The 126861-nt window shown below is 45.5% G+C and overlaps 1 protein-coding gene and 1 long non-coding RNA gene across 2 annotated transcripts; both read left to right on the top strand.

The window, feature by feature from the left end:
* Window positions 1-27375: 27375 nt before the first annotated feature.
* On the top strand, window positions 27376-39114 carry LOC143963875 (uncharacterized). Its single transcript, XR_013271051.1, has 3 exons — window positions 27376-27471; window positions 30338-30478; window positions 38983-39114. It is a non-coding gene; the product is annotated as an uncharacterized LOC143963875 (long non-coding RNA).
* A 13849-nt stretch (window positions 39115-52963) lies between these two features.
* Window positions 52964-107904, top strand: LOC143962365 (uncharacterized). Its single transcript, XM_077471659.1, has 8 exons — window positions 52964-53120; window positions 55882-55928; window positions 57634-57734; window positions 74077-74104; window positions 85499-85656; window positions 91103-91261; window positions 93127-93267; window positions 107671-107904. The coding sequence occupies exons 2-8, from the start codon at window positions 55919-55921 to the stop codon at window positions 107902-107904; spliced, it is 831 nt and encodes a 276-aa protein (XP_077327785.1). The 5' UTR covers window positions 52964-53120; window positions 55882-55918.
* The last annotated feature ends 18957 nt before the right edge of the window (window positions 107905-126861 follow it).

Consider the following 126861-nt stretch of genomic DNA (forward strand, 5'->3'; position numbering starts at 1 on the left):
AGAGCTGTGACCTGCAGAAATCTTTGGTTACAAGATGCCCTTTGTATTTTGGGATGAATGATGCTGCCAATCACTTCCTGAGCCCAGGCTGCCATGGACTTCACTTATTTTTTTTTACATACTGTCACCAGTACAGTGCAGTGCATCATATGACTAGTGTCACTGATTGGTGACAGTATGTGAAAGACAGATACATTGTTTTTTAATTACATTTTTTTTTTTAACAACTCTTTTAAAATGGTTTTTATTTATTTTTTTTACTTGATTTTTTTTAAATGTTTAGGGATGTTTATGGATTTTTTTTTTAATGTATTTTTTCATTTTTTCTTTTTTAAACTTTGATCACTGTAACAGCAATGTTTTAATCTGGCATGAATGGGTTACATTCATAAAAGCTGTGCTTACTATTGTGTTCTGTGATTGGCCCACAGCTATAACATGGTACAGGGTGATGTGATTGACCCAGATATCATGTGATAGCTGAGGGCCAATCACAGAATCACAATAATAAGCACAGCTGTTATGAAACTCATTGTGATCATGTGATACCCTGGCTGCTCAAAGTGGTTGGGTACCGGGAGCCGCAATCCACTGTGTTGATGTAGGTGATCCAGCCTACCCGTGCAACCCGCCAGCAGTAAATGTACTGTAGGAACTGGTAAAGATGTATTATTGATTACAGAGCCGCATTGCTTTGTGTTTATCTGCCTGGAGTCCACCTTTAAATCTGAGTTCGGGGGGGGGGGGGCGGAGGCGGCTGCTGTTGTAGCCACTGTTTAGCCGAGCTTCGGGCCACTGTCTATTGTGGAGAGTTTTGCAGCAATGTGGGATAGCATTATCTCCACCATCTGTGCCCGTTCTGGACCCAGCACCTCCAGGCACAACATGGGCAAGAGAAAGATGAGAGAGGGGCCGAGTTAGCTGACAGATTTCTTCCTCTTGGCTGACTCTCTCTCAGCCCAAGATGGCGCCAGCCATTTTCTGGCCTCCACAGGCAGTGGATTGCCAAGCAGAGGGAGAGGAGGAGACAGCTATCCAAGCGGGTCACAGAGGATCTGCACGCTCACCCCCCCCGCAGCACACCTCTCTCAAGCCCTCTAAAGAACAAGCAGTAGCATGCCCTTGATCGTCCTGGAGCAGGTGAGCACATGGCAGAGGAGTTTAATTCCAGGGATGACACAAGGGAGCTGGTGGAGAATCTGGAGGAATTTCCAACTCTAGGTCAGCCAATAATGGACACTACTTTGAAAGATATGCTGATATCTTTAAAGTGGTTGTAGACCCTTACAAACCACTTTGACCTACAGGTAAGCCTAGATTAAGGCTTACCTGTAGGTACAAGCAATATCTCCTAAACCTATATGGTTTAGGAGATATTTGCCCGAAAACGGGCACCGCTGTCTATGGCGCATGCGCTGTAGACAGCGGCGCGCAGGCGCACTGAGCGCGGCATTTCCAAGAATGGAGCTGCCGCGCGTGTCAACTCCCGTGCGCATGCACGGGAGTGACGTCATTGCGGCTTCGCCGAATGACAGTGGCCGAGCTGTGAGACGCCACCAGCAAGATGGATGCGGCGGACTACAGGGGACAGCGGCGACTTTGCTGGCTCCTGTGTCAGGTAAGTGACACATAATGGGCTACTATGCGATGCATAGTAGTCCATTATGCTTTGCCTTTGCAGGGAATGAAAGAGGAAGTAAACCCATCAGGGTTTACTTCCTCTTTAAAGGGCTCATTACACAGAGATATGGTCTCCTTTTTGGCACAAGTGAAAGCTGAGGTCTCTGAGCTGGGGGACCGAGTGTATCATATTGAGAACAAAATCAGGGGCGTATGCCTCTGCTCACAATCAGCTAGTTGATGCCCATAATGAAAAATGATGAGGAAATTGCAGCTCTTAAAATTAAACTGGCAGGTCTTGAGGACAGATCTCGCAGAAATAATGTGAAATTTAGAGGGATCTCTGAAACCATGTTATCTGCAGATCTTGGCCGGTCTATACAACAGATGATTGCTACTCTTCTCCTGGATACCCCAGTGAGAGAGATAGACAGATCCATAACAGATTATCCCTTCCCTCATTAAAGAGGATCAGGTAGGGTTTGTAAAGGAGTGTCAGGTTCTTGACAGCACTAGAAGGATGCTTGATCTGTTAAGCCTACTTGAAGGCCGTAGAGAACCCTCAGTGTTTTTCAACTCTTAACGCCGAAAAGGCATTTGATGGGGTTCACTTGGGATTCCTTCAAGCTGCTCCTGACAAATTTGACCTTTCAGGGTTTGTACAAATTACAATTATGGCTTTATATTCCCAACCCTCAGCCTGTGTGTGTGTGTGTGTGTGTGTGTATACATCCAATGTGCTCTCTGATCCTATTAAAATTACGAAGGGAGCACCCTTGCCTTTTGCCATATCTCCCATTATATTTACACTAATTCTGGAACCCCGGGCAACAGCTATAAAAATAAATCCACGGATCTATAGTGTAAAGGTAGGGAATTTGGTTCATAAGATTGGTTTATTTGCTGATGACATCATATTAACTTTGAAGAATCCGGTCCCTTATCTGCAGGCTGTCCAGATGGAATTGGAAAATTTTAGTAAAGTATCCTACTCTAAAGTTAATGTCACCAAATCGTCGGCTCTTCCTATCTGTATTAATAACTCTTCACTTCAATACTTGAGGAATAAGTATCATTATTCTTGGAAATTCCAAACCTTAAATTACTTAGGAATTAAACTTACAATCCCATCTTCCAAAATTTTTGCAAATAACTTCCTTCCACTTTTAGACTTCCTAAAGGAAATGACAGCTATAGCTTATCATTCATGAACTGTCCTGGCCAGGCAGAATTGCGGCATTTTAAGATGCTCATTCTAGCCAAGGTGAGATATATATAGAGAGAGAGATTTTATTATTTTATTTTTTTTACCATTCCCATGCCTATCCCAAACAAGTTTTTTTTCATGGCCTTGATGTATCCGTGAAGAAATTTATATGGAAAAGGGAATATCACTGCTCCAGGAGGATCGACCAAAAGTAAATCTCTTCACCAGTTTAGAAGCCACAGGTGCTGGCAATGCATATAGGAATTAGTTCTGGACAGCCGAACTCTGAAAAACTATGCCTTTTATTCAAAAACTACAAACAAAAATACATGCCACAGCAGAACAGGAACCTGACGCGTTTCACACTACAAACAGTGCCTTATCATAGCTAACTCAAAAATAAGAATTGTATAAATACTCTTTGTTGAGGCCCATGTGACCATACCCAGGGACTAGATGATTGATTAATTGATGAATTAGCATGTCAACAGAATCCCATTCAACTGGCCACCAAGGGTTTCAACATGGGCTGTGAATATAAATAATTTTTACCTCTAAATGTGATAAAAATAAAATGTAAAAGCCTTACCCTTAAAAACCATACATCTGGTGGTTATAGAAAGATCTATACATTCAGGTTCTAGTTTTATATATTAATAAAACTCCCAAAAAAGTAAGAGTTCTGTCTATACCCAGATCTAGATTTGAATCTAGATTTAGGTTTAATTTTATACGTACGGGGCGCATGCGCGAGGTCTAGCATGGCGGACGTGTCTTGCTAAGGCTCCGCACTCTCCGCCGCCGCTTCGGGACCTAATCGCTGAACCAAGCCCGCAATCCTCATCCTATTGCATCGTACCTCACCCCCGCCAGCCCTGGCATCCAGTGGAATGGTGCTGACGGGCCATAGAGGAAAGAATAAGCCTAAACTCATCAAGGAAGCCCTCGCCCGCGCCTCGTCTAAAATGGCGGCGAAGGCCCTTGCTGCTCAGCAGGTGTCCTCTGCCCCCAGCCGAGAAACCTCAGACAGTGACGAAGACCGGGAGGTGAGCACACACGATTCCACAGAAGCACCTCCGCTACCGTCCGGGATGATCCGCAGCGATTTCCTCAAGCACATGGAGACCATGCTGCAAAAGGCCCTGAACGCCACATCGGAGCAGATCACAGACCGGCTCTCGAGAGAGATACGCGATATAGGCCAGCGCACTGCAGCCTTAGAATCCAGGGTAGACGATATCGAATTTGCTTTACAGGAACAAGCCCAGGAACAAATAGCTCTCCGAGAAGAAAATGTTACCCTCCTCTCACGTTGGGAGGATGCTGAGAACCGCTCCCGCAGAGCCAACTTGAGGGTAAGGGGCATACCTGAGACCGTGGATGATGTTCAGTCCTTTGTGACGGCCATGTTCCAAGAATTAGCCCCGGGCATACCCATTGAACGCTTAGAATTCGACAGGGTTCACAGAGCCCTCACCCGACGACAGGCAGACGGTCCACCCAGAGACATCATTGTTCGGCTACATTTTTTTCGCACAAAAGAACAGCTCCTCAGTGCAGCCCGCAACAAGGATTCCCTGCAATTCCAAGGGCACGCATATCAATTGTTTTCCGACCTGGCTCCCCTCACTATTACCAAACGCTGAGCCATGAAACCTCATATACAGATTCTACTCCACCATCAATTGAAATATACCTGGAGATTCCCGTTCGCTATACAGTTCTCCTATCAAGGACAACAGCACACCTGTTCATCTCCGGAGTCCTTACAGCGCCTCTTGGAAGGCCTCCATCTTACCCACCCAGACTCGCATACTGAGTCAAACCTGCCTCGTACACCGGCTCGTTCGGCGGCTCATCCTTATTCGGCTACACCGCTTCGTAACCTACCAGGTCCTGTATCAGTTCGTAAAGGAACCCCTGCCAGGCTGTCGGATGGTATAGTCTCCACTCCTAAATCTCGCCCTCCACGTTGAACTGGCTAATCAGGTGCCCTTGACCTTTCTCATGTTATTTTTCTAAAGTTTTTCATGTCCCCTTGTGAGATCTTTTAGGATTTGGACATCCGTGCGGAAGACGACAACTGACCTCTGTCCCGGAGGCCATCTTCCACCGAATCCTACTTGTTAGCTGTTCCGTATGTACTTTCTTTTTTATCCCACTGTTTTTTCTCAGTATTATTTTTCCCCAGATTTTTTCGATATCGGTAGCCCCTGACTTGCAAAGATATGCTGACACCTTGAACTTACTTTATGGTCGTTCGATGTAACTTGGTAATGTTTTTGTTTATTATGTCTACATGATCTAACTTTAATTAGTGCAGAAAGATGACAGATTTCTCACTGGCCTATCATATGCAACCCTGTCCCCCCTTACCCTCCTTTTCCTCCCCTTTTTCCCTTGTCTCTTTTCCTAGCTTTCACCTCCTTCCCCCCATTTCTACCCTGATTTGCCCTCCTTCTCATCCTTGTCTACCCCACCCTTACCCTCCTTATTACTGGAAGGCCTCTGTGATATGGTTCTACAAAGGTATTATTCTTCAGTCTAAATGTATCCCTACTGCTTTCTGTGGTACCGTTAATTGGATTAGGTTCTCATGTTTTATTCTTGTTTCCTTTTTATTTGTTTGTTCTTATTTCAATATCTGCTTGGTTTAGCAAACTGTTTTGTTCACGCACTATTGTTACCCCTGCGGCGGCGGAGAGCGGTCACTGCTCCCCCCTCACTTAATGCACTTTCTCCCGGGCAACCTGTTTGGGGCCCTGGGGTTTGAGCATTGCCTTGCCGAGCAAGCCACCTTGGTATTCGACGACTGTTGCCATTTTTTGGTTTGCCTGCAGACAGAATTTCTTTTTTCTTCTCCTTCTTTCCCCCCTCTATTTCTTCTTTCTCTTTTCTTTTGTTTCCTTCCGGTCGGTCGACTCCTACATCCTATACGCTATCCTATAATTTCTCCCACCCTATCTATAGATGGCCCCCCTGAACATATTATCTTTGAACGTTAAGGGTCTTAACATCCCTAACAAGAGGGTTAAGGCTTTTCGAAATTTCCACTCCCTGAACGCTGGGATAGTAGCCCTCCAGGAAACGCATTTTGCGTTATCCCAAACCCCCAAATATTTTAGCCCCCACTACCCTCAAGTCTTTACAGCTTCGGCGGCTACTAAACACAGGGGTGTATTGATAGCGTTTCATCGCTCTTTGCCTTTCACACCCACTACGGAAATTAAAGACCCTGAGGGTCGTTACATTATTTTAGTTGGTCTACTCCAGGATACCGAAGTCACATTAGTCTCTTATTATGCCCCAAATGGCAATCCTAACCCTTTTTTTTCACATCTCCTACAGGTTATTCAAACTCACTGCAAAGGCACGCTTTTTGTCTGTGGCGATTCCAACCTAACCCTACATCCCCACCTAGACAAATCACCATATACACCAGAAAATCACTCCCTCTCGGCTCAGCTTAGGAAGCAGTTTCACATGGCATCCCTCCTAGACACTTGGAGGGAATGTAATCCCTTGAAGAGGAATTATACGTTCTATTCGCACCCTCACAAATCGTTCTCTAGGATTGATCACATTTTGACTCCGGTGGCCTCCTTCCCAGTCGTGCTCCAATCCGGTATATGTCCGATTCCCTGGTCTGACCACTGCGCCGTTATCACTACTATTGCTTCGTTGGTTCCCAGAATTCAGAATGGGTCCTGGTGTATGAACGAGGCGCATCTTGCTAATCAAACTTACTGCCTTGATATTCGTGTTGCTATAACTGATTACTTACGCCACAACGCTACTACAGACATATCCCCGGTTCTCCTCTGGGAAGCACATAAGCCGGTAATTCGGGGCAGCTGCATCTCTTTGGCCACACACATCAAAAAAGACCGTCAACGTAGGCAGCAACAGCTGCACTTCCTCCAGTTCCAAGACTCACCCACGGAACCCCATAGACTTATTCTCGAAAAAACCAAACTAGAACTAGACCTTCTATTAGCCGAGTCGGCAGACAAAGTCCTTCGTAGGGCTAATCATACATTATACACCAAGGCAAATAAACCTGATACCTTCTTGGCCCTACGCCTTCGTCAACCTGATAAGACCCATAAACCAATCAGACTCAAAGTCGCCAAGAATTCCTATACTAGTAACCCCGTTGAAATACTAGCTGAATTTCGTGAAAAGTTGGCTGACTTATACTCAGACAAAATTCAGTTCTCTCAACAGCAAGCTGAATCCCTATTTCAAAATCTGTCTATACCTGAACTATCCCTCTCAGATAGGGACTCCATCGATGCTCCGATTACATCGGAGGAAGTCCTGCTGGATATAAAGTCTCTCAAACCCCATAAACGTCCTGGCCCTGACGGACTACCCAGTAACTACTATAAATTTTTTTCGGATGTACTAGCCCCCTTATTAACGAACTCATTTAACGCCCTATTAAGGCAGCAGGTCCTAGGTAGAGATTCCCTGATGGCCACGATAGCTATGATCCCCAAGCCCAACTCAGACAACACCCTATGGTCTAACTTTCGCCCCATATCCCTACTCAATGTAGATATAAAAATCCTAGCCAAAGTCCTTGCCTTGCGCCTCAATCTGATTATAGGTAAATTGATTCATAAAGATCAGGTAGGGTTTATCCCCCGTAGACAGGCTAGTGACAACATACGCCGAGTCGTCCTATTGCAACACCTTGCGAAAGCGCGCTCAATTCCTATGCACCTCTTGTCCCTGGACATCAGAAAAGCATTTGACACGGTCTCCTGGCCTTATCTGCACTTCATTTTGAAACGCTGGGGTTTTGGCCCCCACTTCCTTCAATGGATTATGTCCCTATATGCTGACCCCCAGGCTTCAGTGAAATACTCAGGGTTTAGTTCCCAAAACTTCCCAATACGTAGAGGGACGCGTCAGGGCTGCCCCTTGTCACCACAACTCTTTGCCTTAGCAATTGAACCCCTGGCTGCGCTTATTAGAGCTCACCCGGATATTAAGGGCTTAGAAATAGCCTCTACCACCCAGAAATTATGCCTCTTCGCAGATGATGCTTTACTGTTTGTTACCTCCCCACATATCACTATCCCCAACTTGCTTGACCTCCTTGATACATTTTCTAAAGTATCCGGCCTGGAAGTTAACCAGGCAAAGTCCAGGGCCCTTAACGTAACATTACCGCGCGACACTATGGCACTTCTTAAGACTAATTTTCCATTCCAATGGTCCAACCTTTCTATTCCTTACTTAGGCATAAAACTCACTAGATCCCGCAGATCTATTTCGTGCTAACTACCTCCCAATGCTGAAGCACCTCTCATCTTTACTCCAGGATTGGCGTTCCCTTTGCATCTCTTGGATGGGGCGTATTACCGCTGTCAAGATGTCTTTGCTCCCCAAGCTTCTCTATCTATATAGAGTTCTCCCCATTCCAGTACCCTCTTATTTTCATCGTATAATCCAAAGCCGGGCCCCATAAAACCTAGGATCTCTAGATCCACCTTACTCCGCCACTATAGGGCCGGAGGCTTAGGCATACCTAATTTCCAACATTATTATCACGCGGCCCAGCTTGCCCAGTTGGCACTTTACCACGCCACGGTTGAAGTTCCTATCTGGGTGAGTCTAGAGGCGGTAGATCTTTACCCTATATCCCTAACTAACCTTCTTTGGCTTCCCCCGGCTGCCCGAGGCCCCGTCTCCAATCCCCTCACCTCTGACTCTATCAAGTTGTGGGATAGGTTATGTAAGACATTTCGGTTGATCTCCCCACACTCCCCCTTACTTTCTTATATTGGTCACCCTAAATTCCATCCTGCTTACGCTTCTCCTTTCTCATTCCGAGTGTGGGTACAGTCAGATTTAACACGTATATGTGACCTGGTGGCGGGTGGCTCAATCAAATCGTTCTCCTCCCTGCAGGCCCAAAAACAATTACCAAACAGCGAATATTTTCGATACCTTCAAATTTCACACTTTGTGAAGCAGACTATTGGCCTGACAAGAGGAAGAGGTATGTACACAATATTTGAAAATATATGTAACTCTGATCCGCACGCCCCAGGTACCATATCACAAATGTATGCACATCTTACCTCCCAACCCTCGACGCTCCCGACGTATGCGCAGTGTTGGTCCAGGGACCTCGGCCTGAACTTGGAGGAGCACGACTGGTCTGACATCTGGCTACATACTAAGATCTCCTCGCAAAATATTGTGGCCCTGGAAGCGAGTTATAAAGTTCTCATGCGTTGGTATCTTGTGCCAGATAGAATAGCAAAATTTTTACCCTCTTACTCCCCAAACTGCTTTCGCGGCTGCGCCGAGAGGGGTACACATCTACACATCTGGTGGACATGCCCTGTGGTGAAACGCTTCTGGTCTGAAATCTTTTTGATTTTATCTACTTTGTTTGATATCACAATAGACCCTGACCCGGCTTTGGCCCTCCTTAATTTTTATCCAAGCTTGTATACCAAGGCAAAGATGCGTCTCGCTCTGCAGGTCACCACAGCAGCCAAACAAACAATAGCCAAAGCCTGGAAAACTCCCACCCTACGCCTGACCGAAACCAAAAACAGGATTACGCAGGCAATGATACACAGCAAAATTGAGGCGACCATTCAAGATACTGTCCCCCGACACTCTAAAATTTGGCGTCCTTGGGCTGAACATTATTTACCCCCACATTTTGACCGCCATTTATTAGACCCATGATAACATCTTTCCCTGTCATAGCGATTAACAGCTGGTTTAAAGCTATTTAGTGGGAGTCGACCGACCAAAATCCTTGCTTATCTGCTTTTTTCTTCCCCCTTCCCCCCTCTATTCTCTTCCCTTTCCCTTCCGTTCCTTCTTACTACCCCTTTTTCTAGTCTCTCCATCTTTTCCTCTTTTTTCTCTTCTGCTTCTTTGCCTTGTACTTCGCTATCCACCTTCTTAATGTACTCAATTGTGATATTCGTTCACCCTGGAGGTGATCTTGGATAACACTAGTTAAATAGTGTAGTTTTTTGAATGCATGGAACTAGGTTTTTTGCACTTTTCTGAATTATAATGTCCTAGACTGCTTGCACGTTGCATATATATGTCTATATGCTTTGGCCTCTAGGCTCGTGTTTCATGGGTTTCAACCAGCTGTATTCATATTGCTACCTTGACAATCTTATTGTAACCTGTCATGTTTTGGAGTGCATTTTGTTATTGTCTTCCTGTATTATGTACAAGACGAAATGCTGTTGCCTATGTACTCTATGTCTTCTTTGTTAATAAAAATTTTTTGAACGAGTAATTTTATACGTACATCTTCTCCATCGTCTTTTTGGAGCATTCTGAGGGCTACATTAATGATACTCGCTATGTGTACTATATAAAATGGTTTATTCACGCGCTTTAAATAAGCTTGGTGCGCACAGAATGAAGTGGGGTTAGATGTCCATTAGTGCACATTATAGATTTTGGTGCAGATTTTAAGTGTTAAAATTTGTTTACACAATTTGTTATTGAATTAAGATACCAAATACAAGTGGCTTTCATTTTAATATAATGGTGGTTTTATATGTATATTTTCTATTAATGTACCTATTTTAGATTATCATTACATAGCCTACATAATTTGGTATAATATTCATGCATAGGCAGAAAGAGGTATTACATGAGTTCACTAAGGGAGCATAATTCATTTCTGTACGCCGATATCTTTCTTTATGTGGATAATCATTGGCATCCCATAATATACACACTGATTCACATATATCTATCTATTGTTGGTGCCATCTAGTGGCCATAATTTTGTACCTTCCTGATTAATTCTATGACGATCCTTCAACCTGGAGAGAAAATAGCCTGATAATATATTATTTCCTCCCTAATTGTGCATGTAGATTCACAGAATGAATAGCTCTATTGTTTTTTTTTATAAACACACCTACTCTCTAAAAGGTAAAAAAAAAATAATGGTTCGGAGTACTCGATACTCAAAATCAGTGCACATAAAAAAAAAAAACTAAAAAACAAACAAAAATCTAGTAGACTCTATGAACCATGAATAATAAAAATATATACCATGTATATACTTTATACGCTATATTACCAAAGGTATTGGGACGTTTGCCTTTTACACGCACATGAACTTTAATGGCATCCCAGTCTTAGTCCGTAGGGTTCAATATTGAGTTGGTCCTCCCTTTGCAGCTATAACAGCCTCAACTCTTCTGGGAAGGCTGTCCACAAGGTTTAGGAGTGTATCTATGGGAATGTTTGACTATTCTTCCAGAAGTGCATTTGTAAGGTCACGCACTGATGTAGATGAGAAGGCCTGGCTCACAGTCTCCTATCTAATTCATCCCAAAGGTGCTCTATCGGGTTGAGGTCAGGATTCTGTGCAGGTCAGTCAAGTTCCTCCACCCCAAACTCGCTCATCCATGGTGTTTATGGACCTTGCTTTGTGCACTGGTGTGCAGTCATGTTGGAACAGGAAAGGTCCATCCCCAAACTGTTCCCACAAAGTTGGGAGCATGAAATTGTCCAAAATGTCTTGGTATGCTGACGTCTTAAGATTTCCTTTCACTGGAATGAAGGGGCCAAACCCAACCTCTGATAAACAACCTCACAACATAATTCCCCCCCCCCCCCTCCACCAAATGATTTGGACCAGTGCACAAAGCAAGATCCATAAAGACATAGATGAGTGAGTTTGACTGGCCTGCCTGACCTTAACCCGATAGAGCACCTTTGGGATGAATTCGAGCTGAGACTGCGAGTCAGGCCTTCTCGTCCAACATGACTGCCTGACCTCACACATGCTTCTGGAAGAATGGTCAAACATTCCCATAGACACTCTTAAGCCTTGTGGATAGCCATCGCAGAAGAGGTGAAGCTGTTATAGCTGCAAAGGGTGGGCCAACTCAATATTTAACCCTATGGACTAAGACTGGAATGGCATTAAAGTTCACGGGAGTCTAAAGGCAGGTGTCCCAATACTTTTGGTAATATAATGTATGTATACAAAAAGTACCTAAAAGCTTCTTCTCATTGTCCTCATATTGATTGATTATACAAAAGAACACACCATGGTAAATATCAGTAGAAATCCCCCCCAGCCCAGGAGGACAATAATAGTCATGATATATAAAGGAGATCTCCGTGCTGTAAGGAACGGAATGTCCCTCTATTACAGATGAAAGTCCACGTCCATAACTCCTAATATGTAATCTGCGATTTGGAAGCCATTGTTCACAACTCCATACCGAGGTTAATGTAAATGTATGCCCCGTACACACGATCGGAATTCTCGTCGGGTTTCGCTCAAGCTTGTGTTGCCTGCACATGGTCGCACCAAATTCCGACTGTCAAGAATGCGGTCAGGGCCGTTTTTAGGGCAGGGCAAAAAGGGGCAGCTGCCCTGGGCCCTGTCATTGTTGTGGGGCCCAAAGCAGCTGCCTCATACTTGCCACCTATCCTGGTTTAAATTCCCTTGTCCCTTGAGGTTTTAGCCCCGTGCTGTGTCCCAATATCTCAGTGTGATGTGCTGCTACTAATGCTGCCCAGCTCTGCCCTATTGTTGTGTACAGATGACTCACTTTCAGACCCTGTGTTTACATGTAAATTACCGGCATTCATATGTAAATAGCTGTGACATTCATATGTGAATAGAGGGGGGCCGGCGGCATTGATATGTATAACATGCCCCCCCGAGGTTATATCCACAGTAATCTCTAGCAACCAATCAACAAGAAGAAATCATGTGCTGTAACCTCTAGCAACTAATCGGTGAGCCGTAATGTGTGCTGTAACTTCTAGCAACCAGTCAGTGAGCGGTAATGATACACCTCTGGCAACCAATCGCAATTGCTGCCTGATCTGATTCAGTAAACTGATTTTGAGTCTAGCTGCTATTTATTGTATGTCTCAATGCAGGTGGGGAGCGAAACTGCATGGGGGGCCCAAGAAAAATTTTGCCCAGGGTCCAATCAATATTAAAGATGGCCCTGAATGCGGTGACTTACAAAACGTACGTTGGGACTAGAAAAGAATTATACCCAGTAGCCAATAGCTTCGATCTCTTAGTTGAATCGGAGCATGCGTGATTTTTGGCGCGTCGGAATTGCATACACACGATTGGAATTTCCGACAGAAAGTTTTTCCGTTGGAGAAATTGAGAACATGCTATCAATTTTTTGCTGACGGAAATTTGGACAGCTAAGTTCCGATGGAGTGTACACACGGTCACATTTTCCGATGAAAAGCTCTCATCGGTCTTTTGCTGGCCAAAATTCCGATCATGTGCATGTGGCATAAGGACATCACATCCAATGCCTCTTGGCTATTGACCTCTCTGATTGGTGTACATCCTCCCATGGTCTTCATCGAAGAGGACAAATATCCCAATCCAACCCATTCATGGAGACTAAAGAAGTAATGGCTTGCCACTCATTCCAACATTACCATCAGCATAGCCAACAAAGTCCTCCATTCCAAGATAGTAGAGTATGAATTATATGCATGAAGGTTAAAAAAAAAAAAACTTCAGTGTGTAACTGCCCCTTCAGTGTGTAACTGCCCCCTCAATACTCACCTGAGCCCGATGCTGATGGAGCAATATGTCCGAGAGCAGCAGCTCTTCTGGGTCTCTCAATCCTCATTGGCTGAAACATAAGTAGCAGGAGCCATTGGCTCCCACTGCTGTCACTCGCAGCCAGTGAGGAGGGAGCCGACGGGGGGAGGGGGGTGCGGTGCCATGCCGCATCATGCCACGCTGCACTCTGTCAGTTTCCAGGCAATCTTCTGGGATCTGTGACATGTCCCAGAAGATTGCAGGGAAGGAGGGGTCGACTAGGCGGCTAGGTGATCAGACCAGTAAGTGGGAGCTAGGTACCTGCTCCCCCTTCCCCCAAAAAAATAACATGCTAATTGCGGCATGTAAGGGGGCAAGGGTTACTTAAAGAGGAAGTTCCACTTTTGGGTGGAACTCCGTTTTGAGGGACAAAACATGGCATACAAGAACTTTTTAAATTGGCAAGAAGATAGTAGACGGCTAGAATGTAGCTGCCGAGAATGTAAAAATATCTAACAGTTTAAATGGTATATTGACCCCTTGGTGGCGCCCGCCCACGCAAATATGTAGCCTCTCGACGCAGAGGGGGGTGCATATTTGCATGAATTGCTGTGCATACAGCTGTGCTGAGAGCACGCGCAGTGCACTCTGCCGGGCACAGTTACCAGCACCAAACCAAATGTTTTTATATCATGTGACTTAACCACTTCAGCCCCGGAAGGATTTTACCCCCTTCCTGACCAGAGCACTTTTTAATATTCGGCACTACGTCGCTTTAACTGACAATTGTGCAATTTTCCCACAAATAGAGCTTTCTTTTGGTGGTATTTGATCACCTGCAGTGTTTATTTTTTGCACTATAAACAAAAAAAGCGAAAATTTGGGGAAAAAAACCACAATATTTTGTACTTTTTTGCTATATCCCCATTTGTTTAGCTTTTTAAAAAAAATAAAAAAATCTCAGTTTAGGCCAATACGTATTCTTCTACATATTTTTGGTAACAAAAAATCACAATAAGTGTATATTAATTGGTTTGCGCTAAAGTTATAGCATCTAAAAATAGATTTATAGCATTTTTATTCATATTATTTTTTTTTTTTTTATCATGACTGTGACATTATGGCGGACACATCGGACAATTTTGACACATTTTTGGGACCAATGGCATTTATACAGTGATCAGTGCTATAAAAATGCAATGATTACTGTAAAAATGTCACTGGCTGGGAAGGGCGATCAAGGGGACTGACCTAGAGGAAGTGACGGATCGTGGTTCCTAGCTAATAGGAACACACGATCTGTCACTCCTCTCAGAACAGAACATGGATTTGTGTGTTTACACACACACGCTTCCGTGTGTGTGTCCCTTGTGCTCGCGGCCGGCAGTCATCACGACCGTTGGCCACAAGCATCGGCACCCCCAGCAGTGGAGCAAGTGCTTGCCTGTGTCGTATAGCTATGATGGTTCTTGGGATCCTGCCAACCTGCCGCGGTAAAATGAGGGCGGCTGGTTGGCAAGCCGTTATAAATGCAAAATGTGTCTGAAAAACGCATCAACCGCATAGATGTGAACCTAGACTTAAATATGATACCTAAAAATGGTTTATTAGTTGACGTGTAACAGGTATATACAGTGCAACTTAATTCAGACACCATTAACCTACCACCATGTGTGTAGGGGGCAGATGCAGAGTAGGCAAGAAGGATGTCATTGGCTGAGTCTAGTGAAGACTTCTCATCCCTCTCGGCAATGGAAGATCATATTTAGTACATAAGGCTCCCAGTATAGTATCTGTCTTCTGTCTTTTATGTTTAGAGGAACTCTTTAGAAACTATTGACCTTTAAACATCATTCAGTTTTTCAGACCAAGAACGGGCAGGATCTGTTCACTGCATGGCGGAAGTCGGAGTGCTGTGGACCTTCACTGAACTTACGTTTTCGTAATCCATTCCAGAGGGACGTGGTTTCCCTTTACCTGAACTCCAATGGTAACTGCTGTAGAGGGCAAACTTATGCAAGTATTCTGTTTCCATGCAGCTTCCTAACTTTATAAATCAGCTGAGTTCATTCCTCACTAAAACTTAAAGAACATGAGAAGGTTCTTTAAGTTTCTTTAAGGGGACATATAATTATCAGATGGTCTGATTTCTATGTTTGGTATGTATCAATGTAACCAATGTTGGTATTCGTATCATCTCAGGGTGAGCTTCCATAAATGCACCAGTGTTTTCTCTGGTTCCAGCACTGCCCTCTTTCTAGTGAAACATTCCTGACACACTTGAGTGGTGGTCAACTTTGTCAGTATACACCAGTGATTCTCAACCAGGGTTCCTCTCGAGGTTGCTAGGGGTTCCTTCAGCATCTGTAAGGAGGTCATTCTTCCCAATGACCACAAGTGTAAGGACCATTCTTCCCACTGACCATCATACTGATGTATCATGAGTTGTAGACTTCAAATTTTTAGCAGGGGTTCCCCGAGACTGGAGAACTATTTCAAGGGTCCTCTGTGTTGAAAAGGTTGAGAGAGGCTGGTATAGAGGGATTAAAGTGTGGCCTCGGAAATCACCAATGGGCAATTCAATGTTTGCATTATTAGAAAACTGTCAGACTTCAGCAATGCTGCAGGAGATGTTCAGAGACTGCAGACTTTTTTTTAAATCAGAAAGACGTTTATTGGCACATCCAAAAACATTACATACATAGGCATATTCATGTTGTTACAAATATGGTATGAACAATGATCACTATAAGTAGCATATAACATTTAACCTACTATCGTATCAACCAGATTAGCGTGTATATATGCAAAGCATGTACCTGAGCATAGTAGTCATGCTGCCATATGTATTGAAAACCAGTGGGTTAGCAGATTTTTATACCTTTCCCTATCAGGGCAGATGTGACCATTATGTGGTCCCGCATTCTAGGTCTGCATTTGGTTTAACCGAGCCAAAAAAAAAAAAGAAACAACAAAAAAAAAAATTAACTTCCTCATCGTACTCATTATGACCTGTTAATTGTATGCCATGATCCTCTAGATATAGATACAGCTATGTCTCAGATAACTGGGTTACCCTCACATAATCTGTGCACCGGCCCATCATACAGTATCTGCAGAAGTCTATCCATAATCAGCTGAGTGGGAGCCAATCCAGGTGTGTCCAGCCAGGGTTGCCACAGCACATAACATTTTTTAAGAACGTTTCTATGTTGATAAGTACGTTTTTCACGTATAAGCATAGCATTCACCATTGCGACCCAGCCTTTCCCTTTTGGGATTTTCGGAGTTATCCAGAACCTCGCAATAGCTTTGCGTGATAGGTAAAGTATTCGTAGAACCGTGGTGTGGCCACTGGGCGAGAGAGAGGGGATCTCCAGTGCGCCCAACAGACACACCACCGGATCCCGTAGAATCGGAATTTGATATACCTGGGATATAGTCGTTAATACGTACTGCCAATATCTGAATAATTTTGGCCATTTCCACATCATGTGTAAAAGGTCGCCCTCCTCTCTGCTACATTGTGGGCATAATGGGGAATCACGCAGCCCCCATTTATATAACTTGGAAGGAGTCCTGTATGCTTGATGCAACAAAAATAAGTGCGATAACCTGTGTAAAGTGGAAACTGACACTACTGGGGCCGATGTCAGACATAATTCCCACTGTTCTCCGACAATGGGGCCCAGATCCTGCTCCCACCCCCGCCTACAGGGCAGTTTAGAGGCATCATGTGTTGACTTAAGTAATCTAGCATATATTCTCGAGATCATGCCCTTCCTGTCTCCTGATAACAACACATCATTCATCAGGGGATGTGGCACTATCGCCAGAGAGGATAGCCGGAGCTCGCTGTACACTGCATGCCGGAGCTGCAGATATTGATAAAACTGTGTCCTGTTAATTGGGAACTCCTCCTGTAGTTCTGCAAAGGATTTGAGCACTGTACCTCTAAAGAACTGCGCAATAAAGTGCACCCCGCTGCCTCCCACTGGCCAAAACTTGTAAGTTTGCGTAATTCCTTATAATATTTATTACGCCATATGAGGGTGAAGGGACAAGCTCCCCTCACCTTCAGAATGGTTCTAACATAAGTCCATAGGGTGTGCAGTAACCTGATTGTGGGGATAGATTGCTCTACATGAGTTAGGCCTGCATCCAGGTGAGACAGCACTGTAAGCGTCGAGTCTTGTGGGACCAGTAGGGATCTAATGGGGTCCGCAACATCCAGTTCCCCCCACCCAAGTGTTGAAGTTGGGAAGCCACAAAGTAGTATCGGGCATGCAGGACTGCCAGACCGCCTTGGTCTTTCGCTAATTGCAGTGAGTGCAAACTAATTCTTGACGATTTTTTTTTTCCCCAAATCAGTTCTCGAAATTGAGCATCTATTAGCGTGAACCATTTATGAGGTATCCATACGGGGGAGTTATGGAAGACGTACAAGAGTTGTGGAGCCCACACCATTTTAATCAGGTTCGCTCTCCCGGCCACCGACAGAGGGAGCTTCACCCAAGCAGCGCATTTCTCTCTAAATTTGCGAAGTAAAGGAACCAAATTCAAAGCCAGGTATTGGTTTGGGTCCACCTTTACCTGTATGCCTAGATAACGGAATTCATCCACCGTAAGGATATCCTTGGCACAGTCAGGAAGAGGTTGCGGTAGGGGGTCCAAGGGAAGGAGCACAGATTTGTTCCGGTTAATACTAAATCCCGACAGCTCTCCGAAATCTGCAATTAAACGCATCACATTTTTCAGTGAGTGGTCGGTGTCCCCAAGGTAAATCAGCGTGTCGTCTGCATACAGCGAGACTGAGTCTTGCCTAAGGCCCAGACGGAACCCTACTATGTCCTGAGAGGCTCTGATGTGTATAGCTAGAGGTTCAAGAGCGAGAGCAAACAGGGGTGACAAAGGGCACCCCTGTCGCGGGCCTCTAAAAAGATTAAAGGGATCCAAAACATCACCATTAATTCTCATTCTCGCTGTTGGGGCATGGTAGAGTAATTGGACCCATTTTAAAAACGAGGGACCTACCCCAAACCTCACCAGCGTTTCCCAGAGGTATGGCCATTCAACGCTGTCAAACGCTTTGGCCGCGTCTAAGGAGAGAATGGCCCTATTACCCGGATTATCAACAGGGATTTGTAAATTGAGGAATAGTCTGCGTAGATTTTGAGCAGTTGACCTGGTTGGGATGAACCCAGACTGGTCTCTGTGTATTACTGTTTGGATACATTTGGCCAACCTATTAAGCCCCGTACACACGAGCGGACTTTTTGACATCCAAAGTCCGACGGGCTGAGTCCGTCAGACTATCCGATCGTGTGTGGGCTGCAACGGACTTTAGCTCCGCTAAAGTCTGACGGACTTTAGAAATGAAGCATGCTTCAAATTTTCCCGACGGAACTCCGCCGGACCCGGTCCCTTTGAAAAATTCGCTCGTGTGTGCGCTACTCCGACGGACTAAAACCGACGCTAGGGCAGCTATTGGCTACTGTCTAAGAACTTCCTACGTCGAATCCAGTCGTACGTCATCACGTTCGACTCCGTCGGAGTTTGGTGTGATGGTGTGTGGTCAAGTCCGTTCGGTCGAAAAGTCCGCCAGAACTCCGGCGGAACTCCGGCGGAACTCCTTTGGAGGTCTGTCAGACTTAATCCCTCTCGTGTGTACGGGGCATTAGCCAGCACTCTGGCCAACAGCTTAACGCCAAACGTAAGCATCGAGATAGGGCGGTAGGCATCCGGAGACAGAGCATCCTTCCCAGGTTTCAACAGGACCACCACTAAAGCCTCACTCATAGAGGCGAGTAGAGACCCAGTTTCAAAAGCACTATTATAAACCTGAAGAAGGATAGGGATCAACTGCGGGGTATAACGTTTGTAGACCTCTGAAGGCAAGCCATCGGCTCCTGGAGCCTTCCCATTTTGTACATGAGCTAGGGCCTCTAATAATTCCTCCTCCGTCAGCGGAGCATTCAGCAAGGTAGTATCCTTTCCAGATAAACAGGGTATGGGATATCTGTCTAAAAAACGACAAATATCCTCCTTAGAGGGGTGCACTTTGGATGTATAAACCTCCTGAAAAAACAGTTTGAACGTGTTCATAATGGCCTGTGTAGAGCAGCAAAGATTCCCTTGCTTGTCCCTAACCGCAACTATGTGAGATGCTGGCTGTTGTGACTTGGCCACCAGAGCTAACATATGACCCGTATTCTCGCCTTCCTCGTAATGAGCTTGTTTTAGAAAGAACCTTTTATTTTCTGCTAGTTGTAGGGTTAGGTCTTTAAAGAGGGATTCCACCAAAAAAAAAAAAATATTAAAAGCCAGCAGCTATAAATACTACAGCTGCTGACTTTTAATAAATGGACACTCACCTGTCCTGGGTTCCAGCGATGCCGGCAGCCGAGGCCGATCGATCGCTCGGCCCTCGGCTGCTGCCGCCACCATTCTAGGTGAGGGAATCAGGAAGTGAAGCGAATCGGCTTCACTTCCCGGTTCCCTGCTGCGCATGCGCGAGTAGCGCAGCGCAATAGGAATTCTCCGCGCTGTCACTGGGACCCGTGTGTGTCCCAGCAGACAGCGCGGCAGGACAGGAAATGGCGTAGACTCCCACGGGAGTCTATGCCCGGAAGTGGGTGTAAATACCTGTCTTTGACAGGTATCTCCACCCCCCTCCCCCTTGAAAGGTGCCAATTGTGACACCGGAGCGGGGGAGGGATCCGATCAGCGGAGGTTCCACTTTAGGGTGGAACCCCGCTTTAAGTAGAGACTGGGAAGATAACCACCCTCTCTTGGTGGTGCCATTGGGGTCAGCTACATAAAGTGCTTCTGCTCTCTGTGCCTCTGCCAATACTGAATTTTCCCATTCCTTAGTTTTGGACTTAATGTAAGAAATTTCCTTTATAAATTGTCCGTGGAGGTATGCCTTGGCTGCCTCCCAGACAATAGGTAAATCTGTGGAACCTATATTCTGTTGAAAAAAAGAGGCCAGGAGAGACTGTATCGGGTCTGGGTGTGGTAAGAGGGACAGCCAGAATGGATTCAGCTTCCAGGAGCCCCCCTTCCTAACCGCTCCCAGGCCAATGTCCACAGAGAGCGGAGAATGGTCAGAGATGCGTCTGGCATGATATTCCGAGGAGACAATCAAAGGTAACATACTTTCATTCCCCAATCCCATATCAATGCGAGATAGACCCCCACAGAGGCTGATTGACAGGAAAACACCCTAGCCTCGGGGTTATGCATCCTCCACACATCCGTGAGGCCCATCTCCTGGAGAAGGCGTGCAAATGGAATAGCCCGTTATTTGATCTAGGGCCCAACCCCTCCCCCGACACCCAATTTGTCCTGCGCTACGTCAAGGTAATTGTTAAAATCCCCTACCACCAATAAGGGTACACCCGGGAAGTGGGACATATAGTCCGCCAGTAAGTTAAGGAGGATGGCCGAGAATGGAAGAGGAATGTACAACCCCACAATAATACATTTAGTCCCAAAAAGGGAGCATAATAAAAAAATATAGCGGCCCTCTGGGTCGATTTTGGTATCCAGCGGGGAGAATTGTGTGCCACTTTTAACCAGGATACTCACCCCCCTTGAGTACACCGAGCAGGTAGCATGATATTGATGGCTAAACTGTCTCCTCGCCAACCCTGGAGTGATGGTCGGGGGAGGTGAGTCTCCTGTAGGCACACCACATCACCATTCAAGCGCCTGACCATCTGAAGCACCGCCAAGCGCTTGATTGGGTTATTCAGGCCTCGGACATTCCAGGACAACACTCTTGTTGCTATAGACATTGGGGTAAGAGCACATAATCAGCAAAGAGTATCGTTACAAGCAAAGCATATACATATGACCCTATAGTGTGCAGGCCACCCCCTAGGGTGGGATATGGCCAGGTTAGAAAATTGCCCCTAGGAGGGTGCAATAAGTCCAGTAGCAGCAACCCTAAAAATAGACATGGAGCAATATCATAGTGAGAGGGGGGTATCCCCATTGTCAAGGCAAGTGTTGAGGGAGTCAAGGCAAGCATTGCGGTAGGAGAAAAAGATGAGGAAATCAAAAATGACAAAAATAAAAAAAATTAACCAAAAACAGTAGGCCAACAGGGCCGTAATAACTGTCCGGAGTCTGGATGGGGATCTTGTCCAGTCCATCCTGGGGGCAACAGAGGAAGTGCACCAAAGTGTCCCAAACTTCTCAACAGCAAGAACTGTACTGTAGCTATATGTATTTCCAGACACAAAAACACAGTTAGACAGATAGCAAGTTACCTCCGCCTTGGCATGATGTAAGTGGAGAGAGAAAGTGCAGTGGGACCCATATGACGGCATGCAAGATAAGTTCCTCATGGGGGTGCGCCGCACCTGGCGTGGGCAGCACGAATAGTCTGTTCCTCGCGGTCCAACCATTGCACTGCTAAAGATGGAGTATCAAAGAACTGCACAGAGCCCAGAGCTTCAATCCGTAATCGAGAGGGGTATAACATAGCATACTTAAGATCGAGCTCTCGAAGCCGACGCTTGACATCTGTAAATATAACAAGTTTCTTTTAGAGATCAGCGGAGAAATCAGGGAAGAGAGAGATCTTGGTATTTTACATTTTCAGGGCGGTGGGCTTTATCCTGGCATTGAGGAGAATCACATCTCTGTCTTTATAATTAAGGAGTTTGAAAAGAAATGGTCTAGGCAGGGCTCCCTGTGGCGGTGGTCTGGCTGGGACTCGGTGCGCACGTTCCACCGAAAACATGGGGGAGAACACCTCCCTGCCAAAGGCATTGATCAGCCATCTTTCAATAAACTCCACCGGGTTTTTACCCTCCATGCGTTCCGGGATGCCTATGGCCCTTATATTATTTCTTCTCATTCTATTCTCCATGTCATCTAAACAGGCGGCATGTTGCAAGAGCAGATGGTTGTTGTATGTAAGGTCATTCTGCATGGGCGCCATGTCATCCTCCAGGGAGCTCACTCTCCCCTCTAGTGCAGACGTCCTCTCCCTGAGCTTCTGCGCATCGTGGTGAAGAAAAGTAATCTCAGCCCTAACCCCCTTGATCTCAGTGGTGAGGGCTGTTATAGAAACATTACAGGAGTTTACTGCCGTGAAAATGTCCCTTAACATAGGTTTCCCCTCTTTGTCAGGGCTGTTCTGGGATAAGGGCCCAACCGAGGCATTTTTTGGAGTACTCACTGTGTCCCAGGGTAGTGTGGCGTTATGCGAATCCTCCAGCAGCATGGTATCATCCGCATCCAATGTGCCTCCATTGAGCTCCTCCGTCCTGCTGGGGAAGGCTGCCGGGTCCGTGGAGAGCGGTTTGGAGAACAGCTTTGCGGCCACCTCCCTATGGATGTCCTTCACGGAGCGCTGCAAGGCTGCGGCATTTTGGCCCATGCGGTCCGTCTTGCGGGATGGATTTAGCCGCTTCATGGCGGCTGTCTGACTCCCGGATGGCATTGGACGGCTCAGTCAGGATTAGCGAGGTAGATAGGTACCGTTCGGTGGGTCTCCGGGCTGAATAGAGCAGGCTCCCAGGATAATATCACGGAGATTCGGCGGAGCTGTCTGAGTGTGCGTCCGGCTACATCCGCTGCCTGGCCACACCCCAGAGACTGCAGACTTTACTTTAGAAGGCTGCCAGAAACTTTGGATATGCTACAGGAGATGGTAAGAGACTACAAATATGTTACAGGAGATGGTCAGAGATGGAAAACATGTTACAGGAGATGGTCAGAGGCAGCAAACATGTTACAGGAGATGGTCAGAGACAGCAGACAAATAGATGGTCAAGTTACGTATAGAGTAGTGCTGCCCTAGTAATGACACTGAGGCCCAGATGCAAAAACTAGGATATTGATGAACTTGCAAAACAGCCACAACAACCTGGTGAGCACGTCCGTCCGGCAAACCTATAGTGAATACAGTGGAGAGTAGCAGTAGAAGACCCGAGCTGAAGACAACGCCTGGTGAGAGAGGTGGAGTTGTGACGTGGCCGGTCTGACTCAATCAGGAGCTTGGAGAAGTGTAGACGTAGGCCCTATGCTTTCTCTACTACTCGGGAACCTCTCCCTACCGCTAGTGCTGTCCTTGACAGGGTACATCTCCCTACACTAGCCACTTCTGAAATGCCCACCAAGAACTGAGGGCAGGCACTTAAAAAGGCTCTGCTTGACCCAAGATGGTCACCAGGATCACCTGAATGTAGAGTAGCTTGCCAGAACGCTACTCCAGGGGGCCGAAGAAACCATAGAGAAACCAAGTTCAGGGGCAGCTAGTCCATTAGGGGTGCCTGGGCGCCGCTCCCTCTCTCCAGGCCACCCCCTATATGCAATGGATTGATTCATTCGAGACCTATTTTCTGATTGGCCAAAAAGAGAAGACTCCTGATTGGCCGCCGAGGAGGAGGGAGGAAGCGGAAGCCGCCGCCGACATCGCCATGATGACCTGCGGGGAACAAGAGAACTGGAGGCTGCCACCGGTGATGTGGTACTTGCTACCAACTAATGAGGGGGGGTTGGGCATACTGTTTGCCACCCCCCCCCCCCAACAAAAAAAAATTCCTCCGGCCGCAGCTGACCAAGTTTCTCCTGACTTCCTCTCCTCTTTGCAGTACTGCTCCGGTCAAACCTCACTTACAGTGGAGAAAGCAGAATGCACCTGCCTACAAGAGACTGCAAACCTACAAAAGAAGATGGTCGGAGACAGCAGACATACTACAGTAGATGGCTAGACAGCGGGCATGCTAAAAGAGATGGTCGGAGATTGCAAGCTTGCTGAAGGAGATGGTCAGAGATTGCAGACATGCTATAAGAAATGGTGAGAGACTACAGATATATTATAAGAGTTAGTCAGAGACTGTAGACGTATTACAGGAGACAGTCAGAGACTGTAGACTTATTACAGGAGATGGTCAGACTGTGGGCATGCTAAAAGAAATGGCCAGAGGCTACAGACCTGCTGTAGGACATTGGTTCTCAACCCTGCCCCCAACAGGCCATGTTTTGGGAATTTCTCTTAGATAAAATGGATTTCCAAAATACCAAGCCATTGACTCTGATCTAAAGCACCTGTGCAAGATAAAGGAAAACCTACAAACATGGCCTGTTGGTGGTACTTGAGGACAGGGTTGAGAACCACTGTTATAGGAGACGGTGAGACACTATAGACATAGAACAGATAGTGAGATACTGAGAACGTGCTGCAGAAGATGGTCAAAGACTGCTGATGCACCAAAGGAAATAGTCAGAGACTGCAAAAATATTAGGGTAGATGATCAGCGACCAGAGACCTACTACGGGTGATGATGATATACAGAGGACATGCGGCAGGAGTTGATCAGGGATGGCAGGCATGCTACAGGAAATAATTAAAGACTGCAGAGATATCTCAGGAGATAGTCAGAGACTGCAAACAGCATAGCACCCAACTGTCCCTGATTTGGAGTAATGTCCCTCTGTCCCTCATTCCTCCTCATTTGTCCCTCATTTTGTTCTGATCCATATAGATGTATATTAAATGCACTTTTTTTAATCTTTCAAAAAGCGTTTCCCATCGATAAATCTTTCATCCGATTTCTAAATTGCTGCATTTGTAAATTCCAAGAGCCAATATAAAGGTATAATAGTGGTAAAAAAAAAAAAAAAAAAGCACTGCGGCAGGTCGGCACGATCCCACGAGCCGTCATAGCTGTGCATCAGCTTTTTTAAGCGAGATGACAGGCGTGTGCACGTGTCCGCTGCACTGCTTATGCTTGTGACCGGCGGTCGGGATGCAACATCTGACCGTGTGTATGCTCCATCGGACAAACATTTTTGGTTTTCATCTGACTTTTGTTGGCTGTGCGAACAGACAAACTTTCTGGCAACAAAAGTTCAATGGAGCAAAGTCTGATCGTGTGTACAGAAAACCATAGGACTTTTGTACAAAGTACAAACAGGCATGCTCAGTACCAATGCAAAAGATCAGACAACAATACAGAAGTTGACCAAAGGTGGCGGTAAAGAGCAGAAAAACCACATGATTTGGTGAAAGTTGGCTGAAAAAGTCCTGCTGTGTGTATGCAATACAAGTTCAAGGCCGACGCCCTTTGTACAAAAATCCAAGGGAAAGTTTGTACAAAGTCCTATCGTGTGTATGAGGCTTTAGTTTTCTACCGCACATAAGCCCCATACACACGATCAGACTTTGTACAAACTTTCCCTTGGATTTTTGTACAAAGGGCATTGGCTGTAAGTTTGTATTGCATACACACAATCTGACTTTTTAGGCAACAAACACGAATGTAGTGACATTTCAACGTACTGACGACACTTCAAAAGAGGACGTTCAATTACTCTAGCGCCACCTTTGGTCAACTTCTGTATCGTTGTCTGATCTTTTTCATTGGTTCTGAGCATGCGTGTTTATACTTTGTACAAAAGTCCGATGGTTTTGTGTACACACGATCAGACTTTGCTCCATCGGACTTATGTTGTCAAAAAGTTTGTCCGTTCGCACAGCCAACAAAAGTCTGATGAAAACTGAAAAAGTTTGTCCGATGGAGCGCACACACAGTTGGATGTTGCCTCAAAATAGTTCATTTGCATGTCTGTTGTCAAAAAGTCAGATCGTGTGTACGGGCCTATAGAGTTTTTTGCTTTTAGGCCAAAAAGTACATTTTTAGTCTCATCTGACCAGAGCACCTTCTTCCACATGTTTGCTGTGTCCCCCCACATGGCTTCTCACAAACTACAATCAGGACTTCTTCAGGCTTTCTTTCAACAATGTCTGTCTTCTTGCTACTCTTCCATAAAGACCAGATTTGTGGAGAACACAACTAATGCCTTGTACACACGGACATTCTGACCACAACATTTTCTCAGATGGATTTTGTCCGAAACTTTTGTTGCATACACACGATCGGACAAATGTGATAGTTCGGAACGTGTTGACGTTCGTTACATATGATGGGACTACGTAGAGGCCAGTAGCCAATAGCTTTGGTCTCGTAATTTGATCTGAGCATGCGTGGCACTTTGTCCGTCTGAATTCTCTACAAACGATAAGAAAAGGTCCGATCAGATTTTGTTGTCGGAAAATTTGAGATCCCGCCCTCAAACTTTTTCCATCAGAATTTCAGATGGAAAAAGTCCAATAGAGCCCACACACAATCGGATTTTCCGAAAACATAATCCAATCTGACCTTTTCCGTTGGAATTTCCGACCGTGTGTACAGGGCATAATAGTTGTCCTGTGGACAGATTCTACCACCTGAGCTGTGGATCTCTGCAGCTCCTCCAGAGTTACCATGGGCCTCTTGGCTGCTTCTCTGATTAATGCTCTCCTTGCCCGGCTGGTCAGTTTAGGTGGACGGCCATGTCTTGGTAGGTTTGCAGTTGTGCCATACTCTTTCCATTTTCGGATTATGATGGTGAGATGTCACATGTATCTTTGACCTGTCTGGTGTGTTCCTTGGCCTTCATGATGCCGTTTGTACACTAAAGGTTCTCTAGCAAACCTCTGAGGGCTTCACAAAACAGCTGTATTTATACTGAGATTAAATTATACACAGGTGGACTCCATTTACCAATTGGTTCCACTAGATTTTACTTAGGGGTATCATAATAAAGGGGGCTGAATACAAATGTACCCCACACTTTTCACATATTTATTTGTAAAAAATTTGGAAAATGATTTTCCTTCCTCTTCACAATTATGTGCCACTTTGTGTTGGTCTATCACATAAAATCCCAATAAAATACATTTATGTTTTTGGTTGTAATATGACAAAATGTGGAACATTTCAAGGGGTGTGAATACTTTTTCAAGGCACTGTATGTCATTACTATATTATGTTTTATATATTTAAGTCATTACTATATTTGTATGTTAAATTGTTTGTTATATTGGTATATCATTGTTATATTGTTATGTTATATTGTCTCCCCCCAGCTGAAAGTTATGGATCAGTCTGCTCACAACATCGGGAATGTCAGGATCATCACCTTCTCCAGCACTATAGATGTTTACATTGAGAGGGGGAACGGAGAGCCGGTGTTCAGCGCCAAGCTGCCTATATCTCTGGACTCCAACTATCACAGTACTATTGAGGTGAGGTTTTTGCTGGGTTGGGCAACAGAAGGGAACTAGAAGCAGAAACTCAAGCTAAAATGTATACACACGGCAGTGTGTGAGAGCACCGGCTCCTCCCCTGTACCTCTTGGACGGGCAATCTCTTATTGAAAATCTTGGACTGAGCCATGCCCAGAAGGGCACTGCCCTGACTTACCCACTCCTGTCTTTATTTTTGATCTTGAACTGTTAAGCTTTGTAGACAACAGGCTTTTACAACACAGCAGCTAAGAACAGACAAGTAAATATGTGAGAAGGAGAGTACAGTGCCACCTGCTGGCTTTAAATGTAATGATGAAATATCACATACAAATATATTGTATTCATGTTTTTCCGCTCCGCCTTACTTTCTCTTGAGTAAAAAAACTTGTTGTTTACAGAGCTCATAAGCTAAAGCTTAAAAAAAAAAAAGTCAGAGCAGCAACCCCACCTCCTCACTCCGTATGACTCTACCTATGGTTTCACTGTCAGACAGTCTGAAAGGAGACAACTACTGCTGTGCTGGTCCTTTAACCACTTGCCGACTGCCGCACGCCGATGTACATCCCTACTTTGGGGACAGATATCGTTGCTAGCTGCCATAACCTCGGTATCCTCATGTTCGGTTGGCTACAAGATAAAAGTGGTCTCTGCGGTGGAGTCGCTGCGAGATCACTTTTATCGGTGGCGGGAGAGGGCCCCCCTCCTCCCGCTGCGATCAGGTGCTCTCTGCCGCTTACCGGAGCCGTTGGCAGCGGCGGAGGTGATCGCATCTGTCTCCTTGCTGGGTATGGGGACGAGTGCTTGGAAGATGGTCCCCCACCCGTCTCCATACCATAGCAGGGTGGAAGCGACGTCAAAACATCACTTCCAACCATACTTCTTAAAGGCACTTTTTTTTTTATTTCATTTTTTTTTTAAATGAAAAAAAATTTTTTTTATTGCATTTTAGTGTAAATATGAGATGTGAGGTCTTTTTGGCCTCCAGATCTCATATTTAAGAGGACCTGTCATGCTTTATTTCTATTACAAGGTTTACTTTCCTTGTAATAGGAATAAAAGCGACAAAAAAAGCGACACAATTTTTTATTTTTTTTAAAAAACAGTTTAAAAATAAAAAGTAAAATAAATAAGAAAAAAAAGTTTTATAAGCGCGCCCTGTCCCGCCAAGCTCGCATGCAGAAGCAAACGCATACACGAGTAGCGCCCGCATATGAAAACGGTATTCAAACCACACATGATCGGTAGAGTGAGAGCAATAATTCTAGGCCTCCTCTGTAACGCAAAACATGCAGAAATTTTTAAATGCGGCCTATGGAGATTTTTAAGGATAAAAGTTTGCCGCCATTCCATAAGTGGCCGTGACATGTTAGGTATCAATTTACTTACAATATCATTCACGATATAAAAAAAAAAAAAAATTGGGCTAACTTTGTCTTATTTTTTTTAATGAAAGTGTATTTAACCACTTGCCGACCAGCGCACGCCGATGTACGTCGACAGAATGGCATGGGCAGGCAAATGGGCGTACATGTACGTCCCTTTAAATTTTCCGCCCTACAATCGGGGGTACCACGCTGGTCGGGACCCCCGTGAGTCCGGTCGCGGGACCCGCGGACTCGATCGCCGCGGGCATTCCCACGATCGTCTCACGGAGCGGCCAAATGAAGAAATGCCGTTGTAAACAGCATTTCTCCATTCTGCCTAGCAACTAGTGACGCTGATCTCTGCTCCATGTAATTGGAGCAGAGATCAGTGTTCACTAAATGAAAGCCCAGCCCCCCACAGTTAGTAACACACCCCTAGGAACACTTAACCTCTACACTGCCACCCACTGGTTAACCCCTTCACTGCCAGTGTGATTTACACAGGAATCAATGCATTTATATAGCAGTGATTACTGTATAAATGACAATGGTCCCAAAAATGTGTCAAAAATGTCTGATGGGTCCCCCACAATGTTGCAGTTACAATAAAAATCGCTGATCGCCGCCATTACTAGTAAAAAAAAATAATAAAAAATGATTAATAAAAATGCTATAAAAATATCGCTATTTTGTAAACGCTATAACTTTTGCGCAAACCAATCAATAATCGCTTATTGCGATTTTTTTTACCAAAAATATGTAGAAGAATACGTATCGGCCTAAACTGAGGGAAAAAAATGTTTTTTTTTATATATTTTTGGGGGATATTTATTATAACAAAAAGTAAAAAATAATGCGTTTTTTTTTCAAAATTGTCGCTCTATTTTTGTTTATAGCGCAAAAAATTAAAACCGCAGGGGTGATCAAATACCACCAAAAGAAAGCTCTATTTGTAGGAAAAAAAGGACGTCAATTTTGTTTGGGAGCCACGTCGCACGGCCGCGCAATTGTCAGTTAAATCGACGCAGTGCCGAATCGCAAAAAGTGGTCTGGTCTTTGACCAGCGAATTGGTCCGGTCTGAAAGTGGTTAAAAAAAAAAAGTGCGCTTGTAAGACCCCTGCGTAAATACGGTGTGACAGAAAGTATTGCAACGACTGCCATTTTATTCTCTAGGGTGTTAGAACCCCCAACCATTATACATTTTTTTTTTCTAAGTAATTTTCTAGCAAAAAAACAAACAAACTGTTTTTAACTTGTAAACACAGAGTCTGAAAAAGAGGCTTGGTCTTTAAGTGGTTAAATAACCCATTGTACTGTGGGAATCCTGTGTTATATATAGATAAGCTGCAAGTTTCAACTGGCTGCCTCCATACAAAATATTCATTGGCTTCATAAGAAATATATTTTATTAAAGTTACTCAAAATTCAGTGACATTCATGTGTGTCTTTTCTATCTGCCTGCAGTTCCTCTTTATTGTAATCTGCTTCTACCCTTCAGATACTCGGCATTTATGGCTCCGAGCCAGTGGCTTACATCACCAAAGAGAGGGAAGGGAGGTCTTCTCGGGTCATCTTCCTCTTCCCGATGAACATGGAAGCCGCTCTGAAAGCCGTAATCCTGGCAGCCTTCCTCTATGTGGTGAGTGGAAAGGGTCGGGCCGGTCCCAGGACTCCTAGAAGGTCAGAATGGAGAGAGCAGAGAGTCCATCCAATCCTAGTAGAAAGAATTATACGAGACGTATGAGGCTTTAGCAGCCCCTCCCAAATGCCATAGTCCTGTCCAATGTCAGTACCCTTACTATTGAGGTGCTAGGGCACTGATCTCCAAACTGCAGCTCTATACAGATCTTCCTTGGGGCCTTAAGGCACCATTGACAGCAACAAGCGGGCACTGTTTCTCCAATTGACACCAACATGGGGCCTAATTCCTTCTACTCCTATTCAGGGGTAGGGCATTATTCCTTTCAATGACACCAACAATTGGAAATACTTTCTCCCACTGGCACCAACAATGGAGCACTATTCCTCCTACTGATACCATTGATGGGGCACTGTTCCGCCCTCTGACACCAATGTTAGGGTGCTCTTCCTCCGACTGACACCAATGATGGGGAACTATTCCTTCCACTGACACCAATGGTGGGGCAATAATCCTTCCACTGACACCAATGATGGGGCAGGATTCCTCCAGTTGACACCAATAATGGGGCACTATCCCTCCAATTGACACCATTATTGGTGCACTATTCCTCCCAGTGACACCAATGATGGGACTCTCTTCCTCCAACTGACACCAACGACAGGGCACGATTTCTCCAATTGAATGAATGAATGAATTAAATACTTATATAGCGCACAATGCGAACTGAATCGCCTCTAGGCGCTGTGGCGAGCTTTGATCATCTGCTAAAAGAGGAAGGTCTTGAGTTTTTTCCTAAAAGCCAGGTGATTTTGACACCGACTATGGGGCACTATCCCTCCCACTGACACCAATGATGGGTCACTATTGATCTTTTATAAAAAAGAATCAAGCGACCAATTTTATATAAAAGTAAAAAACAAAACCATAGTATAAAACTTCAACAGAAAACAAAGGAATACACATCCATGTTCAGAATATATACAATATATACATAGCCTATTACCAAAATATTTTTAGAAAACTATTTACATAAAGCAGCAGAGGGGGACCTAAGAGGCACAACCCATCACCTATGTACGCAGCCATTTATCAAACATGAATCATAAGTTTTAAAATCTAGGGTGATAAGAGACAGACAGCCACATCCGGGAAAGAGACTCCTGGCAGTCAGGGAGGGTTGAAACCCCTCCATGCTTTCAACCAAGCCCCCTGACTCCGCTTGTCTCTCTCAAGCACCCGAATCTTCTCCACCTCATGCAGAATGTCATACACTACCACCTCAACAGGAAGGATTTTTCGCCGAGTGCAGACCTGACACCGTGCGTTCCAGGTGAAATAACAGACTACTAGGCTAACTAGAAAAAATTTATCCAAACAAAAAAACACACCAGTATTAAATGCTCTGTACGCCCACTCAGCATAACCCAGCCTGGAGAGGAAAGGAACACAGAGGGCCCGCCCCACCTATTTGTACACCTCTATGTTAAAGGGGCAATGAAACGAAAAGAAAAGAAAATGGTCCATAGTCTCCTCCTCACCTGCACACTCCTCCCGAGGACAGCTACGATCCACCCCACTGCGGAATTTCAACTTGCCCCGAACATAGAGCCTCCCATGGAAGCACAACCAGGCCAGATCCCTAAATTTAGGGGGTACTCTGTCCAAATGAATCAATCTTAACCCCACCCTCAAAACTGGGCCTGGGCAATCCCTTAAGGCCAGTGGGTCATGAAAGAGTTCGCTCAAGACTCGACTCATAAGGACTTTCCTCTGAACCGATCTGAGATCTTCAGCCGACAATTGCCACTGCCGCAGTAACTTCAGGCATGGAGCAACTTAGGCTGGTAGCTGACCACGATACCCCTGAGATTCTCCACTTGGCCACCTTCTTCCCAAAGTCGTAGAAAAGGCCTAAACCAAGATCTAAATATTCCTACCCATCCAGGAGGTTCCACTGCAAGCATATTACCAATGTTAAATTTGAGAAATAGCAGTGAAAAGAAGTGGGATGACCATACCCAAGCCACCCTCCCTCCTGGATAGATAGGTGACATTCCTCTTGATGGGGTTCAGTCTGTTCCCCCACAGCATCTGGAAGAACACATTACTGACCCTAGCATAGAGAGACACTGGTAAGATGCAGACAAAGCTGACATACAAGATCAGAATCGGGTAAGTCTTAATCAGATCAACCCTTTCCCTGAGAGGTAACTTCCATCTCTTCCAGCTGGCCACCTTAGTATTGGCAATTTCCAGTCTGCCTTCCCAGTTTGAGGCCATAATCGCTGGGTCCAAATTCAATGCCTAGAATCTTTCCTGGGGCACTGGAAAGGTGTTCGGGAGATCAAACCCCTCACCTTCCTTTCCCATCCAGAAAACTTCACTCTTTTTCTGATTGATCTTGGAGCCTGATGCTTCAGAATACCGTGATGTCAGAGAAACCACCTCCTCTGCTTAATCTGACCCAGTGACAATCACCGACACATCGTCCGCATAGGCAACAACCCTCAAAGGCGGCTCACCCGGGAGCCCCACTGGCACCCCATACAACATGCCACTCTCTAGCCTCCTGATGAAGGGGTTGATTGCAAAAACATAGAGCAGGGGACAACCCTGGCACACCCCGGAGCCAACCTAAAGAACTGCCCAACCCAACCATTAACAAGAGGAAAGCTTTCTGCCCCCTTATACAAGACTTTTAACTAATCGACAAAACCACCCGGCAGACCGTACTTACTAAGGAGCAACCACAGGTACTCATGGTTAACATGTTCAAAAGCTTTTGCCTGATCCAATGTCAGCAAATACTTTCCCCAGCCTGCAGCCCTGCATTGCTCCAAGGCCTCCCGGACAGCTAAAACTGCTGTGAAGGTGCTTCTACCCTGGACCGAACAGTGCTGATGGCGAGAAAGCAAAGACTCTGCTACTGACGATAGGCGCCAGAAAAGAATCTTTGCCAGTATCTTTCTATTGACATTAAGAAGGCTGATGGGGCGCCAATTCTCAATCATCGAAGGATCTTTACCCTTTGAAAGAAGAACCACAGCCGAGTGCCTCATGGAAGGGGAAAGCACCCCCTCAGCAAGGCAACTGTGGGGGCCAGAATAGACTTAAAGGCTTTGTAAAACTCAGCCGTCAAGCCATCCGGTCCAGGTGACTTTTTGAAGGCAAGCTGTTCAATTGCCCTCATCAACTGGGATATCCTTTGTCAAATTCATCAATGGAACATCTCCACCATTTAGACCTGGAGTCCAAAAAGCTGTCCATCTTGTCACGGTCAAGCTCTTTCCTCCCAAGAAGGTTAGCATAAAAGGACCTCACAACCTCCAGGATCCCTGACCTGGACTTTGTCAAGGAACCTGTACTGTCCTTAAGGCCAACAACCATTTTTAACAGCTACACCTTGTTTGCAGTTCTGGTAAAGGTCAGGCAAGTGGTATTTCCATAGTCCCTCTCTAGAACCAAAGAGGCATGCCGGTCATATTGACACTTCCTGAGGAGGAGTTTCACTTCGGAGATTGCCCCAGGATCTCCTCCTCTCGAGACAAGAATATCCAGCTTCCTCCGTAAACGTTGGTAGGTCATGTATTTATTAAACTGTTTTCTATTGGCTAGGCCTCTGAAGAATCCAGCGATCCTCTTTTTGGTCAGCTCCCACCACTCAGCCTTGCTGCTACAAAAGTCCAGGATGGTCATCTGAGCCAAAAAGAAATTCTCAAAGGATTGTCTAACACAGGGGTGCTCAACCTTTTGAAAAGTGAGGGCCACTTAAGCAACTTGGTAACTGGTCGTGGGCCACAATGAACAGAGCAGGCAGATTACAGGTCCATGCAGAGTGGACACGGCCACAGCCCACTCTACTCTATGGGCCCTCCGATCCACCCTAGCTGAAGGGGAATGATCTCCTTCTGTTTTTTGTTTTTTTTGTTTTTTGCAAATCAGATTGGAGCGGGTCAGGTATAAAAGGAAACAAATCTGTTTACATCTGCCATTTCATAGAGGTGAATGGAGGGTTTGATTGTGTTGGACCGATTGTGTGAAAGGGGCCTTTCACACTAAAGCAGCGCAGTGCACCTGTGTATTTCCTGTGGGTTGGCTACACTTTGCCATGTACTTCTAGTATATCCTGCAGGTGTGGTGCACTTTCTGAAAACTCACCAAAATTGCAGGTAATAACAGAAGTCTATGCCTCAGTGTAGGTAACCTGAAGGTGCACTGCACCTGCGTTTGAAAGCAGCCCAGTAACCACTGTGCAGATATGCCCATATATACACTGCAACTTTAGTAATAAACTGGCCTTTAATAACAGTCTTTCCATATAGGTATCGCTGGCTGTTGCTGCCCCTGGCAGAGTGTATTTGGTATCACTCCACCTGTGGCAAGAGACGGCGCTATACAGGAAGCATCAGCTTATACATTTCTGCTCCACAGCTGCCGGCTTCACAGAAGGAGGTTGTGGGCCACATCAGAGGGCTCCGTGGGCCACTGGTTGGGCACCCCTGGTCTAACATGTTCTTCCTTGAGTAGAATCAAATTCAATCTCCAGATGTCCTTGCCCATCTGAGGGGCATCTGAAGCATTCAGGACCACAGATAGCATACAGTGATCGGAGAACTCTACTGCCTGCACCACTGGGGGTGAGAAAGCAGATGCCTCCTTCAAAAAAAAAAAAACTATCTATCCTACTCTGACTACTACCTCGATGAAAGGTGAACCTGGTGTCATCCGGGAGGTGCTTAATGTGCACATCCACAAGACCAGCATACCATACTATTTAAAAAAAGCTATCATATCCCAGCCTGTCCTTGAAGTCCTTCCTGTCCTTGGGCCTAGTTACTGTATTAAAGTCACCTCCAAAGACCACTTGCTGGGATGTAAAAAAAAATGGCCTGATCCTTGTAAAAAGGCATTTCCTGTCCCACTTTGTGTGCGGCCCATAAACATTAATTAGGCACAGGTCCTGCCCCCCCACAAGGACGTCTAAGACCATACATCTCCCAATCTCCACCTCAATAACCCGCAGGACATTTACCATGCCGGTTTTAAACAACACCGCCGTAAGGCTCGGCCGCAAGAGACCAGTAAGATGGACCATACCGCCACTCTCTCTTGGCCATATGAATATCTGCGAAGGAGGTGAGCCTAGTCTCTTGCAAAAATAAAATTTCAGCGTCTAATTGGCTGAACAAAAAGAAGGCCATGGAACGAGCTCTTACTGACTTAATGCTGGTGACATTTATTGTCACCACTTTTAACGGAGGGGGACCGCCATTTGGGTTATTGGGTGGATTGCTTCTTAGCTCCTCTCTGCTGCTCATCACCAGAAGCCTCTCTCTTTCTTGAGGAAGCCACAAACTCCATTTCAGAATCGTAACTTTGCTCCGAAGAAGCTCCAGATGAAGAAATATACCATTCAGAGGACCTATGACAGTTGAAGACAGGCACTGGAGCCCATTCCGTTCTCACCACCTGCTTCCGCTTCCCAACCTTCCTTCTCTCCTCCAGGTACTGCAGGTCAGCTTCAGAGATGCCACAATCTCTTGTTTTTTTCTTTGGAGTCTTCACAGAAGACTCCTTTACAGAGGAAGAAGTGACCTTTTTAGTACCTGCTACCACTCCTGGTGGGGGTGGTCCTCCATTTGAGACAGACTCAGAATGATAGTGATTTTTTTTTGCTGTTGACCTCTGAGAGATCGCAACTGGGGCCAGACCTCCCCATTCAGGTCTTGACCTGCACCGAGCCTCATATCGCTCCCAGAACAGGTCAAGACCCTCTGGGGATCTGCATCCAATTCGCAATAGCAGGAGAATGTGACCGGCTCTCTATGGAGCCAGTTCACATATCTCAGATGTGGCTCCGGTGCGAATTTGCACAGGAGCCCTGTGCGTCTTTTGGTCCGTTTCATGTCCAACGCACAGGACTCCTGCTGAGAGCCACATTGGCATCCAGTGTGAACTAAGCTTAAGGGTATTATTTTCCTCTGGATATTAGGTATGCTCAGGCTAAATCCCCAACTTCAGCCAAAGCTTTTCTTCTTTTAGGTTCTTATTTGTGTTCTATGTCCACACTGGGGTGAATCAGCCAAAACTCCCTCTTCTGTCACTTCGTGAATACACAAAATGTATGGAATTTGAGCGTAAATTTCCAAGATGGAGTCACAGAATGGAATAAGAATATTATTAGAGTGACCATGTCATCAAACAAAATATGGGCCACTTGTCCGTATTTGTCCTTACTCGTTTTTTCTTGTCTTCACTTGTCCTTTGTTGTCCATATTTCTTCTTGTTCTTTCTTGTCTTTACTTGTCCTTATTAATCTTTACTCATCCTTATTTGTTCTTCCTTTTTCTTATTAGTCCATTTGGACATTACCCAAATGTGAATTTTGTAAGTTGACTGGAGTTCAGCTTTAAATAAGGAATAAAAAATAGATGCAGCACACACATTCAAACTTTATTATTTAAATTGACCAAAAGATATGCCGTACATGGATTGGTTTTAATGATCTTGCCTACACACAGTCATGCTTAGTTTCAGGTCTGATCAACCAGGTAAGGAAGATTTCTCAACATCAACATCTGTACCTTGTGATATTTAGGATTAGACGGTTCCTCACCCTACATAGCTGCTGGGGAATATTTTTGCTCTAACAAATTGAATCTGGGATATCTTCTGATTGTGACCAACTTTTTATTTGAAGTGTTTGTAAACCTTAATAATGAAATTCGATAAAATAACTCATTAATTTGTCCATAGTAACTATTGGGTATTTATCTTTATTTTTAATGCAAGTCTGAGGCCGCGTACACACGGGCGGACTGTTCGCCCAACCTTGTCTGAACAGTGTTTGGGCGGACAGTCCGCTCGTGTGTGGGCTTTCAGCGGACAGTTTCAGCGGACAGTTTGACGGACAAAGTCTTTCGGAAATTCCGAAAAACTGTCCGCTGAAACTGTGTTTGAGCGAACAGTCCGCCCGTGTGTACGCGGCCTGATAGTTATGAGCAAATATCTGCAGATCCTGCCAGTCTCTTTGTGTTCCTCCAGAATTCTGACCACACCAATCATGGAAGCAGATCTGTTCTGGTGTGGTCGGTTTATGCCCTTCAGTACGACTCAGAGCTACAAGATTCCAACGTGTGGTGTGTCTGTAACTCTGTAGTCAGCCTGGCTTAGACATCTCCTGCCTAACTCCTATTGGCATTGGATCTTAGCAGGAGCTTCTGAGTCAGAGCAAGTAGCTGTAGGGTTGAACTCCACATTAGCAGACGGGGGAACGACAGTATGTTCCTCGCCAACCCATGCATCATGTCTCTGTCTGCCCTGGAAATGCATCCACATCTCACCCACATATCATAAAACCTGATAAGAAAATCCTGTGTTGTCACGTGACTATGAAATGAAGGTAGAATTTATGGGAAACCTGAGAATTACTTTTATCAATGGCTTGTGATGGCAGACTTTTTTGAATGTTGTCTGGTGTGATTTCAAATAATAAATCTTGAAATTACATATTGAATAATCTGAATGAGCAGCAGACTGTATCATATCAGGGTATCAGCAGAGAAAATATTATACCAGTGGTCTCCAAGCTGGGGCCCGGGGGCCAGATGCGGCCCTTTACTTGCATGTATCTGGCCCTTGGGGCACTATTTTATCCATTGATACGAACAAAGTAGCATAATCTTCCCCCACTGACACCAATGAGGTGACACAGTTCCTTTCCAATGACACCAATGATGAGGCACAATTCATCCCACTGACACTAACAATGGGGCATAATTCCTCCATAATTCCTCCCAATGACACCAACAATGGGGTCCAATGACATCAAGGTTGGGGCACAATTCCACCCGTTGACATCGATAGGGCCCAGTGACATCAATGATGGGGCACAATTCCTCCCACTTAAACCAATAATGGTGAGCATATACTCTCACTGAAACTGGCGTCGGGACCTTTTCTGCTCCCACTGGCCACAGTCCAGCCCTCCTAAAGTCTGAAGGACAGCAAACTGGCCCTTTTGTTTAGAAAGTTTGGAGACCCCTGTATTATACAAATTGTAAAGTCACACCATACAGATGTATCGGAAAACTTTCCAATAAGCCACTCACTTTCACATCCAACCCTTTATAATACTTATTATTCTTATATAGAATAAATCTTACGACCCCCTCCACTGTAACCCTAGCTTAGTAGATTGTAGAGTCTGGTGGTGATGTGTTTGTGCAGGTTAACAACATTGAAGGGTCCATATATAAAAACGTTGCTGGCAAATGTGTCAACCATTCTCACAAGTGCAATGGCTCTTTATTCGCCTCTCACATGGGCGGCTTAGAAAAAATATAATGCTTGGGGGTTCTAAGTAAATTTTTTAGTGAAAGTACCCCAAATATAGATTTTTACATTTATGAGAGAAATGTCAGAACTGGGCCGGCTGCAAAGTGGATAAGAGGGGATTTGCCTTTATCATAGCTGTGTATTTCTTCTTTTTTTTTTTGCAGAGTTTGCGCATACAGGAAATGTCTCGCGATCACAACCAACGCTACCACCGCCGCTCTAATGATACCAACTTCAGTTGGGCCGGTGCTGGTGGGGTAGACTTTGGGGGCAGTAACTGGGGGGGTGGTGGCGACTGTGGTGGTGGTGGCAGTGGTGGTGGCGGTGGCGACTGTGGTGGTGGTGGTGGCGGCGGTGGGGACTGTGGTGGTGGTGGTGGGGGGGACTGTGGTGGTGGTGGTGGTGGTGGTGGTGGTGGGGGGGACTGTGGGGGTATCTGTACCTAAAAACACTGTATTACAAAACACCAAGAAATTGTGAGAAAATTCAGTTGAATCTTTAGGTATGTGAACTTGACCGATGAAGTAGGATGACGAGTGACGTTGTTGCACTTCTTGAATGTTTAGATGTTATTATATTGTGCTGTATTGTATTATATTTTTCAAGTTTTGTGATTATGTAAAGAGTACCTTTATAAACCAGCAATCTGCAGGGGCTGCAGGTTTATAATGGGCTCTCCAACCCTACATATTGTGATACTTTCATGTCGCTGGACCTGGTCAACACACTGACACACCAGTAGTGATAATTAGGCTTCAGTATCTATTTTTTTTTGTAGTTTATGTGCTCCATGGACCAATGTATTTGTGGAAAGAGGTTTAGGGATATAGAATAACTCAAAATGGCAAAATTGCACAGGCCTTCTTATATCAACCATAAAAATTGATGCTCGCTCTAATTTCTTATGTAGGGGATTCCCAGTAATATAAAAATTAATGTTAAACCTAATGTTTCAGTTACAAATAGATCCTTCAAGAACAACAAGCGTTGGCCCTAGATTCTTCAGTGGCAGCTTCCCAAAGACAATAGATTCTTTAAGTACCTCTGTCCATGGTCCAAGTTTAATCAACGGCAGTCTCCCAATAGGAGTTGGTCCTCTGACCCTATGAGAGTAGTCGTAGGTAAGATCTGAGTCATGAGGTCTCCATGCAATGTCCATTATGCAGCAGCTTTGCTGAAGCTCTCATTTACATTGTTCAGACTCCCCTGAAGATGCTCCAAATGGGCAGCAATCTGCTTTATTCCCCAGGCCCGAACACAGGACATCTTAGATTCCATGGGACTTGGCTTGGGCCTCAGACAAAGACCTTCTCTACAGTATCGTTGTCTCCAGGCAAAGCCTGGGAGGAAATACGAGGACTGCCACCCTGACATCCTCTTCAAGCATCAGTTTGGGTTGGAAGAACCCTTCTGGGCTGTCAACCCAAATGTCCTCTCCCCCTCAGCTCACATCACTGGAATAAACAGCGTCAGTGATTGGCCAAAGCAGATACATATTTAGAACTCAATACATTGTTACTCATACTAACAGAAACCTGTTGTATTTTCTGAATGAGTACAATGCTTCCTCTGGTTGTGACTTCATCCACCCATCTCACCACCTCAGCCAATCAGAGGAAGCTTTTTACCTATTCCGAAAATACAAAGCTTCCTGTGAATGGCTGAGCTCAACTTGATTTTGTTGCAGTAGCTGATACTAAATTCAGCGGCGACAGTGAGTGCATCTGTTAGTAAAGGTAATAATTCATTTGGACCAGCTAGGTCCAAACAAACTATTTTAAAGTGACAGAAAGCTGATGATGGTAGTGCCCCTTTGGAAGAAGATTGAACACCTGTATATGTTATTTAGCGTCATTTGTCTTTCCTCTTCTTTACTTCCTCTCTGTGACTTATGCCTTGTACACATGGTCAGACATTCCGACAGCAAAATCCATCGGATTTTTTCCGACAGAGTTTGTGCCAAACTTGTGTTGCATACACTTGGTCGGACAAAGTTGTCAGAAAATCCGATCGTTCTTAACGAGGTGACGTCAAACACGTACGTCAGGACTATAAACGGGCCAGTAGCCAATAGCTTTCGTCTCGTAATTTATTCTGAGCATGCGTGGCACTTTGTCCGTCGGAGTTGTCTACACATGATCGGAATTTAAATGAACGGATTTTGTTGTCGGAAAACTCTCTCTCAAACTTTGTGTGTCGGAAATTCCGACGGAAAAAGTCAGATGGAGCCCACACATGATCGGATTTTCCAGCAACAAGATCCGATCGCACTTTTTCTGTCAGAAATTCCGACCGTGTGTACAGAGCATAACTCCACTTGACTTCGTAAGCTCGGGTGCTCAAGTGCATATTTTGATTGATAGGCCAACTGCCTGGCACCACACAAAATTAATAATGCCAGTACTTCCAGGTGGATTTCCAGTGTAATATAAAACCTGTTATGTCTTTTTTTCTAAACCCGTGCCTTTGATGGTAAAATGTCTGCTATGCACTGTGCTGTAATAATGACTTTATGTATGTTGTGTCTGAAAAACTACTCACTGACACTTGTGCACTTTCTATACTGTTATTCTGCAACAAAAAGGTAATAAAACATATTGTAAAAGCAGTATATTCATTATTAATGCATTGAAGTTGTTATGAGATGTCATGCCAAATGAAATAAAAGCATTTTTTTCCCCCAATCGTCTTTCAGAACAGCCACCTGAGAGACCTTGGCTCCTCCCCTCTGTAGGAAACACCTGCGCCAGCCTTCTTATAAATTTCCTCCTCCCCTGCTGCTCCTCAGTTATTTGTGTTTCCTCCAGAAAGGGGAGACACCAAGGAAACCCAGGCAGATGTCCTGAAAAGCAGCAGAGGCTGCTTGGGCAAAAACAAAGACTGACCTGTATGCCGCCCCCCGCATCACTGAGCGCAGATAGAGGTCGAGGGGACGCCTGTTCAGCTCCGAGGGTGGTGCAAGGGGGTGCATGCCGGCTGTCTCATACCTCCAGCAGCGTGAAGCACTCATCAGTGCAAATGGTGATCGGCGGCGCCAGTGGCGGGTGACGTCACATATGGCGAAAGGGGCGTGCACTTCTGGGTTCGTGGCTTCCGGTTTCCGGCCATGAAAGATGAACAGGCATCAGGCATGGGCTGGAGAGGAGCCACATTCGCTGTAGAGACAGCGGAGGCTCCGGTGGTGACACCAGCACGTCGGACACAGAGGGAAAAGGCACTACTCCAGCAGAGACCAGCTCCAGCCATATCAAGGTAAGGGGAACCTAGGGTGGAACTCCCCTGCCCTAAACCACTATCACCCAACAACCCCCCCCCGTCAAGGGTACATGGTTAAAGGGGTAAAAAAAGGGGGGGGGGGGGTTGGCAAGGTCCCTCCGGTGTCAGAGGGTGGTTCATGGGGCCCCTAGTGAGGGTAGCCCACATGAAAGAGGCTGTGCACCTGCATTGTGGCAGGTAGGAGTATGGCAGTATTAATATTGTGGGGTTTTTTCTTTATGTCATTGCAGGAAACGGATAAAACCAAGCCCTCTCACAACTCAAAAAGGAGGTGCCCTTCTTGTAAAAATACACTTAAAGATTCCTGGGGGAAAACGTTGTGCAAGGAATGTATTAATAAACTAGTGCAAGAACATTCCACTGAACAGGTTTATGATTTAGCTGCCTTTGTTAAAGAACTATCCAGTACCTTTGAATCTTTCAAAACCTTTTTTGAAGGATTTCAGATCCCACAGCTGCAGACTGCTCCTCCGTCAATACAATCATCCCAACAAAGATGCAAGCATTAACTTCCACTAGTGCAAGTCCTTTAGTAGCCCCTAGGGAGGAGGCAGGGGACCAGCCTGACAGCGCAGCATCTGGCCCCCAAGAATCTGAGGGTGAAGCACTGGAAGGGGATTCCAGAAAACCCTCCCGATACAAGCTCTCATTAGAAGAGGTAGATCAACTTTTGGGAGCCATTCATACCACATTAAGTATACAGGAATATAGATCGGGAAGCCTGGTTCCCACACCAGGCTTATTGGAAAACAAAAGCGAGCTAGTGGACTATTGCGGTACAGGTAGGGACATTAGTAAGAAGTATTTAAACCAAAGTTAAAAAACAGACAACGTTTATTCAATAATAAAATCATTGAACAAAATACAGACTGGCACAGGTGGTGATATATTTCTACTAGTTTCGCTCTAAATGAGCTTCTTCAGGAAATACATATGTCTGTAAGGAAGTATAAATGTACATGAATAAAATGATAAGAAAAAAACATTTAGGGTACAAAATAGAAGGTAGGAGGGGAAAAGTAAACACCACAAAATACATTTATGGTTCTTACCCCACTCGATGTACATTAGATATACAAACGGAAAAGAAACCTTTATCCCTACACGATCAAATGTATGAGGGTTTAGGAGAACAGGAAAAGAAGAATTTTCCTGTGCACAAGGTCCTAATAGAGGCAATTAAAAAAGAATGGCAGGAACCAGAAAGAGAACCATTTTTTTTTCTAAAGCCTTAAAGAGACGGTTTTCTTTTGCAGATGACGAATCATCAGTATGGAACAAAACCCCAAAGCTAGATGCAGCCTTCTCACAAGTCTCCCAGCACACAGATTTAGCTTTTGAGGATATGGGGGTCTTATCTGAAGCAATGGATAAGAGAATGGACTCTCTATTAACCACTTGCCGACCGCCGCACGACGATATACGTCGACAGAATGGCATGGGCAGGCATATGGGCGTATATATACGTCCCTGCCTTCCCGCGGGTGGGGGGCCCAATCGGGCCCCCCCCCCCCCCGGTGCCTGCAGCGATCGGTATTCGTTCGGGAGCGATCCGGGATGAGGGGGCGGCCATTCATTCATGGCCACCCCCTCGCGATCAATCCCGACGAATAGAAATGCTCCATGACATCACTTCCTCTCCTGTAATGTAAACACAGGAGAGGAAGTGATGTAATCTCTCCTCCGTGTCGGTATTTTTCGTTCCGGCACCGAGGAGAGAGGATCGGTGAGTTGCACCAACACGACACTACACAGTAGAACATGCCAGGCACACTCACACCCCCCCTTTACCCCCCGATCACCCCCCCAATTACCCCTGCCCCCCCAGTCACAGTGACACCAATTGCATTTTTTTTTGCATTGGTGTCATTTGTGACTGTAATAACTGTTAGGGCAGTTAGGGTTAGCCCCCTTTAGTTCTAATGTGCCCCCCTAACCCCCCCAATAAAGGTTTAACCCCGTGATCACCCCCCCGTCGCCAGTGTCACTAAGGCTGGGTTCACATTGCAGCGGTTTATGAGAACGGATGTGATTCGCACTGCAGTGCAAATCACATCCAATCTCTGTGCGATTCGAGTTCAGCCATACAGATAGTATGGCTGAATTCGCGCCGCACCCGCCGCACCCGCCGCAAATTCGCACGGGACCCTTTTTTTGGTCCGCAGCAGAATCGGATCGCATGGGTGTTCACACCATGCGATCCGAGTTTGCAGATCGCACTGCGATATGCGAACTGATCTGGGGGTGTCATTAACATTTCACTGACACTCCCAGCAGTTCGCATAGGGCAGTGTGAACTGCCGCCGGGAGGCATGTGATGCGTGAACCCGCCGTGGATTCGTGGCGTTCCTGCATCGCTCCAGTGTGAACCCAGCCTAATAAGCGATCGTTTTTCTGATCGCTGTATTAGTGTCACAGGTGACGCTAGTTAGGCAGGTAGGTATTTAGGTTCGCCGCAACTTTTTATAGCGCCAGGGACCCCCATATACTACCGCATAAAGCCCCCTGATTGCCCCCTAGTTAACCCTTTCACCAGTGATCACCATATAACTGTTACAGGTGACGCTGGTTGGTTAGTTATTTTTTTATAGTTTCAGGGCACCCGCCATTTATTACCTAGTCTCACTAGTGTACCCCTAAATTTAGGGGTGTCTACTTTCCAAAATGGGGTCATTTGGGGGGGGGGGTTTGTGCCATCTTGGCATTTTATGGCCTTCAAAACTGTAACGCCCTTAGAAAGCCTGAAGGCGGTGCTTGGTTTTCGGGGACCCGTAAGCGGCTAGGCTCCCAAAAAGTCCCACACATGTGGTATCCCCGTACTCAGGAGAAGCAGCAGAATTTATTTTGGGGTGTCATTTCACATATGCCCATAACATGTGTGAGCAATATATCATTTAGTGACAACTTTGTGTAAAAAAAAAAAAAATTTTTTTTTTTGTCATTATTCAATCGCTTGAGGCAAAAAAATAAAATATTCAATGGGCTCAACATGCCACTTATCAATTTCCTTAGGGGGTCTACTTTCCAAAATTGGGTAATTTGGGGGGGTTTTGTACTGTCCTGCCATTTTAGCACCTCAAGAAATGAGATAGGCAGTCGTAAACTAAAAGCTGCGTAAATTCCAGAAAACGTACCTTAGTTTGTAGATGTGACAACTTTTGCGCAAACCAAAAAATATAAACAGTTATTGACTTTTTTTTTACCAAAGACATGTGGCTGAATACATTTTGGCCTAAATGTATGACTAAAATTGAGTTTATTGGATTTTTCTAATAACAAAAATTAGAAACTATAATTTTTTTTCAAAATTTGCGGTCTTTTTCCATTTATATCGCAAAAAATAAAAATCGCAGAGGCAATCAAATACCATCAAAAGAAAGCTCTATTTGTGGGAAGAAAAGGACGCAAATTTTGTTTGGGTACAACATTGCATGACCGCGCAATTACCAGTTAAAGCAGCGCAGTGCCAAATTGTAAAAAGACCTCTGGTCATTTACCAGCAAAATGGTCCGGTCTGAAAGTGGTTAAAGAAATCTTGGCACTCCACAGTGGGAAGCCTAAAACCAACAATGGCAGTCACGGTGGTGGCCAGGAATGTAGAGTTCTGGTTAAACCGTATTCAGGCACATATTGAGGAAGGAACTGCAAAAGAGCAGATTCTCTCCTCATTTCCCACTCTTCAGGCATTGCGTATATCGCAGATGCATCGCCAGAGCTGGTATGCATGGTAGCCAGATCTTCGGCTCTAGCCAATTCTACCCGAAGGTCCCTATGGCTAAAGACATGGCAGGGGGACTACGCATCCAAAGCCAAATTGTGCGGGATCCCGTTTACAGGGGACCTGCTGTTCGGGCCAGGATTAGAAAAGGTACTGGACCGTACAGTGGACAAAAAGAAAGCGTTTCCGCTAAAGCGGAAAGCAGCTTGGAGTCAACCTCAACAAAATAAAAGGAGGCAAAGAGGGGACACAAAAGCCCGTTTCTCAACACCCAAGGCAGATAACCAAAGAAAACCTTGAGTCCAGAGAGGGAAAAGCAAAGGAGGAGCGATTTTTCGTCCTCCTGAGCAAACCCGTAATAAACAATGAAGCCATCTCGGTGGGAGGAAGACTGGGGGCCTTCATCTCACAATGGGAAAAAATATCGTCCAATCAGTTTATTTTTAAGGACAATAAGAGAAGGGTATTTTCTAGAGTTCTCAAAATCATCCCCAAACAGACTTTACACCACCAAACTTCCAAAAAACAGAGAAAAAGCCAGAGGGTTAATGAGGTCCATAAAGGATCTCAGGAAACAGGGTGTAATCATAAAAGTACCAAAAGAAGAAAGAGGACAGGGCTTCTACTCCCACATATTTGGAGTACAGAAACCCTCAGGAAAGGTCAGGCCAATCCTCAACCTCAAACCTTTAAATCTATCCATAACGTACAAAAGATTCAGAATGGATTCCATATACTCAGTAAAGGCTCTGTTACCCCCAGACTGTTATATGGCGTCACTAGATTTAAAAGACGCATACTTACACGTACCAATACATCAAAGTTGTCAGACGTTTCTAAGGCTAGCAATAGAAACAGGAAAGGAGACCATACACCTTCAATTCCAGGCTCTACCCTTCGGCCTATCATCTTCGCCCAGAATTTTTACAAAAATTCTAGCGGAAGCTCTGGCACCATTGCGACTAAAGGGCATATCCATCATTGCCTATTTAGACGACCTTCTCCTGTTTGCAAAAACTCCCGGGAGGTTATTAGAAAACCTCAAATACACAAGGACATTCTTAGAAAGTCTAGGTTGGTTGGTAAATGTATAAAAATCAAACGTACAACCCACGCAACAAATAAAGTATTTGGGATATATAATAGACTCAGTCCAACAGAGTTTTTTTACCCAAGGAGAAAATAGGGAAAATTCAAAAAGAAATAAGAACTATGCAGACCAATCTACCATGTTCAATAAGGAAAAGAATGTCAACACTGGGGTTGCTAACGTCTGCAATCCCAGCGGTACAGTGGGCAAGTCTACATTTTCAGCCACTGCAGATGTTCCTATTAGAGATATAGGATCACAGGCAAGAGTCGCTGGATACACAGGTGTTAGTACCAGCAAAGGTAAAAAAGACCTTATGGTGGTGGAGAAGGACAGAAAACATAAACAAAGGACGGCTATGGATCCTACCCATTTCCCAAATCCTAACCACAGATGCAAGTGGTACAGGGTGGGGAGCACATTTAGACTCCCAGATAACACAAGGGACTTGGGAGAAGGAAGAGTGGACGAGGTCATCCAACTGGAAAGAGTTGAAGGCAGTATGGTTCGCATTTCAGTCCTTCCAGAAAAAGTTAAGAGGACATCATATACAGATCAGATCGGACAACTCGTCGGTAGTAGCCTACATAATCAAACAGGGGGGAACCAGAAGCGGAGCTCTATGGTCTTTAGCAGAAAAAATCTTGAAACTGGGAGAGAAAAACACTCTTTTTCAGCAGTCCACTTAAAAGGGGATTTAAACAAAGTGGCAGATTTCCTCAGCAGGAAAAAAGTAAGAGAAGGAGATTGGGTGCTAAAACAGGAGGTATTTGACCAGATTACAAAAAAATGGGGAATACCTCATTTGCTTCAAAGGAAAGCAGGAAAGTTCAAGCATTCTTCTTCCTGAGAAGAGAGGACGGAGCGCTTGGAGTAGATGCATTAGCGCAAAAATGGGCATTCAGCAAATGTTATGCCTTTCCCCCACCAGTGCTACTACCAGCAGTCATAAGAAAATTACGTACAGAAAACACATCATTAATTCTCATAGCACCTCACTGGTCCAGGAGACCGTGGTTCTCTATGCTTAAAGAACTCACCATAGAGCCTCCTTGGTTGCTACCAGTCCAGGAGGACCTGCTATCCCAGGGCCCAGTGTACTGTCCACAGGTGGAAAGGTGGAAGTTAGCCGCCTGGTATCTGAGGAACAGCTGCTAAAGGCAAAAGGGTTCTCAAGCCACTTGATAGAAACACTGCTGAAAAGCAGGAAGGTTGAGACACGTAATATATATCAGAAAGTATGGAGATGTTTTAGCAGATGGTGCACAGAGAACGACTTCAAAACACAGAGCTCAGTAGCAGTCTTAGCCCTTGTACACACGGTCGGAGATTCCGACAACCAAATCCGTTGGATTTTGTCCGATGGATTTTGTCCGAAACTGTTGCATACACACGGTCGGACGAAGTTGTCGGAAAATCCGATCGTTCAGAACGTGATGATGTTATTTCGTTACGACGGGGCTACGTTCAGGCTAGTAGCCAATAGCTTTGATGTAGGAATTTGATCTGAGCATGCGTGGCACTTTGTCCGATCGGAATTCTCTACACATGATCGGAGTATGTCAGATCGGAGCATTTTGTCGGAAAATATTTCAGACAAGTTGGAAAATTTGGTCCGACTGATATTTTCCGACGGAAACAGTCCAATGCAGACCACACACAGTCAGAATATCCGACAAAACGCTCCGATCGGACACATTCCGTTGGAATCTCCGATCGTGTGTACAAGGGCTTAGAATTTCTACAGAGTGGTATAGACAAAGGACTAGGCCTAAATACCTTTAAAGAGTCAAGAGTCAGCATTGTCGGTTTACCAGGAAAAAAGTTTAGCTTCAGATGCATGGATAATCAGACTCTTTAAATCCGTCAGCAGACAGAGGCCGATACAAGGTACGGCCTTTCCAAAGTGGGACCTGTCACTAGTGTTGCAAACTATGACGGCAGACCCCTTTGAACCACTAAAGGATTGCAGCCTGAAGAGGCTGACGCTTAAAGCAATCTTCTTGGTAGCAATTACTACAGCCAAAAGGCTCTGCGAGATAGAAGCACTATCAATCAGCCCCCTCTTTTGCCAGATCTTGCCGGATCATATAGTCTTTAAAATGGACCCAGGATTTCTGCCTAAAGTGGCCTCAAGATTTCATAGAGACCAAGAAATTGTGTTGCCATCATTTTTGTTCAAATCCTTCTCAGGAACAAGTAAAATTCCATAATTTAGATGTCAGGAGATGCATCTTACATTATTTAGAAGCAACAAAAACAATTAGTCTTTATTTTATATTCGGGAGCTAGGCTAGGACACAAAGCTTCAAGAAGCACAATAGCCAGGTGGCTAAGAGAAGCCATAGAACAGGCTTACAAGCTAGGAGGTATGCAGATCCCAGAGGGAATCAGGGCACACTCCACGAGGGCAATGGCAACGTCGCAGGCAGAGAGAGCTGGAGCAATGCCGGAACAGATTTGTAAAGCGGCAACATGGTCCAGTTTCACCACTTTTCTAAGACACTATAGAGTGGACTTATGGTCAGCTAAAGATCAGAAATTTGGACGCAAGGTCTTGCAAGCTGTGGTCTCACCCTAAGGGTAAGTGCTCGGTTATCCTCTCAGGGGGCTGTCCTGAAAGACGATTGGGGGAAAAACTAAGTTACCGGTAACGTTCTTTCCCAGAGTCTTTCAGGACAGCCGGGTACCCACCCATATGTACATCAAGATGTAAAGATTTCCTTACAGGAAATGTGATATAATTGATTATGTGTATCATATGTTCTTGTGTCACCCCCTCTCCGCTGTGTCAGCCCCCCTCCTCTTTGTCAGCCCCCCTCCTCTGTGTCACCCCCCTCCTCTGTGTTACCCACTCTCTTGTGTGTCACCCCCCCCCCTCTCTCTCTCTCTGTTCTCTCTCTCTCTGCCTCTCGCTCACCCCCTCTCCTGCACCTACCACTCTTTCTCTAATCCCCCTCTCTCACCCCCACCCCCCTCTCTCTCTCATCCCCACCCCTTTCACCCCCACCATCTCACCCGGCCCCCACTCTCACCTCCTCTCTCTTCTGCCTCCTCCCCCCCTTTCTCTCACCCCCACCTCCTCCTCTCTCTCAGCCCCTCACCACTGCCTCTCTCTAACCTCCTCCTCTTACCTTCCCCTTTCTCACCTCCCTCCCCCCACCTCTTTCCCTTCTCAGGAGATGGGGGCCCCATGAGTTTAGTTGTATGAGGCCCCAATAATTGCTAACAGAAGCCCTGTGAGTGAGTGCACCAGTTCGCAAGTGTTCTGAATCCTGTGTCTGTGACACACTTCTCCCCAAGGCTCCCCACACAATGGAAGGAAGGAAAACAGCACTACAGTAGAGGAGCTCCACCCCCCCAAACTCCGGCTCCCACACTTCCTGGCTCGAAGTGGCTCTCAGTAAGGCAGTCCAATGGGGGTCTTTCGGGGCAGGGGACACTGATGGGTGGGTTCCCTGATCGAATCGAAAGGGGACCGATATAACGGAAGGGGAGGCTATGGGGAGGGAGGTGGACGGTGTGAGTAGGGCAGAAAACGGTGTCAGTAAAGCAGAGGTCGGTGTCAGTAGAGCAGAGGACAGTGTCAGTAGGGCAGAGGACAGTGTCAGTAGGGCAGAGGATGGTGTCAGTAGGGCAGAGGATGGTGTCAGTAGGGCAGAGGATGGTGTCAGTAGAGCAGAGAACGGTGTCAGTGGAGCAGTGGACGGTGTCAGTGGAGCAGAGGACGGTGTCAGTAGGGCAGTGGAAGGTGTCAGTAGGGCAGAGGACGGTGTCAGTGGAGCAGTGGACGGTGTCAGTGGAGCAGAGGACGGTGTCAGTAGGGCAGTGGAAGGTGTCAGTAGGGCAGTGGAAGGTGTCAGTAGGGCAGTGGAAGGTGTCAGCAGGGCAGTGGACGGTGTCAGTAGGGCAGAGGACGGTGTCAGTAGGGCAGTGGAAGGTGTCAGTAGGGCAGTGGACGGTGTCAGTTGGGCAGTGGACGGTGTCAGTAGGGCAGTGGACGGTGTCAGTAGGGCAGCGGATGGTGTCAGTAAGGCAGAGGACGGTGTCAGAAGGGCAGAGGACGGTGTCAGTAGCGCAATGTACGGTGTCAGTAGGGCAATGGACGGTGTCAGTAGAAATGGGAACAGAGGGACGCCAGACTGAGTGCAGTATAAATCATACATATATTTTTTTTTTTGGACTTGGAGCTCAATGACCAAGAGTCCACAATTATAGCTAAAGGTTTCACCAAGCCCACATAAGGGAACTCTTTGTTACATTTCACCAGCTGTCACCATCCGAGATGGGTTAAAAATGTCCCCAAAAGTCAATTTTGCCGGTTAATCTCAAACAGAAATTTATAGAGAAAGGCTGCCCCCCAGACCTTATTGATCAGGCTCATATGGTTTACAATACCAATGACCTTCCAAAATCAAAACAGCGATCACAAGAAAATGTACGAACAAGATTCATAACTCAATATCACAACAAACACTGCAAAATGGAGAGCATTTTTAAAAAAACACTGGTCTGTACTACAGCAAGACCCACACCTAAAAAACACTATTCCTACAGTGCCACAATTTGCCTATAGCAGGGGTGTCCAAACTTTTTTCAAAGAGGGCCGGATTTGATAAAGTGAACATGCGTGAGGGCTGACCATTTTGCTTGATATTCTTTGAACCATTAAAATTCGGTCTAAGTGTGTTCGTTCGAGCTCTAATACACTGCCCAACAAGAATTCCCTTGCCTTTGTGGCAGTGTGTGGGGAAGAGGCGAGCTTGGCCGTGTTATTTGGATATACCGTATTTATTGGTGTATAGCACACACCTTTCTTCACCTCACTTTAAGAGGGAAGTTTCAGGAAAAAAATAATAATTTTAAATAAAGAACTGTGAAGCAAAATAATGGTCAGTACCCATCTGCAGACCCACCATTGCCATGAATGTAGCCTTACCATAGCCAGGAACGCAGCACCATAGCCAGGAACGCCCCCACCATAGCCAGGAACACACTCACCACAGCCAAGAATGCACTCACCATAGCCAGGAACACACTCACCACAGCCAGGAACGCCCCCACCACAGCCAGGAACGCACGCACCATAGCCAGGAACACAGCACCTATGTTAGTAACACCCCCGTAGGAACAATTAACCCCTGCACTCACCATAGCCAGGAACGCACTCACCACGGCCAGGAACCCACTCACCACGGCCAGGAACGCCCCCACCACGGCCAGGAACGCCCCCACCACAGCTAGGAACGCCCCCACCATAGCCAGGAACACAGCACCATTGTTAGTAACACCCCCGTAGGAACACTTAACCCCTACACTACCACCCCCTGGTTAAACCCTTCACTGCCAGTGTCATTTACACAGGAATCAGTGCATTTGTATAGCAGTGATTGCTGTATAAATGACAATGGTCCCAAAAATGTGTCAAAAATGTCCGATATGTCCGCCATAATGTCGCAGTCACAATAAAAAACGCTGATCGCCACCATTAGTAGTAAAAAAAATATATATATTAATAAAAATGCCATAAAACTATCCCCTATTTTGTAAACTCTATAACTTTTTTACCAAAAATACGTAGAAGAATACGTATCGGCCTAAACTGAGGAAAAAAATAGTTTTTTTATATATTTTTGGGGGATATTTATTATAACAAAAAGTAAAAAAATAATAAGTTTTTTTTTCAAAATTGTCGCTCTATTTTTCTTTATAGCTCAAAAAAATAAAAACCGCAGAGGTGATCAAATACCACCAAAACAAAGCTCTATTTGTGGGAAAAAAAAGGACGTCAATTTTGTTTGGGAACCATGTCGCACGACCGCGCAATTGTCAGTTAAAACGACGCAGTGCCGAATTGCAAAAAGTGTTTTGGTCTTAAGCCAGCAAAATGGTCCGGGGCTGAAAGTGGTTAAACCTGTCTATTTCATTGACAGGCTGGCCAGCCCATCAGATCTCTCTGTTTCTATTTCCTCTGTATTTAAGACTGCCAGGTTTGCCAGCCAATCATGGTCTGATGAAGAAGCTGTAATGCATTGCCCTGCTGTGCCTCTGTGAGTAATTGCATTGCTTGCGAAGTCACCAGCAGCTGCTTCCTGGTTCCCAGCATTCTCTGGATCCCTGTAAGATCACACCAGTGCCCCAGGCTGCGAAGGGAAGACATTTATGAGACTCCAGGACTGGCAGTTTTCACCACATACTGAACTCATCTAATTTAACCTGTGAGTTACTACTTGTTTTTATTAAATATATGATTTATACTGCACTCAGCCTGGCGCCCCTATGTTCCCATTTCTACACAGCGCCCAACGCTTCACTCCAAGGGAGCTGGTGGTGGACAGCGTTAGTGGGGCGGTGGACGACATCAGCGGGGCGGTGGACAGGGTCAGTAGGGAAGAGGACGGTGTCAGAGGGGAAGATTATATATTATTTAAAAAAAAAAAATAAAAAATATGTAGATAGAAAGATAATGTTATGCCGAGTCACACTTCAAATTTGTGCTTGCTCACTCGTGGAATGGCGACAAATTTTACTCTCAAAAAATCTCCAAAGGCGACGTTTAAAAAAATAAATAAAAAAAATTCTACAGGTTGCATGAGGAGCTCTAGGGCTATAATTATTGCTCTTGTTCTACCGATCGTGGCGATACCTCACATGTGTGGTTTGAACACCGTTTTCATATGCGGGCGCTGCTCACGTATGCGTTCGCTTCTGCACGCAAGCTTGGCGGGACGGGGCACGTTTAAAAAGGGTTTTTTTGATTTTTACTGTTATTTAAAAAAAAAAAATTGTCACTTTTATTCCTGTTACAAGGAATGTAAACCTCCCCTGTAATAGAAAAAAAGCATGACAGGTCCTCTTTAAATATGAGATCTGGGGTCAAAAAGACCTCACATATCATATTTACACTAAAATGCAATAAAAACAAAAAACAAAAACCCTTTTTAAGAGCTATGGGCAGAAGTGACGGTTTGACGTCGCTTTTGCCCTACAATGATATGGAGATGGGTGGGGTCCATCTTCCCTCTCACTCGTCTCCATGCCAAGGAAGGAGAAGGATCCGATCGCCTTCACCGCTACCGACAGCTTCGGTAAGCGGCGGAGAGCAAAGGGGGGGGGGCCTCTCTTGCCTCTGTTAAAAGTGATCTCGTGGCGAATCTGCCGCAGAGACCCCTCTTATCGGAAACCGGACCACCGGCTGAAGAAGAGGATACCGAGGTAATGGCAGCTAGATGCTACCATAAGGACGATATTCAAAAAAAAATATGCCGGCTGTCTACGAAAAGATGGTCTAAAAACAGCCAGCACAGCAATAGATTCCCCCCACAAGTAGAGATTTTCTTTTGGTGGTATTTGATCATCTCTGCATTTTTGTTTTGTGTGTGTGTTTTTTTTTTTTTTTTCTTGGGACTGCGATATTGCGGCGGACACTTTTGACACATTTATGGGACGATTGACACTTCTACAGTGATCAGTGCTATAAAAATGCACAGATTGCTGTAAAAATGTCACTGGCAGGGAAGGGGTTAGCACTAGGGGGCGATCAAAGGGTTAAGTGTTACCTAGTGAGTGATTCTAACTGGGGAGGAGACCGATTGGTGTTCCTCTGTACTGGGAACACACCATCGGTCTCTCCTCTCGCCTGACAGGAAGTGTGTTTACACGCACAGATCCACGTCTCAGGCACTGTTACCAGCAATCGCGGCTGCGGGGGTCACGCACACCGGGTCCTGAGTGACCCCCCCCCCCCAGACGGCCGGAAAGCCGAGGACGTCATGACGCCTGCCCATGAGAGATCCCTCCTGTGGACGTCATATTACTATGAGCAGGGTATGAAGTAACACTGGATGGGTTTAGGCTGGAATTCTACTTTAAGCCTGTCCCATGCAAGTCTATAGGACAGTGATGGTGAACCTTGGCACCCCAGATGTTTAGGAACTACATTTCCCTTGATGCTACACTGTACTCTGCAGTGTAGTGGAGCATCATGGGAAATGTAATTCCAAAACATCTGGGGTGCCAAGGTTCATTTGTTATTTTATGTTATTTTATTATTTATTATTTTGTTGTTTGGCTGGAGGCTCCCATTATTTAAAAAAAAAAATCCCTGGAGTATAGCTTTAAAGTAGATATAAACCCCGACTGGACGTCATTTTGTTTTACTGAAGCGCTTTAACTCACAAATTGCCATTTTTAATTTCTAAAAGGCTGTTTTCTCCCATTTTTTTTTTTTTTTTTTTTTTTTCATGCTTATTGTATCTCCTGCAGCCTCTTTCAGACACTTCTTGTCCAGCAAGAAGATAAATGACGTGAGACGATCGTAGCTTTTATTTCCTTTTTATTGCAGTCCAAAGTACAATGTTCTAACATGAAAATCCGGCCAGCAAGCTCTCACCTTTTCATAACCACTTCAGCCCCGGAAGGATTCCCCCCCCCCCTCAACCCTTCCTAACCAGGCCATTTTTTTGCAATTCGGCACTGCGCCGCTTTAACTGACAATTGTGCGACGTGGCTCCCAAACAAAATTGGCGTCCTTTTTTCCCACAAATAGAGCTTTCTTTTGGTGGTATTTGATCACCTCTGCGATTTATCTTTTGCGCTATAAACAAAAAGGGCGACAATTTTGAAGAAAACGCATTGTTTTTTACTTTTTGCTATAATAAATATCCCCCCCAAAAATGTCTCTGTCTGTCTGTCGCAAAAAGTGTATATTGATTGGTTTGCACAAAAGTTAGTGTTTACAAAATAGGTGATCGATTTATGGCATTTTTAATCTGCGTTTTCTGTTTAAAGCAGCCCATTCATTTCAATGTTCCGGCCTATGCACAAAGATCACACAGAATTGCATGACCCTTTTTTTAAATTTTTTATTTTTTTTTAGCATGGTACTTGGTGCCATTGGGGTGTGGGCGCCATTAAGAATGAATTTATTGAAAATGTAAATACTTCCTGTCACTGATCATCTTTATTTTATCTTATTAGTGCCAGAAATAGATCCTGACTTGGTCTTCAGGAAAACATGTCTGCAGGTAAGGACTACAATTTTCGTTTTGCATAGTAAATATACATATCCTGTATAGTGGGCATACAAAGGCTTCTTCAATGCCTAGAAGCACAGTGAAGTCTATTATTAACCACTTAAAGAGGAAGTAAACCCTGATGAGTTTACTTCCTCTTTCATTCCCTGCAAAGGCAAAGCATAATGGACTACTATGCATCGCATAGTAGCCCATTATGTATCACTTACCTGACACACGAGCCAGTGAAGTCACCGCTGTCCCCTGTAGTCCGCCGCATCCATCTTCTCGGTGGGTCTCGCAGCTCCGCCGATGTCATTCGGCGATGACGTCACTCCCGCGCATGCGCACGGGAGCCGACAAGCGCGGCAGCTTCGTCGTTGGAAATGCCGCGCTCAGTGCACCTGCGCGCCGCTGTCTACGGTGCATGCGCCGTAGACAGCGGTGCCCGTCTTCGAGCAAATATCTTCTAAACCGTGTAGGTTTGGGAGATATTTCTTGGACCTACAGGTAAGCCTTAATCTAGGCTTACCTGTAGATCAAAGTGTGGTGTAAGGGTTTACAACCACTTTAAGTACCAGGCCTCTCTTTGAGACTCAATGTTTATGAGTTAAAAACTTTTATTTTTTTTTTATTTTTTTTTAACATCCTTAAGAATAAAAATGGCGGTCGTTGCAATACTTTCTGTCACAGCGTATTTGCACAGTGGTCTTACAAGCGCAATTTTTCTTTCTCTTAAAAAATAAATAAATAAAAATAAATAAAAAATTGCGCCCGCTCGTGGAATGGTGACAAACTTTTTTTTTTTTTTTTCCCCTCCCCCAATACACACATTTGTATAGCAAAACCTGTTACTGCAATACTTTGAAACAATTGATTTTCTGGAAAAATTTCTGGGGTGCCAACAATTTCAGTCATGACTGTATGTTGCACTAGTAAATACAGCTGTAAAAAAAAAACTGTCTGTCTTCATTTCAGGTTGCAAAGCAACAAAATGTGATTATTTTAAAGGGAGGTGATTCTTTTCTATACCCATTTTATATTATGCATGGAATGCATTTCCCGCACAATTATGCATGTAATGCATATATCGCAACAAAAAAGTCACGAGGTCCTCCCCAAATTCGTTTTGAAGGGAGAACCCCACACAAAAATAAAGAGAACTTGAGGCCCACCCCCCAAAACAAGACACACCAGGCCCTTATCTAAGCTTGCAGCACGGCAGGCTAGGAAAGTGAGGTGGGAATGTGTCCGCCCACCCCCCTCAAATCATACCAGGCCATATGCCCTCAACATGGGGGGGGTACCTCAGACATATCGCCTTGTTAATAAGGAGAAGAGCCTTTTCCCCATGACCCTGGCTCGGTGGTTGTGGGGGGCATGTGGGTGCAAGGCTTATCAGAATGTGGACAGGAGAACACAAAGGCAAACTATAAGCAGCTTACACTCCAGCTGTGGAAATCCCCCTCTTAGTCAAGTGTCCCCACTGGAAGATTCCCCTCTATATTCCTGTACTGGAGCCAGCTGTCAAATTTAGGATTTCTCATCACTTTTTGACAAGTCAGAAGGAATTAAGCTTAAACCTTCCCAGCAGGGACACAGCAAACAAAAAAAAACTTGTCAGGGCTTCTAACCCTTCCTTACTAGGCTGTGTCCCTTTTTTTTGCTCTGTAGAAACCTCAAATACTTTTGCTGCACGGTATTATTTTTGTTACAGGATATCCTGTGCCTATCCAGTCTCAGCCCCGATGGCAGAATGGCTACACCTTCTCCAAATCTACTGCTATAGTGCCACCAGGACTAGAGTGTCTTGTGGAGGTCGGTAAGATGGCAAGCTATAGCAGGGTGGTGGTGGGGTGCTGACGTGTGTGTGTGTGTGTTTATTTTTTGTGCTGTGGGAATTTGTGCCAATTCAGCCAAAAGAGCATTGTAAGGTCAGGGACTGCTGTTGGTCTTTATCAGTGTCCCAATTCATTCTAAAGGTGTTCAGTTCCTCCACCCCAAACTCATCAGACCATGTCTTTATGTTGGTAACTTTGTGCACAGTGGCGCAGTCATACTAGAACATTATCCCCGACTGTTCTTGACCACATCTGGATTTTGGGTGTTCTTCCCAACCTTTTATGTGCCCCAATGCCTCCTGCTAGTTCCTTTTGATCCTGTGCTTCCAGAGACCAGGGGCTAGAGTTGCTTCCCTGCCCCAGGAGGGATGCTGGATCCTGCGGATCACCCTGGCGGGGGTCCCCTGGCTAGGCCTGTGGAAGATTCTGGGCCTGGCCAAAGGAGTGATGAAGCAGATTGAGGAAGAAGAGGAGAAACTGATTTCGATGACTGAATTTCAGAAGAAAAAACAAGTTTGTGCCAAATTGTACAGCAAGAAGAGGCCGGCTCTGAGGCCTGATTTGAAGGACTTGGAGCAAGCTGTTAAGAAGCAGAAGTAGCTGGTGAGCTCTCTGAAGGAGAACAGTGGCATATTTAAAGAAAAATATAGGAATGAGGAGAGAAGCCGCTTCCTGCATTGAAGGTGACCCAACCAGTGAGGCGATGCAGGTACAGAGTCGGCAGAGAGTGAGAAAGTGGGCCCAGAGGATGAGCCCAGCTCTTCAACACCTCCGACATCTGCTGAGCCCTTAATGGCGGAGGCCTCTGTCCCCTTCCCTCCCCAGCAATGTGGAACATCTGAGCAGGAGGTTGAAGGTTCTGGCATGCTGGATTTCATCAAACTAGAGACCAGTCCTAATGCAGCACCCCAGGATGGTGAGAAGATGGACACCATTCCTATCCCTGTGAAAGAAAGACCTGTGGAGAGAGCAGGTGCAGGTACAGTGTGTCCAGAATGGTGTGAACTTTAATGACAATGGGCCTGCTGAGGGTTGTAGTACTACAGTCAGCCCAGACCCATAGACAATATACAGCAAGCAATAACATCTGCTAATAACTGTCAGCTTCAGTCTGCAGAGGTCCATGGACAATGCAGAGACTTTGCCTGGACCAGGCACAGCGGCTGTTCCTGTGAATGGCGGAAGAGTTGCTGGGAGCGGTAGTGCTACAACTCTCCAGGAGTCTACAGCCAAGTCTGTTGTTGATTCCATGATTGAAGCTGCGTGTTTGGGGGAGGGGGTGGGACCTGCCTCTGCCAATCAGAAGACTGCTATCCCAGCTGATTCAGACTCTCTGCCAGAAGGTTTGAATGTATCTAAAAGCCGGTCCACACAGGGGCAACTCAGATCCGACTTCAGGTCGCCCCTAGTCACCTCAGGTCGGACAACATGTAAAAATCAATGTAAGTGAATGAGAGCCGTCTTAATGCACACTACTGAAGTCGCTCCGACTTCAGAAAAGGTTCCTGTACTACTTCAATCCTACTTGTAGGCGACTGGCACCCATTGATTTCAATGGAGGTCGCCTCCAAGTCGGATCTCCGTCTATGCGGAGGCGACTCTCACAGAATTATCAGCTCTCAAGAGGGAACTCCACGCCAAATTTATGAAAAAAAATTTGGCGTGGGTTCCCCCTCCGAGAGCATACCAGGCCCTTAGGTATGGTATGGATTTTAAAGGGAACCCCCTATGCCGGAAAAATGGCGTGGGGGGTGTCCCCCCAGATCCATACCGCACCCTTATCCGAGCACGCTAGCCAGCCGGTCAGGAAAGGGGGTGGGGACGAGCCCCCCCCCCGAGCCGTACCAGGCCGCGTGCCCTCAACATGGGGGGTGCCTTGGTAAGGGGGGCGGCGCGCCCCCCCCCACCTCAAAGCACCTTGTCCCCATGTTGATGAGGACAAGGGCCTCTTCCCGACAACCCTGGCTGTTGGTTGTCGGGGTCTTCAGGAATCCGGGAGCCCCCTTTAATAAGGGGGCCCCCCACCCTATGTGAATGAGTATGGGGTACAATGTACCCCTACCCATTCACCTGTGAAAAAAATATATAAAAAAACACACACAAGGGTTAAAATAGTTTATTGTACAGCTTCGGGGGTCTTGTCCCCCTTTTCGGTTCTTCTAGCTCTTTTACAAGCAGTGGCCCGGTCTTCTGCCGTCGTCTTCTGTTCTTCTCCTCAGGAGATGTTGCCTCGTCGCTGTCTCTGCTCACAATGACAGGGGTGCGGCGACTTGGGCGGGGACATCATCCGGCGATGTCTCTATATAAGACGCTGTGTGTCCTGTCATAGTGAACGGAGACAGCGTCGAGGCAACATCTCCTGAAGAGAACAGAAGACGGCGACAGAAAACCGGGCTTTACTACTTGTAAAAGGGCTAGAAGAAGGCACGGTGGCCCGGCAAGAAGAACCAAAAAGGGGGACAAGACCCCCGAAGTCGGAAGAAGAGGGCGGCGGTGGCTAAGAAGAATGCCGGGCTCCTCCGCTAGTAAAAGGGCTAGCAGGAGATAGCGGAGGAGTCCGACGAGAAGACCCCCGGAGCTGTGCAATAAACTATTTTAACATGTGTGTGTGTGTGTGTGTTTGTGTTTGTGTTTGTTTTTTTTTTCTTCACAGGTGAATGGGTAGGGGTACATTGTACCCCATACTCATTCACATAGGGTGGGGGGGCCGGGATCCGGGGGCCCCCTTATTAAAGGGGCTCCCGGATTCCGATAAGCCTCCCGCCCGCAGACCCCGACAACGGCCAGGGTTGTCGGGAAGAGACCCTTGTCCTCATCAACATGGGGACAAGGTGCTTTGGGGTGGGGGGGGCCACACGCCATCCCCTTCCCCAAGGCACCCCCCCATGTTGAGGGCACGCGGCCTGGTACGGCTCAGGAGGGGGGGTGCTCGCTCGTCCCCACCCCTTTTCCTGGCCGGCCGGGTAGCGTGCTCGGATAAGGGTCTGGTATGGATCTGAGGGGGACCCCCACACCATTTTTTTCAGCATGGGGGGGGGGGTTTCCCCTTAAAATTCATACCAGACCTAAGGGCCTGGTATGCTCTCGCAGGGGGAACCCATGCCGTTTAAAAAAATAAATAAATAAATAAAAATTGGCGTGGAGTTACCCCTTGAGAGCTCATTCTCTGATTGGCCACGGCAAAAGTCGCCTGGCCTGGGGCAACTTAAAGTCGTATTGTAAGTCGCCCCAGGTCATGTTCAAGTCGCCTCCAAAAGTCATGTCGAAAGTCGTGTTGCCCCTGTGTGAACCGACCCTAAGGACAAAACTGCAAATGCTGGTGGTGGAAGAAAAACTTATGCTGGTGTTGCTGCCACAGGTTCTGGGAAGGGGGAACAAGCAGGGAAGGAGCATGGGAATGTTTTATCTTCCTCCCTGTTTTAAAAGGAGGAATGTTGTCCAGTTGAAATGGGAAGGCGATGGAAACCCCCCACATAGGACAGTGGTGGATAAAATCCTGCAGATGGGGTTTAGGCCTGCAGATATCTTCGCCCTGATCAGTCCGGCAGGTTCTTATGAGTATGATTTGTCCTTTATCCATCCAGAGTCTTTGAACATATTTTGGGAGAAGTGTGTGTGTGTGTGTGTGTGTGTGTGTGTGTGTGTGTGTGTGTGTGTGTGGGCCTGCCGGACTGGAGAGGGCTCACCCCAAGCTTATATCACGCCAGTCCCTCATTAAAATGGAGACAGCTCTTGTCCGTAATGAATCCATACCCCGAGGGGCTTTAACTGTATGGGGACGTCCTGAGCCCCCTAAGAAAGATTTTAGATGATCAGGGAATATGGACAGGGGGATGGTCTGTGCAGCTAAAATTAAAGGTCATTGACAATGTTGTCCAGCATCTGCCATCCTCGGCTTTCCTGGGGAGGGACAGGCTGACCATCTTCTACCCTGGCCAGCCAAAGCTCTGCAACAAGTGTGGTGATAAAGGACATCTTACATCCTCCTGTCCAGTGATGAAGTGCTCTCTGTGTCAGGGTATAGGGCATTTGGCGAAGGACTGTAATATTATAAGGTGTAATCTGTGCAATGCAGTGGGACATCCTTGCAGTCAGTGTCCTGAGGTAATGCACAGCAAACCTGAGCTCATGAGAGAGTTCTTCCGTCTGGACATGGAGGATGCTCAGAGCTCAGCAGCTGGAGGGCCTGTGAGTCCATCTGAGTCTGTGCCAATACCCAATGTCTGTGGTGCCCCAGTCTATGCCAATACCCAATGTGTCTGTGTCTTCCCAGTCTGTAGGTAAGGTTTCAGTTGCCCAGAATGTGTCCCATCCTTCTGTGTCTTCTAAAATTGCATGTGCATCAAGTGTGGTGCCAGTCCCCCTCACTCGACGCTGCAGGGTCTCTGTTACGGGTCATGGGGTGCAGAGGAGTGGAGGATGGTGAAGAGGCTGGCCTGGTGGTAGGGAAGGGAGAGTGGGGGGGAGGGGGGTGAAGGGGAGGCTAGGTGTGGGGAGGCTGTTGACTCTGTTTTGTCCAAGGATGATATGGAGTGGTTGGAGGATAAAAGGGGGAAAAAGGTGCAGTTACCTTAAGTCCTAATGTTTTACATTTAGAAAATAAGTTTAAGGTCCTGTCAGTAGTGATGGCCGAACGGTTCGCCCGGCGGTCGTTTCGCGGCGAATTTCCGACTTTCGCCGTCCGCGGGTTCGAACGCCTTTTTCCGTCGTTCGCCCCGGCGGACTTACGTGTTTAATGTATACAAGAACTTTAACCTTTCGTGACACGTTTATCATGTGTTACAGGACAACCAATTGAGACATGACAGCTCATGGACACTTGGACATTCCCCCTAACCTATAAATACACCCGATCCGGTGGCCATTTTACATTCTTTCTTCTGTCACTGTAGGGAAAGGATCCTGTGTGGAGTAGGGACAGAGAAAACGCTAGCTATTTGGTACACAAAAGTTCTTTTCAGGACTGGTATAGGTGTTAGGTCAGCAGCCTGAGTTTCTTTTGTCAGTTTAGATAAAGGGACAGAGCGCTGTATGCTGCTATTTTAGGGACAGCTCAGCCAGATTAGTCTTTCTTCATCATCATCATCATCATCATCATTAGCTGTTACTATCAGGTCCACAAAAGAGCTGTTCCAGCTAATCGTTCCAGCCTACTCTTTTTTGCCAATTTGTATAGGGACAGGCAGGAAGCAGTGTGTCAGGCAGTGAGGATAATTTTAAAGACTTGCTGTTACTATTAGTTCCACAAAGGTTCTTTTCAGGACTGGTATCAGTGGTACGGTAATAGGCTTGTACACGTATAATATTCTTTCTTCCAAATATAGAAAGAATATTATACTTGACTGCTGCCCTTCTGCTGCAGTCTGCTAATCATTCACAACTCACTTGTTCCACAAAGCTCTTTATCAGGACTGGTAACTTGGTCTGTCTAGGGTGCTACGGTACATAGGCTTGGGTGCGGTACAGTCTGCTGTTCTGTAAGGACCGCTATCGGTCCACAATACATAGGGTTGCCGTGCACTACTGCTGACCGCTGCCCTATACTGCAGCAGTCCTTCATTGGTATAGGGACTGACGTACAGTCTGCTAATCACTAACACACAACCTGCTTGGTCCACAAAAGTTCTTATAAGGACTGGTAACTTGGTATAGGGTGCTACGGTACATAGGCCTGAGTGCGTTACAGTCTGCTGTTCTGTAAGGACCGCTATCGGTCCACAATACATAGGGTTGCCGTGCACTACTGCTGACCGCTGCCCTATACTGCAGCAGTCCTTCAGCGGTATAGGGACTGACGCACAGTCTGCTAAACACTAACACACAACCTGCTTGGTCCACAAAAGTTTTTATAAGGACTGGTAACTTGGTATAGGGTGCTACGGTACATAGGCCTGAGTGCAGTACAGTCTGCTGTTCTGTAAGGACCGCTATCGGTCCACAATACATAGGGTTGCCGTGCACTACTGCTGACCGCTGCCCTATACTGCAGCAGTCCTTCATTGGTATAGGGACTGACGTACAGTCTGCTAATCACTAACACACAACCTGCTTGGTCCACAAAAGTTCTTATAAGGACTGGTAACTTGGTATAGGGTGCTACGGTACATAGGCCTGAGTGCGTTACAGTCTGCTGTTCTGTAAGGACCGCTATCGGTCCACAATACATAGGGTTGACGTGCACCACTGCTGACCGCTGCCCTATACTGCAGCAGTCCTTCAGCGGTATAGGGACTGACGTACAGTCTGCTAAACACTAATACACAACCTGCTTGGTCCACAAAAGTTCTTATAAGGACTGGTAACTTGGTATAGGGTGCTACGGTACATAGGCTTGAGTGCGGTACAGTCTGCTGTTCTGTAAGGACCGCTATCGGTCCACAATAGATAGGGTTGACGTGCACCACTGCTGACCGCTGCCCTATACTGCAGCAGTCCTTCAGCGGTATAGGGACTGACGCACAGTCTGCTAAACACTAACACACAACCTGCTTGGTCCACAAAAGTTTTTATAAGGACTGGTAACTTGGTATAGGGTGCTACGGTACATAGGCCTGAGTGCGTTACAGTCTGCTGTTCTGTAAGGACCGCTATCGGTCCACAATACATAGGGTTGCCGTGCACTACTGCTGACCGCTGCCCTATACTGCAGCAGTCCTTCATTGGTATAGGGACTGACGTACAGTCTGCTAATCACTAACACACAACCTGCTTGGTCCACAAAAGTTCTTATAAGGACTGGTAACTTGGTATAGGGTGCTACGGTACATAGGCCTGAGTGCGTTACAGTCTGCTGTTCTGTAAGGACCGCTATCGGTCCACAATACATAGGGTTGCCGTGCACTACTGCTGACCGCTGCCCTATACTGCAGCAGTCCTTCAGCGGTATAGGGACTGACGCACAGTCTGCTAAACACTAACACACAACCTGCTTGGTCCACAAAAGTTCTTATAAGGACTGGTAACTTGGTATAGGGTGCTACGGTACATAGGCCTGAGTGCAGTACAGTCTGCTGTTCTGTAAGGACCGCTATCGGTCCACAATACATAGGGTTGCCGTGCACTACTGCTGACCGCTGCCCTATACTGCAGCAGTCCTTCATTGGTATAGGGACTGACGTACAGTCTGCTAATCACTAACACACAACCTGCTTGTTCCACAAAAGTTCTTATAAGGACTGGTAACTTGGTATAGGGTGCTACGGTACATAGGCTTGAGTGCGGTACAGTCTGCTGTTCTGTAAGGACCGCTATCGGTCCACAATAGATAGGGTTGACGTGCACCACTGCTGACCGCTGCCCTATACTGCAGCAGTCCTTCAGCGGTATAGGGACTGACGTACAGTCTGCTAAACACTAATACACAACCTGCTTGGTCCACAAAAGTTCTTATAAGGACTGGTAACTTGGTATAGGGTGCTACGGTACATAGGCTTGAGTGCGGTACAGTCTGCTGTTCTGTAAGGACCGCTATCGGTCCACAATAGATAGGGTTGACGTGCACCACTGCTGACCGCTGCCCTATACTGCAGCAGTCCTTCAGCGGTATAGGGACTGACGTACAGTCTGCTAAACACTAATACACAACCTGCTTGGTCCACAAAAGTTCTTATAAGGACTGGTAACTTGGTATAGGGTGCTACGGTACATAGGCTTGAGTGCGGTACAGTCTGCTGTTCTGTAAGGACCGCTATAGGTCCACAATAGATAGGGTTGACGTGCACCACTGCTGACCGCTCACCTATACTGCAGCAGTCCTTCAGCGGTATAGGGACTAAGAGTTTTGTCACAGGGTCATTTAAAAAATGACATGCAGAGGAAGAGGCAGGCCCTTCCGCAGGGGTGGTAGGGGTAGGGCAGGAGCAACAGGCTTGAGCCAAAGTGGGAAGTTGCAGAAGGTGCGTTCAATTACTTTAAAGGATGCACCAGACTTGGTTGAGTGGCTCGCTCAGCCTTACTCTTCTGCACCCTCCTCATCCTCTCGATCTGCACCCTCTTCTTCACTCTCTGCTATGTGCACCCCCAAAGACACTACCACCAACAACACGACCACCACCACCACCACCACATACCTTCCGCTTGAGTCACTGGAATTATTTTCCGATCCATATCAAGAGGACATTTCTGATGCGCAGCCACTCTTGGTATTGGATCAGGAAGAGGAGGTAGCAACAAGCGCTACTCAGCAGTCTGACGACAGTACCCAGATCAGCCCAAGGAGGAGGTTGGTCCCCGGTGTTGCTGCCTACTCTACTTATAGCGGTGGGGAAGGTGACGTTGATGATGACGTGTCTAGTGATGTCACGTGGGTGCCCACAAGAGAGGAAGAGGAGGGGAGTTCAGAGGGAGATATGGACCAGCAGATAGGGAGGAGAAGCAGCAATGACTTACATTGCACAGCAGGGACAAAGCAGACTGCAAATGTATCAGGAGCGAGTCATCGACCATGTACGGTCACATCTGGCGCTCCCAGGACACCGGCACATGGCTCCGCAGTGTGGGCTTTTTTTAACGTGTCCGCTGCTGACAATAGCGTTGCCATCTGCAATCTTTGCAGTCAACGCGTTAGTCGCGGTAAGCCCAATACTCACCTAGGGACGACCGCCTTAAGAAGGCACATGAGCAGCCATCACCGAGCCCAGTGGGAGCAACGGAACACACAAAGCCACACTGCAGGCTCTCACCGTCCAGCCTCGTCTTCTACTTCTCCTTCTCCTCTCTCCTCACAATTGTCCTCCACTCCACCTTCCATCACGCCAAGCTCACATTTTTCTGCAAAAAGGCAGGCTTCCGTGGGCCTAATGTTTGAGCGTAAAAAAATGATGACGCCGGATAACCCTCTTGCCCAACGGTTGGCGGCTGGCTTGTCAGAACTCATAGCCCGCCAACTACTGCCATATAAACTGGTGGACTCGGAGGCCTTTCGCAAATTTGTGGCCATTGGAACACCACAATGGAAGGTCCCAGGAAGGAAGTATTTCTCAGAGAAGGGCATCCCAGAGCTATATGGCCATGTTCAGCGGCAAGTGAATGTATCTCTGGCACACAGTGTCGGTGCCAAGATACATCTGACCACAGACACGTGGTCTAGCAAACACGGGCAGGGAAGGTATATCAGTTTTACTGCCCACTGGGTGAACCTTCTGACGGCCGTCAAGCATGTAACCCGTGGCACCCGTGTAGATTTGGTTTTACCGCCACGGATTGCATGCAGGCCTGACTCTTCTTCTCCTCCTCCTACTCCATCCTCCTCCCTCTCCTCCTCAGCTGCCTCCTCCTTTTCCGCTGCTAGCGTCTCTTCCACTGCACCGCCCAAGCTCCCCAGAACCTATTCCACATGCCAGGTGAGACGTTGCCATGCCGTGCTGCGTCTGTTGTGCCTGGAAGCAAAGAGCCACACTGGCCCGGCACTCCTTTCAGCTTTGCGTTCACAGGCAGATGAGTGGCTAACACCGCTCAATTTGACAGTTGGTAAAGTGGTGTGTGACAACGGTGCCAATCTGCTTAGCGCATTGAAACAGGGCAAAATCACGCACGTGCCGTGCATGGCACACGTCTTAAACTTGGTCGTGCAGCGATTCCTTGTCAAATACCCTGGGGTCCAGGACATCTTGCGGCAGGCAAGGAAAATCTCGGCCCATTTCAGAAGATCTTACACGGCCATGGCTCGCCTTGCTGACATTCAGCGGCGACACCATCTGCCGGTCAGACGTCTTATTTGCGATTGCCCGACGCGATGGAACTCAACCTTCTATATGCTTGATAGGCTGCTCCAGCAGAAACGTGCAGTTAACGTCTACCTGTATGAACTCTGCGAAAGAAACGGTTCTGGGGAGCTGGGTTTTTTTTCACCGCGCCAGTGGCTGCTCATGCGCGACACATGCAGACTTCTGCGGCCATTTGAGGAGATCACCAAACTGGTCAGTCGCAGCCATGGCGCCATCAGTGACATGGTACCTTATGCCTTCTTTCTGGAGCGTGCATTGCGTCGTGTCATTGATCAGGCTGTGGAGGAGCAGGAGCGGGAAGATGAGGAAGTCGCAATGCTGGATGAATTCCCAGGGGGGGCTACTCTATCTGAGACAAGTCAACAACAGGAGTCTGATGAGGAGTCAGAGGAGGATGGTGCCGGGGCGGATGAGCAGGAGCAAGAAGAGCATGCTTTAAACCTTTCTGGGATCCCTGTTGTGCGAGGATGGGGAGAGGAGAATGAAGAGGACGACATTATCCTGGATGATGAGCAGGAGCCAGGCCACCACACCGCTTCCACTTTAGTGCAAATGGGGGCCTTCATGCTCCAGTGTTTTAATAGGGACCCCCGTATAAAAAGCATGAGGGTCAAGGACCAGTACTGGGTGGCAACGTACTTAGACCCCCGGTACAAACACAAAATGGCGGAAATGTTACCGCCGTCGCAGAGGGCTGTCAGAATGCAGCACTTCCAGGCCTTGCTTCGAGAAATGCTGCATTCTGCTTTTGCGTGCGCTGGCAGAGGAGCAATTCCCACTCCCAGAGAAGGATTTGCGGGTACCAATCCAACAGCGCCTGCAAGAAGAGGCCGGTTTGAAGATGTGTTGGTGACTTCGGATATGAGGTCATTCTTTCAGCCGACCCATCGACAGGTGTCATCCGGATCCAGCATCAGGGAACGCCTAGACCGTCAGGTGTCCGACTACATTGGGTTAACGGCCGATGTGGACGCTCTGAGGAGTGATGAACCCCTAGACTACTGGGTGGGCAGGCTTGACCTCTGGCCAGAGCTTGCCCAATTTGCAATCGAACTGTTGGCTTGCCCCTCATCCAGTGTCCTGTCCGAAAGGACGTTCAGCGCAGCAGGGGGGATTGTGACCGATAAGCGTACTCGCCTAGCTCACCACAGTGTTAACTACCTCACATTTCTAAAAATGAATGAGGCATGGATCTCGGAGGAATTCAACACATGTGATCAGTAGACCATGTATATGTCTATAAACAATTTTTGGAATCAAGCACACAGACCTTCTTAATTCATTTGGCTCACTTCCCTGACCCAAAAAAGCACACCGTACTATATGCCCCTACCCTCCTCTTTGAAGAGGTTGAGCGGTGTCATATTTCTACTGGGGCTGCTTATTATGAGGGGTTCCCACCATCCCTGTGCTGTGCTGACTTCCTCCTGGGTGTTCTTATTATGAGGGGCTCCCACCATCCCTGTGCTGTGCTGACTTCCTCCTGGGGGTTCTTATTATGAGGGGATCACACCATCCCTGTGCTGTGCTGACTTCCTCCTGGGGCTGCTTACGGTGCTGCTGTCAGCGCTGTATGTCACGGAGCTGCTGTCAGCGCTGTATGTCACGGAGCTGCTGTCAGCGCTGTATGTCACGGAGCTGCTGTCAGCGCTGTATGTCACGGAGCTGCTGTCAGCGCTGTATGTCACGGAGCTGCTGTCAGCGCTGTATGTCACGGAGCTGCTGTCAGCGCTGTATGTCACGGAGCTGCTGTCAGCGCTGTATGTCACGGAGCTGCTGTCAGCGCTGTATGTCACGGAGCTGCTGTCAGCGCTGTATGTCACGGAGCTGCTGTCAGCGCTGTATGTCACGGAGCTGCTGTCAGCGCTGTATGTCACGGAGCTGCTGTCAGCGCTGTATGTCACGGAGCTGCTGTCAGCGCTGTATGTCACGGAGCTGCTGTCAGCGCTGTATGTCACGGTGCTGCTGTCAGCGCTGTATGTCACGGAGCTGCTGTCAGCGCTGTATGTCACGGAGCTGCTGTCAGCGCTGTATGTCACGGAGCTGCTGTCAGCGCTGTATGTCACGGAGCTGCTGTCAGCGCTGTATGTCACGGAGCTGCTGTCAGCGCTGTATGTCACGGTGCTGCTGTCAGCGCTGTATGTCACGGAGCTGCTGTCAGCGCTGTATGTCACGGAGCTGCTGTCAGCGCTGTATGTCACGGAGCTGCTGTCAGCGCTGTATGTCACGGAGCTGCTGTCAGCGCTGTATGTCACGGAGCTGCTGTCAGCGCTGTATGTCACGGTGCTGATGTCAGCGCTGTATGTCACGGAGCTGCTGTCAGCGCTGTATGTCACGGAGCTGCTGTCAGCGCTGTATGTCACGGAGCTGCTGTCAGCGCTGTATGTCACGGAGCTGCTGTCAGCGCTGTATGTCACGGAGCTGCTGTCAGCGCTGTATGTCACGGAGCTGCTGTCAGCGCTGTATGTCACGGAGCTGCTGTCAGCGCTGTATGTCACGGAGCTGCTGTCAGCGCTGTATGTCACGGAGCTGCTGTCAGCGCTGTATGTCACGGAGCTGCTGTCAGCGCTGTATGTCACGGAGCTGCTGTCAGCGCTGTATGTCACGGAGCTGCTGTCAGCGCTGTATGTCACGGTGCTGCTGTCAGCGCTGTATGTCACGGAGCTGCTGTCAGCGCTGTATGTCACGGAGCTGCTGTCAGTGCTGTATGTCACGGAGCTGCTGTCAGCGCTGTATGTCACGGAGCTGCTGTCAGCGCTGTATGTCACGGAGCTGCTGTCAGCGCTGTATGTCACGGTGCTGCTGTCAGCGCTGTATGTCACGGAGCTGCTGTCAGCGCTGTATGTCACGGAGCTGCTGTCAGCGCTGTATGTCACGGAGCTGCTGTCAGCGCTGTATGTCACGGAGCTGCTGTCAGCGCTGTATGTCACGGAGCTGCTGTCAGCGCTGTATGTCACGGTGCTGATGTCAGCGCTGTATGTCACGGAGCTGCTGTCAGCGCTGTATGTCACGGAGCTGCTGTCAGCGCTGTATGTCACGGAGCTGCTGTCAGCGCTGTATGTCACGGAGCTGCTGTCAGCGCTGTATGTCACGGAGCTGCTGTCAGCGCTGTATGTCACGGAGCTGCTGTCAGCGCTGTATGTCACGGAGCTGCTGTCAGCGCTGTATGTCACGGTGCTGCTGTCAGCGCTGTATGTCACGGAGCTGCTGTCAGCGCTGTATGTCACGGAGCTGCTGTCAGCGCTGTATGTCACGGAGCTGCTGTCAGCGCTGTATGTCACGGAGCTGCTGTCAGCGCTGTATGTCACGGAGCTGCTGTCAGCGCTGTATGTCACGGAGCTGCTGTCAGCGCTGTATGTCACGGAGCTGCTGTCAGCGCTGTATGTCACGGTGCTGCTGTCAGCGCTGTATGTCACGGAGCTGCTGTCAGCGCTGTATGTCACGGAGCTGCTGTCAGTGCTGTATGTCACGGAGCTGCTGTCAGCGCTGTATGTCACGGAGCTGCTGTCAGCGCTGTATGTCACGGAGCTGCTGTCAGCGCTGTATGTCACGGTGCTGCTGTCAGCGCTGTATGTCACGGAGCTGCTGTCAGCGCTGTATGTCACGGAGCTGCTGTCAGCGCTGTATGTCACGGAGCTGCTGTCAGCGCTGTATGTCACGGAGCTGCTGTCAGCGCTGTATGTCACGGAGCTGCTGTCAGCGCTGTATGTCACGGTGCTGCTGTCAGCGCTGTATGTCACGGAGCTGCTGTCAGCGCTGTATGTCACGGAGCTGCTGTCAGTGCTGTATGTCACGGAGCTGCTGTCAGCGCTGTATGTCACGGAGCTGCTGTCAGCGCTGTATGTCACGGAGCTGCTGTCAGCGCTGTATGTCACGGTGCTGCTGTCAGCGCTGTATGTCACGGAGCTGCTGTCAGCGCTGTATGTCACGGAGCTGCTGTCAGCGCTGTATGTCACGGAGCTGCTGTCAGCGCTGTATGTCACGGAGCTGCTGTCAGCGCTGTATGTCACGGAGCTGCTGTCAGCGCTGTATGTCACGGTGCTGATGTCAGTGCTCTGTATTACGGTGCTGCTGTCAGTGCTCTGTATCTCCTGCACCCTCTTGTTTGCCTACCCTGGTCCCTGACCTTCCCTCTCCTCCATTGCCTTCATTAGCTCCATAGTCCTGAATTGTCAGAACAATTTCCCAAATAAAAAAAAAATGCTTGTAGTTATCGATCCCAAATTCACCTCATACATGTATTATGCTATTGTCCAGGTGGTGGGACTACGTGCTACCCCCTAATAATTACCCCGTGGCCGCAAATTCGACCTAAAGGTTTGCGAAATTCGCCTCCCATTGAAGTCAATGGAGCCCGCGGCGAACGGTCGTTTTCGCGAACGTTTGTGTCCGTTCGCGTTTCGCGTTCGCGAAACGTCCCGTCGGAAGTTCGTCCATCACTACCTGTCAGATGATAACTATGAATAGGACTCGTTAAGTTCAGCGTCCTCTATGGATGATGAGTGCCAGGGTGCTGCCTCATCTACCCTAATGGCAGTTCCCATTACATTTTTATAAAGGGCTCCATGCATGGTGGTGTTCCTCAGTCTGGCTCTCCCGTAGGGATTATGTTGTATGCATTTTGGTTTGCACCATTTATTAATTTCTTGTTTTGTATAGTCATATTCAATTTTGTAAATATGATTTATTTATTGTATATAAGTTGTTGTTTGTAAGATTTACAATAAACAAAATCAACCCCTCAAAATGGGCACAGCAGGTGTACAGACCTGGGAACTCGGCATAGGCATGGTGAGAACCCCTCATAATAGACATGTGCATTCGTTTTCGTCCGAATGCATTTTCGTCCGAATTTCAGGTATTTTCGTTTTCGTTTTGACAAACAATAACGAAAGTGCAGATTCCGAAAAACGAAAGATCCGACATAAATAAATGCTTTTTTTCGTTTTCGTTGTCACAACAGTTTGATATAGAATAGGAGATTCGACGTGACTCCATATGTCTATTGAACCTGTGGTCGAATGTGCCTAAGTTTCGTTTACCTCTATTAGTCCTATTATATAGAAAAGCTTCGACAGAGAGTAAATATTCGACATAGAGAGAACAGAATCGACAGAGAGAAACGATACTGGAATTGGGTGGGGGAAGTAAATTAAAAAAAAATAATGATAATATTCGACGGGATCGTTGCACGTTTATAATAATATTCGACGGGATCATTGCACGTTTATAATAATATTCGACGGGATCGTCGCAACTATACGACACTGCAATCGTACATTTCGGCAATCGAATGCTCCGCCTATAGGCTATATAGTTTAGCAGCTCCATCGAATCTTCTTTATCCATTCGACAGATACCATAAGCCTTCCAAGACTGATTCGACCGTAATTCATGTGGATTTTCGGACGAATGCAATTTTTGCACGAAAAACGAAATAAATAAAAACGAATTTCGGGAGTAACTAAATAAATAAAATTACGGACGAAAACGAAAAAACGAAACTAAATATTCTAGTCTGCACATGTCTACCTCATAATGGGCACAGCAGGTGTACAGACCTGAGAACTCTGCACAGGGATGGTGGGAACCCCTCATAATGGGCACAGCAGGTGTGCAGACCTGGGAACTCGGCACAGGGATGGTGGGAACCCCTCATAATGGGCACAGCAGATGTACAGACCTGGGAACTAGGCACAGGGATGGTGGGAACAGCACATTGCAGATCTGAGAAATCCGAGATATAAGTAATAAGTAGCACCTCTGAGACAAGAAGAAACTGGCAGGTGATTTATCTCTCCAGCATCCACCAAACACTGTATTACCAGTAACCTCCTCCCCCGGTGGAAGTGGTGATGTAGAACATTCTGGGTGAGGTTGGGAAGATTCGGGGTCTTGAGAAAGACAGGTGGCAGCAGGAGGCCTGGATAAAGGCGTGGAGGAATATCAGGACTGTAGCTGCTGCCTGTTGATCTCGAGGTGTGCGGCTTTTCTTTGTATTCTTCTTTCACTCCCCTAGATTTTCAGGTCCAATATAATTTTGATAAAGGGCTCCATGCATGGTGACGGTGATGTTCCTTAGCCTGGCTCTCCCATAGGGATTATGTTGTGTGCAATTTGGTTTGCACCATCTTTCTGGTTTGTATAGTCCTATTCTATTTTGTAAATATGGTTTTTATTATGGTTTTATTGTATATAAGTTGTTGGTAAGATTTTTCAATAAACAAAATTAACCCCTCAAAATGGGCACAGCAGGTATACAGAGCTGGAAACTCAGAATAGGGATGGTGGGAACCCCTTATAATGGGCACAGCAGATGTACAGACCTGGGAACTCGGCATAGGGATGATGGGGTCATGGGAACCCCCCCTGATTTTTTGAAATTATAGGAAAAATATAAGATGCCTGTGGATGCTCCAGACCCCCAGAGTTCACTATAACTGGAACATCGGTTTTGGGTAGATTAATTTACAAATAGATAAAATAAGAGACACATTCACAAAATATAAGGATCTATAAAAGCATAACTCAGAAACAGGGAAAAAAAAATACCAAAATAATAACTTTATAACACATTTCTTTATTTACTTTCAGCTGGAAGAAGTGATCTTCAAGGATAGAGGTAAGAGAAGGGGATGAATGGAGTATTATAGAGCTTCCTGTCCTTTGTGCTGGTTTTTATAGAAGCATAAATGTCTCTTGACAAAAAGCATTGCAAAAGAAGTCAAAGCAGAACTCCAGCCCCAAAAAAGTAGAAAAGCCCATTAAAAGATAAAATGAAAAGACACTTTTGACGCAATACTCGCCTTTAATCCAGAGCTGTGACCTGCAGAAATCTTTGGTTACAAGATGTCTTTTGTATTTTGGGATGAATGATGCTGCCAATCACTACTTCTGAGCCCAGGCTGCCATGGACTTCACATTTTATATTTATATATAATTATATATAATTTTTTTCATATTGTTACCAGTACAGCGTCATCATATAACTAGTGTCACTGGTGACAGTATGTGAAAGACAGACGGATAAATAAAAAAAAAATGTATTTACATTTTTAACAACTCTTGTAAACGTGTATTTTTTTTTCCTAAACATACTTTACCATACTTTGACGTGTCACCAAAGTGCTACTACAAGGGGGGTGTTTAGGGATTTATTTTTTTATTTTTTTTTGAGATTTTTTTTTTAAAACTTTGATCACTGTAACAGCAGTGTTTTGATCTGGCATGAATGGGTTACTTTCATAAAAGCTGTGCTTACTATTGTGTTCTGTGATTGGCCCACATCTATCACATGGTGCAGGGGGATGTGATTGACCCAGATACCATGTAATAGCTGAGGGCCAATCACAGAATCACAATAAGCACAGCTGTTATGAAACTAATTGTGATCATGTGATTGCATATCGACCATGTGATACCCTGGCTGCTCAAAGTGGTTGGGTACTGGGAGCTGCAATCCGCTGTGTCAATGTCGGCGATCCAGCCTACCCGTGCAACCCCGCCAGCAGTAAATGTACTGTGGGAACTGGTAAAGATGTATTATTGATTACAGAGCTGCATTGCTTTGTGTTTATCTGCCTGGAGTCCACCTTTAAATCTGAATTCAGGGGGCAGAGCTGGCTGCTGTTGTAGCCACTGTTTAGCCGAGCTTCAGGACCACCGCCTATTGTGGAGAGCTGTGCAGCAATGTGGGGTAGCATTATCTCCACCATCCGTGCCTGTTCTGGACCCAGCACCTCCAGTTGCAACATGGGGAAGAGAAAGATGAGGGGCCGAGTTCCCTCTCCCTCTCCAAGCAGAGGGAGAGGAGGAGACGGCTATCCAAGTGGATCACAGAGAGGATCTGCCCGCTCATTCCCTCCCACAGCACACTTCTCTCAAGCCCTCTAAAGAACAAGCCGTAGCATGTCCTAGAGCAGGTGAACACATGGCAGAGGAGTTTAATTCCAGGGATGACACAAGGGAGCTGGTAGAGACTCTGGAGGAATTTCCAACTCGAGGTCAGCCAATAATGGACACTACTTTGAAAGATCTGCTGATATCTTTAAAGGGCTCATTACACAGACATGGTCTCCTTTTCGGCACAAGTGAAAACTGAGGTCTTGGAGCTGGGGGACCGAGTGTTTCATATTGAGAACAAAATGGGGGGGGGGGCGCATGCTTCTGCTCACAATCAGCTAGTTGATGCCCATAATCAAAAATGATGAGGAAATTGCAGCTCTTAAGATTAAACTGGCAGATCTTGAGGACAGATCTCGCAGGAATAATGTGAAATTCCAAGGGATCTCTGAAACAATGTTATCTGCAGATCTTGGTCTATACACCAGATGATTGCTACTCTTCTCCTGAATACCCCAGAGAGTTGGTGGTCGACTGTGCCCTCAGGCTCCCAAAACCAGCCTTCTTGCCCGATAATGTGCCTTGGGATGTTATTGCAAAAATTCATTTTTTCCACATCAAAGATGATTTTACCCAATTTACTAGGCCCAACTCACCATTGCCTGATCCTTATGCCCATCTCCAGCTATTTACAGATCTGTCCAAACACACAATGGCATGCAAATGAATGCAATCTGTAGCAAAGCTCCTGTGCAACCATCATATCGTGTGTGTGTGTGTGTGTGTGTGTGTGTGTGTGTGGATAGATAGGGCTTCCCTGTCAAGTTGCTTATCACAAAACTGTAGCGCTAAGAAAAACACTGTGTAAATGTGTTAAAATAAATGGTGATTAGAAGTGCTATGAACACAAATCAAATCAATGGCCAAAACAATGTATAATAACTGACATAAAAGTCCAGTCACTGAGTGAAGATGTGTGAAAAAACTTCATAGGGCATATGTCCGATGAGAAGACTGTTAGTTCCTCAATGACAAATGATATGGTGCAAACAAAGTAGCTGTAAAGCACATTGAAAACGGGATAGGCATTCGTCTGATGGAAAACTGTAGCTAAATACTACTTACCTGACAAGGTGGACCTGCCTGTCATACGACAGTGGGTCAATCAGGCTTGTATTGGTCAAAGGCCAGATGGTCATCGGAGGAACCAACTCTGATGTAGATAGAATCTGTAGAGGAATTGCTACAGACGTTCGATCAGTCAACAGGAGTGAATCCCGGTGTGGCACAACTAGCTATGCAGAGCTCAAAGGGATCCTCAAAGCAGTTCGTTGGATTTCAAATGTAATCACCAGAAACCAGCAACAAAATGGTACATTATCGCTTTGGAACCATAATGTAAAAGAAAAAAAGGCTCCATATGGTACAGGTCATAAAGTTAAAAATATTTAATCTTGATAAAAATTTTACAAACATCTATTACAGATGACTGTGTAAAATGTGATCACAGGCAAAATATAAAAAGTAAAAGCAATGTGGGGAATGGGCCCGATGCATTTTGACCTAATGGCCTTCAACTGCGGCAGGATAATTCACAGATGCCCCATAGTGGAAGGCCTCCACCTTGCTAGGATTTGGGACCTAATTCCATTTAAAGGTAAATAATTCCCCCTCCCAGAGTGGTGATTGGGAAACTGCCAATGATACAAATGTAATATAGCCTTCTGGCCTTCTTCCTTCATAAAGCAGATATAGTTAATTGCAAAGGCTTATCTGCTCTCCGCATTGGAGTTCGGCCTTTGAAAGTTCCCAGCCCACAACTGTTGGATGCAGCATATGCTGCTCTGTGGAATATTTCATGCTTTTTTTTTTTTTTTTTTTTTTTTAATTTCTGTTGCTTTTTCACTTTTTTGTTATGCGTTTTCTTGTCCTTTTTCCAAGAACACCGGATTATCCACCTTTTTGTTACAGGGTTATGAGTGTATTTCCATCTATGAACATAATTCTGCATTCTCCACTATTTTGTGACCCAAGGACTTTGCCTACAATAAGCCACCTTCCAGGTACTACAACATATACTTTCTACCACCTTTGGCCGTTTGACACAGTGGGGACTGTGATCAGCAACCAATATATCCCTCATGGTGCTTACAATCGTATCGCTCAACAGCCCCTATAAACGCAGGGCATTATGGATGGAAGCAAAAAAGTTAGAAGACATTCTGACATCCTAAAGGTCAATCCTCCTAAATGTTCTTATAAGAACTACCCTCACATGATCCTGGCTAATGCTCTTAAGAAAAGAGCAGTTTTTATATCTGTTAATAGTTCAGTAGTGTTTGTAAGACATAACTTTGCTGAGGACCCTCAGGGTCGATATCTGAACTTTGTGTGTAGTCTCAACAATACCATCTACACCATAGTGAACTCATATGCACCAAACACGGGTCAAGCCCATTTTCTACGAAAACAGTAAAAAAAAAGTTAAACAAAAATAAAAGGGCATGTGTTATGGTGTGGAGACTTTAATTCTCTCCTCGACCCCACTTTGGATACCACTGATTTTAAATCGTCTTGCAACCGCTATTTGCGCCACTTCATGCACAAAGCCGGTCTGGAGATGTCTCGAGCCCACTGAAAAGGACTTTACTTTTTTTTTTTTTTTTTTTTATGTCAGCACATAAATCTTTTTTTAAGAATTTACTATTGTCTAATGGACCTTCATCTGCTACATAAAGTGTTTTGTGCCACCATTCACTCTATAACATGGTTGGACTATGCTCCTGTCTTATGTTGAGAGGATAATGCTGTTTGACCACCTACTTTGTGGAGCAACAACGCGTTTGTCCTGTCTCAAAGAGTCCAGCATAAACTTAAACCTCAGATACCAGACTACTTTCAGCTTAATTCTACTCCTGATTTTAATCTGTTTAATGTTTGGTGTGCACATAAGGCTGTAAGGGGTCTAATGATCCAAATTGCTGCCAGAGGACGCAGACTGTAAATTCCTTTCTGGGTAAAATTAAAACCTTACTGCAAAAAATCACTGACCTTAGCTGTAGACAGGAACTCCACCTTTTATTGATATCTAACCATAAAGTCTTGAAAAAAGTTAAAGCTAAGTTTTTTTTTTTTATTCCCAAAGTAATAAAGCTGACAAACTCCTCGCAGGTCACCTTAAAAAGAGACAAGCAAGATTAAATTTACCCTTCATACATAATCCTATAGATGGCACTAAAGTTTACCACCCGAAAGATATTGCAAATGCTTTCCAAAAAATTGTATTTCTCACTTTACAATCTAAAAGATGAAAGCAACACTCCCCAAGTACTATATTTCTACATATTTAAAAGCCATTCCTCAGCAAATTACGCTCATTCCATACTTTTACAGATGGAATTTGAACTCCCTGCCTCCATGCGGTTTTATTGTTTCCAACTCCCAACATGCTGTCAAGGCCCAACTGGGAACTGATGCGTGGACTCAGAGTCCAACACCCATTTTCAACTATGAGGGACGCAACCTCAAGGCTTTATATCATGCAGCTATTTCAAGCTGCTCAATAAATTCCTCCTTGACAGTATTACAGGGGTCATATCCAAATGGGAAAATTACATTGGGGCTTTTGAGGACCAGTGGGAGGAGGCACTTGCCGCAGTTCCCCGGTATTCCCTAAATGTGTCAAAGGCTGTCCTACCTATATTTACTCTTGCGTGTCCATTACATGTCGGCTAGACTGACTAGAATGGGTGTGCAAGATCCTGCCTGTACAAGATGCGAGAGACCACAGTGATCTGATCCATATGTTATGGTGGTGCCCAATATTGCCCATCTATTGGAAGGATATGATGGGAACTGAGTATTTCAGGTCCGTCTCAAGTAAAATCCTAAACTATGCTAGTTGGGCATTATTGATGATGCCCATGAAGAGGAAGCCTCTAGACTTGCGGTAGCTAGGGCCCATTTCCAAGCTAGGAAATTAATTCGGAGACATTGGAAGTCAACGGAACTCCCCACAGTGAAAGAATGGCTGAATCAAATAGGAGATACTATCAGGTTGGAAAAATACATTTTATCAGCACAGGGGTAGTGTGAACAAATTCAGTAAAATTTTGAGGGCCTTGGCTGGAGGTTCCTGGTTTAGCTCTGGCTGAAAGTCCTTTAAAAAACATGGCTAATAACAAATCTCTGGGAGAGGATGAATTCTCAGTGGAGTGTTACAAATTGTTTAGTGAAATTTTAACCCCTCATCTTACCTCAGTGTTCAATGCAGTGCCGTCCTATGGTTCTTTTTCACAGGATATGTTGGGAGCTGTTATTACCCTCCCAAAACCGGGGAAGGAACCTTCACACCCTAAAAGCTTTAGGCCCATGTCCCTTTTAAACACAGACCTTAAAATATATGCCAAGATTCTAGCAAACAGATTGGCAGATATTACCCCTTCCCTCATTAAAGAGGATCAGGTAGAGTTTGTAAAGGAGTGTCAGGTTCTTGACAGCACTAGAAGGATGCTTGATCTGTTAAGCCTACTTGAAGGCCGTAGAGAACCCTCAGTGTTTTCAACTCTTGACGCTGAAAAGGCATTTGATAGGGTTCACTTGGGATTCCTTCAAGCTGCTCCTGACGACAAATTTAACCTTTTCAGGGTTTGTACAAATGACAATTATGGCTTTATATTCCCAACCCTCAGCCTGTGTGTGTGTGTGTATATGTATGTGTGTGTATGTATATATGTGTGTGTGTGTGTGTGTGTGTATATATATATATATATATAATCTCTATATCTCCAATGTCCTCTCTGATCCTATTAAAATTACGAAGGGAGCACCCTTGCCTTGTGCCATATCTCCCATTATATTTACACTAATTATGGAACCCCTGGCAACAGCTATAAAAATAAATCCACGGATCTATAGTGTAAAGGTAACGATTGGTTTATTTACTGATGACATCATATTAACTTTGAAGAACCCGGTCCCTCCTCTGCAGGCTGTCCAGATGGAATTGGAAAATTTTAGTAAAGTGTCCTACTCTAAAGTTAATGTCACCAAATTGTCGGCTCTTCCTATCTGTATTAATAACTCTTCACTTCAATACTCGAGGAATAAGTATCATTATTCTTGGGAATTCCAAACCTTAAATTACTTAGGAATTTAAATTTACAATCCCATCTTCCAAAATTTTCGCAAATAACTTCCTTCCACTTTTAGACTTCTGAAAAAAGGAAATGACAGCTATAGCTTATCATGAACTGTCCTGGCTAGACATTTTTAAATGCTCATTCTAGCCAAGGTTTATATATATATATATATATATATATAAATTTTTTTTTTTTTTTTTTTTCAACCATTCCCATGCCTATCCCAAACAAGGTTGGGGTGTGTTTTTTTCCATGAACTTGATGTATCCATGAAGAAATTTTATATGGAAGGGGAATATTGCCACTCCAGGAGAATCAACCAAAAGTAAATCTCTTCACCAAATTAGAAGCCACAGGTGCTGGCAATGCATATAGCAAATGGATAGGAAGTAGTTCTGGACAGCCGCACTCTGAAAAAAATATATGCCTTTTATTAAACTACAAACAAAAATGCATTCCACAGCACAACAGGAAAACTGACGCATTTCACACTACAAACAATGCTTAATCATAGCTAACTCAAAAATAAGAATTGTATAAATACTTTGAGGCCCATGTGACCATACCCAGGGACTTGATGATTAATTGGTTAATTGATGAATTAACATGTGAACAGAATCCCATTCAATTGGCCACCAAGGGTTTCAACATGTGCTGTGAATATACATTTTTACCTCCTAAATGTGATTGAAATAAAATTTAAACGCCTTACCCTTAAAAACCATACATCTGGTGGTTAGAGATAGATGTATGTATGTATTTCAACCTGGAGAGAAAATGGCCTGATAATTTATTTCCTTATTGTGCATGTAGATTCACTGAATGAATGGCTTATTATTATTATTATTTTTTTTTTTTTTATAAACACACCTACTCTCTAAAAGGTCAAAAACAATAATAATGGTTCGGAGTACCCGATACTCAAAATCAGTGCACATAAAAAAAAAAATCTAGACTCTATGAACCATGAATAAAAATATATACAGTGTATATAGTTTATACACTATATTACCAAAGGTTTTGGGACGTTTGCCTTTTACACGCACATGAACTTTTAATGGCCTCCCAGTCTCAGTCCATAGTGTTCAATATTGAGTTGGCCCACCCTTTGCAGCTATAACAGCTTCAACTCTTCTTGGAAGGCTGTCCACAAGGTTTAGGAGTGTGACTTTGGAATGTTTGATCATTCTTCCAGAAGCGCATTTGTGAGGTCAGGCACTTATGTTGGATGAGAAGGCCTGGCTCGCAGTCTCCGATCTAATTCACCCCAAAGGTGTTCTATCGGGTTGAGGTCAGGATTCTGTGCAGGCCAGTCAAGTTCCTCCACCCCAAACTCGCTCATCCATGGTTTTTATGGACCTTGCTTTGTGCACTGGTGCGCAGTCATGTTGGAACAGGAAAGGTCCATCCTCAAACTGTTCTCCCAAAATTGGGAGCATGAAATTGTCCAAAAACGTCTTGGAATGCTGACATCTTAAGAGTTCCTTTCACTGGAAAGAAGGGGCCAAGCCCAACCCCTGATGAACAACCCCACACCATAATCCCCCCTCCACCAAATGATTTGGACCAGTGCACAAAGCAAGGTCTGTAAAGACATGGATGAGTGAGTTTGACTGGCCTGCCTGACCTTAACCTGATAGAGCACCTTTTGGGACGAATTAGTGTGGAGACTGTGAGCCAGGCCTTCTAATCCAACATCAGTGCCGACCTCACACATGCTTCTGGAAGAATGGTGAAACATTCCCATAGACACACTCCTAAACCTTGTGCACAGCCTTCCCAGAAGAGTTGAAGCTGTTATAGCTGCAAAGGGTGGGCCAACTCAATATTGAACCCTACGGACTAAGACTGGGATGCCATTAAAGTTCATGTGCGTGTAAAGGCAGGTGTCCCAATACTTTTGGTAATAAGTATACAAAAAGTACCTAAAAGCTTCTTCTCATTGTCCTCCATATTGATTTATTATACAAAAGATTGCACCATGATAAAAATCTCCCCCCCCCCCCCCCCCAGCCCAGCCCAGGAGGACAATAATAGTCATGATATATAAAGGAGATCTCCGTGCTGTAAGGAACGGAGTGTCCCTCTATTACAGATGAAAGTCCACATCCATAATTCCTAATATCTAATCTGTGATTTGGAAGCCATTGTTCACAACTCCATACCGGGGTTAATGTAAACTAAGGACATCACATCCAATGCTCTTAGCTATTGAACTCTTTTGTGCGTTTTTAGATTTTGCGGAAACGCACTACAGTCCATTTAACATGTTTTTCTATGGTACACGTTCACATCTATGCATTTTGCAGCTGCTGTGTGTGTGTGTTTGTGTGTGGCTTTTTTTTTTTTTGTTTTTTTGTTTTTCCTGCAGCAGATTACATTTTGTGTGTAATAGACTTCAATGGAGTCACGCCTGAAATGCAAGTGTTGTGTGTGTGTGTGTGTGTGTGTGTGTGTGTGGGGTTTTTTTCTTTTTAAAAACACTGTATATAGTGGGTTGCTAAGGAGCATGCCAGGAAGTCGGCTGCCTTGTCCTTAACAGATGAGTCATCAGCTGTCAGCGGGTTTCCCCACTGACAGCTGAATGTACAAAGAATCACCAGCTACAGAATACAAGAGAAAAAAACAGCGCGGGGTCAACCCCCCAAATCCATACCAGGCCCTTCAGGTCTGGTATGGATTCGGAGGGGAAACCCACACCAAAGTAAAAAAAAAAAAAAAAAATTGTGTTGGGTTCCCCCAGATCCTTATTCGAGTATGCAACCCAGCAGCACAGGAAAGGGAGGTGACGAGTGATTGCCCCTCCTCCTGAACCATAGCAGGCCACATGCTCTCAACATGGGGCGGTGGGGGCTTTGGGGCAAGGGGGGGCTTTGCCATCCCTGTCCCAAAGCACCTTGTCCCCATGTTGACGGGGACAAGGGCATCTTCCCAACAACCCTGGCCAGTGGTTGTAGGGGTCTACAGGCACAGGGCTTATTAGAATCTGAAAGCCTCCTTTAACAAGGGGACCCCCAGATCTCGCCCCCCCATGTGAATGAGTATACCTTGTGCCCCCTTCCCATTCACCAAAAAACATTTACAAGAACTCCAGAGATTAGTAAATGATCAGAAGCTCTGCTGACTTCCATCATCCAATCATGTGCAAGCAAAAGCGCTGTTTTATTTTCCTTGCACCTGATTGAGTATTCATTGCAAAGTGACTCTTTTCCTCATTTACTAAGCTCTGGAGCAGCTGCACTTGCAAAGTGCATTATCTATTTGCCTTTAGTAAATCAACCCCAATGTTTTTAAAAGGGGGGGGGGGGACACAATGGATGAATGATGCAAGCAAAAATGCATAAAAAATGCAGGTTTAACCACTTCAGCCCTTTGGCTGTAGAATGACCAGGCCATTTTTTGTGAGTCTGCACTGTCGCTTTAACAAGTGCGTGGTCGTGCGACATTGCACCCAAACAAATAGAGCTTTCTTTTGGTGGTATTTGATTGCATCTGCTGTTTGTTTTTTGCGCTATAAACAAAAAAGAGCGAAACATTTTGGGGAAAAAAAAAATATTTTGTACTTTTTGCTAGAATATTCCCCCCCCCTTTTTTTTTTTTTCCCGTGACTGCGACATTATGGTGGACGCATCGGACAACTTGACAATTTTTTTTTGGACCATTGGCATTTATACAGCGATCAGTGGTATAAAAATGCATGGATTACTGTAAAAATGTCACTGACAGGGAAGGGGTTAACACTAGAGGGTGATCAGGGGGTTAACTGTGATCCCTGGGAGGTGTTTCTAACTGAAGAGGGAGGGGACTGACCTAGAGGAAGTGACTGCTCGTGGTTCCTAGCTAATAGGAACACATGATCTGTCACTCCTCTCAGAACACGGATTTGTGTGTTTACACACACTACAGTGTTCTGTCGTTCGTGGCTGGCGGTCATCACGACCATCAGCCACGTGCATCGGCACCCCCGCAGTGCAGCAGGCGCGTGCCTGCTCTCACGATCCCGCAAGCCGACGTATAGCTACGACTGTTCTCGGGATCGTGCCGACCTGCCACGGTAAAATGAGGGCGGCTGGTTGCCAAGCTGTTTTAAAAATGCAAAAGGTGCCTGAAAACACAACAACCGCATAGATGTGAACCTAGACTTTAACATGATACCTAAAATGGTTTATTTGACGTGTAACAGGTATATACACTGCAACTTAATTCAGACACCATTAACCTACCACCATGTGTGTAGGGGGCAGACGCAGAGTAGGCAAGAAGGATGTAATTGGCTGAGTCTAGTGAAGACTTCTCATCCTTGCCGGCAATGGAAGATCATGTTTGTTGATTCATGATTGTCACATTATTATATATAAAAGACAGATACTATACTGGGAGCCTTATGTACCAAAGTGTCAAAGAAGAACTGTTGAAAGTCCCAAATCCTATGAGCAAATAAAGTCCAGGATAGCTCCAAAAAAGACCAAAGAAGTGAATCAACCGGTGAGAAAATGGTATATGCTAACAAATGTTGTCCAATGGATGAAAAATAATTGATGATCCTCCACCGTAGATAAAGAGGCTTACCGGAACGATTGGACACAGATGGGCATATACCCACTGGATCAATTTGAGCTTGGATAGTGACAACGTTCCACAGCCGCAGATTCCAGACATCCCTTACAGAACTCTGAGTAGCATATATTAGATTTAATTGCCAAGGAGGAAAAAAATAGAAGGGCACATAGCGTAATTCTATTAAAAATCTAGCTTTTTTCATTAAAGGAATAACACTCACATTTGTGATTAAAAATCTAGCGCTTTACAAAGAGGCAGTAACGGTGGCATCAGCAATCCTGCCTGATGCGTTTCGTCCTATGGGACTTCATCTGGGGTACCCCTGTTGCCACTGTTGCTGCCTTTGTAAAGCTGGCTGCTTGTATACAACTTAAAGGGACAGCGCAATATATTTTGTATATATTATTTTTATCTGTCTTTTTTTTATGTTTAGAGGAACTATTTAGAAACCATTGACCTTATCCATCATTCAGTTTTTCAGACCAAGAACGGGCAGGATCTGTTCACTACATGGCAGAAGTCGGAGTGCTGTGGACCTTCACTGGACCTACGTTTTCGTAATCCATACCAGAGGGACGTGGTTTCCCTTTACCTGAACTCCAATGGTGGCTGCTGTAGAGGGCAAACTTATGTAAGTATTCTGTTTCCGTGCAGCTTCCTAACTTTTATAAATCAGCTGAGTTCATCCCTCGTTAAAACTTAAAGAACATGAAAAGTTTCTTTAAGGGGACATAAAATTATTAGATGGTCTGATTTCTATGTTGGGTATGTTGTCTGCCCGCTAATTACATTTCTGTAGCTGATGGTATTCATATCATCTCAGGGTGAGCTTCCATAAATGCCCCAGTGTGTTCTCTGGTTCCAGCACTGCCTTTTTTTCTACTGAAACATCCCTGACACATTTGAGTGGTGGTCAACTTTGTCAGTGTAGAGCAGTGATTCTCAACCAGGGTTCTGTGGAACCCTAGGGTTCTTCTCAAGGTTGCTAGGGGTTTCTTCAGCATTGGGCCATTTCTGCCTCTCGGATAAGTTCCCACCGACACCATTTATCTTTTTAGCTATCTGTAAGGAGGTAATACTTCCCAATGACCACGTATAAGGACCATTCTTCCCACTGACACTCACACTAATATATCATGAGTTGTAGATTTAACATTTTTTAGCAGGGGTTCCCCGAGACTGGAGAACTACTTCAAGGGTTCCTCTGTGTTGAAAAGGTTGAGAGGCTGGTATAGAGGGATTCAAGTGTGGCCTCGGAAATCACCAATGGGCGATTCAATGCATTGTTAGAAAACTGTCAGACTTTAGCAATGCTGCAGGAGATGTTCTGAGACTGCAGACTTACTTTAGAAGGCTGCCAAAAGCTTTGGATATGCTACAGGAGATGGTAAGGGACTACAAATATGTTACAGGCGATGGTCAGAGGCGGCAAACATGTTACAGGAGATGGTCAGGTTACGTACAGAGTAGTGCTGCCCTAGTAATGACACTGAGCCCCAGATGAAAAAACTAGGATATTGATGAACTTGCAAAACGGTCACAACAACCTGGTGAACTCCCGTCCAGCAAACCTATAGTGAATACAGTGGAGAGTAGCAGTAGAAGACCGGAGCTGAAGACCACGCCTGGCGAGAGAGGTGGAGTTGCGGTCAGACCCAATCAGGAGCTTGCAGAAGTGTAGACGTAGGCCCTATGCTTTCTCTACTCCTCAGGAACCTCTCCCTACCGCTGGTGCTGTCCCTGACAGATGGGGTACATCTCCCTGCACTAGCCACTTCTGAAATGCCCACCATACCTGAAGGCAGGCACTTAAAAAGTGGCCACCAGGATCACCTGAATGCAGAGTAGCTTGCCAGAACGCTGCTCCAGGGGGCAGGGGAAACCATAGAGAAACCAAGTTCAGGGGCAGCCCGTCCATTAGGGGTGCCTGGGCGCCGCTCCCTCTCTCCAGGCCACCGCCTATATGCAGTGGATAGATTCATACGAGACCTGTTTTCCGATTGGCCGAAAAGAGAAGACTCCTGATTGGCCGCCGAGGAGGGAGAAAACTGAAGCCGCCATCGCCATGATGACCCATGGGGAACAGAACGAAAGGCTGCTCCCGGTGCTACCAACCAACGGGAGGGTTGGGGATGGGCATACTGTTTACCCCCCCCCAAAAAAAATTTCCACCGGCCGCAGCTGACCAAGTTTCTCCTGACTTCCTCTCCTCTCTGCACTACTGCGGGGGGGGGGGGGGGGGGTTGTGTGTGTGTGTCTATAGTATGCCTGTAATGGGGCGCATGTTTCCCGTGCTTAGAACTGTCTGACAGCGAAATTAAATTTCTAAAGGAAAAAAAGTCATTTAAAACTGCTCGCGGCTATAATGAATTGTCGGTCCGCAATACACATTGATAAAAACGGCATGGAATTTCCCCGCAGGGGAACCCCGAACCAAAATGTGAAAAATGGTGTGGGGTCCCCCCAAAAATCCACACCAGACCATTATCCGAGCAACGCAACCTGGCAGGCTGCAGGAAAAGTACGGATTTTGACAGCAAAAAATCCGTACGGACTTTCGGCGGAGTTTTGGAAGTCTGACTGATTCGAACGTGATGACGTAGGACCAGACTAGAATAAGTAAGTTCATAGCCGGTAGCCAATAGCTGCCCTAGCGTTTGGTTTTTGTCCGGACTAGCATACACATGAACGTATTTCTTGATGGGAACTGGGTCCGGCGGCGTTCCGGGAAAATGTTTTTGAAACGTGTTCTGTTTCTAAAGTCCGTCAGATTGTAAGACGGCAAAGGTCCGATGGAGCCCACACACGATCGAATTGTCCGACGGATTCGTTCCGTCGGACCTTTGCTGTCAAAATCCGTACGCGGCATTACAGATTTTCTTCTAAAGGCCCATACACACGATCTGACTTTTTTACAACAAACATGCAAATTGGCTGTTTTAAGGCAACATCCGCCTGTGTGTACGCTCCATCGGGACAAACTTTTTTTCAGTTTTCATCTGACTTTTGTTGGCTGTGGGAACGGACAAACATTTTGACAACATAAGTCCAAATGGAGCAAATTCCGATCGTGTGTATACAAAACCATAGGACTTTACAAACACGCATGCTCAGAACCAATGCAAAAGATCAGACAACAATACAGAAGTTGACCAAAGGTGGCGGTAAAGAGCAGAAAAACCACGTGATTTGGTGAAAGTTGGCTGAAAGTCCTGCCGTGTGTATGCAATACAAGTTCTCGGCCAACGCCCTTTGTACAAAAATCCACGGGAACGTTTGTACAAAGTCCGATCATGTGTAAGGCTTAAAATTGCCCTGTATTTGGCTCATCCATCTTCCCATCAACTCTGACCAGCTTCCCTGTCCCTGCTGAAGAAAAGCATGGTGTGTTAAGCCTCATGCACACGATCAGACTTTGTACAAACTTTCCCGTGGACTTTTGTACAAAGGGCGTTGGCCGTAAGTTTGTATTTCATACACACAATCAGACTTTTTAGGCAACAAACACGAATGTAGTGACGTTTCCATGTACTGCGACACTTCAAAAGAGGACGTTCAATCACTCCTGCGCCACCTTTGGTCAACTTCTGTATTGTCTGATCATTTTTTTTATTGGTTCTGAGCATGCGTGTTTGTACTTTGTACAAAAGTCCGATGGTTTTGTGTACACACGATCGGACTTATGTTGTCAAAAAGTTTGTCTGTTCGCACAGCCAACAAAAGTCTGATGAAAACGGAAAAAGTTTGTCCGATGGAGCGTACACACAGTCGGATGTTGACTCAAAACAGCTAATTTGCATGTTTGTTGTCAAAAAGTCAGATCGTGTGTATGGGCCTATAGAGTAGATTTTTTTGCTTTTAGGCAAAAAAGTCCACTTTTGATCTCATCTCACCAGAGCATCTTCTTCCACATGTTTGCTGTGTCCCCCACATGGCTTCTCCTAAACTACAATCAGGACTTCTTATGGCTTTCTTTCAAAAATGTCTTTCTTCTTGCTACTCTTCCATAAAGACCAGATTTGTGGAGTGCACAACTAATGCCTTGTACACACGGTCGGACATTCCGACCACAAAATCTGTTGGATTTTGTTGCATACACATGGTCGGACAAATCCGATAGCTCGGAACGAGGTGACATTCGTTGTGCACGATGGGACTAATGTCGAGGCCAGTAGCCAATAGCTTTGGTCTCGTAATTTAATCTGAGCATGCTTGGCACTTTGTCCGTCAGAATTCTCTACAAACTATCGGAAAAAGCCTGATTGGATTTTGTTGACGGAAAATTTGAGATTCCGCTCACAAACTTTTTCCGTCGGAATGTCAAACGGAAAAAGTCCGCTAGAGCCCACAAACGATTGGATTTTCCGACAACATAATCAGATCTGAGCTTTCCGATCGGAATTTCCGACCACGTATAGTTGTCCTGTGGAGAGATTCTCCCACCTGAGCTGTGGATCTCCACAGCTCCTCCAGAGTTACCATGAGACTCTTGGCTGCTTCTCTGATTAATGCTCTCCTTGCCCAGCCTGTCAGTTTAGATGGACGGCCATGTCTTGGTAGGTTTGCAATTGTAATCTTTCCATTTTTCAGATGACGGTGAGATGTCACATGTATCCCTGACCCGTCTGGGGTGTTCCCTGTCCTTCATGATGCTGTTTATACACTAAGAGTCGGTTCACACTGAGGCAGCGCGACCTGCATCCGACTTCAGCGGCGGCTTGCAAAATGACTTCTGTGTAGAAGTCCATGCAAGTCACCTGAAGTCGCCCCAAAAGTAGTACAGGAACCTTTTTCTAAGTCGGAGCAACTTGTGTCGCTCCTATTAGAATGGTTCCATTGTACAGGACAGGATGTGACTTGTCAGGGGGCTAAGTCATCTGTGTAAACCGGCTCTTAAGGGTCTCTAACAAACCTCCCAAGGGCTTCACAGAACAGCTGTATTTATACTGAGATTAAATTATACACAGGTGGACTCCATTTACCAATTGGTTCCACTAGATTTTACTTGGGGGTATCATAAAAAAGGGGGCTGAATACAAATGTACCCCACACTTTTCACATATTTATTTGTAAAAAATGTTGAAAAGCATTTTATCATTTTCCTTCCACTTCACAATTATGTGACACTTTGTGTTGGTCTATCACATAAAATCCCAATATATAATAAATTTTAGACATGTGCATTCGTTTTCGTCCGAATGCATTTTCGTCCGAATTTCAGGTATTTTCGTTTTCGTTTTGACAAACGATAACGAAAGTGCAGATTCCGAAAAACGAAAGATCCGACATAAATAAATGCTTTTTTTCGTTTTCGTTGTCACAACAGTTTGATATAGAATAGGAGATTCGACGTGACTCCATATGTCTATTGAACCTGTGGTCGAATGTGCCTAAGTTTCGTTTACCTCTATTAGTCCTATTATATAGAAAAGCTTCGACAGAGAGTAAATATTCGACATAGAGAGAACAGAATCGACAGAGAGAAACGATACTGGAATTGGGTGGGGGAAGTAAATTAAAAAAAAATAATGATAATATTCGACGGGATCGTTGCACGTTTATAATAATATTCGACGGGATCGTTGCACGTTTATAATAATATTCGACGGGATCGTCGCAACTATACGACACTGCAATCGTACATTTCGGCAATCGAATGCTCCGCCTATAGGCTATATAGTTTAGCAGCTCCATCGAATCTTCTTTATCCATTCGACAGATACCATAAGCCTTCCAAGACTGATTCGACCGTAATTCATGTGGATTTTCGGACGAATGCAATTTTTGCACGAAAAACGAAATAAATAAAAACGAATTTCGGGAGTAACTAAATAAATAAAATTTACGGACGAAAACGAAAAAACGAAACTAAATATTCTAGTCTGCACATGTCTAATAAATTTAAGTTTTTGGTTGTAACGTGACGACAAAATGTGGAAAATTTCAAGGGGTGTGAATACTTTTTCAAGACACTGTATGTCATTACTATATTATGTTCTATTTTTATGCCATTACTATATTTTTATGTTAAATTGTTATATTTGGTATATCATTGTTATGTTATTGTCTCCTCCCAGCTAAAAGTTAACGATCAGTCTGCAAACCACATCGGGAATGTCAAGATAGTCACCTTTTCCCGCACTATAAATGTTTCCATTGAGAGGGGGAATGGAGAGCCGGTGTTCCACGCCAAGCTACCTATATCTCTGGACTCCAATGATCACAGTACTATTGAGGTGAGGTTTTTGCTGGGTTGGGCAGCAGAAGGGAACTGGAAGCAGAAACTCAAGCTAGAATGTATACATACGGCAGTGTGTGAGAGCACCGGCTCCCCCCCTGTACCTCTTGGACGGGCAATCTCATGTTAAAATTGGATTGAGCCATGCTGAAGGGCACTGCCCTAACTTACCCACTCCTGTGTTTATTTTTGATCTCGAACTGTTAAGCTTTGTAGACAACAGGCTTTTACAACACAGCAGCTAAGAACAGACAAGTAAATATGTGAGAAGGAGCGTACAGTGCCACCTGCTGGTTGTAAATATAGTAATGAAATATCACATACAAATATTATGTATTCATGTTTTTCAGCTCCTCACTTTCTCTTGGGTAAAAAAAAAAATCTTGTTTTACAGAGCTCATCGGCTCAAGCTAAAGCTTAAACACACAAAAAGTCAGAGCAGCAACCCCCTCCTCCTCACTCCGTATGACTCTATGGTTTCACCGACAGTCTGAAAGACAACTACTGCCATGCTGGTCCTTTAACCACTTGACCGCTACACGCCGATGTACGTCCCTACTTTGGGGATGGATATCGTTATGGCAGCAGCTAGCTGCCATAACCCCGGTATCCTCGTGCTCGGTCTGCTACAAGATAAAAGTGGTCTCTGCAGTGGAGTTGCCGCAAGATCTCTTTTATCGGTGGTGGGTAAGGGCCCCCCTCCTCCCGCTGCAATCAGGTTCTCTCTGACGCTTACCGGAGCTGTCGGCAGCGCAGAGGCGATCGCGTCAGTCTCCTTGCTGGGTATGGAAATGAGTGAAGGGAAGATGGCCCCCACTCGTCTCCATAGCAGGGCGGAAGCGATGTCAAAACCTCACTTTTGCCCATACTTAAAGGCTTATTTATTTTTTTTTGTCTGGTTTTTATTTTTATTTTTTTTTTCAAAATTACTTTTTTTTTTAAATATATATTCCATATGAGATCTGAGGTCTTTGACCCCCCCCCCCCCCCATCTCATATTTAAGAGGACCTGTCATGCTTTATTTCTATTACAAGGTTTACATTCCTCTGTAATAGGAATAAAAGTGACACATTTTCTATTTTTTTTAAAACTGCTTAAATAAAAGGTAAAATAAGATTTTTAAAACATGCCCCATCCCGCCGAGCTCACGTGCAGAAGCAAACGCATACATGAGTAGCGCCCGCATATGAAAACTGTATTCAAACCACACATGTGAGGTATCACCGCGATCGGTAGAGCGAGAGCAATAATTCTAGGCCTAGGCCTAGACCTCCTCTGCACACGAAATATGCAACCAATAGAATTTTTTAAATGTCGCTTATGGAGATTTTTAAGGATAAGTTTGTCGCCATTCCACGAGTGGGCACAATTTTGAAGCGTGACATGTTGGTTACAATTTACTCGGTGTAACATTATCTTTCACAATATAAAAAAAAAAAATTGGGCTAACTTTACTGTTTCAATTCAAAAATGTGTGTGTTTTTTTTTTTAAATTTGCTTTTAAGACCACTGCAAAAATACGGTGTGACAGACAGTATAACGACCGCCATTTTATTCTCTAGGGCGTTAGAAAAAAAAAGTATATTTGGGGGTTCTAAGTAATCTCCTAGGAAAAAACAGTTAACTTGTAAACAGAGTCTGAAAAAGAGGCTTGGTCTTTAAGTGGTTAAATAACCCATTGTACTGTGGGAATCCTGATATAATATAATATAATATTTCAACTGGCTGCCTGCATACAAAATATTCATAGGCTTCATAAGAAATATATTTTATTAAAGTTACTCAAAATTCAATGACATTCATGTGTGTCTTTTCAATCTGCCTGCAGTTCCTCTTTATTGTAATCTGCTTCTACCCTTCAGATACTCGGCATGGATGGCTCAGAGCCAGTGGCTTACATCACCAAAGAGAAGGAAGGGAAGTCTTCTCAAGTCATCTTCCACTTCTTGCTGAACATGGAGGCCGCTCTGAAAGCCGTGATCCTGGCAGCCTTCCTCTATGTGGTGAGTGGAAAGGGCCAGGCTGGTCCCAGGACTCCTAGAAGGTCAGAATGGAGAGAGCAGAGAGTCCATCCAATCCTAGTAGAAGGAATTCTACGACAAGTCTGAGGCTTTAGCGGCTCCTCCAAATGTCATAGTCCTGTCCAATGTCGGTGCTCTTTACAGGCTATTGAAGTGCTAGGGCACTGATCTCCAAACTGCAGCTCTATGCAGATCTTCCTTGGGGCCTTAAGGCACCATTGACAGCAACAAGCGGGCACTGTTTCTCCAATTGACACCAACAGGGGGCCTAATTCCTTCTACTCCTATTCAGGGGTAGGGCATTATTTCTTTCAATGACACCAACAATTGGAAATACTTTCTCGCACTGGCACCAACAATGGAGCACTATTCCTCCTACTGATACTATTGATGGGGCACTGTTCCGCCCTCTGACACCAATGTTAGGGTGCTCTTCCTCTGACACCAATGATGGGGAACTATTCCTCCCCCTGACATCAATGATGGGAGGCTGTGCCTCCAATTGATGCCAACTATGGGGTACTATCCCTTCCACTGACACCAATAATGGGGCACTATCCCTCCAATTGACACCATTATTGGGGAACTATTCCTCCCACTGACACCAATGTGTCACTATTGATCTTTTATTAAAAAATCAAGCAACCAATTTTATACAAAAGTAAAAAAACAAAACCATAGTATAAAACTTCAACAGAAAACAAAGGAATAAACATCCATGTTCAGAATATATACAATATATACATAGTCCATTACCAAAATGTTTTTAGAAAACCATTTACATAAAGCAGTAGAGAGGGCCTAAGAGGCACAACCCATCACCTATGTACGCAGCCATTTATCAAAAATTAATCATAAGTTATAAAATCTAGGGTGATAAGAAACAGACAGCCACACTTGGGTAAGACTCATGGCAGTCAGGGAGGCTTGAAACCCCTCCACGCTTTCAACCAAGCCCCCTGTCTCCGCTTGTCTCTCTCAAGCACCCGAATCTTCTCCACCTCATGCAGAATGTCACACTTCCACCTCAACAGGAAGGATTTTATGCCGAGTGCAGACCTGACACCGTGCGTTCCAGGTGAAATAACAGACTACTAGGTTAACTAGAAAAAAACCAAACAAACAAAAAACCCCACCAGTATTGAATGCTCCGTACGCCCACTCAGCATAACCCAGCCTGGAGAGGAAAGGAACACAGAGGGCCCGCCCCACCTGTTTGTACACCTATGTTAAAGTGGCAATGAAGCAGAAAATGGTCCATAGTCTCCTCCTCATCTGCGGAATTTCAAATTGCCCTGAACATAGAGCCTCCCATGGAAGCACAACCAGGCCAGATCCCTAAATTTAGGGGGTACTCTGTCCAAATGAATCAATCTTAACCCCACCCTCAAAACTGGGCCTGGGCAATCCCTTAAGGCCAGTAGGTCATGAAAGACTTCGCTCAAGACTCCACTCATAAGGACTTTCCTCTGAACCGATCTGAGATCTTCAGCCGACAATTGCCACTGCCGCAGTAACTTCAGGCATGGAGCAACATAGGCTGGTAGCTGACCACGATGACCCCTGAGATTCTTCACTTGGCCACCTTCTTCCCAAAGTCATAGAAAAGGCCTAAACCAAGATCTAAATATGCCTACCCATCCAGGAGGTTCCACTGCAAGCATATTACCAATGTTAAATTTGAGAAATGGCAATGAAAAGAAAAGAACTGGGATTACCATACCTAAGCCACCCTCCCTCCTGGATAGATGGGTGACATTCCTCTTGATGGGGTTCAGTCTGTTCCCCCACAGCATCTGGAAGAACACACTACTGACCCTAGCATAGAGAGACACTGGCAAGATGCAGACAAAGCTGACATACAAGATCGGAATCGGGTAAGTCTTAATCAGATCAACCCTTTCCCTCAGAGGTAACTTCCATCTGTTCCAGCTGACCACCTTAGTATTGGCAATTTCCAGTCTGCTTTCCCAGTTTTTGAGGCCATAATCACCAGGTCCAAATTCAATGCCTAGAATCTTAATTCTTTCCTGGGGCACTGGAAAGGTGTTTCGGGAGATCAAACCCCTCACCTTCCTTTCCCATCCAGAAAACTTCAATCTTTTCCTGATTGATCTTGGAGCCTGATGCTTCAGAAAACCGTGATGTCAGAGACCACCTCCTGTGCTTCATCTGCCCCAGTGACAATCACTGACACATCGTCCGCATAGGCAACAACCCTCAAAGGCGGCTCACCTGGGAGCCCAACTGGCACCCCACACAACATAGCCTCCTGATGAAGAGGTTGATTGCAAAAACATAGGGCAGGGGACTCGTGACAACCCTGGTGCACCCCGGAGCCAACCTTAAAGGACTGCCCAACCATTATCAAGAGGAAAGCTTTCTGCCCCCTTATACAAGACTTTTAACCAATTGACAAAACCACCCGGCAGACCAGACTTGCTAAGGGGCAACCACAGTTACTCATGGTTAACATGTTCAAAAGCTTTTGCCTGATACAATGTCAGCAAATACTTTCCCCGGCCTGCAGCCCTGCACTGCTCCAAGGCCTCCTGGACAGCTAAAACCGCTGTGAAGGTGCTTCTACCCTCGACCGAACAGTGCTGATGGCGAGAATGCAAAGACTCTGCTACTGACGATAGGCGCCAGAAAAGAATTTTTGCCAGTATCTTTCTATCGACGTTAAGGCTGATGGGGCGCCAATTCTCAATCATCGAAGGATCTTTAATCTTTGAAAGAACCACAGCCAAGTGCCTCATAGAAGGGGAAAGCGCCCCCTCAGCAAGGCATCTGTTAAAAACCTCTACCAAATGTGGGGCCAGAATAGACTTGAAGGCTTTGTAAAACTCCGCTGTCAAGCCATCCGGTCCAGGTGACTTTTTGATGGCAAGCTGTTCAATTGCCCTCATCACCTCATCAACTAATCTCCTCTGTCAAATTCATCAATGGAACATCTCCACCATTTAGACCTGGAGTAAAGTCCAAAAAGCTGTCCATCTTGTCACGGTCAAGCTCTTTCCTCCCAAGAAGGTTAGCATAAAAGGACCTCACAACCTCCAGGATCCCTGACCTGGACTTTTTCAAGGAACCTGTACTGTCCTTAAGGCCAACAACCGTTTTTAACAGCTACACCTTGTTTGCAGTTCTGGTAAGGGTCAGGCGAGTGGTACTTCCCATAGTCCCTCTTTAGAACCAAAGAGGCATACCGGTCATATTGACACTTTCTGAGGAGGAGTTTCACTTCGGAGATTGCCCCAGGATCTCCTCCTCTCGAGACAAGAATATCCAGCTTCCTTCGTAAACATTGGTAGGTCATGTATTTATTAAACTGTTTTCTATTGGCTAGGCCTCTGAAGAATCCAGCGATCCTCTTTTTGGTCAGCTCCCACCACTCAGCCTTGCTGCTATAAAAGTCCAGGATGGTACCTGAGCCTGAAAGAATTCCTCAAAGGATTGTCTAACATGTTCTTCCTTGAGTAGAGTCGAATTCAATCTCCAGATGCCCTTGCCCCTCTAAGGGGCGTCTGAAGCATTCAGGACCACAGATGGCATACAGTGATCAGAGAACTCTGCCTGCACCACTGGGGGTGAGAAACCAGAGGTCTCCTTCAAAAAAACCTATCTATCCTACTCTGACTACTACCTCAATGAAAGGTGAACCCGGTGTCATCCGGGAGGTGCTTAATGTGCACATCCACAAGACCAGCATCCCTAACCATACTATAAAAAACAGCTATCATATCCCAGCCTGTCCTTGAAGTCCTTCCTGTCCTTGGGCCTAGTTACTGTATTAAAGTCACCTCCAAAGACCACTTGCCGGGATGTAAAAAAAGGCTTGATCCCTGTAAAAAGGCATTTCCTGTCCCACTTTGTGTGCGGCCCATAAACATTAATTAGGCGCAGGTCCTGCCCCCGCACAAGGATGTCTAAGACCATAGACGGTTTTAAACACCGCCGTAAGGCTCGGCCGCAAGAGACCAGTAAGATGGACCATACCTTCACTCTCTTGGCCATATGAATATCTGCCAAGGAGGTGAGCCTAGTCTCTTGCAAAAATAAAATTTCAGCATCTAATTGGCTGAACAAAGGCCATAGAACGAGCTCTTACTGACTTAATTCTGGCGACATTTATTGTCACCACTTTTAACGGAGGGGGAACCGCCATTTGGGTTATTGGGTGGATTGCTTCTTGGCTCCCCTCTGCTGCTCATCACCAGAAGCCTCTCTTTCTTGAGGCAGCCTCAAACTCCATTTTAGAATCGAAACTTCGCTCCGAAGAATCTCCAGATGAAGAAATATACCATTCGGAGGACCTATGACGGTTGGAGACGGGCACTGGAGCCCATTCCGTCCTCACCACCTGCTTCTGCTTCCCAACCTTCCTTCTCTCCTCCAGGTACTGCAGGTCAGCTTCAGAGATGCCATCTTCTCTTGTGTGTTTGTTTGTTTTTTTTTCCTTTGGAGTCTTCACAGAAGACTCCTTTACAGAGGAAGAAGCGACCTTTTTAGTACATGCTACCGCTCCTGGTGGGGGTGGTGTTCCCTTTGAGACAGACTTAGAAGGGGTAGACACCTGGGGGATAACTGACCCGGGGGGCACAGACTTGGAAGGTTCTGAGACAAGGGGTGAGGGTACAGTAGGCTGGAGAGACATACAGAAGGAATACTTACAGGCACAGGAGGGGTGGCCACAGGAACTGGAGAGGGATCCTGAGCAGAACCAGGGGAGTCAGTCACCGCAGAGAAGGATGGTACACCAGGAGCCTCACCTCCATCCTTTCTAGCCTTGACAAGTCATCCATTACCTTCTCCATATTGTGCCAGGCTTCAGGACATCTGCTGTAGGGGTGGCCAAGGCGCAGGCACAGGTTGCACCTGATCATACCGGTGCAGTCCTTGGCCATATAACCCTGACCCCGACACACTGAACATATCAAGGCTGAACAGGAGCTCAAATGCCTCTTTTCTCCACAGCGGTGACACAGCTTCAGCTGACCAGGGTAGAAAATAGTCCTATCCCTCCCTATAAAAGCTGAGGAGGGCAGGTGACAGACAACATTCCCATCCCTGGCCAACCTGACTGTTACTGACCAACCCCCAGTCCAGATGTTACGCTCATCAAGGATTTTGCTGGGCTTAATCAAAACCTCCCCATAGTTCCGCAACCAAACCTCTAAATCCCGAGCGGGGACGCTCTCATTAGTCAGAATAATTGTGTTTTTTTTTTTTTACTGTTGACCTCTGAGAAATCGCAACTGGGGCCAGGCCTTGACCTGCACCGAGCCTCTTATCGCTCCCAGAACAGGTAAAGACGCTCTGGCCTGGTGAAGCTAACCGTATAATCCTTTGTCCCAGCTACATGTATATAAAGGCATACATGTCATTTGCCCCAAAACCCATTTCCAGAATCTGATCCACCACCACACTACGCGCTGGAGGGACTGCACCACCTTCCCATTTCAGAATTGCTACAGTACATCTGGGACCCTCAGCAGAAGCCAGAGACCCAAGACCAGATCCTGAGGTGCCCAAAGTGGTAGGCTGTAGGGGAAAACCCCATTTGGGAGTAGAGCTACCAGGAGCTGAGCGTACCACCTGAGCAAATGTAGGTTTATCAGGGCCAAGGCCCCACACTGAAGTCACATTAGTCTGTACATTATTATTATTAGCATTATTAACAGTTTGAACTGAATTAGCAGGATCCGTAGCAGGACGATTGTCCATCACACTGGTGCTAGGGTGATTGAACATTTCTGTGACTGATAACAATCTTCCATCAGGAACGGTCAGTCACTGCTGCAGTACCAGCTGTCTCCTGATGCTGTGCTGTAGAGTCTTCAGAAGCAGTGGGGCAAACCGCTTTGGACTCTGCTAAAAGGTTAATGGGCTATGCTGACACCCTTAATTCATCCACAGAAATTACACTTTTTAAATGTAGCTCTTGCTGCATTGCAGCATCAGCAGGCACAACATTGCTGCACACAGAATTAGCAGGCTGACTGTCATTAGGCACATTGTCGGCATCTGTGAAAGGCACAAAAACAGTCTTTTCTTTATCGTACATCATAGGACACAGTCTCAAGTAATTACTTGGTGGGTTATAGGCCTCCTTCAGATGTTGACACTAACCCCTCCTCCTTCCAGAAGCACTCAGTTTTTTCGCCAATGTCTAAAGGTGTTGGTCACGAGTGAAGATGTGCTCTAAGGAGCTCCAGGAGGGATCCATGCTGGTTTTAAAGAAACCTCCACAATCAGATCCATCCTCGCCACTGAGGCTATAGGATGGTACCTGGACCTCGATGCAAGAACGAGGTTTTGCCTGTAATGTTTCTCTTTGAGAGCTGGACCCTAGGAACCAGGACGCTTTTTGGTCTTGCTACATTTCCTAAAGCTGTCCTGAGGGGTGCTATACAAGGCCCAAAGGAGCGGAACCCTTTAAAAGGGCCCCAGTCTTTGAGAGTGCTTAAACGCAGCCCGCCGCAATGGGTGAAAATTTGATCTGTCTGTTCTATCAGCAGTATCCTGCAGCGAGGACAAGGTAAGGGAAGAGGCTTTGCTTTTTCCTTCAATATACCTTATATGCCTTTATACATGTCTCCTCTATAAGGAGTAACTTGCACTACCTATGTATGTGTCTAAGTGCAGCTATGTCTCAGAACATATGTGGTCCCAGCGGCAGAGGGGGTTCTTACTTAAATAGATCTTGTGGGATTTGGTAAAAAATACAGCAGTTGCTAATACAGAGATGTGTATAAACTTCTATATGGGCGGTGGCTGGTTGACACAGCTGCTTTAGCTGCATGGTTTAATTACAACCCAGCACTTCCACCTAGTAACATTGGGAATTGCCCTATACTTCTGCTGACAGAACCCCCTCCCTCATTGTAGAGGTGTATAGTAGGTTCACCTTACTTTGTGTTGGCCATTCAGGTCCCTAGCAGGGCCTGAACGCAGAGGGGCATGTCCGCAAGGTCACGTGGCGCTGTGTATGGATGTAACATCCACCCACACACAGCACTTGCCGCATAGTTGAGGGAAACGCTGAGGATGACAATCAGGTTCCACCTGAGGCTTTATATCAGACACTCTCATTTCAGTAAGACTTTTTAACTGGAGAGGCAGTCTGTCACACTAAGACACCAGAGCGCTGGACACGTAAGGGTGTAAACGAGCATTTCCAGACAGGAAAATTATTGTTACTTAGCAGCAAAAGAACTGTTATTTTGTGTGTACCTCTGCTTGTGCTTTGCACTATGTCTTCCAGACCTACCGTAAAGGTACCTAAGGTGTCACCCCCCCCCAGGCTCTGGGAATCCCAGTTATGCCTCCATACTGTCTTCCTCTTCAGAGAGATCAGACATGGCAAGCCAGGGTGAGTCATTGGAAGCTAGTGCAACTGCTTCACACACTTCAGCCCCTGTAGAGGTGACTGAAGATGCATTTTCCTCTGCCTTGCCAGGCTTAGAAGGAAGATTAGCGGCTTTAATCGCATCCTCCATCCAGTGTATAGGAAGTGTCCTAGATCCCCCTCCCCCACCTTAGACTCTTTACAGTCCAGTGGTGGGTCCAAGAGAATTATGGGGACAGGATGGGGTATTGCCCTCAGATCGGGAGCAAAGACATGCGATTATTTCTCTGTTTCAACAATTATTTCAACAATACTTGAAGTTCCCAAGGGTCCCTACTTCACAATCTGAAGTACAGAGGCTTGCAAAGATGGTTCGCTCTACTTGCATGCTACTCCTAACAGAGTTAACTGAAGGGCCGGTCTCTTCCTTGGGTTCTTTGAAGCCTTTACAGCCTTTGCATGCGTTTCCCGTCCACGCATTATTAAAAAAAGCTTATTTATACCAAATGGGATCATCCGGATAAGTATTTTTTCCCTTCCAAAGAGACTCGCAAAGCTCTATCCTATGGAAGAAAGATTCACTAAAAGATGGAAAGTTCCAGCAGTTGACGCTGCGATTTCCAATGTGAGAAAAAACTAATTTAACTTACCCAGGGGACAATATGCTTATGCTTAAAGATCCAACAGATAAGGAGTAAAGAAAATAATCGGTAATACTGGTAGCACCAGCATGGCCCAGAAGGTCATGGTACGCAGAGATCGTAAAGGATGGCAGTGGAGGGTCCAGGGCTCTTCCCACTAAGGTCAGACCTGCTATCTCGGGGGGCCGATATTCCATCCTACTTTACGAACACTAAATTTAACGGCTTAGCTATTGAGACCCACATTCTGAATAAACGTGGGCTTTCCAAGTCAGTTATCTCTTTGATTAATGCTAGGAAGCCAGCTTCTAGAGCTATATAGAAAGCTTATGTTTCCTGGTGTGAGTCCAAGGGTTGGTACCCTCGGAGATATATCTGCAGAATTCTTACCTTTCTACAATTAAGCATAGAGATGAAGTTGGCTGTGAGTACTTTTAAGGGCCAAGTCTCAGCCTTATCAATTTTTATTTCAAATACTGCTTGCTATGCATTCTTTAGTCCAAGGTTTCATGCAAGGAGTGCTGCAGATTAATCCGCCAGTTAAATCACTCTTAAGCCCTTGGGACTTTAGTTTTGTCAGTGTTACAGAAATAGCCATTCGAACCATTGCAGCATGTTCCCTTAGTCCTGACTAGGAAGCTGATATTTTCGTTTGCTATATCCTCAGCAAGGAGGATTTCAGAATTGGCTGCTCTTTCTTGTAAGGATTCATATTTGATTATTCATGAGGACAGAGTGGTGTTACGCCCTCGTCCATGTTTTTGCCAAAAGTGGTTTCAGGCTTTCATCTGAATGAAGATATTGTCCTGCCAGGGTTTTTCCCAAGACTTTGTTCCAGGGAAGAAAGGTCACTACATTGTCTTGATGTAGTGAGAGCAGTGAAAATGTATTTAAGAAAACTGCTCCGATTCGTAAGACTGTCTTATTTCTTCTTCCAGAGGGTCCTAAGATGGGACAGGCAGCGTCAAAATACACTGTCACTAAGTGCATTTGGCAAGTTATAATTCAAACTTATGATTTAAAGGGAAAGATGCCCCCTTTTCAAGTTAAGGCGCACTCTACCAGAGCGGTTGGTGCTTCTTGGGCAGTGCGTCACCAGGCCTCCAGGTCTCAAATCTGCAAGCCCGCGACATGGCCTTCAGTACATTTGCAAAATTTTATCAAGTGCATGTAAGATGGAATGAGGATATCGCCTTCGGGTGCAGTGTGCAGCAGGCAGCAGTATAAGTCCTCAGGTCTGGGGGTTACCCTACAGGTTGTCTCCCTCCCCTCAAGTAGCATTGCTATGGGACATCCCACCAAGTAATTACTTGAGACTCTGTGTCCTATGATGTATGATAAAGAAAATTAGGATTTTTAAAACTGCTTACCTGTAAAATCCTTTTCTTGGCGTACATCATAGGACACAGAGCTCCCGCCCCTCTGTTTTATGGGGTGAGGGTATATCACTTACATTGCTTGGCTACAAAAACTGAGTGCTCCTGGAAGGAGGAGGGGTTATATAGGGGAGTCAACTTCCTGTATTGGTTATACCAGTGTCAACACCTGAAGGTAATCCTATAACCCACCAAGTAATTACTTGAGACTCTGTGTCCTATGATGTACTCCAAGAAAAGGATTTTACAGGTAAGCTGTTTTAAAAATCCTATTATCCACAACATGGGACTTGGCAGGCTTTACCTTATCAGGAACATCATCTGTGATGTCCTCCTTAAATACTAACTGATCTCCCCCCCCCCCCCCCTACATAGGAGACTCCATTACCTGGATGGCCCTCAGCATGCCTCCTGAGTCCTGGGAAGGCATGGGGCTGCTTACCTCTCCCTGGGTGGCCAGGGGGCAGAATTGGGGGTCTCCTCCTCCACCTCCATCTTTGTCATCCTTCCAAACCTCCTGTCATTTTCCAAATTTCTCCTTGAAGGGCCCATTTCTGCCTTCAATCATGGCCATGATGGTCTCTTGATGATCCACGCAGACTTTGAGCAATTGGATCTCTGGATCCATGGATCCTCGTTTCTGGCTGTGTAAGCCTTCACGCTGCCTTCGGAGACACTTCAGCTCCGCTCGTAGCTTGTAAAGCTTATCCCTCTCCCGATTTTAGGACCTTTATCCCGGCCACCACTCACTCCCGAATGGCTTGCGAGCCTTCATCCTCACCAGGAGCAGAGATCGGCTTGTACACAGGAAGGCATGTCACCCGACGGCCCAGGAGATGGCTGCGAGCTTCCAGCAGGAGAGGCCCCGCTGGCCTCCATGGCTTCCCCAGAAAGGAGCCAGGAGAGCTGGGAGAGATTTCACCACCACTCCCCTCTCACACCGATCACCTGGAGGAACTCCAGAGACGCCTTCCTCCTGACACACCTGTGCTCCAATGATGGGTAGGGCACTATTCCTCCCGCTGACACCAATGATGGGGCACTATTTTTCCTCCTACTGACCATGGGATATATATATATATATTACATACATACACACATACATATATAATAATAATTTTTCTCCCACTGGGCCACTTTCTACTCCCATTGGTCACAGTCCAGCCCCCCTAAAGTCTGAAGGACAATAAACTGGCTTTTTGATCCAAAAGTTTGGAGACCCCTGCACTAGGGAATGGTGAGAGGAGAGCATGAGCCCGGGGGGACAGAAAAGTCAGATCCTTAGTATTAAAGTGAAACTATTTTCAGAGAGGCATACATAGGTAATGGCACAGTAATTTAGTGGGGTCTGATCTTAGGCAGGGCCTTTTACCATTAACAATTTAAAACGGATTACAGCAGTGGTGGGCAACTAGATAAGAGGGGTCCTTAATAAATACCCTGACTTCCCCAGATGGTCTCAGATAATATTGAGTATATGTAGTGCTACATACGATTGACAGATGGCCAATATACATCTGGAGATGGTCAGACGGTGGATATGCTATAGGTGTGGTTGGAGATCCTTAAAGTGGTAATAAACTCTGTTCTACCATTTGTTCCTACAGGTAAGCCTATATTAAGGATTACCAGTAGGTACTGTGAACATTGGTGGCTGGTGTTTTTTTTTTTTTTTTTTTTTTTTTTTTTTTTTTTGTGGGGGTCGCTGGCAAGCAACCCCTCCGTTGGTCGGTGGCATCTCAGAAACCCCTGCACCTACCCCTGGGGGTTGGGCTGCAGGTTCTGGCAGGCAGCAGCGGATCTGTGGGCTGCGGGCTTTGGCGGCAGTAGCGGGTTGTAGGCTCCAGAGGGTTGCATGCTCTGGCAGGCAGCAGCTGGCTTCAGCACCGGGCTTCTATGAACAGAGGGCGGACTCCTGTTTTTTCTGTGTGGCTCCTTCCTTCTCCTAGGCGTCTAGGATGGCCTGTCCTTTCAGCCAGTCAGCTGATGGGTATCAGACCCACTTTCCGATTGGCCACGAGGAGGATTAGTGTTGCAACAGTGAATGTTCATTTACTGTTGCAACACACCTGAGCCTACCCTATTTTGAAGTCTTAGAGCCTCTAGCTCTAATCAGCGCTTCAAAAAACACACCCCTCCCTGCCAATCCCCATCATAGGAATCCATGTGCCCTGCACCCCGAAAGGGGCCAGGTGCATGAATAGGGGGGCCGCGGCATGGATATGGGGGCAGCACCCACAACGGATGGGCCACCGCTGACTGAATGAATATCTCCTAAACTTGTACAGTTTAGGAGATATTCCGGGTGCATGCAGCTGATGACATCACCGGGGCATGCCCTCTAAAGGTCCGGCTTACAGTGCCGGATCTTCAGAGCCCGTACCAGAAACGGCAGCTCCTGCGTGTCATTGCGCCCTTGGCCACTCATGTAGCCGGAGGCCATGAACCTAAAATGAAGACCGGGGAAGATGTCAGCCATCTCAGGTAAGTCTATCATAATGTGCTAGTGGGTTTTTTTTTTTTTTTTTTTTTTTTAATCACCTGCGGTTTACAACCACTTTAAAGAGGAAGTAAACCCTGATGGGGTTCACTATCTCACATGTGGCTGGGGTGCAAATTTGCACAGGAGCCCTGTGCGTCTTTTGGTCCAATTTATGTCCAAATTCATCCCAAAATACAGGCTGAAATCGGACCTGAAACAGTGAAACAGGACGCACAGGACTCCTGCTGAGAGCCGCATCGGCATCCAGTGTGAACTAGGCCTAAGGGTATTATTTTCCTCTGGATATTAAGTATACTCAGGCTAAATCCCCCAACTTCAGCCAAAGCTGTTCTTCTTTTAGGTTCTTATTTGTGGTCTGTGTCCACACTGGGGTGAATCAGCCATAACTTCTGTCACTCCATGAGTACACAAACTGTATGGAATTTGAGTGTAAATTTCCAAGATGGAGTCCCAGAATGGAATAAGAATATTGGTGACCAAGTCAACAAAATATGGGCCACTTGTCCGTATTTGTCCTTACTCATTCTTTCTTGTCTTTACTTGTCCTTATTCATCTTTACTCATCCTTATTTGTTCTTTTTCTTATTAGTCCATTTGGACATTACCCAAATGTGAATTTCGTAAGTTGACTGGAGTTCAGCTTTAAATAAGGAATAAAAAAATAGATGCAGCACACACTTTCAATCTTTAATATTTAAATTTACCAAAAGATATCAGAAAAAATGCCGTACATGGATTGGTTTTAATGATCTTGCCTACACACAGTCATGCTTAGTTTCAGGTCTGATCGACCAGGTAAGGAAGATTTCTCAACATCTCAACATCTGTACCTTGTGATATTTAGGATTAGACGGTTCCTCACCCTACATAGCTGCTGGGGAATGTTTTTGCTCTAACAAATTGAATCTGGGATATCTTCTGATTGTGACCAACTTTTTATTTGAAGTGTTTGTAAACCTTAATAATGAAATTCGATAAAATAACTCATTAATTTGTCCATAGTAACTATTGGGTATGTATCTTTATTTTTAATGCAAGTCTGGTAGTTATGAGCAAATATCTGCAGATCCTGCCAGTCTTTGTGTTCCTCCAGAATTCTGACCACACCAATCATGGAAGCAGATCTGTTCTGGTGTGGTCGGTTTATGCCCCTCAGTACGACTCAGAGCTACAAGATTCCAACGTGTTGTGTGTCTAACTCTGTAGTCAGCCTGGTTTAGAACATCTCCTGCCTAACTCCTATTGGCATTGGATCTTAGCAGGAGCTTCTGAGTCGGAAAAAGCAGCTGTAGGGTTGAACTCCACATTAGTAGACGGGGGAACTACAGTATGTTCCTCGCCATCCCATGCGTCATGTCTGTCTGCCCAAGAAATGCATCCACATCTCAGCCACATATCATAAAACCTGCTAAGAAAATCCTGTGTTGTCACGTGACTATGAAATGAAGGTAGAATTTATGGGAAATGCGAGAATTACTCTTATCAATGGTTTGGGAGACTTGTTTGAATGTTGTCTGGTGTGATTTCAAATAATAAATCTTGAAATTGCATATTGAATAATCTGAATGAGCAGCCAGACTGCATCATGTTAGGGTATCAGCAGAGAACATATTATACCTGTGGTCTCCAAACTGAGGCCCGGGGGCCAGATGCGGCCCTTTACTTGCATGTATCTGGCCCTTGGGGCACTATTTCATCCATTGATACCAACGAAGTAGCATAATCTTCCCCCACTGACACCAATGAGGTGACACAGTTCCTTTCCAATGACGCCAATGATGAGGCACAATTCCTCCCAATGACACCAACAATGGGGTCCAATGACATCAAGGTTGGGGCACAATTCCACCCATTGACATTGATGGGGCCCAATGACATAAACGATTGGGCACAATTCCTCCCACTTACACCAATAATGGTGAGCATATACGCTCACTGAAACAATGGTGTTTTTTTTCCCCACTTGCGTCTGGCCCTTTTCTACTCCCACTGGCCACAGTGCAGCCCTCCTAAAGTCTGAAGGACAGCAAACTGGCCCTTTTTGTTTAGAAAGTTTGGAGATCCCTGTATTATACAAACTGTACAGTCACACCATACAGATGTATCGGGAAAACTTTCCAATTAATCCACTCACTGTCACATCCAACCCTTTATAATACTTATTATTCTTATATAGAATAAATCTTATGACCCCTCCACTGTAACCTAATCTTAGTAGATTGTAGAGTCTGGTTGTAATGTTTGTGCAGGTTAACATTGAGGGGTCCATATATGAAAACTTTGCTGGCAAATGTGTCAATCATTCTCACAAGTTCAATGGCTCTCTATGCCCCTCTCACATGGGCGGCTTTGCTTTTAGAAAACATATAATACTTGGGGGTTCTAAGTAAATTTCTAGCCAAAATACCCTAAAAATTTTTTTACATGTATGAGAGAAATGTTAGAACTCGCCTGGCTGCAAAGTGGATAAGATGGGATTTTCCTTTATCATAGCTGTATATTTTATTTTTTTTGCAGAGTTTGCACATACGGGAAATGTCTCGCAGTCGCCGCTCTGATGATACCGACTTCAGTTGGGCCGATGCTGGTGGGGTAGACTTTGCTGATATGTCTCATGGGCACTTTGGAGGCAGTGACTGGGGGGACGGTGGCGGTGGGGACTGTGGCGGTGGGGACTGTGGCGGTGGGGACTGTGGCGGTGGGGACTGTGGCGGTGGGGACGGTGGCGGTGGGGACGGTGGTGGGGACTGACGGTTTTTGATTTTTGTACTAAAGCTACTTTTAGGAGTGTATCTGTACCTAAAAAAAATAAAACACTATTACAAAACACCAAGAAATTGTGAGAAAATTCATTTGAACCTTTAGGTATGTGAACTTGATGACGAGTGACGTTGTTGCATTTCTTGAATGTTTAGATGTTGTTATATTGTGCTGTATTGTATTATATTTTTCAAGTTTTGTGATTATGTAAAGGGTACCTTTATAAACCAGCAATCTCCAGGGGCTGCAGGTTTATAATGGGCTCTCCAACCCTACATATTGGTGATTCTTTCATGTCGCTGGACCTGGTCAACACACTGACACACCAGTAGTGATAATTAGGCTTCAGTATCTAGTTTTTTTTGTAGTTTATGTGCTCCATGGACCAGTGTATTTGTGGAGAGAGGGTTAGGGATATAGGATAACTCAAAACGGCAAAATTGCACAGGCCTTCTTATATCAACCATAAAAATTGATGCTGGCTCTAATTTCTTATGTTGGGGATTTTCAGTGGCAGCTTCCCAAAGACAATAGATTCTTTAAGTACCTCTGTCCGTGGCCCAAGTTTAATCAACAGCAGACTCCCAATAGGAGTTGGTCCTCTGACCCTATGAGAGTAGTCATAGGTAAGATCTGAGTCATTGAGGTCTCCATGCAATGTCCATTATGCAGCAGCTTTCCTGAAGCTCTCATTTACATTGTACATTGTACATTGTACATTGTACATCAGACTCCCCTGAAGATGCTCCAAATGGGCAGCAATCTGCTTTATTCCCCAGGCCCGAACACAGGACATCTTAGATTTCATGGGACTTGGCTTGGGCCTCAGACAAAGACCTTCTCTACAGTACCGTTGTCTCCAGGCAAAGCCTGGGAGGAAATACGAGGACTCCCACCCTGGCATCCTCTTCAAGCATCAGTTTGGGTTGGAAGAACCCTTCTAGACAGTCAACCCAAATGTCCTCTCCTCCTCAGCTCACATCACTGGAATAAACAGCCTCAGTGATTGGCCAAAGCAGATACATATTTAGAACGCAATACATTGTTACTCATACTAACAGAAACCTGTTGTATTTTCTGAATGAGTACAATGCTTCCTCTGGTTGTGACTTCATCCAACCACCTCAGCCAATCAGAGGAAGCTTTTTACCTATTCCGAAAATACAAAGCTTCCTGTGAATGGCTGAGCTCAACTTGATTTTGTTGCAGGGGCTGATACTAAATACAGCGGCGACAGTGAGTGCATCTATTAGTAAAGGTAATAATTCATTTGGACCAGCTAGGTCCAAACAAACTATTTTAAAGTGACAGAAAGTTGATGGTGGTAGTACCCCTTGGAAGAAGATTTAACACCTGTATATGTTATTTAGCATCATTCCTCTCTGACTTATGCCTTGTACACACGGTCGGACATTCCGACAACAAAATCCATCTGATTTTTTTCCGACAGTTTGTGCCAAACTTGTCTTGCATACACTCGGTTGGACAAAGTTGAAAATCCGATCGTTCTTAACGAGGTGATGTCAAACACGTACGTCGGGACTATAAATGGGCCAATAGCTTTCGTCTCGTAATTTATCCTGAGCATGCATGGCACTTTGTCCGTCGGAATTGTCTACACATGATCGGAATTTAAATGATCGGATTTTGTTGTCGGGAAAACTCTCTCTCAAACTTTGTGTCGGAAATTCCAATGGAAATGGTCCGATGGAGCCCACACATGATCGGATTTTCCGACAACAAGATCCGATCGCACTTTTTCTGTCGGAAATTCCGACCGTGTGTACAGGGCATAACTCCACTCACTTGACTTCATAAGCTCGGGTACTCAAGTGCATATTTTGATAGTCCAACTGCCTGGCACCACACACACAAAATTAACAATGCCAGTACTTCCAGGTGGATTTCCGGTGTAATATCAAACCTGTTTTCCTGACGCATCATGGCAGCACACACAGTGGGTTGTGACTCCGCCTCCACAACCTGATAGGACTGGTTAGCTATAAGATTTGAAGAGGAGTCCACCGTTGCATTCTCCTTTTTTTCCTCACCTGTATGGGACATTACGTTTCGAGTTCGGTTAGCATGGAACCCCTTACCGCACTACCCCAGCTAGGTTCAGCCTCTCCTACTTGGAAGTCCCTGTCCGTACGGTCTCTAAATGAGCCATAACGCAGGGAGCCCCACTCTGGTGGTCTCAGGGGCAAAAATTACAAAGCAGCGGACTTTTAAAAGGAAAAACCTTAAAAAGGTTGTAATGAATGCAGCGGTCTCCCCCTTCCTATCTGTTGTGCTCCCAGGCATGTCTCCTTTTCTGCCTACCTTCCGTTTTCAGTCCTCAGTTTTCTTCACCTTTTTTTTTCCTTTTCCTCCTTTTTTTTCCCCCTCTGGGCACGCTGAGCCCTGTAGTTCCACGGCGCTGTGACCTCTCCATCATGGCGGTTCCGTTCGGACGATCGGCGCTCAGGAAGTGACGTTTTCCCCTTGCCCTCTGCATTTGCCGGCATCCAAGATGGCGCAGGACGGCGCAGGCGGCCAGTGCGCATGCACGGCGGTGACGTTACTCCTCCAGCGACGGCGGGCTATTTAAAAAATTTAATTTTCGTTTGGAAGTGCTGCTTGTGCTTTCCACACCATCTACCATCCTGATCTCTGCACACAGCCTGCTGCCTTGCAAGACAAGTCCTCCTGAACTCTGGTAAGCCTCTTTTCTTTCATCTTTATGCACTTTGCCATTCATTTATGTGCTGCACCTTCTGCCCATACTCTGCATTGGCTCTTACACTGAAAACCTCTGGTCACAGGTGTACTCTATTCTTCCCTATGGAGACCGCTGCCTTAGTAGACCATCCTAGAACCGCAAGGTAAGGGGATGTATGGATTGGTAAGTAGTGAAGAGGAGAAAAAAGAGAGCACTGCCACTAATACCTTTCATTTTGGTAGCTCTGGCAGGTCTTCGGGGTCATCCCATTCTAAAAGAAAGGAACGTTCCCCCTCAAGACACTCTCACTCTCGGCGAAGTCGGTCAAGGTCTTCCCGTCATTGCAGAGAAGCGCCATCCTCACATCGAGAGGAACACCATACCCGTCCTGCGGTTAATACCTGCTGGGTCTGTGGAGCGCAAGCATTACCTAGTAAGCTTGTTTGCCAAATCTGTCTGGAGGAAGCAACTCGGGACAAGGAAGCTGACGCTAGAGAAGCCTCCAATATTATAAGAGACTCAGTTAAGGAAACAATCCTACAGGTGACAGCTTATGATCCAATCAGGTCATCTAACTCAGCCTCAACCTCTCACACCCCTCAGGATCCAGATGACTCCCCAGAGGATGAGGATCCCCTGACTCCTACAGTTTTCGACTTTGCATTAATAAACCCTTTTGCGAAATCGGTTAAGGAAGCGATCGGTTGGGAGGAAGAGAGAGATGTCCCGCCTAAGTTAAGGAAATACTTCCCTAACCTAAAAAAAGACCCTGAGGTCTTCCCCTTTATCGAAGAGCTAAAGGAGCTCATAAAAGATGAATGGCAAAAACCAGAAAAGAAGTCCGGCTTAAACAACAGATTAGCGAAGCTCTATCCCCTAAAAGAGCCAGCAGTGAACCCTCTTATCTCCGCTCCCGTGGTAGAATCCTCACTGATGCGCTTAGCGCACCATGTAACCCTACCAATAGAAGACGCCGTAACCTTTAAAGATGTGATGGATCGCAAAATCGATCTCGACCTTAAGAAGGCCTACTCAGCAGCGGGGGGGGGGGGGGGCTGTAGGCCAGCAATCGCTCTAGCAGCGGTCGGTAGAGCCATCACCTCCTGGACGTCTGGAGTTGAAAAAATAATTGCAGAAGCAGCAGACCAAGACAAAATTATTTCAGCACTGCAGGAACTCAGCCTTGCGGGTGATTTCGTAGCGGAGGCGGCGGTGGACGTCATTCGGTCCTCAGCAAGAGCAATGCTGGCCTCAGTAACTTCCAGAAGAGCTCTCTGGCTAAAACCTTGGGTGGCTGATGCGACTTCCAAATCCAGCTGGTGTAAGATCCCTTATGACGGCACTAACCTTTTTGGTTCAAAATTAGATTCCGCAATATCAAAGGTCACGGGGGGAAAATCGGGTCTAATACCGTCGGACAGAAGACCCAAGCAACAGAAAAATCCGCCCTTCAGACGTCACCTTCCGGAAAGGTACCGGGACGTAAGGTCTTATAGACCTGGGAAAGAATTCAAACGGAATTGGCGAAGCACACAACCCTCTTTTGTGAGAGTCCAAAAATGGAAGACAACCATGCCGGGAGACCAACAAAAATCTTTTTGATGCCACGCATGCCCAGCCCGCAATAGTAGGTGCGAGGCTGAGACTATTTGCCCAAATTTGGATAGACAAAATAAAGGAACCCTGGGCGATATCCACCATTCAGCAAGGTCACAGGTGGAAGTTCAAGCGAAAACCGCCAAAAAACCACTACAAACCTACCAAACTCCCCTTTTCGCGCCTAAAACGAAAGCTTTTGGTCAGATACATTATGGAGTTACTCCAGAAGCAAGCAATCATAGAAGTTCCACAGGAGCAGAGAGGAGAGGGGTTTTACTCTCCCCTTTTCTTGGTGTCAAAGAAAACAGGAGACCTGAGGCCCGTGTTGGATTTAAAAAAGTTAAACCAAATGATTCTAGTCGAATCATTCAGGATGGAGAGTCTCCAATCAATATTACTATCAATAGGGGAGAAAGATTGGATGCTCTCGGTCGATTTATCCGACGCTTATCTACACATTCCAGTGCATCAAACCTTTCAAAAGTACCTACGCTTTGCGATAGGCAGGCAACATTTTCAATTCAAAAGCCTCCCATTTGGGATATCAACGGCACCCAGGACCTTCACAAAGGTGTTACTTCTGGTTATAGCACTATTGAGAGAAAGGGGTCTAAGAGTCCTACACTCTCGACGATATTCTTCTTCTAGCAGACAGTCGAGAAACACTTCTACGACATCGTTCAATTCTGATTTCCACGCTCCAGCAATTCGGGTGGATAGTGAATTGGAGGAAGAGCAGCCTGGTCCCAGTACAGAAGATGGTCTTCCTAGGAGCCGAATTGGACACCAGATCCAACACAGTAGGGCTTCCCCAGGAGAAACTTCATCCTCTTATCCGCAAAGTGAGAAAGCTACTATCGGTAGACCACCTGTCTGCAAGAAAATGCTTAAGTGTTCTGGGCTCAATGTCATCAACCTTCCTAATGGTTCAGTGGTCTCAATGGAACTCGAGGGTATTCCAGAATTCGTTCCTAAAACAATGGAACGGGGTGTCAATGTCACAACAAATAACAATCACCAGGGCAGTCAAGGAGTCAGTACGTTGGTGGACTCAAACCAGCAATTTAACTCGCCGTCGTCCCATCGTTCATCCACCCCCAGAAATAGTAACGTCGGATGCCAGTTACCTTGGCTGGGGAGCGTATCATCTAGATCGGGGAGCACAGGGCCGCTGGTCCTTCTGTCCACAAGGGATAGTCTCAAATGTTCTGGAGCTCAGGGCTGCATGGCAAGCACTCCTAACTTTCAGTCCCCTCCTTTCAGGGAAGAGTGTCCTCCTGCGTATGGACAACACAGTGGCTGTGAACTATGTCCACAGGCAAGGGGGCACCAGAAGCAAAGTCCTAATGCAGGAGGTACGACCTATAATCGAGTGGGCTCAAGTCTACCTGACGGATCTGAAGGCAGTATACGTACCCGCGATTCACAACCAACTCGTGGACGATCTAAGTCGAATATTTATTTCAAACAACGAGTGGTCTCTCAGTCACAAGGCCTTTACTCTTCTGACACACAAATGGGGTGTTCCCGATATGGATCTGGCAGCAACTCCAGCGAATCGCAAATGTACTCGCTTCTTAGCAAGGACCGCCTATCCAGCAGCAACAGGGATCGACTGTCTCCACCACCCTTGGGAATTTCGCCTAGGTTACATATTCCCTCCGGTGCCCTTGATAGCCAGGTTTCTGGCCAGACTGAGGACTTCGTCTTCCACGGTAATAGCAGTGTTGCCCTTCTGGCCCAGAAGACCATGGTTTCCGACCATCCTGCAATTGAACACAGAAGAGCCTCTCCCACTTCCGCTGTTCCCAGACTTGCTCTCACAGGGGAAATTTCTACACCCGTCACCAGAGCGACTACACCTGACGGCTTGGAAACTGAAAGGGAAAGGTTACTAGATCAGGGTTGTTCATTAAGAGTAATATCCACCTTACAACAAGCAAGGAAGAAATCGACAAACAACATATATAATAAGATTTGGAAAAAAAATTCTGCAATAGCCCAACTACAGTCCTGGAATCCCCTTTCTCCATCAGTCTCTCAGGTGTTAGAATTCCTACAACTAGGCCTAGAGAAAGGTTTAAGGTCAAGCACCTTAAAAGTTCACGTCTCTGCCATATCCGCAATGACAGGAATCAAGTGGGCTTTAAACCCCCTCATCATTCAGTTTCAAAAAGCATGCCTAAAAATAAGGCCTCCTAGAAAACCAATTTTTCCGACCTGGGACCTATCGATCGTCCTAGAAGCTTTAACAAAAGAACCTTTCTCGACGGGGGGATCAATATCCCTATGGGACTTGACACTAAAACTATCGTTTCTAGTTGCAATCACATCGGCCAAAAGGGTCTCCGAGCTGCAAGCTCTATTAATCAAAGAACCACACCTAGTCTTTTTCCCAGACAGGGTCGTACTCAGACCTTCGGAACAGTTTGTGCCAAAGGTAGCATCTAGCTTCCACTTTAATCCGGAGATCAATCTTCCTGTTTTTCTCAACACAGATGGAAATCCACACCCTCTGGACGTGAAGTCTGCAATATCCGCCTACCTGGAGGCTACCGCTCCATTCAGGAAGTCAGAAAACCTCCTGGTCATTCCGCATGGCGCCAAAAAAGGCCAAGCGGCTTCTTCAAGGACAATATCCTCATGGTTGATTAAAGTCATCAAGAAAGCATATCTAGTTCAACACCTTCCAATACCGGAAAACCTGAAAGCGCATTCAACGAGAGCGATGGCGACCTCATGGGCAGCATACAGCAGAGTATCACCAGAGACTATTTGCAAGGCAGCAACCTGGTCGTCAAAAACCACATTCATGTCACACTATAGAATAGACCCGGCTCAATTAACTACGGTTGAGTTCGGGAGATCAATTATTCAATCAAACTCATCCATATCCTGTACTTGAGTAAATAAAAAAACTTCTGAAAGGCACCCTCCCATGTAGCGAGTTATTTCCCACTGTGTGTGCTGCCATGATGCGTCAGGAAAACGGAAAATTGTATACTCACCTTTCCGTAATTTTCCTTTCCTGACGCATCCCATGGCAGCACACAGAATCCCACCCCTCTAAGGTGATAGTTACTGAGAATGCAACGGTGGACTCCTCTTCAAATCTTATAGCTAACCAGTCCTATCAGGTTGTGGAGGCGGAGTCACAACCCACTGTGTGTGCTGCCATGGGATGCGTCAGGAAAGGAAAATTACGGAAAGGTGAGTATACAATTTTCCGTTATATCTGCTTTTTTCTAAACCCGTGCCTTTTAATGGTAAAATGTCTGCTATGCACTGAGCTGTCATAATGACTCTATGTATGTTGTGTCTGGAAAAACTACTCACTGCCACTTGTAATGTAATAAAACATATTGTAAAAGCAGTATATTCATTTTTAATGCATTGAAGTTGTTCTGAGATGTCATGCCAAATGAAATTAAAAGCATTTTTTTTATAAAGCTGTTTCTTTTTTTTTTTTTTTTTACAAAATTCTAGAAATAAGCAAAATGAACAAAAACATAAAACGGCACTGTAATGACAAACTATTTTGGTAAAAATAAGTAGTTAGTGTATCTAAACACTAAAGAACAAAAATGTAATGTATTACAGCTTAACAATCCTTTGATGTGATGGCTGCATTTTATTTTCTTTCTTTCAGATTTCTTTTTCCTTTAGACCAGGTGATCCTCTCAGTAACACAATTCCTGGCCTAGAGGTGCAATACTCACTCCATTGTATAGAGGAGCAGCAGTGTCACCCTCATTGGGGACTACAGAACACATCCCCCTCCTTTCTTCTCCATAACATAAACAAGTTGTTCATTACTCCATTTTCAAATGCTCAATTTTTTTAGTGCTATGCCAAAAAGGTGGTCTATTTTTTTTCCTATTATGGCAGCAAGATCATGGGGAACCCCAGTTAGTAAGGAGCCTTCCTGATTTCATATCAGTTCTGCCATAAACTGATTTTTTTTTTTTTTTCTACTTCTAAAACAATAGCTTACAACAGTGATGGCTTGTGATTTTATTTATTATTTGTTTTCCGGGGGGGGGGGGGGGGGCAGCAAACAAACACAACCCCCCCCCCCCCCCGCGCCAGGTGGCCCTGTCTACCCACTACCTGCATCTAGGTGTCGTGGCGGTGGGCTGCGAGCTCTGGTGTCCTTTTCCTCCATGGCTTCCATCATGCGTGTCCCCTCTCCTTCTCCTAGGCTTCCGATAAGATCGCCTGACGTTTTGGTCAATTGGGAGGAGAGTAAGTGTAAAAATAGAATGTTCACTCGCTACTGTCACACAACTGGGTGGGCTCGGAGCGCAGTGCTCTGTGCACCGAGCCCACCCTTTTTTTATTTTTTTTTGCCAATTAGAGCCTTTGATTCAGGGGTGGACTGACAACTTAAGGGCCCCTGGGCAATAGGAGATTATGGGGACACACAGTATACACACACTGAAAAGGTACTGGAGAGGCAGGGCAGCTATAATCTTGGGATTTAAAAAAAAAAAAAAAAAAATTTTTACATACTCTCCCTGGTTTTGAGGCTGGCAACCCTGATGGGGCCCCTTAGTGGCATGGGGCCCTTGGGCAGTGCCCGAATGGTCAGTCCGCCTCCGCTCTGATTCTAATCACGTGCTTCAAAAAACACGCTATCCCATTGGAATCCATGCATCCTGTGTCTTGTATGTAGATCAGGAGGCTAGACGCATGGATTGGGGGGGGGTGCCCCTGCACCCCTAATGAACTGGCCACCACTGGTTTACAATGTAGTAATTAGTACATGATTGTCAGTGAACCCCCGAGTGATCACAGCACACAAAATAGAAAAACAAGCGCTGTCACTCAGCATTTACACTTTTGTGGCACCCTTAAACTGGTCTTAATTTACATGTTACCAACCTAAATTTTGTGGAAACCTGAGCATCACATCCCTCCAAAATATTAAGTTCAAGGGTATTGGTATTGCTAAAGATTACAAAACAATGTAGATAATTGTGTGCTTCCAACCTTGTGGTAACAGTTTGGTCCGGTGAACAAAACCAGCTCCATAAAGACATGGTTTGATGAGTCTGCACAGAGTCCTGCCATTAGAATACCAACTGTGAGGCCGGTCATTCAACATCAGTATCTAACCTCACAAATGTTGCGTGTGCTGAATGGACACAAATTCACTCAGACACTCCAAAATCTTCTGGAAAGCCTTCCTCAAAGAGTGGAGAATATTATAGCCGCATAGGAGGGTCAAATCTATATTAATGCTCCTACAATCGTGTAGCACTGTTAATCAAACTGGTCTTCGTGTACACTTTATGGACAAAATATTGCGTACAACTGATCACATCCCTCCAAATTATTAGGTTTCAGGGGTTTCCATTGAGGATATTGTTAATGCTACAGATCACAAAGACATTTTAAACAATTGTGTTCTTCCAACCTTGTGGTAACGGTTTAGGTAAAGAACTTTCCTGTTTCAGGATGACTGTACCCCTGTGTACAAAGCCATGTCCAAAATGACAATGGTTTGGTGAGGAACTTGAGTGTCCTACACAGAGCCCTGACCTCAACTCTACTGATCACCTTTGGGATTGTGCACCAGGTCTTCCCATCTAATAGACACAAATGTCCTTAGATGCATGCCAAAATCTGGTAAAAACCCATCCGTGAATAGTGGAGAATATAAAGCTGCATGGGAGGGTCAAATCTATATTAATGGTGAAGATATTTGCCAGCACACCATGGAACGACACAAGTAGAGTCCGAACGGGTGATTTATTGCATGATCACAACACAAAGATGTCACATGCCTGATGAAGGGGCCCTGCACGGCTCCGAAACGTTGCACTATCTTTTTGTAAATATAGACATATAGGAAATGGGGGGGATTAGGGAGAAAAAAATAAAAAATATATGGATGAAAGAACCTTCACATAAAAGACCTCAAGAGAAAAAATGTGGGTTCAGTTGGACTTTTTAGGCATAAAAGAAGTTGTAAACACAACCGATATATTCAAGAGAACTTATCTCTATTTATTATCAAAACAGAAAATATAAACAACCAAAAATAAAAATTTTTTTTTTTAAAAACACGAAGAAGTTTTTTCCTCCTTATACATACACATTTAAGACCTAATAGATATCCTGTCAGAGGTAATATAGTCCACTCAAAATTTCCAAAAAGGAAAAACAAAATACATATTTATATAGATATAAAATAGAGGATATCAACCATACAGTCGGAAATTACATATGTTCTGATGCTCTACATGTTTCGCGTCTAATAGATAACGCTTCTTCAGGAGCTGATAAAAGTGTTCTATATTGTAAGGAGAAAAAATAAAATAAGATAAAAGGAAAACATATGTATATATATAAAATAATAAAAACACATTAAAGCATAAACATAAATTATATGTATCCGAATGAACATAGCTTATTTCATTATGCCACCTGTCCAAATGCTAAGATGTTTCATGGGATTGGAAGGCAGGAAAAAAAAAAAAAGGGGGGGGAAGGGGAGAGGGGGGAGGGGGGGGAAAGGGGAGGGAAGTGGGGGAGGGGGAGGGGGAGGAAGAGGAGGGGGGGGCGGCACAGTGTGGGGGCGGATACAACATTCTTATTTTATATCTTCTAATATTCATCCATAATTACTTACATTTCTTCATAAGGTATATCCCAAACAGGGAACCCAAGCCAACGTCTCTGGTGAGGTCATCGTCTTTGGTGAGGTCTAAACAATTAATAATTCACTCTATCAACAAGTTCTAATCTGTTCCACCCTATACACACATTCTATATTTGGATTTTTCTTATATTAAATTCTAAAATACCCTTCCCATTATGCTTTTTTCATACAGCTCAGGGGATACCCAGAGTATTTATCATCACTTATCTCCCGGCTACCTACATATTATGAACACCTACTAAAACCGTATGTTTGAAGCTCTAGGGCTCAACACAATGTTGAAGTGATCCCACCAATTGTAAACCTATATTTTCATTTACCATCCAATCTCTACCCCCCCCCTTTTTTCCTTTTTTTTTTGGAAAAATGGGTGTTTGAAATTTTGTCAACTTCTCTGCCTTCCTCGTTGGCTTGGGTTCCCTGTTTGGGATATACCTTATGAAGAAATGTAAGTCATTATGGATGAATATTAGAAGATATAAAATAAGAATGTTGTATCCGCCCCCACACTGTGCCGCCCCCCTCCTCCCCTTCCCCCTTTCTCCCCCTCCCCCACTTCCCTCCCCTTTTCCCCCCCTCCCCCCCTCTCCCCTTCCCCCCCCCCCTTTTTTTTTTTTCCTGCCTTCCAATCCCATGAAACACCTTAGCATTTGGACAGGTGGCATAATGAAATATGCTATGTTCATTCGGATACATATAATTTATGTTTATGCTTTAATGTGTTTTTATTATTTTATATATATACATATATATGGTTTCCTTTTATCTTATTTTATTTTTTCTCCTTACAATATAGAACACTTTTATCAGCTCCTGAAGAAGCGTTATCTATTAGACGCGAAACATGTAGAGCACCAGAACATATGTAATTTCCGATTGTATGGTTGATATCCTCTATTTTATATCTATATAAATATGTATTTTGTTTTTCCTTTTTGGAAATTTTGAGTGGACTATATTACCTCTGACAGGATATCTATTAGGTCTTAAATGTGTATGTATAAGGAGGAAAAAACTTCTTTGTGTTAGTAAAAAATTTTTTTTTATTTTTGGTTGTTTATATTTTCTGTTTTGATAATAAATAGAGATAAGTTCTCTTGAATATATCGGTTGTGTTTACAACTTCTTTTATGCCTAAAAAGTCCAACTGAACCCACATTTTTTCTCTTGAGGTCTTTTATGTGAAGGTTCTTTCATCCATATATTTTTTATTTTTTTCTCCCTAATCCCCCCCATTTCCTATATGTCTATATTTACAAAGTGATAACCAGGACGTGGCATTTTGTTTAATTTTTTTAGTGTATCCACAGACACCACCCTGTGATAGATACACATCCTTATTCATTTAAATACTGTTGCACTATCTTTGTGTTGTGATCATGCAATAAATCACCCGTTTGGACGCTACTTGTCATTCATGGTGTGTTGGCAAATATCTTCACCGGGACTTGAACCAGTATCCAGCTGGTTGTTGCTACAGCACCCAAATCTGAGAGTGCAGCCAGGAACGTGTGCAATGGGAATATGAAGTAAATCTATATTAATGCCCCTGGATTTTTAATGGGATTTCCAACCGGCTCATATAGGTGTTATGGTAAGGGGTCCAAAAACTTTTGGTCATATATTTTGTGTCCACACTCCAATACATTAGAACAGTAGAAGCCCATGTGTTTTTATTTTTTTATTTTTTTTTTTTTTACAGATCTTCTGTAAATATTGTTGTCCCACTCCAACTGGAGAATGGGACTTTGGTTACTCAATCATAGCTAGAACATCATTCTGAAATTTGTAGCCTGCAAATCAAGATCTTAGATTGCCTTCAGGAATACAGGCAAAAAAAACAAACTTGGGACTGCTCCTTCTTTTTTTTTTTTTTTTTTTTTTTTTTATCTCTGAAGTGCTCATAAAGACTGGAACTTCCCTAATGAAATCTACAGGAGTGGTTGGAGTATATAAGGTAAGGTGTTGCATCTCAAAGCAGGTCACACAGGACAGTACAGTGATCTACAGGTAAGTGTCTTTGTGTTGTACCTGGGCAATGGGGTGAAGCAATGATTTAGACAACTCTCTCTTGGATGGTGTCAGTAGGGAAGTGGATGGTGTCGGTTGTTTTTATTTTTATTAGTTTAGTTATTATTTTTGACACTTTATTTTTTAAAATTTTTATTTATTTTTATTTTTTTACTATATTTTTAGGATGTTATGGAAGAAAGAGATAGATGGAGAGAGAATGGAAGAAAAAGAGAAAGGAGAGAGAGAGAGAGGAAGAAAGAGAGGAGAGAAAGATGGAGAGAGAGCAGGAGAAATAAAGGAGAGAGAAAGATGGAGAGAGCGGAATAAATGGAGAAAGGAGAGAGAGATGGAGAGAGAACGGACGAAATAGAGAGAGAAAGAAAGATGGAGAGAGAGAGAGGAGAGGAGAGAGAGGGAACGGAAGAGAGCGAGCGAGGAGAGAGAAAGTGGAAGAGAGGGAACGGAAGAGAGAGAAGATGGAGAGAGAGTGAAAGAGGGAAGAGAGAGAAGATGGGGAGAGAGAGAACGGAAGAAATGGAGCGAGAGAGGAGAGAAGGAGAGAGAGGGAGAGAGAAAGATGGAGAGAGAAAGTGGAAGAGAGGGAACGGAAGAGAAAGAAGATTGAGAGAGAGAGTGGAAGAGAGGGAACGGAAGAGAGAGAAGAGGAGAGAGAGAAAGATGGAGAGAGAGTGGAAGAGAGAGAAGAGGAGAGAGAGAAAGATGGAGAGAGGGAGCAGAAGAAAGAGAGAGGAGAGAGAGAGAAAGATGGTGAGAGAGAGTGGAAGAAATAGAGAAAGGAGATGGAGAGAGAGGAGAGAGCGAGAGAGAAAGATAGAGAGAGCGGAAGAAATAGAGATGAGAGAGAGGGGGCTGAAGAAATAGAGAGAGAGGGAGATGAAGAAATAGAGAAAGGAGAGAGAGGGGACAGAAAAAGAAAGTGAGAGAGAAGGGAGAAGAGAGAGAGAGAAGGGAGAAGAGAGAGAGAGGATGGAGAGAGAGGAGAGAGAGAAGGGGAGCGAGAGAGAGAGAGAGATGGAGAGAGAGAGAGAAAGATGGAGAGAGAGAAGGGGAGCGAGAGAGATGGAGGGAGAGAGAAAGATGGAGAGAGAGAGAAAGATGGAGAGAGAGAGATAGATGGAGAGCGAGAGCGGAAGAGAGAGGGGGGGAGAAGGAGAGAGAGGGAGCGGAAGAAAGAGAGAGGAGAGAGAAAGGAGACGGAAAGAGGAGAGAGAGAGATGAAAAAATAGAGAAAGGAGAGAGAGAGGAAGTAAGAGAGAGGGGGGACAGAAAAAGAGAGGAAGAAAGAGTGAGTGAGAGAGAGGGGAGGAGAGAGAAAGATGGAGAGAGAGAGAGGGAGAAGGGGAGAGAGAGAGAGAGAGAGAGAGAGAGGGAAAGATGGAGAGAAAGAGAGAGGGAAAGATGGAGAGAGAGAGGGAGAAGTGGAGAGAGAGAGAGGGAGAAGGGGAGAGAGAGAGAGAGGAGACAGAAAAAGAAAGAGAGGTAGAAAGAGTGAGAGAGAGGGGAGAAGAGAGAGAGAGATGGAGGGAGAGAGCGGAAGAAATAGAGAGAGGAGAGGGATAGAGAAAGAGAGGGGGGAAGATGAAGAGAGAGAAAGATGGAAAGAGAGAGAGCGGAAGAAAGAGAGAGAGGAGAGAGAGAAAGATGGAGAGAAAGAGAGAAGGAAAGAGAGAGAGAGAAGGAAAGAGAGAGCGGAAGTAAGAGAGAGAGAGAGAGAAAGAGAAGGAACGAGAGGGCATAAGTAAGAGAAAGGAGAGAGAGAGAGAAGGAAAAAGAGAGAGAAGGAAAGAGAGAGAGAGAAAGATGGAGAGAGAGAGCGGAAGAAATAGAGAGAAGAGAGAGAGAGAAGGAGAGAGAGGAGAGAGAGGGAGAGAGAGAGAGAAAGATGAAGAAATAGAGAAAGGAGAGAGAGGAGAGGGATAGAGAAAGAGAGGGGGAAGATGGAGAGAGAGAAAGATGGAAAGAGAGAGAGCGGAGGAAAGAGAGAGAGGAGAGAGAGAAAGATGGAGAGAAAGAGAGAAGGAAAGAGAGAGAGAGAAGGAGAGAGAGAGAGAGGAGAGAGAGAGAAAGATGAAGAAATAGAGAAAGGAGAGAGAGGAGAGAAAGAAGGAGAGAGAGGAAGAAAGAGAGAGGGGGGACAGAAAAAGAAAGAGATAAAGAAAGAGTAAGAGAGAGGGGAGAAGAGAGGGAGAGAAAGAGAGAAAGGGTGAGAGGGAGGGGAGAGAGGAAGAAATAGAGAAAGTAGGGGAAGAAAGAGAGAAAGGAGAGAGAGAGAAAGAGAAAGACGGGGGGGAGGGGGAGAGAGAGGGTAAAAAGTGTGGGCCAGAGAGAGAGAAAGAAAAAGAACGGGGGGGGGGGGGACAGAGAGAGAGAAAGAAAGAAAAAGAAAAAAGAGAGAGGAAGTGGAAGAAAAGAGAGAGAAAGAGAGGGAGGAAGGAAGCTACCTTATGCTAGGGACCAGACATCCCCGGTTTCTGGGGACAGTCCCCGGATTGAGGGCGCTGGCCCCAGAGACAGTCTGTCCCCGGATTGCAGTGGTATGGAGGGGGGCATCTGCTACTCTTGCCCTGGGTGAAACATTTGGCGGGGGCCCACAATCATTACTGCACCCCCCCAAGTGTGCTGTGTTGCCCCCCCTGCCCAGGCACTCCTGTAGTATAGCCTGTCCCCCATGATCCCTCTGGTGAGGGTGGCCCGTGTGTGTGTGTGAGAACAGTGGAGGAGAGGGGCAGTACAGAGCATACGATGGCTATTGGAGAAGCTCTTGGCAGGGGAAACTGAGGAGCAGCTGGGTGTTGTGAACAGTACCTGGTGCTAGGGAGAGACCTGCTCAGATAGATTATCATAGAGGCCATGGAGAGGTGAGCAAAATCAATCAATATATGCTGTTCATGTAGGGGGGGGGGGGGGGGTGTGAGTAGTACAGGAATCAGGTAGATCGGTGTAGTGGTCAGTATAGAACTCAGGGAGGTCAATGTAGTAGTCAGTATAGGAATCGGGTAGGTCAGTGTAGGAATCAGATAGGACTGGCTAGGTGGCCTTGTGACTGATCCATTCCTTCTTGTGTCTTCCATAGGGTGCCATGGATGTAGTCCAATCCCAGCCTCAGGAAGCGGAAGACACCAAAGGTGGCACGCCATCAGCGGTTGTTCCTCAGGCATTGCATTGTCTTGATGGGGTAAGAAAAACACACCAAAGAATTTCATTCATTCATTCAATAAATTATCTTTGATTTGTCAGTCTACTGCAATGTGATTATTATATATGGAGTCTGGTGGACTGAATCTTCAATCTTTTACTTTAGTACTCCAGTTTATTTTTGCTAAACACTTGGGGGGCAAATTTTTCTAAAGCAGAATCTTGAGTGAATTGAAGTCTAGCCCTCTGTATTTTGGATGCATTTTTAGTTTTATCATTGGGCGTTATAACCATAGATTGACTTTAATTGCCAGATAATTTTTTTCCTACCTGCTAAAATTACTTTTTTTGCTTTAGACACTTAAAAGTGCATGAGTAGGTTTCCTGTTTAAGAAGAACATGGACCCCAAACGTGCAATAATTATTTTAAACAATATAAAGAAAAAGTTCATAAATATTGCACAGTGAAATCTCAGTGATTCACAAAAATGTATTCCATAAACCCAATACATGTAAACTCACATTTCATGAATAAGTTACAGGCATGAAGATAAGAAAGTGATCGGCACTTCCTACCCCCAAGATGAAGGCCACTCCCGAACTCAGGGACGCCCCTGAAGATGCACAATGGTGACGAAACGTTGGGTTGTATGAGGGACTAATGACATGCTGAGAGTGAGCTGAGGAGTTCGGGAGTGGCCTTCATTTTGGTCGTAGGAAGTGCCGGTCACTTTCTTATCTTTATGCTTGTAACTTATTCATGAAATGTGAGTTTACATGTATTGGGTTTATGGAATACATTTTTGAGTTTTATGATATCTGCACAAAGAGAACATTTTTTTTCATTTTTGAGTGCTGATTGGCATATTGAGCGCCAGTGCATAGCATTTATTTGTATTGACCTTATAACCTTATAGAAGGATACTTTCCCGAAATTGTTTATCAGGGTTTGAATGGATGTAAGGGATGACACAGGGTCTGTGACGGTGAGGATGACATCGTCAGTAAAGAGGCCTATTTTATGTATCTCCGATCCTACTCTAATGCCCTGTATGGATTCAGTGTTTCTAATACTCTCTGCTAAGGGTTCTATGACGAGCGAGAATATAATAGGGGATAGCGGGCATCCTTGCCTAGTGCCGTTAGTAAGGTTGAAGGGGTCAGAGAGAAGGCCTGAGTTGTAAACTCTTGCAGACAGTTAGGAATACAAAGACATTATAGCCGTATGTATTTGGCATGTCAGTCCAAATTTTTGTAGGGTCTTAGATAGGTATGGCCAGTTCACCCTATCAAAGGCCTTTTCTGCATCTAAAGCCCCATACACACTATCAGTTTGTCTGCTGAGTTTTTCCTTCAGATTTACCAAAACCATGTAGTGCAAGGGCCTGCCTGATTGCATACACATTGAAACTTCTAAAGTTTGACCTCATATTATATGGTTTTGGTAAATCTGAAGGAAAAACTCAGCAGAAAAACTGATAGTGTGTATGGGGCTTTAGGCTAATGCCGCGTACACACGAGCGGACTGTATGGCGTACTTAGTCCGTCGAAACACATTTCAGCGGACAGTCCGCTCGTGTGTGGGCTTCAGCGGACTTTTTTAGCGTGCAGTCCGGAGTACTAAGTATTTCGGTTTTTCCGAAAATCTGTCCGTCGTACTTTGGTTTCAGCGGACAATACGGTCGTCAGTATGCTAGTTGAACGGACTAAGAATGGCGCATGCCCAGAAAGGATTTACACGGCGGAAGGGTGCTTTGCTGTGTCTTGGACTTCCTATTTCTAGTCCCGTCGTACGTGCTGTACACGTCATCACGCAAGCTTTCGACGGACTGTTTGTGCATCCGTGTGTGGTCAAGTCCGTTCAGTGGAAAGTACGACGGATTGTCCGTCGGATTGTATGACGAACTAAGTACGCCATACAATCCGCTCATGTGTACGCGGCATAAGAAAGCGCTGGGGAGTTTGTTAAGTTCAGTGTATCGTAGAAGGTTGAGCATCCTTCTTGTCCCATCCGGTGCTTGCCTGCCTTTAACAAAGCCCACTTGATCTAATCCTAGAAGGGAGGGGGTAACATCCATTAGTCTGTTGGCGAGCACTTTAGCATAAATTTTAAGATCCGAGTTCAAAAGTGAGATCGGCCTAAAGTTCTGGGGGAGGGAGCTATCTTTGCCTGGCTTCGGGATCGTGACTATGATAGCCTGTAGCATTTCCTTTGGGAAGGAACCCGTGATAGTAGCTGAGTTAAAGATATCTGTTAGTTTAGGGGTTAGGACCGTCGTGAATGCCTTGTAGTATTCGGCCGAGAAGCCGTCTGCCCCTGGGGATTTGTGCATGGGTAGCGACTTGATTACTGTGGCCACTTCCTCGCAAGTAATGGGGGAATTTAATGTGAGCAGTGTGGAAGCATCTATCTTGGGCAATTTAAGATCTTGAAGAAATTTGTCAATTTCCATTTCAGAGGGCTGATGAGTGTCAGGGTCCTGACTAAGATTGTATAGTGAGTGATAATAATCTTTGAATGTGTTCGCTATATCTTTAGGGTTGCGGAAGACCTGATGTGAGCTGTGATGTCGGATGAGGGGTAGGTTAGTTTTAGCCTGACGTTTTTTTAGCTGGTGAGCCATGAGTTTGCTTGCTCTGTTATTTTGTGAATAGTAGGATAGTTTCATTCTCTTGAAGTAAATGTCGCGGTCTACTTTAAGTTCTTGTCGTAGCTCTTCACGACATTTAGTAAGGTGCTGGAGTATGCTAGGGGAGGTGGTATTTGGGTTTTTGTGTAGACTCTCCAATTCAGCAATCGTTTTGTGGAGCT

The sequence above is a fragment of the Lithobates pipiens genome, unplaced genomic scaffold, assembly GCF_037356315.1.
Source record: "Lithobates pipiens isolate NorthernLeopardFrog02 unplaced genomic scaffold, aLitPip1_a1.2 Scaffold_8, whole genome shotgun sequence".
Classification (NCBI taxonomy): domain Eukaryota; kingdom Metazoa; phylum Chordata; class Amphibia; order Anura; family Ranidae; genus Lithobates; species Lithobates pipiens.

Bases quoted from the DNA above. Each gene is read 5' to 3' on its own strand.
- LOC143962365 (XM_077471659.1), top strand. The intron at 57,735-74,076 runs GTCGGTAAGATG...ATTTACTTTCAG, and splicing joins GACTAGAGTGTCTTGTGGAG to CTGGAAGAAGTGATCTTCAA. The intron at 74,105-85,498 runs GTAAGAGAAGGG...TCCATCATTCAG, and splicing joins AGTGATCTTCAAGGATAGAG to TTTTTCAGACCAAGAACGGG.